Consider the following 144,179-nt stretch of genomic DNA (forward strand, 5'->3'; position numbering starts at 1 on the left):
GAGACCAGCAATTGTAACAAAAGTTCATCGCATTCATCTGTACAATGCACGTCTTATATTTCCGTTAGAGCAACTCACGCTAAATCAGAAACGTGACAGTTGCAGATCATCAGGATATTGTGATCCACCACGTCATGGTGGCCAGGTGGTAGTAAACACCAGTAAATGCTCATAAAGGAATCCTCAATGAGGGTTAGTCAGCCCTGGATCCTAATGCGTACAGATGACCAACTACTGTCATTTTACATGAATACAGATCTCTAACTTAAATAGCCAAGAGGCACACTTACCTTCTCTCATTCAAGATACATCAAGTTAGGAACTCTGAATTGCTTTTGCAAGTAATCAAAATGACATGGCAGTCACTTCTCCACATAAAAGTTAAGATGTAGCAGTCAAAAGGCTTCTTAACAATAATATCAGGAACTGAAAGACTTCCCGCAGACATGGAACAACCCACAAAAGGTTATCTCATACAGCATAACAGATCAATTCCACAGAGTGACACTATCACACTAATAGTTCAGGTTATATCTCCATAGCCTTCTCCCTGGTAGATACCTATAGTCCATCAGTGCCTGGAATATCAAGTATAAACAGATCTCAGCGTTGTAGCCATCCACGAGGTTCAAATCACACTCATGGCACTGAGACTGAAGACTCATGTAACTCTCCTTTTCAAACACAGAGAAGGATCAAACAGATACACCAAGAGCAAGCAAGTAGAGAACGTCCAGTACTACGGACCTAGCAGAAAGTGTGGGTCAGAAATCCAGTCACAAGTACTTGGATACCAACACGGGTTTCCAACCAGCCCAGGTCTGACTAAGCTATTCCCAATCCTGACGTAAGATTATGAAGGAGCAGAAATCAGCTCAGTCCAAGGGAGCACATGTCAATCATGCACACAGTCAGCGAGGATTAAAGCTCCAACAACAACGATTGTGCGATGATGTTAAACGACAGCATCCAATGGAGAGACAAGTAAGATGTCAGCTAACTGGGAATAACACGTACCTCTCCAGATGGGTCATAGAGGATTAGTAAGGGGCTTGACAGGGTCAATGATGAGAGGATGCTTTTCCTCATGGGAGAGTCTAGAGCCAGAGAGTATAGTTGCAGAATAAAGGGGCTCCAATTTAAGACTGAGGTGAGAAGGAATTTCTTCTCTCAGGGAGTTGAGAGTCTTTGGAACTCCTTGCTGCAGAGTCTTTGAGCACATTTAAGGCTGAGATAGATAGATTCTTGATCAATCAAAGAATCAAGGGTTGCTGGGAAAGGGCAAGAAAGTGGACGTGAGGAGTGTCAGATTGGCCATGATCCTATTGAATGGCGGAGCAGGTTCGAGGGGCTGAATGGCCTCCTCCTGTTCCTATTTCTTATGGTCTTATGGGTAAATGATCAGCCGATCAGGACAAATAGTCACATTTTTAAAATGTGCAAGTGAAGTCCGACTTAGCAAATTCTTTATCTCTGTTTCTAAATGATTGACTAAATGTGGAAAGGACAACATGCGCCTGTGTGTATCTGATGTACGTCTGTTTGGAATTTATTCTCTTTGGAAAAAAGGGGATGCTGGGTTGTATTTTGTAGAAGAAGTCTCTCTAAGAGACATGCTTATTATGTCATCTCCATATCATAGTATTTGATCCGATGGAACAGAGCTCTCGGTCTCCATCTTACTGAGCTCTGTCCTTCTGCAGCATGACATGCTGAGGGAATGACACCACAGTATATCAACACTGTTTAGTCTGAAGCCACAAATGCAAGTGCCCATGATTGTAGTGTATACAAGCTTAGATGCAGGTGGGGCTATACTAAAAGTTACAGACAATTGAACATTTTTCACTTACTAGCAATACCTTTATCAAATAATTAGATATTTTGTGGATTCCCTAAGTTCTAAGGGCCACTTTGAGGCACAGCGATTGGAGGTTACAGACAATACTTAGACAAACAGAGAGAGTGTCTTACTTTAGAAAAAGCCACAAGCAAGTTTTTTTTTCCGTTGCTGCTAAACAAAACCAATATGATCTTGAAAGGCAAATTGAACTAAAAGGCAGAATCCCAATAGGTTACCACTCAGAAATAGGTCAGTTTGCAGTTTCCATGGTAACATCTTGCTAAATTGCCAAAATAACCTAGACGGCTCAGAATTCGCCAGTACTCTCTCTCTCTCTCTCTCTCTTTCTCGGTCTTCATGTGGACAGGGCGAAAGGAAATGGAGCTTACATTTGGGTGACACCATTCGCATCCTCGGGATCTCGCCAAGCACCTCAAAGCCTTTTGCAACTCAAAGAGGATCAATTTTTTTGGCACCCATGTTGTAGATAACAATGGGGTAAACGAGATGACGATCTGTCTTCGCTGGCGTCAGATGGAACTCAAAACTTGCACCCTCGTTCCTCACCAATGGATTCTACAGATTCGGTTAAATCCACTTGATGGAAGTGGACAACGCCTTGGTTCAATGGGTTTCTCAAAAGATTTCAGGCCCTCGATTTTGAGACAGGCATGCACTTTTGGTGAAGAGATCTAAGGGTTCAGTTGCTTAGTTCCTTGAAAGTGGGGTCACAGGTAGACAGGGTGGTGATGATACACTTGCCTTTATTGGTCAGACCACTGAGAGTAGGAGTTGGGAGGTCATGTTGTGGTTGTACAGGACATTGGTGAAGTCACCTCTGCAGTACTGTATGCAGTTCTGGTCACCCTGCTAGAGGAGAAAGTGAGGACTGCAGATGCTGGAGATCAGAGCTGAAAATGTGTTGCTGGAAAAGCGCAGCAGGTCAGGCAGCATCCAAGGAACAGGAGAAGGGCTGATGCCCGAAACGTCGATTCTCCTGCTCCTTGGATGCTGCCTGACCTGCTACGCTTTTCCAGCAACACATTTTCAGCTCACCCTGCTAGAGCAAGGATATTATTAAATTGGAGAGGATATTGAAAAGATTTCCTCGGATGTTATCAGGACTGGAAGGTTTGCATTATAAAGGGAGGCTGAACAGGCTGTGATTTGTTTCCCTGGAGCATAGAAGTTTGAGGGCTGACTTTATGGAGGTTTCTAAATTGTAAGGGGCATAGATAAGGTAAATAGGAAAGGTCTGTTCTCTAAGAGTCATCAAACTTGCTCTCTCTCCACAGTTGCTGCCAAACCCACTGTTGATCTCCAGCATTTGTTGTTTTCAGTACAGCTTCCAGCATCTGCAGTAATTTGTTTCTACCTGTCTTTTCCCTAGGGTAGGGGAGGGCATAAGGTTAAAGTGAGAGGGGAAAGGTTTAAAAGGGACCTGAGGGTCAACATTTTCATGCAGAGGTTGGTGCGTATGTGAAATGAACTGCCAGAGGAAGTGGTACAGCCAGGCACAGTTAGTGGGCGGCACAGTGGCACAGTGGTTAGCACTGCTGCCTCATAGCGCCAGAGACCCGGGTTCAATTCCCGCCTCAGGCGACTGACTGTGTGGAGTTTGCACATTCTCCCCGTGTCTGCGTGGGTTTCCTCCGGTTTCCTCCCACAGTCCAAAGATGTGCAGGTCAGGTGAATTGGCCATGCTAAATTGCCTGTAGTGTTAGGTAAGGGGTAGATGTAGGGGTATGGGTGGGTTGCGCTTCGGCGGGGTGGTGTGGACTTGTTGGGCCGGAGGGCCTGTTTCCATACTGTAATGTAATCTAATCTAAACATTCGGACAGGTACGTGGGTAGGAGAGGACCAAACGCAGGAAGATAGGACGAGTTCAGTGTGGAAAACCTGGTCAGCACTGACGAGTTGGGCTGAAGGGTTTATTTCTGTGCTGCATGACTCTATGACGTGAGGCACAGACAGTGTTACAATACAGTGCAAGGCTGGAGCTAACCTGATGACAGCAGGCTCCTACAGACAACAGTGAGACAGATGACCAGTAGATCCACTTCCTCTTGTGAACTGTGAAGCGAGAATTTTAATTTTGAAAATTTCACATTAGCTCAACAGATGATTTCAAGCTGCTGCATATCACTGATAAAGGGAATTTTGAAAGATTATGAAGGTGGCAAAAAGCCGTTCAGTACATCTTCAGTGCTTCTCCAACAATACTGGTAATAACAATCATCTTACTCATACTTAGCGCTAAACCCTATTGTTTCTCAAGGTGTGCGATGGGAGATTCTTAAATCCAAGGGACAAATTCAAACATAAGGTGTGATTGGCTGAAACTCAGTGTGTGATGTCATCAACAAGGAGGAATCTCTTGTCTCAGAGGGTGGGGGAGACTGTGGAGTTCTTGGTTGCGGAGATCGGGTCATTAAATACATTCAAAACAGGGATGGATTTTTAATCAGGAAGGGAATCAAGGGTTGTGGGGGGAAAGGCAGGAAAGCAGAGTTGAGGATTATTAGATCAGGCATGATCACGCTGAATGGCAGAGCGGTCTCAATGGGCTGAATGTTCTACTTCTGCTGAAGTACCTTAAGGTCTAATGGTTGAAATAACTCCACAGAGGGTGGTATCTCATCATCAAGTCCCCCTTAATTGATATGTGCATAGCACTTGACACTGACCCAGCTCTCAGAGTGAACAGAACCTCTGACACTCCTGTTTCTGTTAGCCAGAGCTCTCTGATTGGACCAGGCTAACAGCCCCAATCAGGGGACTCATATTCTATGAGGTCCATCTGGCTGACCTCGTTACAATCACTACACTGGGTGACATAGCTCAGTGCAATGCCATTGAAGGTCTATTCTATCTGCATGGTTTCTGCAGACAATGTGTCTCTGTTGGTTCGCAATGGATGTGGACTAACAATGCAAAACTGTGCTAATTGCCACTGTAACTGAGAAAGAAGAGAGAGAGAGAGAGACAAGAAAGGACGCATGTGGTCAACCTGTTCTGAGTGATTTCTCGTTAAAAATCTAGAGATAATGACATGTTCTCGAAGCAATGAGCTGCTCTGACAGTAAGTTAATATCTGCACAAATCACACAACTTGCAACTCTCCCAATATCACCAAACAAGGATGAAACGATGTCCAATTCAGTAACAATACAAGATATTCATTTTACTCTACAAAATTGAGAAGGTGTGCCGTCTCACGTTTGTAACTGTAAACTGGAACAAATGTCAAATTTATTGTTGAAACTCAGCAAGGCTGGCAGCTTCTGCAGAGAGAGAACAGAGTTAACATTTTTAGCCCAGTGACCCTTCATCAAAAAGTTCTGAAGAAGCATCACTGGACTCCAAACGCTAATTCTGCTTCTCTCCCTCCACTGACTCTGCCAGACCTACTGAGTTTCTCCAGCAATTTCTGATTTCTTTTCAGATTTCCAGCAGTTCTCTGTTTTACTGAACTGCAAGCTAAAAGTGTGTTCACTTGAAAAGGGAAGAATGTGGCTTTAAAGTTTGGGAAATATTTCTTGCTAAACCTTCTTGCTGCAACTCTCGGGATAATATCACAGTTTTCCTTTGATATGTATCTCGCTGTCCAATGAAGCATATTTCCAACCAGGTAAGGATGGGCAAACATCTCTATTCTTCTTCAAACCTTCCTCGTTTGAGTGAGACAAATACGTTTATTTATTTTGGGCACATAGTTATCACACGTCAATTAGAATTAGTAACCGTACAAGACCTTGGTGAGACTTCTTCTGGAATACCATATCCAGTTCTGGTTGCCCAGCTACAGGAAGCAGATTATTAAGAATAGATTCCCTGGAAACAGTCCCTTCGACCCAACAAGTCCACACCAACCCTCTGAAGAGTAACCCATCCCCCCCTAACTAATGCACCTAACTCCAGGATCAATTTAGCATGACCAATTCACCTAAGCTACACATCTTTGGACTGTGGGAGGAAACCGGAGCAAACCAGAGGAAACCCATGCAGACACAGGGAAAATGTGCAAACTCCACACAAACAGTCGCCCGGGGATGTAATCGAGGCAGCAGTGCTAACCACTGAGCCACCGTGCTGCCCCAAGTTGGAGAGCATTTAGAAGAGATTTACCAGGATGGTGCTGTGTTTGGAAGGCTTGTGTACTAAAGAAACCCTGGGACTTTTATCACTGAGAGGCAACCTTACAGAAGTTTAGAAAATAATGAGGGGTATAGATAGAATTGATGGTAGTTGCTTTTTTTTTTTACCTAGGATGAGGGATTCCAAGACTAGGATCACACTTTTAAGGTGAAGGGAGAGAGATTTTAAAAAGACATGAGAGGAATTTTGTTTACACCGAGGTTCGTGTGTGAAATGAACTTTTTGAGGAAGTGGTAGATGTGGGTACATTTACAATGTTTAAAGACATTTGGATGAGTTCATGAAGAGGAAAGGTTTTGGAGGGATATGGAGCCAGCAGTAGGCAGGTAGAACTGGTTTAGTTTGGGATTGTGGTCAGCATAGACTGGTTGGACCAAAGGGTCTATTTCCATGCCATATGATTCTATGACTAACAATTCCAAAGGCTTCTTGAATGGAAGAGAGTGGAGTTTCATTAAATGAACTCTCAGAAAAGTAAGAAAATGCATTGTCCACCACAGCAAAGGGAATGTGTTGAAAAACTCGGAAGTAGAAGGAATCCTTCCGAGCAGGAAAATCCAGCACTGGATGTCTAAAGCTTTTAGAATCCTTGAGTTTTTAAGAGTGAAACTTGTGACCCAACAGTTTGGCTGTCGTTTTCTTTTCTCAGGAATGATAAAGATCACAGAGAACCCTTGATTTCTTGGTGAATTGGGTTTTTTTCAAGTTGCTTAATTTCTGAGCTTGGGAAAGAGTGATAGACAGGGAGCCAAGATCTTCCAGTATCTTTGCTGTTATCAGTCCATGTTGCATTCTCTCACCTTTGTTGTTGAAAGCAAGCTACTGAAATATAGTCTGCTTGTGTACTCTAAGTCGAGCTACATTGTCTTTTACAACTGAAACTCCTCAGGTAACTTTTCATTTGTAATTTGTGAACTTACCATGCAAGTGTGACGACGACAAGAGATGGGAATTTCTTGCAACCTCACTAAGTTTCAGAGCCTCTTGATTAAAAACATAACACCGATGAAGCTGCTTTTTAATTTCTTTAATTTATTTTAATTCTGTTTTAAATTCCAAAGGGGTTGCAGGGACTTGTTGGGTGATTCCAACAGTTATTTTAAATTATTTGGGTCTGTTTAAAATATTTTAGTCCATTAACATCTTAAGTATGAAAATTAACTCATGAAAGTTGAATATTGATAGCCTATTTTTACAACAATCATTCCGGCATCAAAGGAAATGTTGAAGGATTTACTGATTGGCCCTCTCACTGTCAAATTGCAAACTCCACCACCCCAAAGATCAGGGGTTAATCTTGTTTACGATAATGGTTCTGAAGGCATTAATTTCCATGCTCCATTGGCTCCACCCATTCAGTTGATGTCACACACAGGTAGTGGCAAGGGGCTGTACTCTACCTTCCCTCCATCATAACGTCAGAAGTGGGAATGTTCACCAATGATTGGATAATGTTCAGCAAAATTCACAACTCCTCAGATATTGAAGCAGTCCATGTTCAAAGGCAGCAAGATCTGGATAATATCCAGGCTTGGGTTGACAAGTGGTGTGTTGCATTCATATCACTCAAATGCCAGGCAACGACCATCTCCAGTAACAGACAATCTAACTATCTTCCCTTCACATTCATTTTAGTTGCTATTACTGAATTCCGCCACCCACCCCTCCCCCATCAACATCCTTGAGATTGACCAGAAACCTAATTGGACTCACCATATAAACAGATTGGCTATATGAACAGGTTAGAGGTTAGGAATAGTGAGGTGGGTAACTCACTTTCTGACTCTCCAAAGTCTGTCTACCATCTACAAGGCACAAGTTATGGAGGTGCTGGTGTTGGTCTGGGTTGGACAAGGTGTTGAAGGAGCAGCGCTCCGAAAGCCATTGTTTTCAAATAAACTGTTGGACTATAACCTGGTGCCATGTGACTTTTGATCTTATGCAAGGCACAAGTCAAGAGTGTGATAGAGTACTCTCCACTCACCTGGACAAATGCACCTCCAACAGCATTCAAAAGTTCAACATCACTGAGCATAAAGCAGCCTGATCGATTAGCATTATATCCACCCTCTTTATTACAAATGCTCATTTTTTAAAAATTTTATGCACTTGTGAGACAGAGGTGTTGCTGGCTGGCCAGCATTTATGGCTCATCCCTAGCTGTCCTTGAACTGAGTTACTCACTAGGCCATTTCAGAGTCAACCATATTGCTGTGGGTCTGGTGTCACATGTAGACCAGACCAGGTAAGAACAGTTGATTTCCTTCCCTAAAGGGCATCAGTGAGCCAGACTGATCTTCCAAATATGGGTTTCATGATTATCAATAGACTCCTGATTCGATTTTTATTTTAATTGAATTCATAGTCCACATTTGCTGTGGTGGGATTTGAACCCAGGTCCCCAGGACATTAGCCAAGCTTCTGGATTGATAGTCTAGTACTTCTACCACCAGGCCATCACCACTTCCACAGTAGTAGCAAGTGTGTATCAGTTACAAGATGCACAGCAGAAATTCACCAAGTTTCCTTAGACAGCACCTTGCAAACCAATGACCACTTCCATCTCGAAGGACAAGTGAACACCACCCTCTGCAAGTTCTCCTCTCAGCCACTCACCATCCTGACTTGGGAATATATCCCCGTCAGTGTCGCTGGGTCAAAATCCTGGAATTCCTTTGCTAACAACTATAGCAGGTGGACTGCAGCGGTTCAAGAAGGCAACTCACCCCCACCTCCTCCAGAGCAGGTAGTAGTGGTAACAAATATTCAACAAGACTCCCATCTCAGGAACAGGTAAAAGAAAGGGTAGCAATAGTGGCCCATGAAGCCTGCCAGTTTCTGATCAAGGCAGTACTGTACATTGAGTCACTTTCTTAAAGAGAAGCCCTATTGCTTCTTATATCAGAATTAAATCTTTGGACCACAGGAACTATCAACAACGGCTTTGAAGGAAACCATTTACTGTAAAGTGATTCGGAGTGCCCTGATGAAAGACACAATATATCCCTTATTTTATCTAAAGTAGCTCAGAACAGCTCTTAATTGTAATAGCGGAGCTTATTTTGGTTTTGTTTGCATAGTTGGATGCAATGTCTCATGGTGGGGAGTCTATTAGCTGTAATCCTCATCTCTTTACTTTAAATAGAGTTAATTAGCAAAATAGAAAGGACCTCATCTGCATTTCTCACACCTGCTGTGCTGTTGAAATTTGGATTGTTGATTTTACGCACTCTGTTGCTAATCCTTGTTTGCCATTTTGACTGGGAGTGCTGAAGTATTCTGTTTTTTTATTTGTTGTTAAGATTTGAACTTCATTGGATAGGGGCAACATTAACTGACCATTCCTAATCACCCTCATGATGGCACGAGTCAGCTACAGTCTTGAGATTTTGCAGTGTTTGTGGCAGAGGGATGTTACAGTGCCCATTGGCAACAAGGCTAGGGGAATGATTTGGAGGTGCCGCTGTTGGACTGGGGTGGACAAGGTTAAAAATTACACAGCACCAGGTTATAGTCCAATAGGTTTATTTGGAAGCACTAGCTTTCGGAGCGCTGCTCCTTCATCAAGTGGTTGTGGAGTATAAGATCGTAAGACACAGAATTTATAGCAAACGTTTACAGTGTGATACAACTCAAATGATATATTGAAAAAAGACCTGGATTGTTTGTTAAGTCTCTCATCTTTTAGAATTGGCATGTTGGTTTCAGTTCTCTCATATATAAATCCCAGAATGTTTTTTTTAAAGTTACATTCTCAAGTGAACTTTAACAAAAGGTGCCACGTCAGTTCAGATAGGGGAAGGAATTGCTCCTCTATTGGCAATTGAGACACACAGGGAAATGTCAGGTTGAAATTCCACCATGGCACTTAGTGGAATTTCAATTGAAAATAAAACTTGAAACTACAAAACTCACGATGAGAAACTGGTGTTGACTCTTGTTGGAAACTATCTGGTTCATTCATGCCCTTCAGGGAAGGGAAATCTGCCATCCTTGCTCTGTCTGACCAACATGTGATTCCAGACCCTCAGCAATGCGGTTGACTCTTAAAGTTCCTTGTAAGATGATAGAATCCCTACAGTGTAGAAGCTCATCATTCATAGAGTCATAGAGTCATAGAGATGTACAGCATGGAAACAGACCCTTCGGTCCAACCCGTCCATGCTGACCAGATATCCCAACCCAATCTAGTCCCACCTGCCAGCACCCGGCCCATATCCCTCCAAACCCTTCCTATTCATATACCCATCCAAATGCCTCTTAAATGTTGCAATTGTACCAACCTCCACCACATCCTCTGGCAGCTCATTCCATACACGTACCATCCTCTGCGTGAAAAAGTTGCCCCTTAGGTCTTTTTTATATCTTTCCCCTCTCACCCTAAACCTATGCCCTCTAGTTCTGGACTCCCTGACCCCAGGGAAAAGACTTTGCCTATTTACACTATCCGTGCCCCTCATTATTTTGTAAACCTCTATAAGGTCACCCCTCAGCCTCCGACGCTCCAGGGAAAACAGCCCCAACCTGTTCAGCCTCTCCCTATAGCTCAGATCCTCCAACCCTGGCAACATCCTTGTAAATCTTTTCTGAACCCTTTCAAGTTTCACAACATCTTTCCGATAGGAAGGAGGCCAGAATTGCATGCAATATTCCAACAGTGGTCTAACTAATGTCCTGTACAGGCGCAACGTGACAGCCTATCAAGTCCACATCTCTGAACAGCATCCCACCTAATCCTCACAAACTTGCATTCCCCATGGCTAACTCACCTAGCCTGGACACTATGGGCAATTTAGCCTGACCAATCCACCTAACCTGCAGCAAACTTGCACAGACACAGGAAGAATGTGCAAACTCCAACGCAGACAGTCACCCGAGGCTGGAATTGAACCCAGGTCCCTGGCACTATAAAGCAGCAAAATTGACCATTCAGCCACCACGTCTTTCGCTCTGATCAGCACAAGCAAAATCAGAAACTGCTGGGAAAACTCAGCAGGTCTGGCAGCCTGTATGGAGGCAAAGCAGAGTGAACAGTTCGGGTCCGATGTGAAAATGTCTCAGAGAGAGAATCAAACTGGAGACAACTGCTGGCATCAAACCAAGCACCTACAGAAACAAAGCAAACTCAGCTGTGTTGACTCTGCGAAGCCCTGCTTACTAATCTCTGAGGGCTCAGGTCAAAATTGGAAGAGATGTCCCGCACACTAATTAAACTCATGGAATCAACCTTGCAACATTCCAGATAATCCTTGGGTATGTCTTGTCCCACCAGCAGGGCAGACCCAGCAGAGGTGGCCGCACAGTGGTGTACAGTTGGGAGGGAGTTGCCTGGAAGTCTTCAACATTGACTCTGGACCCAAAGAAGTCTCATGGTATCAGGTCAAACATGGACAAGGAAATCTCCTGCTTATTGCCACGTACTTTCCTCCCACCGTACTCCACCATGTTTGACAACAATTGAGGGTAGCAAGGGTGTAGAAAGATACTCTGGGTGGGGGATTTCAATGTTCATCACCAAGAGTGGCTCGACTGATCAAGCAGAGCAGGTCTTAAAGGACACAGCTGCCAGACTGTGTATGTGGTTTGAGGTGAGGGAACCAGTAAGAGACAAAGAAAACGTCAATCGCGTTCTCACCAATCGGCCTGCCAATACTGTCATGATCTGTCCACGACATTATTGGCAAGAGTGACCACAGTACAACCCATGTGCAAATGACATCTGATCTTCATATCACAGATGTCACCTGTTATGGACCAGGCCAGATCCCCTCAAAGCATTTCAAGAAAGTCGTCAGGGCTCTAGCTTTGCCAGTTATTTTAAGCAGGTGTAGAGTGGGTATTTCAGGAGGGATGCAGCTGGTCCAACCATTTGGTTTTAAACAAAACAGAATGTATTTGCAAGATTACCGAACGAATCACAAGAGAATCACAAGTGGGCGGCACGGTGGTACAGTGGTTAGCACTGCTGCCTCACAGCGCCAGAGACCGGGTTCAATTCCCGCCTCAGGCGACTAACTGTGTGGAGTTTGCACGTTCTCCCCGTGTCTGCGTGGGTTTCCTCTGGGTGCTCCGGTTTCCTCCCACAGTCCAAAGATGTGCAGGTCAGGTGAATTGGCCATCCTAAATTGCCCGTAGTGTTAGGTAAGGGGTAGATGTAGGGGTATGGGTGGGTTGCGCTTCGGCGGGGCGGTGTGGACTTGTTGGGCCGAAGGGCCTGTTTCCACACTGTAAGTAATCTAATCTAATCTAAAAAAAAAGAACAGAATACCGAATAACTTAACCTGTCTGAAAACCCAACAGGTTATTCCAACTGAATGATGCTGTTCCAACTACATCAACATTCCCCATAAACACCCCTTGGCACAAAAGGAAAAATCAAAGACAGGGTCTTACAGGTGAGATGTCAGAGAGAGGAAGGATCAGCGTGGACCTGTTTCACAACTGCCTGACTGCTTTCGGTCAATGGCCAGATGGCCAAACACCAAACCAAATCAGAGCTGGGAGAACTGACTACTCCCCTTTCATTGTACAAGCGATTTAATAAAGAATTGAATTGAATTTATTGTCCCGTGTACCGAGGCACAGTGAGAAGCTTTGTCTTGCGAGCAATACAGGCAGGTCACAGAGTCAAGTGGCATAAATAAGTACATAATAGGTGAACAGTGGCAAAAACAAAAATACAGGGACAGGTGAATGGGCCTGTTGCTGGAGGCAGTATCTGTTAGCTATAATCAAATTGGCCCTAAAACCCTTCAAACTTAGACTTTTCGGAGTCTGTGTCATTTACAACCTCTCTGATATCAAAAAAACAAGGACAACATATTCTTGCTAAAAGAGCAGCATTGTTACACCTCCGATGTGTAAAGTGGTACTCCCAGCGTGGGAAACGGGATCGATTTTGAACAAATCCATCTTTTCAGAGCTGGGCATCTATGAGACAGTGTAAGGATCTGCAGCAGCTACTACACAAGAGGCATATCCTTCAGTCGCCAGGTCAAAGGATCACTGAAAATACAGAAGGGCATGCTAGGAACCAATCAGAGGCAGATATTTTCGAATTCATTCATGGTGTCGCTGGCTGGGCCAGCAGTAATTGTGTAGTGATTGTAACAAGGTCAGCCAGGTGGACCTCATAGAATGGGAGTTCCCTGATTGGGGCTGTTAATCTGGACCAATCAGGGAGCCTTGGCTGACAGATATGAACAGGAGCGTTCACTCTGAGAGCTGGCTCTGAGGGAGCTGGATCAGTGTCAAGGACTCTCCACCTGTAAACCAAGGGTGACTTAGTGACGGGATACAGTCTCTGTGTAGTTATTTCATATTGTCTGTCCCTAGTTGCCCCTTGAGAAGGTGGGGGTGAGCTGCCTTCTTGAACCGCAGCAGTCCACTTGCTGTAAGTTGATGCACAATGCCCTTGGGGAGGGGATTCCAGGATTGTGACCCAGTGAAGAAACGGCGATATATTTCCAAGTCGGGATGGTGAGTGGCTCGGAGGGGAGCTTGCAGGGGCTGGTGTTCCCATGTATCTACTGCCCTTGTCCTTCTAGATGCAGAGTCCCACAAAGAAAGATGTGCTGTCCCACCAATCATCACAGGGCATGCTCCAGGGGGAGGGGGGAGGTCTCAGGCTCATTGGCCACGAAGCCTGTCAATCTGAATGACTACATTCAAAATAGTTAATCCGACCCACTCACTAAATAACCCCACCGCCCTGTGGCTGAACACTTAAACTCCCCCTCCCACTCCATCAAGGACATGCAAGCCCTGGACCTCCTCCATCACTAAATCCTAGGGCAACCGACGGCTGGAGGATGAACATCTCATCTTCCAGCTTGGGAGCCTCCAACCACATGGGATTAATGTTGATTTCACCAGTTTCCTCATTCCCCCTCCACCCACCTTAACCCAAATCCAACCCTCTAACCCGGCACTGCCCTCTTGACCATCTTCCTTTCCACCTATCTGCTCCACCCTCCCCTCCGACCAATCACCTTCATCCCCACCTTCATCTAAGGTACTCTAAGCCGCCTTTCCCCCAGCCCCATCCCCTATCCCATTTATCTCTCAGCCCCCCCTTGCCTCCCCCTCTCCCCCTTTCCCCTCCACACCCTCCACCAATTCCAGATGAAGGGCTTATGCTCGAAACGTCGCCTCTCCTGCTCCTCGGATGCTGCCTGACTGGCTGTGCTTCTCCAGCACCACTCTTTTTGAATTTGGCACATTGTCCATCCTGATTGACAGGTTACCTGGTCAATATTGTGCTGGACAATGCTACCCATTGAACAACACACCGAATTCAGCGTTCCCTTCCTGCTAGCCCACCTTGGGTGGGGCTCGTGTAGGGATTGTTGTGTTCTGATGTTTAGGATTTGTTATTGCCTCCTACCTGCTGGTGAGGGTACTCAGTGCATCACCTCGACACCCAGTGGTCCTTCCCTCTGGATGGTGCCTGACACTGGGCTGGAGCCTATCAGACCCAAACCCCTCACATTTGATGGTTAGGCACAAGTGTGAGTCAGCTTTACTCCATCACCAACCCCCTGCTGTCCCTGTCCTGGGAGTGTTTGATGGGACAGTGTAGAGGGAGATTTACTCTGTATCTAATCCCATGATGTCCCTGTCCTGGGAGTGTTTGATGGGGACAGTGTAGAGGGAGATTTACTCCATCACCAACCCCGTGCTGCCCCTGATCTGGGAGTGTTTGATGGGGACAGTGTAGAGGGAGCTTCACTCTGTGTCTAACCCCATGATGTCCCTGTCCTGGGAGTGTTTGATGGGAACTGTGTGATGTAAGAGTAATATTGTATCTTACTTGTGATTTCCTAATGCTGCCACTAGGTGTTGGAAGCATCTCAATTCGCCAGGGATTCTGAGTTTAAAGCTAATCAAAAGAGAAAGTAATTACTGGCGATACAAATCTGTTTTAATTCCCTTTTTCCTCCACTACATGGAAGTTTAAATAAGATTGAAAAGCCTTTCAGACGCTTACACAATGTGCACAATCTCTCCCTTACTTTGTTAATGCCGGGACATGAAATAGCAGACGCCCCAAAATCCCTTTAATGTCTCCTCCATCATCCATTCTCTGGGGGAATATCAGAGACCATGGATGATCACAGCGCCAGCATCACCACCCTAGAACCAGGCCACTCAGCCCATTCCCTCCCTGCTGTTCCTGAAGGGGGGGCAGGTCGCTCAAACGGAATAATTTGTCAGTCAAGCTCAGAATTAATCGTGAACATTTGTATCTTTGCTCAGAGGCAGTTCCAGCTCACAGACTGATTTGGAATGACTAGAGGGGGCTGCAAATTTCTGATGGATCCTTGCCTCGGTTACAGTTGGCCTTTTGTTGTGTAAACAGGTCCCAGCCTCAAGCTGATGACCTGCAGCAAATTGGCTGGACGCTGTCTCAACCCCATGATCTGTCTCTTACATAATAAGAAGCAACTGACGGTCATTATTTGGTACATATGGCTGTGTGTTAACTTAATAAAGCTCTTTGTCCTAGAGTTAGCAGCTTCTTAACAGGCTTCCCAGGCCTGGAGCCTGTATTAAATATCCCCAAAGGACTCATGGCCAGAAACAGCAATTTCTCTCAATTAAAGACACATTTGTTAGAAAGAATAAAATACATCTCCCTATAATGACCTGACACAAGTCTGTGGTTGCCACTAAGCCTTGTCTCTCTTAGTAATTGCTGAGGGACCTCTTCTTAATCCCTGAAAGCTTTTTTGCTCTGTGAATAATGGCTGATCAATGCGCAGTAAGAGAGAGAGATGTCCTCACACTCTGTAATAATCAGCAATGCAAATTATAGTTTGAGAGTTCAAGAGAGAAAGGAAAATCAATCCACTATCTCTGTTTGAGTTAACGAACAGTGGATATGCCCTCTGTGCGGAAAGTGCTGGAAGTTCTCAGCTGTGTGGACGGCATCTGTGTGGAGAGAGAGAGAGAGTCAACAAACTGAGGTCAACGGCCTTCCCTCAGGTAAGGCAAAAATTCCAGGGAAGGAGGATTCAATGTCAACAATGACAGGAGAGGCTGGGGGAGAAAAGCACAGAAGGGGTGGACTGTAAGTTAACTGCTGAAAGGGTTGGCGGTGCGACACAAAAGGAACTGGTAATAGAGCAAGAAAGGCACAGAGGACCGGTTTGTGATGCGGAGGGCTGTCAACAGGGTGGGTTCAATTCCCTGAGGTTACCCCTGAAGGGGCTCTCCTTCTCAACCTCTCCCCTCACCTGAAGCGTGATGACCCTCAGGTTAAACCATCGCCAGGCGGCCTCTCTCTGATGAGAGAGGGGACCTCTGGCCATTTCGGTGGCTGTTTTCATTGGCATTGGTCTGGTTTCCTCATGGCAGCTTCAGTCAGTCTATGACTCAATGTGGCATTTTTTTCAGCCATGTGGTGGATCCGGCCTGGGTTGCAACTGGGTCCTCTTAAATTCTCTTCGATTAAGTTTTTTGCTAAAAGTGATATTATCATGTTATTCTAAATGTTTTATGTCTTTACTTTTATAATTTATACTATGATTTTGTACGTTTGAAGGTCTCTAATGCTGGACTTCCTTTGTTTTAAGATTAGATTCCCTACAGTGTGGAAACAGGCCCTTCAGCCAAACAAGTCCACACCGACCCTCTGAAGAGTTACCCACCCAGACCCATTCCCCTACACTTACCCCTGACTAATATACTTGAAGAAGGGCTCATGCCCGAAACGTCGATTCTCCTGCTCCTTTGATGCTGCCTGATCTGCTGTGCTTTTCCAGCAACACTTTTTCAGCTCTAATCTATCTATGGGCAATTTAGCATGGCCAATTCACCTGGACTGTGGGAGGAAACTGGGGCACCCAGAGGAAACCCACACAGACATGGGGAGAACATGCAAACTCCACACAGACAGTTACCCAAGGCAAGAATCGAACCCAGGTCCCTGGCGCTGTGAGGCAGTAGTGTACTCACTGAGCCACTGTACTCAATAGAATGACAGGACTCTAGGAAGCTCAGAGGACCAGGGGGAATATTGGGGTGCTCCTCTACAGATCCTTGAAGGTGATTAAAGATTTCTTTAATCTTTTTTTCCTAAGAATTTGTACTCAAGAATCTGTATCCAGGTACCTTTGTACCTAAGATGTGACTTGTAAACTTTTCATTGTTATCGCATGAGTACATGCGACAATAACGCTAATTCAATTCAATTCGGCAGATATCAGCATTGCGATGGGTCTGCAGGAGGTGTGAATGGCAAGAGCAGAATTATTTCCAACAGCTGCTGTCTGAGAGGTTGTAGGATGTGTTTCATTTCAACCTTAGGGTTGGGGCTGTCAAGTGTTTCATTGGAAGATGAGGTGCAGTTCTTCAACATTCGGTGCAGGCGGGGCGAGTCAGGAGCTGAATTCGGATTATAGGGAAATTGGGAGCTCAAGCGGCACACTTCTGGATGGGAAGGAGGTGTTCCATCGGATTTACCCTCAGTCCCACCAGAGATTGCCCAGTGAGCAAAAAAATGAAGGTGCAAAACTGAAAGGAGGGCAAGTAAATGAATGGCCTCAAGACAGCGAGAAGGGAGGAGATGGAAGGTGCTAGGACCTGCTGTGAGAATGGGAGGTTGTTGGAAGAGCAGGCATTGGAGAAGGAGAAGAGGGATGTTGCTGATGTTGGTGGGGCTTCGCACTGTCAGAAATGGCAGCGGTTGCAAGAGGCTGATGGGAAATTGTATCACGGTTCCAGTTGGCAGGGTAAGAGGTCAGGATGGGAAAGTGAATGGACATTGTTGTGGGGCACATCTATCATGGTCAGATGGAAGGTGATCTTATTAGGGATGCAATGGAAACAGTGGAAGTGAGGGAACGCGATACAGTCCTTCAAAGGAAGTGATGTTTGAAACAAAGTCATTGAGGGAAGATGTTGGTTGAGTTTTTACTTAACAACTAAAATACTTCCACATCCCTGCCTTCGTTTTTTTTTTGCCATTTGCAGAGATACCAACTAAATGACAGGAACCGTGAGTCTTTCTGCCCCTTGTGGGCTGTTTCCAATCTGCAAGTCCCATTTCTCCCTCCCTGCCACATCCAGAGGCAAGTGTCTGAAACCATTCAGGGCAGTCCCAGAATGAGCAGAACTTGTCCAGGTACTCAATGGTCTTCAGAAGGTGGTGAGGGTCTCCATTGAGAAGCGGTGGAAGTGGGAATGGAGGGGATTGCAGAAACATGGAGGGGAAGATGTTATGGAAAGGGTTGGACATAGGAAACAGTGTAAGTCAGTGACAGATAAAAAGATTGGTGGATGACTGATCAGAACCTGACAAGACAAGGGAGTACTCAATGAATGACAGGACACCAGGAAGCTCAGAGGACCAGGGGGATATTGGGGTGCTTATTCACAGATCCCTGAAGGTGGCAGGGCAGGTTAATATGGTGGTTAAGAAGGCATATGGTAAACTTACCTTTATCAGATGTGGTATAGATTATGAGAGCAGGGGGGTTATTGTTAGAGCTGTTCAGGGCTTTGATGAGGCCACAGTTGGAGTACTGTGTGCAGATTTGGTCACTACACTGTAGAAAGGATGTGATTGTACTGGAGAGGGCGCAGAGGAGATTCACCAAGATTAGATTAGATTACTTACAGTGTGGAAACAGGCCCTTCGGCCCAACAAGTCCACACCGACCCGCCGAAGCGTACCCAACCAGACCCATTCCCTTACATTTACCCCTTCACCTAACACTACGGGCAATTTAGCATGGCGAATTCACCTAACCTGCACATTTTTGGATTGTGGGAGGAAACCGGAGCACCTGGAGGAAACCTACACAGACACGGGGAGAACATGCAAACACGACACAGAGAGTCATCTGAGGGAGGAATTGAACCCGGGTCTCTGGCGCTGTGAGGCAGCAGTGCTAACCACTGTGCCACCGTGCCGCCCCCTGGGATGGAGCATTTCGGTGATGGAGAGAAACTGGATAAGCTGGGGTTGTTTTCTTTAGAGCAGAGAAGGTTGAAGAGAGTTGTATAAGATTATGAGGGGCAAGAACAAGGGGGGATAGAAAGTAGCTGTACCCTTTAGCTACAGGGTCAATAACATGGGGGGCATCATTTTAATAGGTAGAGCAAGAGGTATAGAGGGGATTTGAGGAAAACGTTTATCACCCAGAGGGTGGTGGGTGTTTGGAATGCCTGGTTGTGTAGTTGAGGTGGGAAGCGTGAGAAGTGTTAAGAAGTACTTGGACGTGCATTTGGAATGTCATAACATTTGAGGCTATGGGCCTGGTGCGGGAAATTGGGACTCGTGTAGGTTTGGATTTCGTCAGCACAAGCTCGATGTGCCTCCTCTGCACTGTATGAATCGATGGCACACATTAGGAGCTAGACTCCAGGTCACACTGTGGGAAGCATAGCATTTACCAGAAGGATTCTTGGGCAGCTACATTTTTCTATTTGAGAGTTCAAGAGCTTTACCCTGCACTCGGGAGAAAGCAGTTGGCCTTCATTGAGCATCTTCTTAAAACGCCACATTTGTGTGAATAAGCGATTCCTGGCCAATCCCATTAATTGGATTTTTTGGCTGGCAGGCATTCCCTGGATAACAGAATTTTTTTTTTCTTTTTTTTTCTTTTTGTGGGACGTGCGAGTCGCTGTCCAGACCTAATGTCCCCCAAACTGAAAGACTTGGTCAACCATTTCCGACCATGCCCATCATTCTGGGCAGGACTGGTCAGCATGGTGATGGGCCAAATGGCTCCTTTTCGAACTGGAGGGATTCTATGATTCCTTGCCTTCGAACGGTTTTCGTGAACCAGATGTTTTTTTATACATTGACAGACACTCAATGCTAGTTTCATGGTTGCCATCTCTGAGGTTAGCTTTAGATTTCCAGATACCTTGTCAGATTCAAATTCAACCATCAACCAAGCATGTCCCCAAAAAGGATTAACCAGGCCCTTTGCAATGCAGCATCCAAGGAGCAGGAAAATCGACATTTCTGGCAAAAGCCCTTCAAGGGCCTGAAACATTGATTTTCCTGCTCCTCGGATGCTGCCTGACCTGCTGTGCTTTTCCAGCACCACCCTGATCTAAACTCTGGTTTCCAGCATTGGCAATCCTTAGTTTTGCCTTTGCAATGCAGGTCCAGTTTCAGTGTGACTATACCACCACCTCCTAAATTTTACTATATAAATAATCATTCTTTAGCAATCTCGCTTGAACTAGGCTGTTTGGGAACTGGTGTGTTTCCAAAATCAGACAAGATGTGGAGGTGGTTGGTGTTGGACTTAAAATTCATAGAATTCTTACAGTGTAGAAACAGGCCTTTTGGCCCAACAAGTCTACACTGACCTTCCGAAGAGTATCTGACCCAAACCTCTTCATTTACCCCTGACTAATGCATCTCACCTATGCATCCCTGAACACTATGGGTAATTTAGCATGGTCAATTCACCTAACCCGCACATCTTTGGACTGTGGGAGGAAACCAGAGCACCTGGAGGAAACCCGTGCAGACACGGAGAGAAGGTGAAAACTCCACACGGGAAGTCACCTGAGTCTGGAATCAAACCCAAGTCCCTGGCACTGTGAGGCAGCAGTGCTAACCCCCTGAGCTACCATGCCGCCCTACATAGGGGTGGGATGGACAAAGTCAAAAATCAGATGACACCGGGTTATAGTCCAACAGGTTTATTTGAAACCACAAACCTTCAGAGCCCCTGTTCTTCCTTCAGGCAGCTAATGAGAGAGAATACATTGGACACAGAATTTATAGTAAAAGATCAAAGGGTCATACAACTTATTCAAATATATTGAACAAACTTAGATAGTTATTAAGTCTTTAATCAGTTAGAATAGAGATGCAGCTTTTTGATTGATTAATAAATCCCTGCCCCAAGATAACTTCAGATTTTATCAGAATGACAGTGACTCCTTAGGTCAAACAATGTACTTTAGGTGTGATGCCATGTTTCAAGTCTGTTTGTGTCTCATCCTGGAGACAGACTGGTTTTAATTTCCAAAGCAGGAATTTATAAAATGTCACGTTGACTGACTGTCTACAGATTGAGTGCTTTTTGAACAGAGTGTACCTGCAAATTCAAATCTGCAAATGCAATTTTACTGCATAGATTTATATGTGTGTGTGTGTCTGTGTGCATGAGGGAGAGGGAGAAGAGTGTGTGTGGGAGAAGAGTGTGGGTGTGTGTGTGTGTCCATGTGCTCTAGAGAGTGAGGGAGTGTGTGTGCTTGAGAGAGAGTGTGAGTGAGTGTGAGGGAGTATATGTGTGTGAGGGATTGTGTGTGCAAGTGTGTGTACGGGAGAGGGCCTGTGTGTGTGTTTGTGTGAGAGTGCGAATGTGAGGGAGTATATGCTAATGAGAGAGTGTGAGTATGTGTGAGAGATAGTGGGCGCATGTATGAGACAGGGTCTGTGTGAGTGCGTGTGTGAGAGAGTGTGTGTGTATGTGTCCATGAATGTGTTTGTGTGAGAGTGTACAGTGTGGTGGGGTCATGTGACATGAACCCAAGATCCCAGTTGAGGCTGTCGTCATGGATACTAAACTTAGCTATCATCTTCTGCTTGGCGTATCCTGAAGTCCACCTTGGAGGATGTTTACCTGAAGATCTGAGGAGAAATGTCCTTGGAAGTGAAAAAAGGAAATGACAGCAAGAAATATAGATCAAAGCAGCAACAAAGGATATTATTCAAACATCCCCTCCTCCGGTGTACCTGCACGATTACTGGTGTGCTTCAACTGTTCGTAGTGCCACTTCTCAGTTGAAAGGTTAAAAATCACAGATTATAGTCCAAAAGGTTTGTTTAGAAGCACTAGCTTTCGGACTGCTGCTTCTTGTGGAGTATACCACCTGATGAAAGAGCAGCGCTCCAAAAGCTAGTTCTTCCAATTAAACCTGTTGGACTATAACCTGGTGTCGTGCGATTTTTAACTTTGTCCACCCTGGTCCAACACCAGCACCTCCACATCACAGTTGAAAGGTAAGAGTTCAAATCTCACTTTATGCTTTGAATGCAACACACTGGGCCGAACATCCTGAGGGAGCAATTGCACTGTCAGAGGCTCATTGCTTCAGATAAAACATCAAGGCCTGCACTGACTTCAACCTGAGGTATCTGGAAATGCCCCGATTTTGAAAAACATCGAGGAATTATGTTGCTCGGTCCAGAGTATCGATGTCCAGCTCCTTTTGGGACACTTGATCAGGCCCGCTCCACCATTTTGTCTCCCTAGGCCTACAGACTTTTTTCTCTCCAGTGTTTAGAAAATTTCCCTCTGAAAGCATGGTTGGTCTTCCCTCCCACCCCCAACCCTCACGCACAGTCAGTTCCACTTATTGCATTTAAAAAGAGTTGTTCCTCACGTCCATGCTCTTGTGTTTCTTGCTGAAATATTTTAATCGGTCTCCTGATCCTTACAACATTAGTTATCAGAAATAACCTTTTGCCTAATACCCCTGATTATCTGCTTGTACAAATCTCCCCTTGATAAACTTTATTGTAAGGAAAACAGCTCCGAATTTTCCAGTCTGAATTTCCAGTGAAAATCCCTCATCCCCAGAACTGTTCTGGTAAATCTTCTCTGCTCGGACTCAAAGGCCCTCATATTTTGTCACCTTGCACAGGAGAGGTATCTTTGAGACTCTGCCAAGTGTTGAACCCCATGATCGATACAGGCAGGGGTTTTATCCCGCTTGCCTTCATTGCTCAGACCTTTGAGAACAGAAGTTGGGATGTTACGTTGAGGTTGTGCAGGATGTGGGTGAGGTTTCCTCTGCAGTGCTGTGGTTGCCCTGTTTTAGGAAGGATATTATTAAGCCGGAGAAATGATTTACCAGGATGTTGCCGGGAATGGAGGGTTTGTGTCATAAGGAGAGGCTGGACAGGCTGGGACTTTTTTCATTGGAGCACAGGAGGTTGAGGGGGTTTATAAAATCATGAGGGGCTTGGAAAGGTAAATGGTAGGTGAATTTTCCCTAGGGTGGGGGATTTCAATGGTAAGGAGCATATTTTCAAGGTGAGAGGAAAAAGGTTTACAAAAGACATGAGAGCCAACCTTTTCACATAGAGAATAGCTCGTGTGTGGAATAAACTTCCAGTGAAAGTGGTGGATGTGGGTACAGTTACTACATTTGGATAAGTCCAGGAAAAAAGAGATGATTGGAGGGATATGGTCCGAGAGCAGGCAGGTGCGACTAGTTTAGTTTGGGATTATGGTTGGAATAGGCTGTTTGGACCGAGTGGGTCTGTGGCGAGTTTTGAGAAGATTTGTAGCTCAGGTTGAGGTTCTGGATGTCGGTTTGCTCGCTGAGCTGGAAGGTTCATTTTCAGACGTTTCGGCACCATACTAGGTAACATCATCAGTGAGAGTCTCCGGTGAAGTACTGGTGGGATGGCTCGCTTTCTATTTATGTGTTTCGATTTCCTTGGGTTGGTGGTGTCATGTCATGTGGTGACGCCATTTCCTGTGGCGATGTCACTTCCTGTCCTTTTTTCTTAGGGGGTGGTAACAGACAGGTCGGTTTCCATGCTGCGTGACTCTATGACTCAATGACAGATTGTCATTTTCGCATTCCTGTTTGTGGGAACTCTCTGTGCACAAATTGGTGAACACACTTCCTACATTAGCACAACGTATGGAATGTATGGAAATGCAAAGATTTGCATTTCCATAGTGCCTTTGAGGATGTCATGAAAGGCACTATGGAAATGCAAATCTTTGCGTCATGAATCTGGACCAGCGTGAGATGATGCACTTGGACAGGACAAACGAGGCGGGTGAATACATGATGAGGGCTAGGACCCTGGGAAGTACAGAGGATCAGAGGGATCTTGGTGAGCAAGTCCACTAGTCCCTTAAAGTATCAGGGCGGGGGATAACGTGGTTAAGAAGGAATGCAGTATACTTACTAAAGCATAGAGTTTAAAAGCAAGGAGGTTAATTTGGAACTGTAGAAAATGTTGATTGGGCTACAGCTAGTGTACGGTGTGCAGTTCTGGAATCCATATTATAGAAGGGGTGTGACAGCACTGGAGAGGGTGCAGTGGGAGATTTACCAGGATGTTGCCTGGGCTGGAGAGTTTTACTGAGGAAGAGAGATTAGAACAGAGGAAACTGAGAGAGAACATGATTGTGATGTATAAGATTATGTGGAGGATAGATCATAGAATCCCTACAGTGTGCAAGCAGACCATTCAGCCCACTGAGTCCACACCGACCCTCTGAGGAGCATCTCACTCATACCCTATCCCATCCCTGTAACTCTGCATTTCCCCCGGCTAATGTGCCTAACTTGCACATTTTTGGACTGTGGGAGGAAACCGGAGCACCCGGAGGAAACCCACACAGACACGAGGAGAATGTGCAAACTCCACACAGACACTCACCCGAGGGTGGAATCAGAATGCAGATCCCTGGCACTGTGAGGCAGCAGTATTAACCACTGAGTCACCATGCCGCCCTCAAATACGATAGAGAGGAAGGAATTTTTCCCCTTGATGGAGGAATCAATAACCAGGGAGTATAGATTTGGGGAAAAGGGCAGAAGGTTTAGAGAGGGATGTGAGGAAATATATTTCACCCAGAGGATGGTGGCAATCTGGAATTCACTTCCTGTAAGGGTGGGAGGCAGAAACCCTCATCACATTTGAGAAATCTTTAGATGTGCCCTTGCAATGGCAAGACCCACAAGGCTATGGGTCGAAAACTGTGTTGCTGGAAAAGCACAGCAGGTCAGGCAGCATCCGAGGAGCGGGACAGTCGATGTTTCGGACGTAAACCCCTCATCAGCAACGTCTGCTGAGAGGTAGGGGAAGGGGGGTGGGAGATAAATAGGAGGGTGGGGATGGAGATGAGGTATCTGGGAAGGCGCTAGATAGATGAAGGTGGGGGATGGTGGTGATAAGTCGGAGCGGAGGGTGAAGCGGATAGATGGGAAGGAAGATGGACAGGTGGGACAGCTGAAGAGGGCAGTGCCGAGTTGGAGGGTCGGATCTGAGATATTGTCGGGGGGGGAGGGACGATGTGGAAACTGGTGAAGTGGACGTTGATGCCGTGTGGTTGTGGGCCCAGTGCTGGGAAATGGGATTATTACAGTTGTTTTTGGCTGACACAGAAATGATGGGTCGAAGGGCCTTTCTCCGTGCTGTCAATCTCGATCACTCGATAATGCGTTATGGCGCGGCTGAACGAGTGACACCTGGAGTTTGTTAGACTGGCATTTACATAGTTATTTAATATTTAGAGCCCCTTTCTGTCAGCCAAACATCTACATAATGCAATACCCGCTGGCTGGGTATCTCTGACTTAACCATGTCCCTCCATTGCCTGTCGGAACGAGCAGTTGTCAAGTGTGGACATCTACTAGAATAAAAAATTCAATGACAAATCAGATATGGAATAAAGAATAAAAAGAGGGAGCAAAATTGGATTAGAAAAGTGGGATCAGGCAGCAAGAAATAGAACAAAAAGTATCTTTTAGATCTGTAACAATGATTACAGTCTGAAGGAACTTTACACTTATCAACATTAACTTTCAATGTCAGGGAAGCTGCTTTTAATAGAACTTAAGTTTCATCATGTGTCGGAAGCGAGATTCAACCCAAAGGCAAGGCATGTTCTGTTGCAATGTAGGAGCAAAATATTGCCGATGTTGGAATCTGTACTGAAAACAAAAGGTGCTGGAGGTCACAACGGGTTAGGCAGCATCCATGGGGAGAGAGCAGGCTGATGTCGGGATGACTCTTTGTCAGACCCGCTGTGACCTCCAGCAACTTTTAAAGTTCTGGTGCAAGTTTGGTCCATACCCAAGATCTCTGCACAGCACAGGACCCTCGTGCTGCTCAAGATATCTTCATGTGGAATTGGTCTTTGGGCATGAAGCAGTGTATCTACACTGTTTACTTCTGAATGTCTGCATTTAACTGTGCATCTATTGCTAACTGATTTGTGCATTAAGGCTGGCACATAACATTCTTACTGTTTTGACAAGAAATAATGACCAAAGGCTATTATAACCAAGTATATTTTTAGCAGACGCAAAGTTTGCTTTGTGTTCTGCACTCTGTCTTTTCTCTGTTTAATTAACTTGTCATTTCTTTCCAACATTTACCATTCAATGTTTCACTCTTGCAACGCACTTGGAGGCTGCCAGAACCATATTCCTAACATTTCACTGATCTGCAGCTTAAGCACTGATTCCCAATCTTAGTGTCCGGGTCTGTATAAAGCCCCCAGCTTACGGGAGCACGGTGCAGGATCCCAGCACCAGTAACTCAATTAGCTCAAGCATAATGCTTGCAATATACAGACTGAACCAGCACTGCTGCCAGGGCTTGTGTGCGACCAGCCCTGAAGGAAATCTGTGGACTTTTCAGACCAAATCCTTGGGGATATTCAGAATCCGCAGAGTCCACAGGGTCAATTGAAACACATACAGGATTTCAGCGCAAGCACATTCTCTAGTAACTGCATGCCAGGGATCTGAGAGCAGTTCCACATGTGAAACTGAATGACAGTCCCATAGTTTTCTATGGCTTTTAATGTCTTTTTTTTTTCGTGCACCTTCACTTGTTTATTTTGCAATCTTAAATAGACAACGGCCACCTGCACTCACCCTCTCTTCCACTTCAGCCTTGGCCGTAGGCAGGGTGAATTTCATTTGTAAAACATTCCTCCATGCGATGTGAGTGCCCCACAATTGGTTATTGTCCTTGAACCCAGCATCTTGCTAAGTCCATTCCAGGGGCCAGTTAAGAGGTGACCACGTTTTTTATGCACTCATGGGACAAGGACACCACTGGCTGGGCCCAGCATTTACTGCCCATCCCTAGTTAACCCTTGAGACGGTACTTTCTTGAACCGCTGCAGTCCACCTGCTGCGGGTTGACCCACAGCGCCATTAGACAGAGGATGTCAGGATTTTGACCCAGCGACAATGAAGAAACAGTGATATATTTCCAAGCTGAGATCGTGAGTGGCTTGGCGGAGTACTTGAAGGTGGTGATGTTCCCATGTACCTGCTATCTTTGTCCTTCTAAATGGAAGTGGTCTTGGGTATGGAAAGTGCTGTCTATGGATCTTTGGTGAATTTCGGCCATGCTTCTTATAGATAGTACATGCTGCTGCTACTGAGTGGTGGAGGAAGTGGATGTTTGTGGATGTGGTGCCAGTGTGGTCTGCTTTGTCCTGGATGGTGTTGAGCTCCTTGAATGTTGTTGGGGCTGTATCCATCCAGGCATATGAGGGGTACTCCTTACACCCCTGACTTGTGCCTTGTAGACAGATTTTGGGGAGTCAGGGGATGAGTTACTCAACACAGCATTCCCAACCTCTGATCTGTCCTGTGATGTGCCCGGTTGAGTTTGCTGGGAATCACATGTAGGCCAGACCAGCTAAGGACGGCAGATTCCCTTCCCTGTAGGAATGATGCATAACCAAAAGGGTTTTTATGACAATTGATGATCATTGTTATGGTCAGCATCGCTGAGATTAGCTTTGAGTTCCAAACTTTAATTTACATTCAATCAGCTGCCATTGTGGGATTTGAATCCATATCAATAGCTGCCCACAGCTGCTTGAATCAGGCAACAGAGCAAGAGAGAGGCGAGTGAAAAACAAACAACTCAAAATCTTCACCCGAAAGCAAAGTGATTCAGCCCAACTTGGCTCATCCATTAAGAATGTCCTTCATGTCACTTCTTCATATTAAAATCTGAAATCCCTTTCCGCTAAAAGGCCATTGAAGTTGGTGGTCGATTGAAAGTTTGACCATGATTGATTTTGGTTGGCAAGTGTTTTCCAGCTCGCAGAATAAAGATGAGTAAAAACTCACAAGCAAAAACAGAATTTGCTGGAAAAGCTCAGCACGTCTGGCAGCATCTGTGGAGAGAAATCAGAGACATAGCATTTTGGATCAATAATTGGCTTGCTGTAAGAAAACAGAGGGTTGTAGTTGATGGAACATGTTCATCTTGGTGTCCAGTTATTAGCGGCGTACCGCAAGGGTAAGTGTTGCCTCCACTGCTGTTCGTCATTTTTATAAATGACCTGGATGAGAGCATAGAAGGGTGGGTTAGTAAATTTGCGGGTGACCCTAAGGTCGGTGGAGTTGTGGATAGTGACGAAGGATGTAGTAGGTTGCAGAGAGACATAGATAAGCTGCAGAGCTGGGCAGAGAGGTGGCAAATGGAGTTTAATTTGGACAAGTGTGAGGTGATTCACTTTGGATGGAGTAATCAGAATGCAAAGTACTGGGCTAATGGTAAGATTCTTGGGAGTGCAGATGATCAGAGAGATCTCGCTGTCCATGTACACAGATCCCTGAAAGTTGCCACCCAGATTGACGGGGTTGTTAAGAAGGCATACAGTGTTTTGGCCTTTATTAATAGAGGAAATGACAAACCTCCGGAACCAGGAGGTTATGCTACAGCTGTACAAAACTCTGGTACGGCCACACTTGAAGTATTGTGTACAGTCTGGTCACCGCATTATAAGAAGGATGTGGAAGCTTTGGAAAAGGTGCAGAGGAGATTTACTAGGATGTTGCCTGGTATGGAAAGAATGTCTTACATAGAACATAGAACACAGAAAAATACAGCGCAGTACAGGCCCTTTGGCCCTCGATGTTGTGCTGATCCAAGCCCACCTAACCTACACTCGCCCACTATCCTCCATATGCCTATCCAATGCCCGTTTAAATGCCCATAAAGAGGTAGAGTCCACCACTGATACTGGCAGGGCATTCCATGAACTCATGACTCTCTGAGTAAAGAATCTACCCCTAACATCTGTCCTATACCTACCACCCCTTAATTTAAAGCTATGCCCCCTCGTAATAGCTGACTCCATACGTGAAAAAAGGTTCTCATGGTCAACCCTATCTAAACCCCTAATCAACTTGTACACCTCTATCAAGTCACCCCTAAACCTTCTTTTCTCCAATGAAAACAGCCCCAAGTGCCTCAGCCTTTCCTCATACGATCTTCCAACCATACCAGGCAACATCCTGGTAAACCTCCTCTGCACCCGTTCCAGTGCCTCCATATCCTTCCTATAGTATGGCGACCAAAACTGCACACAAACTCCTGATGTGGCCGCACCAGAGTCTTATACAACTGCAACATGACCTCAGGACTCTGGAACTCAATTCTGCTACCAATAAAAGCCAGTACGCCATATGCCTTCTTCACCGCACTATTTACCTGGGTGGCAACTATCAGAGATCTGTGTATATGGACACCAAGATCCCTCTGCTCATCCACACTACCAAGTATCTGACCATTAGCCCAGTACCCCATCTTTTTGTTACTTATACCAAAGTGAATCACCTCACACTTACCCACATTGAACTCCATTTGCCACCTTTCTGCCCAGCTCTGCAGCTTATCTATATCCTGCTGTAACCTGACACATCCTTCCTCACTGTCAACAACTCCACCGACTTTCGTATCATCCGCAAACTTGCTCACCCAACCTTCTAGCCCCTCTTCCAGGTCATTTACAAAAATGACAAACAGCAATGGTCCCAAAACAGATCCTTGCGGAACACCGCTAGTAACTGCACTCCAAGATGAACCTTTACCATCAACTACTACCCTTTGGCTTCTTCCAGCCAGCCAATTCCTAATTCAAACCTCCAACTCACCCTCAATGCCATACCTCCGTATTTTTTGCAGTAGCCTACCATGGGGAACCTTATCAAACGCCTTACTAAAATCCATATACACCACATCTACTGCTTTACCCTTGTCTACCTCCTTCGTCACCTTCTCAAAGAATTCAATAAGGTTTGTGAGGCACGATCTGCCCTTCACAAAACCATGCTGACTATCCTTGATCACATTATTCTTATCCAGATGTTCATAAATCCTATCCCTTATAATTCTCTCTAAGACTTTGCCCACAACAGAAGTGAGACTCACCGGCCTATAGTTACTAGGGCTATCCCTACTCCCCTTCTTGAACAAGGGAACCACATTTGCTTTCCTCCACTCTTCTGGCACTATTCCTGTAGACAACGAGGACATAAAAATCAAGGCCAATGGCTCTGCAATCTCCTCCCTTGCTTCCCAGAGAATCCTAGGATAAATGCCATCAGGCCTAGGGGCCTTATCTATTTTCACCCTTTCCAGAATTTCTAGAGGAAAGGCTGAAGGTCTTGAGGCTGTTCTTGTTAGAGAGAAGAAGGTTGAGAGGTGACTTAATAGAGACATACAAGATAATCAGAGGGTTAGATAGGGTGGACAGGGAGATCCTTTTTCCAAGTATGGGGACGGCAAACACGAGGGGACACAATTTTAAAGTGAGGGGAGATAGGTATAAGACAGATGTCAGAGGTAGTTTCCTTACTCAGTGAGTAGTAAGGGTATGGAATGCTTTGCTTGCAACGATAGTAGATTCACCAAGTTTAAGTGCATTTAAGTCGTCATTGGACAGGCATATGGACGGACATGGAATAGTGTAGGTGGGATGGGCTTCAGATTTGTGTGTACAGGGCGGCGCAACATCGAGGGCCGAAGGGCCTGTACTGCGCTGTAATGTTCTATGTTCTATGTTTAATGTTCTTAATGTTTCGGGTTGCGTGAGGAATTTCCTGCAATTTCTGTTTTCATTTCTGATTTCCAGCATCTGCAGTCTTTATTTAGAGTTAAGCTACTGATCAATCAGGATCTCATCGAAAGTGGATCAGATTTGAAAGGGCTGAATGACCTCTTTGTGTTCCATTTCAGCACCAAACGTTGTTTTAACCAATGCCAGGATTATTGGTTGCACAATTCTATCTGGGCTTATTCCACACTTTGTTCATTCTTTCTCTGAAGAAGAATTTCTGACTATTAGCCTTAAAACATAATGCATTTCCTCATCCTATCAGCACTTTTACTTGATTCTTTCACTTATACATTTGACATCCACACCTCCTCAAAGTCACTGCTACCATCTCGATTTTCCATACAAAAGAAGCCCAAGATTCCCCAATCTTTTCTGATGTCCCTTGTATCATCAATTAACCTATCGATTTTTCTCTGTATCACTTGTCTCTTTCCCTTGTTTAATGGGTTTTGTACTTTGGAAAGGCAGGAGGTGACGTACTGGAGGCGATAATTAATCAGTCTTTCATTTGTATCCATTTTGAGCATATACTTCCAAGCTCAACCACCCCATTGTTTCAGCACATGCCTCTCTAATATGACTGAACAGCAACGATGTCTAAAAGCTCAACACCATTCAGGTCAAAGTAGCCAACTTGGTAGGCAGTCCATCCACCATCTTTAATGTTCATTCCCTCCACGACTGTCACATAGAGGCAGCGGTGTGTACAATCTACAAGATGCACTGCAGCAACTCACCGGGATTCTTCAACGCCTTCCAAATTCCCAACCTCTTCCAGTGGGAAGGACAAGAACGGCAGATACCTGGAACACCACCCCCCTTCAAGTTACCCCCCAAGCCCCTCACCATCCTGACTTGGAAATGTATCGCCGTTCCTTCACTGTCGCTGGGTCGCAATCCTGGAACTCCCTCCCGAGAGGCATTGTCGGTCTACCTCCAGCACATTGACTGCAGTGGTTCAAGAAGGCAGCTCCACCTTCTCAAGGGTAACTAGGGATGGCCAACCATATCCACACACTTCAGGAATGAATTAAAGCATGCCAACAGGTTACCAAAGTTGTTAATCTTTCACTCATTGAGACAAACACAAGAAGGACACATACATCACAAGGTATTCATTCTTTCTTTTCCCCTAAACTGAGGAGATTCTAAATCTCCTGGTTATATATTTTTTTCTCCCCTTATCGCCACACTCCCGCCTAACTGCGGTAGTGCTTATTTATCCCCCAGCACCCATGTTGTGTGTGTGCAGGTGTGAGACACAGTGAGAGACACAAGGTGCACGAATCTTTATTCAAAATCCCACCACCAGGAAGTTAGGAAACACCCAAGTGACCAGTGACAAGCCGTGGCCCTTCACATCAAAGGGCAATGCTGTGTGATCAAAAGAGTGAAGGGGAGGGCAGGGATTAAATCAAAATAGAGTTGGAGGGGGAAATAATACACTCCACTTCCTGCAGTGCCGAATAACAATTTATTAATTGGGAAGAATAGTCAACACTGATTGCCATCAATAAAGTACCAAGTGGCCTTTGTGACAGTGCTGAGCTTAAAGAGTTTGTATTTTGTCCTTTTATTTAAAGAGAGGTTTTAAGAGAGAGGTGCTGAACTGTGTAATTGGCAAGCCAGTAAAGTAAACTGCTTGTGAAGTCTTGTTATTTAAAAGAAATTGGAACAATAGAAGCAGCCTGGCTGGGTGTGGCCAGCTGTCATAGACCAGGATTTCTAGTTTTTATTTAGTTTTTAGGTTTGGTTTTAAGCAGTTGCTTTTGGAATCTCAACAGGGGCAGAAGCTGCTGGAGTTTTGAAGAAGAAGATGCCATCTTTTCCCTCTCTTGGTTAGATCTAAAACCTGGGTTTCTCTCTGCTGCTGGGTTACCTGGGAGACAAATCTATTTTTCTGAATTTACCATTTTGCCAATGGTTGTGTTTATGGCATGTTACTATATTTGAACAGTTAATTAGTAATAGTTACTGTAGCTATTATTCTGTTAGGTTTTCCAATAGAGTTACGTTATTTTAAATTCTTCATTCTCTTGTTATGTTTGGTGTTTTCAAATAGATTGTGTTTTGCTTAATGCTGAATAGGTTGACCAATAAGAGTGGATTTGGAACACAGCACATTGTATTTATAAAGCTGTAGAGGCATAGAGATGTACAGCATGGAAATAGACCCTTCAGTCCAACTCACCCATTCCGATCAGAGATCCTAAATTAGTCCAGTCGCATTTGCCAGCATTTAGCCCATATCCCTCTCAACCATTCCTATTCATGTACCCATCCAGATGCCTTTGAAATGTTGCAATTGTACCAGCCTCCACCTCATTCCATCCATGCACCACCTTCTGTGTGAAAAAGTTGCCCCTTAGGTCCCTTCTAAGTCTTTCCCCTTCACCCTAAACTTATGCCCTCCATTCTGGACTCCCCATGGAAAATACCTTATCTTTATGTTGGACTGGGGTGGACAAAGTTAAAAATCACACAACACCAGGTTATGGTTCAACTGGTGTATTTGGAAACACTAGCTTTTGCAACGCTCTGAAAACTACTGTTTCCAGATAGGCCTGTTGGACTATAACCTGGTGTTGTGTGAGTTTTACGTTTGTCGATTTAGCCTATCCATTTCCCTCATGATTTTACAAACCTCTAAGGTCACTCCTTAGCCTTCGTCGCTCCAGGGAAAACAGCCCCAGCTTATTCAACCTCTTCCTGTAGTTCAAACTCTCCAACCCTGTCTTTAAAATAAGAAAAAACTTAGGATCTAGGCTGCCATCGTAAGATATTTTGAGGCGGTCTAATCTAGTGCATAACACTCTGGACTCTTCATGCTTCTGGGTTTCTGCAGCAGTATTAATTTCCTGATTATTTGAAATTTGGCATTCTTGCAGGTGCCCTGATGAATGCACCATGAAATATTTCCATAATGTGTATCTCTCTTCAGCAAGATTCACGTCCTGCATTGCCAAATGTCTCTTTACAATATGCTCAATGTAGAACTTCAATGAATGTTCTCCAGAAACATACAATTAATATACAATTCACACTGGGAAATAAAAACTAGGAACAGTTTGCAAGGAGTAGTCCGACCAGAACCCTGTGTAATTTGATTGTTACTTTTTCTGACTTACATCCTCTGCCTGTGAAGAGTGTTGAGACAATGAGCAGAATGGGCTATGAAAATATTATTGATGATGATGTAGATGTCGATGCTTCCGTGATATCTCATGTTGTGATTCTTGAGTCCCCATCATTATATGAAAGAACGTGGAGTACTATTAATGATGATCTTGTGTTTAAGCCATATACCATTATGTAATATTGGCATGGCATGGTGACCTCCTGTCCTGAGGCAGTCACCTCCTGGTGTGATGACCTCCTGACCTGGCACTGTGACCTCCTGGCGTGGTGCAGTGACTTCCTGGCGTGGTGACTCCCTGACCTGGCACAATGACCTTCCGGTGTGGTGACCACCTGACCTGGCACAATGACCTTCCAGTGTGGTGACCGCCTGACCTGGCACAGTGACCTTCCAGTGTGGTGACCGCCTGACCTGGCACAGTGACCTTCCAGTGTGGTGACCGCCTAACCTGGCACAATGACCGCCTGGCATAGTGACCTCCCAACCTGGACCAGTGACTGCTTGGTGTGGTGACCTCCTAATCTGGCACAATGACCTCCCAGCTTGGTGACTCCCTGACCTGGCCCAGTAAAGTCCCAGCGTGGTGACCTCCTCCTGCAGTGTGGCATGTCCCAGCGTGGTGTGGAGCCAGGGCCCCGTGCAGACTGGAAGCTAAGTGCCAGCATGATCTGTTGGACCAAACATTTAGTTCTATAACGCTGGAAATTTTATTTCTCGATTGTCTTGTCACCAAAGAAGCTGAGCCGAGGTGCTTTTGTGTCCAAGCCAGCGCTGTAATTGGTGATGTATAAACTTTTCACTGTACCCATTGTGTATACATGATAGTAAAAGCTATTCTATTCTATTAAATATTTCATCTACTCTGGACTACTGGGCTGTTTCTTGTGGAATAGTTTATGGATCTATGTGAAAACCAATGTGTGTCAGTCTAGAGAAAGATCTAGACAACATCCAGGCTGGGGCTGATGAGGCAAGTAATGTTTGAGCCGTACAAGTGGCAGGTAAAATGAACAGCATGATAACAGACAGCTTAATCATCTCTCTTTCACACTCAATTTCACTGGCTTTGGCATCAACATGACTATCGATAGGTGCACAGAAACACCACCATCTCTAATTCCTCCTCCAAGGTACACACCATCCTGACTTTGAAATACGTCGCTGTGTCTTCATTATTGCTGAATCGAAATCCTTCCCTGAAGACAATGTGTGGTCCTTCCCTACCTACCCAGAGCCTACAGCATCTTCCCAAGGGCACTACAGTAAAGCTCGTCCTGACCACTGATTTCCACATCATGAGAATGAAAACAAATCGGCTGGTATTCCAAGTTTGGGCCAAAGTTTCATTCATTGGGGTTTGAAATAACTCCATAGAAGCTGGAATCCTGTCATTAACTCGCCCTTTATTTGCACATACTTGGAACATAGGCTCTGACCAGCTAGATCAGAGCCAGTCCTCAGAGTGCGGAGAATCCCAGAGATTCTGGTTTCTGTCTGTCAGCCAGGACTCCCTGATTGGCCCAGTTTAACAGACCCAGTCAGGGAGCTCATACTCAATGAGATCCACCTGGGCAACCTTGTTCTACTCACTACAGGCTCGATTATAGTTTCGGCCCAATATTCGTTAGTCAAGCTTATTAATCCCAGTTTAGGCTTGATTTCTATTATTCTGTCTTACTATCCCTGCTAATAAGGCCATAAGCCATAGGAGCAGAGTAGGCCACTCAGCCCATTCATTCAATGAGATCATGGCTGCTCTGATAATCTTGAACTCCACTTTCCTGCCCATTCTGCATAATCCTCGATTCCCTCACCGGTTAAAAATCTCTCTGTCTCAGCCTTGAATGCACTCAATGACCCAGTTTCGATAGCCCTCTGTGGTAAGGTATTCCACAGATTCACTACTCTCTGAAAAAGACAATTCCTTCTCACCTCCATTGTAAATGTGTGACCTCTTATTCTGAGGTGATGTCCACTGATTCCAGACTCTCTCATAAGGGGAAACAACCTCTCCACTTCTACCCTGTCAAATCCCCGAAGAATCATATATGTTTCAATAAGGTCACCTCTCAATCTTCTACATTCCAATGATTACAGGCCCAGTCGACTCAATCTTTCCTCATCAGACACAGTCCCACCATGCCTGGTATCAGCCAAGTGAACCTTTTTGGGATTACCTCCATGGCCGGTATATCTTTCCTTGGATAAGGATCCCTGACTGTTTACAGTATTCCAGCATCAGGCCTCATCTTTAGTTCAGGCCTGTTATTTCTAGTTGAGGCACAATGTTTGGTTTGGAAACTCTTCTCAGCTCTGGAGAAACAAATCACAGTGGGAAGAGAAAGATTTGGTTGCCATGGTACCGAGGACATAGGCAGGACAAAGAGGAAAGTTCTGCACAGTCAGAATGAGAAGCTGGGCACCAAATCTATTTGCAGAATCTCAAAGATCGTGATGCCTTTTTTCCCGTTCATGGGATAAGAGCATCTCTGGCTAGGCCAGCATTTATTGCCGATCCTTAATTGCCCAGAGGGCAGGTAAGAGCCAACCCCGTTCTTGTGGGTCTGCAGTCACATGTCGGCCAGACCAGGTAAGAATGGCAGTTTCCTTCCCTAAAGGACATTAGTGAACCAGATGGGTTTTTCCAATGATCAGCAACTGCTTCATGGAGCCATAGAGACATAGAGATATACAGTACAGAAACAGACTCTTCAAACCAACTCATCCATGCCGACCAGATATCCCAACCTAATCTAGTCGCACTTGCCAGCACTTGGCCCATATCTCTCCAAACCCCTCCTATTCATATACCCATCCAGATGCCTTTTAAATGTTGCAGTTGTACCAGCCTCCACCAATTCCTCTGGCAGCTCATGCGCCACCCTCTGTGTGTGAAGAAGTTGCCCCTTAGGTCCCATTTATATCTTTCCCCTCTCACCCTAAACCCGTGCCCTCTAGATCTGGACTCCCCTACCCCAGGGAAAAGACTTTGTCTATTCACCCTATCCATGCCCCTCATGATTTTATAAACCTCTATAAGGACACCCCTCAGCCTTCAACTGCTTTATAATCATCACTGAATTCAAATTCCATCATCTGCCTGTGGTAAGGTTTGTACCCAAGTCACCAGAGCATTAGCTGAGCCTCTGGCTTAATACTCTAGTGATAATACCGCTAGGCCGTACATAAACCACCTCCTATCAGTTCTGAAGAAAGGGTCAGACTGGATTCGAAACACTAACTCCGTGTTTCTCTCCCCAGAGATACTGTCGTATCTGAATTGTTTCTGCAGCACTTTCTGGTTTTATTTCAGATTTCCAACATCTGCAGCATTTTATTTTTGTTTCTTTTCTCATGGAGAGTGGACTCTGTCTGTCAGTAGTAGACTGAGGCCTGTACATGGGTGACTTTAAGTCATCCCACCGTGGGGACACCAATGATGATGCTGTCTTCCCTACGTGATATACATCAAGCTGATTATTTCAGTTGGACCTCCTGCTATGATATTGAACATAAGAACATCAGAATTAGGAGCAGGAGTAGGCCATTCAGCCCCTTGACACTGCTCCTCCATTTGATACAATCATAGCTGATCTCATCTCAGCCTCAGCTCCAACTTCCTGCCCTCTAACCATAGCAGTTTATCGCATTACTCATCAAATATCTGGCTATCTCCTCCTGAAATTTACTTAGTATCCTGGCATCCACTGCACTCTGGGGAGGGAATGACCCATTGGCATTATCAGTGGGCTATAAATCCAGAGACCCCACTAACTGTCTGAGAACCTAGGTTCAAGTCCTGCCATGGCAAATAGTGGGATTTGAATTCAACAAAATATCTGGAACTAAGAATTGTATGATGACCATGAATCAATTGTCAGGGAAGGAAAGCCCATCTGGTTCCCTACAGTCCTTTCTGGAGGGAAATTGCCATCCTGGCCTACACATGACCCCAGACCCATGGCAATGTGGTTATCTCTGAACTGCCCTCGAGGATTTGCAATGACTGCTGGCTTCACTGGTGCAGCCTACATCCACTGAACAAGATAACAATTTAAAAATCCAACGATTCATCACCCTGTGAGAGAAGTAATCTCTCTTTGTCTGCTTTAAATCTGTTAGCCCTTACCATAAAATTAAAGAACATCTTATTCCAGATGGCGCCCCCCCACAAAGGAAACATTCTCTCTACATCTACCTTTTTCAATCCCTCACAGTTTTGTTTTGCAATAACCTTTGCTCTTAGATCCCTCAATTAGATATCCTCTCATTCTTGTAAAGTCTAGAGAATGTAAGGCTAAACTGCTCAATCTCTCCTGCGGCAGGTAAGCAAGGCACCTTCGAGATAGCTAGATGATACCATTGGATGCTGCTGGAGGGTCGGTCAGCTCAGTTCACTGGATAGGTGGTCTGCAAGGTAGTGTGACAGCAACAGCAGAGGTTAGATTCTTGCACCAGCTCACTTACACGATATCACATTCTGGGATCAATTCCATCTGAAATGGCTGCATTTGATACTGAAACTATTCCAACATAGTGTGACTACTGCTCAGAATGCAGGATTGTATAGTTTGTGGGGTGGCTCAGTGGTTAGCACTGCTACCTCACTGTGCCAGGGACCTGGGTTCGATCCCACCCTTGGGTGACAGTGTGGAGTTTGCATGTTCTCCCTGTGTCTTCATGCATTTCATCTCATGATCCAAATATGTGCAGGTTAGGTGGATCAGCCATGCTAAATTACCCCGTAGTGTTCGGGGATGTGCAGGTTAGGTGGATCAGCCGTGCTAAATTACCCCGTAGTGTTCGGGGATGTGCAGGTTAGGTGGATCAGCCGTGCTAAATTACCCCGTAGTGTTCGGGGATGTGCAGGTTAGGTGGATCAGCCGTGCTAAATTACCCCGTAGTGTTCGGGGATGTGCAGGTTAGGTGGATCAGCCATGCTAAATTACCCCGTAGTGTTCGGGGATGTGCAGGTTAGGTGGATCAGCCATGCTAAATTACCTCGTAGTGTTCGGGGATGTGCAGGTTAGGTGGATCAGCCATGCTAAATTACCCCGTAGTGTTCGGGGATGTGCAGGTTAGGTGGATCAGCCATGCTAAATTACCTCGTAGTGTTCGGGGATGTGCAGGTTAGGTGGATCAGCCAGGCTAAATTACCCCGTAGTGTTCGGGGATGTGCAGGTTAGGTGGATCAGCCATGCTAAATTACCTCGTAGTGTTCGGGGATGTGCAGGTTAGGTGGATCAGCCATGCTAAATTACCTCGTAGTGTTCGGGGATGTGCAGGTTAGGTGGATCAGCCATGCTAAATTACCCTGTAGTGTTCGGGGATGTGCAGGTTAGGTGGATCAGCCATGCTAAATTACCTCGTAGTGTTCGGGGATGTGCAGGTTAGGTGGATCAGCCGTGCTAAATTACCTCGTAGTGTTCGGGGATGTGCAGGTTAGGTGGATCAGCCGTGCTAAATTACCTCGTAGTGTTCGGGGATGTGCAGGTTAGGTGGATCAGCCATGCTAAATTACCCCGTAGTGTTCGGGGATGTGCAGGTTAGGTGGATCAGCCATGCTAAATTACCTCGTAGTGTTCGGGGATGTGCAGGTTAGGTGGATCAGCCATGCTAAATTACCCTGTAGTGTTCGGGGATGTGCAGGTTAGGTGGATCAGCCATGCTAAATTACCCCGTAGTGTTCGGGGATGTGCAGGTTAGGTGGATCAGCCATGCTAAATTACCCCGTAGTGTTCGGGGATGTGCAGGTTAGGTGGATCAGCCATGCTAAATTACCCTGTAGTGTTCGGGGATGTGCAGGTTAGGTGGATCAGCCATGCTAAATTACCTCGTAGTGTTCGGGGATGTGCAGGTTAGGTGGATCAGCCATGCTAAATTACCCTGTAGTGTTCGGGGATGTGCAGGTTAGGTGGATCAGCCATGCTAAATTACCCCGTAGTGTTCGGGGATGTGCAGGTTAGGTGGATCAGCCATGCTAAATTACCCCGTAGTGTTCGGGGATGTGCAGGTTAGGTGGATCAGCCATGCTAAATTACCTCGTAGTGTTCGGGGATGTGCAGGTTAGGTGGATCAGCCATGCTAAATTACCCTGTAGTGTTCGGGGATGTGCAGGTTAGGTGGATCAGCCATGCTAAATTACCCCGTAGTGTTCGGGGATGTGCAGGTTAGGTGGATCAGCCATGCTAAATTACCCCGTAGTGTTCGGGGATGTGCAGGTTAGGTGGATCAGCCATGCTAAATTACCTCGTAGTGTTCGGGGATGTGCAGGTTAGGTGGATCAGCCATGCTAAATTACCCCGTAGTGTTCGGGGATGTGCAGGTTAGGTGGATCAGCCATGCTAAATTACCCCGTAGTGTTCGGGGATGTGCAGGTTAGGTGGATCAGCCATGCTAAATTACCCCGTAGTGTTCGGGGATGTGCAGGTTAGGTGGATCAGCCATGCTAAATTACCTCGTAGTGTTCGGGGATGTGCAGGTTAGGTGGATCAGCCATGCTAAATTACCCCGTAGTGTTCTGGGATATGCAGGTTAGGTGGATCAGCCATGCTAAATTACCTCGTAGTGTTCGGGGATGTGCAAGTTAGGTGGATTAGCCGTGCTAAATTACCTCGTAGTGTTCGGGGATGTGCAGGTTAGGTGGATTAGCCATGCTAAATTATGCTGTGATGTCCAGTTTAGGTGGATTAGTCATGCTAAATTATGCTGTAGTGTCCGGGGATGTGCAGTTTAGGTGGATTAGTCATGGTAAGTTACCCCGTACATCCAGGGATGTGCAGGTTAGGTGGATTGGCTATGGTAAATTACCCTGTAGTGTCCAAGAAGGTGCAGGTTTGGTGTGGTACTTGATGGGCTGAATGGCCTGTTTCCACACTGTAGGGACTGCTATATATTTCCAAGTCAGGATGGTGAGTCACTCGGAGAGAGCCTTGCAGGTGGTGGTCCCATATATCTACTGCCTTTGCCCTTCTAGGTGGAAGTTGTCGTGGGTTTGGAAGGTGGTGTGTGAGGATCTTTGATGAAGTGAAGTCATTGCACGAGCTGGCACGGTCGCAGAAACCAGAGAGCCTCCTACTTTATCTTACACACTGTCAGTAGATCGAAATGCTTGGCCAACAAGATAGCTTCAGGGCCCCTTAATGTCTATGTTAGAAAGCAAGAGAACAAGCTGTCAACAAGTCAATGAAACATAAATATGAAAGTTGCTGTTTTGCTGCCAACCCTGTTGAAATCTTTGCTTTTGATTAGGAGTAAGCTTCTTTCTTGGGGTGTAATTATACTTCAAGCATCTCCTACAGAGACACAATTAATACGTCGTCTTGGTCAGATCTTAACAGCGTTCTCCTCTGGTGGTGTAATTTCTCAAAGCACGCAGGCTAATTAAGCAGCTGATTGAGATCATTACTGGGAGGTTATTTGATGGTAAGCATTTTCAGGACTCCATTAATTCATTCCAGTGTGTCCCTCTGCTGAGCTGGGTCAGCCCAGCACTGAGTTAATTAGCAAGAAGGAGAGATGGCAGCAAATGGAAGAGGGAGGCTGGGGAAAAAAAAAACAGTGATTTATTGGAGCAAATCAGAACGTGATTGGCCCACGTAGCACTGCTAAGCTCAGAAAAAGCATCTGCTATTGGCAACAAGTCACCAAGCACAAATTAGAGGCCGCAGCGGAGCACTTGGGAGAGATATATGGTTGAAGGAGGTCACAATTGGAGCAAGTGTGGAAAATATGGAAAGCCTGGCTATTAGGAGCTGTAGCCCAGGAGTGTGGTAGACAAAAGGTCAATGGGCCTGTAGATCGGGCGCAATCCCTTCCAGCTGTGGCCCATCATAGGGGGGGGGGGGGGGCCTTACCTCAAACCCAACTCACAGCCCCTTGACTCTCAGTGCCCCAAACCCGACTCTGAGATCACAGCAGCAGTGGGTCCCGGGGCCCGATACACTTCAAAGATTTGGGCCATCTGCAAGGAATGTATTGGAGAAGGTTATCTCAGATTCCAAAGAGATCTTGATCAATGGGCTGAGGAGCGGCAGATGGAGTTTAATTCGGATAAGTGGGAGGTCTTGTATTTTGGTATAATAAGCAAAGGTACGACTTGGACAATTATAAGTAGGGCCTTGGGGCGGTTTGAGTTATGAGGGAGCGGCTGGATCGGCTGGCACTTTTTGCCTGGGATATAGGAGGTGACTTGTGACAGCCCTCGCTCTGTCCCACCCAACTAGAGATTTACCGGGAATGGAGGGCTTGAGTTAAGAGGAGAGACTGGATAGGTTGGGACTTTTCTTACTGAAAGTTGAGGAGTGACGCTGGAGAAGCTTGCAAAACCATGAGGGGTATAGATAAGGTGAATGGCAGATGCCTCTTCCCCAGGACAGGCGATTTCAAGACCAGGTAGTATATTTTTAAGGTGAAAGGAGAAAGATTGGGGGGAATGATTTTACACAGAGCATGGTTCATGTGTGGAATGAGCTTCCAGAGGAAATGGTGGATGGAGATACAGTTACAACTTTTAAAAAATATGAATAGGAAATATTTGGAGGGATATGAGCTAAAAGCAGGCAGGTGGGACTAGTTTAGTTTGGGATTATGTTGGGTGTGGACTGGTTGGACCGAAGGGTCTGTTTCCGTGCTATATGATTCTATAAGTACCTAACAGTTGATCCTTCCCAAATTAGAAGATTAAAAATGTGAGGCTGTCCACTTTGGTCAGAGAAGGAGAATTGCACTGTATCTCTTAAATGACCAGAAGCTGGAAAGTGTAGATGAACAAAGGGACTTGGATGTTCTTGTCAACAAGTCACCAAAGGCTAACATGCAGATGCAGCAAGCTATTAGGAATGTTAACCTTTATTGCGAGAGGATTTGAATACGCATTGTGATTTTATTCATTCATGGGGTGGCATGCTCACTTAGTGGTTAGCACTGCTACCTTCTAGCTCCAGGGATCCGGGTTCAATCCCAGCCTCGGGCAACTGTCTGTGTGGAGTCCGAGTACTCCAGTTTACTCCCACAGTCAAAGCTATGCAGTTTAATTGGATTGGCCATGGGAAAAGCAGAGTTACTGGTAGATGGTGAGTCAGTGGGCCAAATGAGCTATTTGTGCTCGAACCCTTTCCACCATTCAAGGCTGATCTGTGGCCTAACTCCAAATACCTGCCTTTGGCCCATATTCGTTAATATATTAACAAAAGATTATCTATCTCAGATTTGACATCAGTCACTGATCGAGCATCAGCCTCCAAGCTACCAACCTTTGTGTCCAGGAGTGTCTTCCAATGTCTCTCCTGAATGGACTGACCCGAACTTTGACTCATAGTGTATGGAAACAGACCCTTCGGCCCAACTCATCCATGTTGGGATTCCATTCTATGACAAAAGTATCGCTGACCTGGCCCACTGCCCATCCCCAATTGCCCAGAGGGCAGTTAACAGTCAACCAAACGTTGTGGGTTTGGAGTCACTTGACCAGGTAAGAATGGTAGCTGCCTTCCCTAAAGGGCATTGGTGAAAAAGATGGGATTTCTCCCTCCGGCCAACAATCGTTTCATGGCCATTATTAGGATCTTAATTCCAGATTTGTTTTTCGTGAAAACCAATTCCACCATCTGCCACAGCAGAATTCGATTCCCAGGTTCCCAAAGCATGACCTACATGTCTGGATTAATAGCCTAACAATTATACCATGAGGCCTTCTTCTCTGTTTGTCTTTTCCCTAAAATGGGGGATATCAAGACTTGGGGGCACATTTCTAAGGTGAGAGGAGAGAGATTTAAAAAAGACATAAGAGGCAAATTTTTTTGGTGGTTCACTTTTGGAATGAACTTCCTGAGGGAGTGGTGGATGTCGGTACAGTTATCATGTTTAAAAGACATTTGGATAAATACATGAATAGGAAAGCTGTTGGAGGGAAATGAGCCAGGAGCAGGCAGGCGGGCCTAGTTGAGTTTGGGATTATGTTCTGCGTGGACTGGTTGGACCGAAGGGTCTGTTTCCATACTGTAGGACTGTTGGCATTTGCGTGTGGAACTCAAGGGAGAGCAAATGTTTTCACCCAGACCCAGCTTCAAGGATTCATTGGGTAGGAATTAGAGAAAGAACAGACTGTTCCTTTCAACAAGAGAACAGAAAATGCTTGGAAATGTCAGTTGAATCCAACAGTGTTTGCAGTGGGAGAAACTGAATGAATGAGCAACATTGTAAATTCCCACTGAGATCTCAAAAATTGTTTCAGGATATTTGGGATGACAGCAGACTCTTGTCCCTGTCCCATGCTTGTTTGTACAGACTGCATAACTGCGAACACTTTGTAACCAATTGGGGCAATGTTTTCCACCTTGGAATAAAGATGAAGGTGCACAGTTGGAGAGTTAGGGGTCTACCATTGAAGAACAAGGGGATAAAAATGTTCAATTTCTCTCAGAGCGTCATGAGGCAGTGGAGTCCTCTTCCTGAGGGACCAGTGGAGGTGGGGCGAGGAATATTTTGGAGATCGATTCTTGATGGTCAAGAGAGCCAAAGTAGTGTTGAGGTCACCAACACATGGCCAAGATCTCATCGAAAGGCATAACCATCTTGAGCAGAGAAATGGCTCACTCCTCATCTCAGTTCATAGGCCCTGGAAACACTTGACAACACAAAATAGAAAGGTTAACCCATCAAATCCATCCTGCAAATGAAAGGATGCAAAAATCCAAGGCCATCACCCAGGTTAAAAACATCTGAGCAATGTTTTCAAGCAACACTTTACAACAGCCTTCTGTTGGATTATGGGAATCATAGTCACAGAGTCATCATCGTAGAAAAAGCCCTATGGCCCATTGCATGTGCACTGACTAACTGCCACTAATCCCAATTTCCCATATTTGTCCCATATGTTATGAGATTTCAAGCGATCATCCAAATTTTCTTTTAAAGCTGTAAAGTTTCTGGCCTCCACTACCTTCCCAGGCAGCACATTGCAGATTCCACCCCCTCCTCCACCCCCCCCACCGAGTGAAAAGGATATTACCCTAAATCCCCTCACCATAAAACTGTGCCTCCCCCCTCCTGTGATTGACCCCTCCATGATTGAGGGTGACATGGTGGCTCAGTGGTTAGCACTGCTGCCTCACAGCATCAGGGGCTCTGGTTCAATTCCCGCCTCAGACGACTGTCTGTGTGGAGTTTACACGTTCTCCCTGTGTCTGCGTGGGTTTCCTTGGATGCTCCAGTTTCCTCCCACAGTCCAAAAATGTGCAGGTTAGGTGAATTGGCCATGCAAAATTGTCCATGGTGTTAGGTGCATCGGTAAGAGGTAAATGTGGGGGAATGGGTCTGGGTGGGTTACTCTTCAGAGGGTCGGTGTGGACTTGTTGGGCTAAATGGCTTGTTTCCACACTGTAGAGAATCTACTTGAAGGAGAACACTCCCTACTCACCCTATCCATACCCCTCATAATCGAATAGACTGAGGTCCCCCCTTCTCTGTTCCAGAGGAAACAATCCAAGCCTATCTCGTCTCTCCTCATTGTTCAATGTCTCCATCCCAGGCAACATCCTGAAGAACCTCCTCTGTCCCCCCCTCCAGTGCTATCACATCCTTAGTCTAGTGAAGTGACCAGAAACTGCACACAATTCTCCAGGTACGGCCTGCCCAACTCTGTGTCCAACTCCAGAATTATTGGCCAAGGTTATGGGATGCCTTCTGTCTTTTGAGCTGAAATGTAGCCAATAAGGACTCTCACCTGCTCATTCTGCACATCTCAAGTGGTTTGACAGCCATTTAACTATTGACGAAATGTTAATTTTTGTAATATCAGGGAAGAAATGAGGCATAGCTTTGAAATTGCACAGCCTGTTCAACTGACAACAGTTTGTCTGATTTTGAAGGACAGTTTTATTATCCCTGATGTTTGAGCCGGAGTGTTTACTCTCATCCGTAATCAATGTTTGAGCTTTGAAATGAGAAACTGTGATTAAGCTACAATCCGCGACTTGCAAATTGCAAGCAGCACCGAGACACTGCGTCTGCAAATTAACCTTCCTCGGGCAACCTTCCCGGAAACTTCCGTTCCTCAAAAAACGCCGTGGATTCCCATCTTGGGCTGAGCTCCCGCACCACTGCAGCCAATCAGAAGGCAAATCCATGGTTCAGGTCATGTCCAGTAGAACAATTGCGGGTGGATTTTGACTCGAGGTAGGCCGCCATGTTGTGGGCCAGGCCTCATTTACCTTCACGGGTTAGCTGCAGGGCCTCAGGCCTCTGACACAGCCGAAAGCCTGGAACTCAGGCCAGCATTCACGTTGCTAAGGCAGTTTTGGGGGTGCGAGTGCTCATGATGCAAGTAAGAACAAAGGCTCAAGAGTCATAAGTGACACAGATTACACCTTCTCAACAAAAGCCATAAAGAATTTATCCACAACGGGTCGCTTTCCTTTCATCGCATGCGGAAAAATTTGATGCGTACGCAACATGGGGCCCTCCTAAAAGAGCAGAAGTGGAGCAGCCCCCTGAAGGTGAGCCAGAACAGGCCAGGCCTCGTTTGCCAAGAGAGGGGTGTGTGAGGCCTGTAAGATTATGAAAGGTTTTTGATTGGTTAGATGGAGAGGGGAAATGTGGGGAATTAGGACCTGGACAATTGAACGCCTCATAACTCAGAATCCAACAGTGAACTCCCAGGCGTCATATCGACTCACCTTTCACTGGGCCCGAAACATTAACTCTGTTACCTCTTCACAGATGATGCCAGACCTACTGAGTTTCTTCAGTACATCGTGTTTTGATTGGACCCGTCTGGGCTAAGCCAAATCTCTGTTGTCCACACTCTAACTCACACCAACAATGTCCATAAAGCTCATAAGAGGGAAAAGGTAATTAGGGAAGTGGGGTGGTGATGTACCCAAACATTGTCACCTTCCTACTCCCACCAGAAATGTTGAACATAGGAGCAGGAGTAGGCCATTTGACCCTTTTGAGCTTGCTCTGCCGTTCAATATGATCATCCAGCTCAGTCTCCTGTTCCACTTTCTCCCCATACTCTTTGATCTTTTTTGCTCTAAGCACTGTATCTAACTCCTTATGACCTAAGCGGCAACTTTTTCACGCAGAGGGTGGTACGTGTATGGAATGAGCTGCCAGAGGAAGTGGTGCAGGCTGGTACAATTGCAACATTTAAAAGGCATCTGGATGGGTATATGAATAGGAAGGTTTGAGAGGGATATGGGCCGGGTGCTGGCAGGTGGGAATAGATTGGGTTGGGATATCTGGTCAGCATGGACAGGTTGGACTGCTATGACCCTATGACTCACCATGGGGTGAGTGACTCACCATTCGCTGGGTGATTAAAATTCTCCTCATCTCAGTCTGAAATGGCCTACTCTGTATCCTTAGACTGGGACCTCTGTTTCTAGGCTCCCCAGTTATCAGGAACATCCTACCTGTGTTTAGTCCTATTAGAATTTTATGGGCTTCTTTGAGATCACCCCCTTGTTCTTCTACACTCCTCAGTCAATATAGTCATAACCAATCCAGTCTCTCTTCGTATGCCATCGCAGGAATCAATTTGGTAAGTTTTAGCTGCACTCCCTCCATAATCAGAACAGCCTTCCTCATAGGAAAGAGAGCATAGCTCCGGCATCTCCTTCGGAAATGCCTAATTCAAGGAAGAGCATTGCCTCCCTCACCAAATCCCTAGCCTTGTTCTTGGCTCCTGCACAAACCTGGGACTCCAGGGGTGCTGTTCCAGCAACTGCCATGGTTTTCTCTTGGGGGTGCCGCTGAGTCCAAGAGCTGTTGGCCTCTGACCAGCCAGCGACTCTCAATGGGCCAGATGCTCTTGAAGTCTGAAGGGCTCAAATACAAGAAGGTACAAGCTATGCTTCAGAAGGTAAAAAGCCTTGGTTCGACCACGCCCTGGAATCCTGGACAATGCCGTTTCAGAAGAGGATATTGGCCAGCTGAGGCTGTGTAGTGTAGATTTAGCTCAGATGGCTGGATGGTTGGATTGTGATGCAGAGTGACACCAATAATCTGAGTTTAGTTCTAGCTGGGGTTACCTTAACGGTTCTTTCTTTGCAACTTTTTCCCGTTAGCCGAGGTAAGAATGCTCTCAAGCTAGTCTACGTCAGCCACCTCTGCCTAGTGAGAGAGCAGGTTTATGAATCTTTAGAAGCTTTGCTGAGTCCAGGCATTATCTGACTACAGTGACCACTCAACTAGGGTTATCGTCTCTGGGATTGAGATAGCCAAGATTTGATCTACATTCTACAAATGACGATTGACATCGAGTCAATTGTTAATTTTAAATTTTGAGTTAGTTAGGTTCATTTTTCATTCAAAGATATTGAGGGACAAAGTGCTCAGATACAAATCAACCTCAAACTCATTGAATGATGGGAAAGATTTTGAGGAGCCAAATGGCCTCCACCTGTTTCTGTCTCCATACTTCTCTGCGATGGTCGCAGGTCAGATGTGTTTGGGTGAGGACTAGCTCATGGTTAACCATGAAGAGCCCGATGAAGGTGGCTCCCATGATGCAGTGGTACTGTCCCTGCCTCTGAGCCAGGTGACCCAGGTTTGAGTCCCACATCTCTGAATTCGCAAATGTCTCAAATGCAAGTCCTTCTTTCATTTCACGTGCACAACACACGTGGTATGGTCAGATGACATGACAGAAAGGAAACAAAATGGTTGCTGGTGTTTCAACGGCCCTGGGCTGGTGCTCTCAATGTAAAATCAGGGGAAACAGAAACTATAAATGAGTAGGTTTTCTGTGGAACCTGGGGCTGTGACTATTCGAATGGCACTAATGTGTGAAGTCACAAAGTGGCTGGGACAGCTCAGAGGAGATTGCTGATTGGGGCATAAACTGAGTCTGGGTAACTGCAGTGAAAAGTGCTCCACTCTCTAGTACTGGCATCTCTTCTTCTTAATCAGCAGAAGATCCTCATTAAATTACAGCCATTAAGTTAAACGTACTGTGCACTGACACCTAGCCTGTCCTCAATGAGTAAATAACAAATCCCCCATTAAATTAAAATCTCTGCTTCAATTCTGGAGCTGCCTTAAGCAATAGATCATCACAGCCTTGTAAAGGGAAGATAAAATCAAATCCCTTGAAGTGTTATATCAGAGAAGACAACTACGTTAGCCTGACTGGTGCAAAATGTACATTTGTACTCATTCCCAAATTCTTGTACGATCTTGATTTTTATTCTCTTTCAGAAATGTATTCATTAACAAAGCCCGCATTCAAAGCCTGAGGCCAACAATCTGCCTTTCAGTGTGGCAGAGTAAAATAACCATCTCGTCTTCTCATTACCGAATCAGGGGAACGTCACTGCCTACTCCTTCACACGGCTGCTCCACCCAGCCCCCTCCATCTCCCTCCCCCAGCCCCCTCCAATCATTCCTTCACTCCCAAGGCATGATGGGATGCCACATATCTGACAGAGCAGACAGATGTCACACAGAGAGGTCAGGTATCAGAGAAGGAGGTTTGATATTAAAGAGGGAGGTGGGGTAACAGAGAGGGGGGTTGAGATGATAGAGTGGAAGGTTTGATATTAAAGAGGAAAGGAAGATATCAGAGAAGGTGAACTATCAGAGAGAAGTGAGAGATCAGAGGGGGTGAGGTAAGAAGATATCAGAGACAGTGTTGAGTTATCAGAGAGGGATGTGAGTTATTACAGATGGAATTAGATACTATAGTGTGAGGGATGAGATTTCATATGGAGGTTAATGGAATTAAAGAGGATGGGAGGGGGAGTTGAGGCATTATAGCGACCGATAATGAATTGGAAGTGAAGATGAAGAATTACAGGATTTATGGGTAATGGTAAAAACAAGGACTGCAGATGCAGAGCTTTATTCCTGATGAAGGGCTTTTGCTCGAAACGTCGATTTTCCTGCTCCTTGGATGCTGCCTGAACTGCTGTGCTTTTCCAGCACCACTAATCCAGAATCTGGTTTCCAGCATCTGCAGTCATTGTTTTTATCAAGTTGATTTTAACCCGACTGCGAATCCTCTTGCAAGGATGCCTGCCTTGAAGAAGTTTTCCTCCTCTCTCTACAAGAATCTCAGGGAGTCTCTGTCTCTCACCGTAACTCCCAGGTCATCTCCTCTGTTCTGAAGCTCTTCAACCATGTCCTGAGACAAACTCGCTACCACAGCCACATTTGCTTCCTCGGTGCCTGCCTCTGTAACCAACTCATCCCACACGGACTCCGGACCACCTTTAAACCAGCAGAGTTCAGACCCGAAAAGGACAAACAGTACAGACTACAGATTCAAAAACACCAGCAACGGTTCTCCTTCAAGATCCTCCGCTCCACGTTTGCAGCAATGCGTCGGCACCTAACCTCTCTGCAGTCAGCCCTGCCTCAGCTGAGGGCCACACTCTCTCAGAATTGCAAAGGATCCCTCCTTTACTATATTCTCAGAAGAATTCATACTCTCAACAAACAATATTTCAACACATTCTCAAACATCAAAAACTGTAATTACAACAAACTTTTATATTACCACCTCAATAACCAGTGCCCTTCAAACATTCCAGAAGGTTCCCTCTGGAACTGCTCGGACGCCATTAGCCATTCGGCTGGTGCAGCCACCACCCCCACACTGATTGATGACATCACTACCACCCCCATCATGGCTGCTTCCACAGCCACTTCTGCCCCTCACAATTCCTCATGCACCACACGTGAACATTACTTTTGCCCCTCACATCATCGCTGATGTCACACTCTCAGCGCTAGCCTATTACCTGCCCTCAACCTCTTCATCTCCAACTGCCGCTGGGACATTAACCGCCTCAACCTGTCTACCCCCGTCCCCCACTCCAACCTCTCACCCACACAGCGCGCAGCTCTCCACTCCCTCTGCTCCAATCCCAACCTCACCATCAAACCAGTAGATAAAGGGGGTGCAGTGGTAGTCTGGCGCACTGACCTCTACACTGCTGAAGCCAGACGCCAACTCAAAGACACCTCCTCCTACCGCCCCCTCGACCATGACCCCACCCCCCATCACCAAACCGTCATCTCCCAGACCATACAGAACCTCATCACCTCAGGAGGTCTCCCACCCACAGCTTCCAACGTCATAGTCCAGGAACCCCACACTGCCTGGTTGTACCTCCTTCCCAAGATCCACAAGCCTGACCACCCTGGCTGACCCATTGTCTCAGCATGCTCCTGCCCCACCAAACTCATTTCTACCTATCACGATGTTGTCCTATTCCCCCTTGTCCAGGAACTCCCCACATACGTTTGAGACACCACCCACGCCCTCCAGCCTCCTCCAAGACTTCCATTTCCCCAACCCCCAATGCCTCAAAAGCTCTATTCCTGATGAAGGGCTTCTGCCCGAAACATTGATTTTCCTGCTCCTCGGATGCTGCCTGATCTGCTGTGCTTTTCCAGCACCACTCTAATCTAGACCCTTTATGGGTAATGGGCCAACAGCAACTTCCCCTCAATTGAACTTGAAATGGCTCGTAAATAGTGGTTATAAAAAGAAGGCAGTTTGTAACGCTGTGTTGATTATAACAATATGGATCGATTAGTGAGACAGAGAGGAAGAGAAAGAGAGAGGGGTAGAGAAATAAGTGAGAAAGAGATACGCAAACACATACACAATGAAAATTCTTCAGTATGTTAGTCCTAAATTACTTTGGATGAGCAATAGTCAACCTCATCAAGGAAGAGTCAGTAACTGATAGGTCCAGATGGTGTTCTGATTCCAAAGTTATTCTACACACACACACACACACACTCCCACACACACACACACACACTCACACACACACACACATTCACACACTCACCCACTTATACTCAAACCATGCGCATACTCACACACACTCACTCACACTCACTCCACACTCACACTCACACACACATACTCACACACACTCACTCACACTCACTCCACACTCACACTCACACACACATACTCACACACACACACTCACTCATTTACGCTCAAACCATGGACATACTCACACACACACATACACACACTCACACACACACTCACCCACTTACATTTAAACCATGGACATACTCACACACACTCACTCACACTCACTCCACACTCACACTCACACACACATACTAACACACACACACTCACACTCACACACACACACACACACACACACTAACACACAGACACACACACACAGACACACACACTCACACTCACACTCACACACACACACTAACACACAGACACACACACTCACACTCACACTCACACACACACTTGCTGTTGGCTATGGCGTGACCTCCTGGAACAGTTCCCTTTGGTACCTATGGTGTGGTAGATTCCAGCGAATGCTGTCTGGGAATCCTCAATGGGTAGTAAAGATGAGTTCTGGAGGATTCCCGCCTTACATGCTTTGCCGAAAGGAATTGCAAAGAAATGGAGTGAGCACAAGAAAGAGGACAAAGGGCTGGTGCTTCTGCGGCAGAAATGCAATAACTTTATTCCATTCACATAGTGGGCCACACGACCTCTCTCATACGGTGCAACATTACTGCTGTTGTACCCAGTTCCTTTTCTTGGGAAAAGTGTCCTTTGCTTCATGCTCAGGAGAAACATGCAAGGAGTTCATACAATCCAGAAGTACAGAAAGAGGCCACTCAGCCCATCATGTCCACGCCAACCCTCTGAGGCATACCCCACCCTGCCCCCACATTCATCCACTGAGCCTGCACACCATCGGGCAATTTCCCATGGCCAATCCACCTGACCTGCACATCTTTAGACTGTGGGAGGAAACCCACGCAGACACAGGGAGCATGCGCAAACTCCACACAGACAGTCACCCGAGGCTGGAATCGAACCTGGGTCCCTAGTGCTGTGAGGCAGCATTGCTAACCACTGAGCCACCCAGGCCACATCTGGCATTGCCTTGTGTAAATTAATATTTGGATCACTTCTCTTCCTCACAGTCAACAAGAGTGGCAGAGATAATCATCGAAAGAGAGAAAACATCTGAAAGAAAGTGAGCGAGAGAGTTTCAGTAAGTAAAGGAAACAAAGAGGCAGTGAGAGAGAGAAAGAGAAAGAGAAAGAGAGACACAGAGAGAAGAATGAGATAAAGGTTTTGGCTTGGGTTCAGTGAGGGAGTACATCAAAACAGGGACGATTATTAACCATATTCAGATTGTGACAAGCAACATCGCTCAGCGGACTCTACAAACTAGCAATGGGAATACAACATTCCTGTACATCCCTCATCAGCTCATTCCAAGCATGTGCCATTATTTAGGATTTAGGCAGGTCTCCCACTCGTTTTGGAGATCAGTTGCAGACAGAAAGGTTTGGAATGCTCTCTCAGGAATGGCAATCGAGGCTAGGTTCAGTTGTTTGATTTAATCTGAGATGAACATATTTTTTGTTAAGCAAAAGTATTAAGGGATATGGGCCAAATGTACATGGGGTTAGGCCATAGATGGGCCAAAATCTCACTGGATGGCGAGACAGGCTCAAGAGGCTGAAAGGCCTACTCCTGTTTCCTGTTTCATTTTGATGTTGCAGACTGCGACCGCTATAGGTCTGAACTGAAGTGAATCTTCCAGAAAATAGCAGCAAAAATCATGCCCTTTTGACTGATAACATTCTGGGTCACATCAATGATGTTTCCTGACCTTTACTGTAAGCCCTGAAATTCAGCTTTCACAGATTTGTCAAAAATCCACTTTTGGTTGATAAAATATTTATCAGCTCCAAATTAAAGTTATGTTTTCTCATATTCAAAATCTAATCAATGGTTAATCTCTGAATTATTTCATCTATATTGATGAACTTTAGCATGTCATCAAAATATTAAATAAAACATTAACTAAATAGACTGTTCGGTGATAATCATTTACATTGTAGAGATATCAATGTTAAGTTTATTCAATGCTGGTTTATGACTCTCTGAGAGGTTTTTGTTTGATAATTCATTCTTTTGTGTTTGCAAAGGTGAGACAGACCAATGTCACAAGACACATTTCAAAGAAAAGCCCATTAAGTTTCTTGGGTTCTTCAGTACCAGGGATCTGAGTTCAATTCCACTCTTAGATAACTGTCTGTGTGGAGTTTGCACACTCTCTCTGTTCCTGCCTTGGTTTCCCTCCCCCCACCACCCCTCACAGTCTAAGGCTGTACAGGTTAGGGGGATTGGCCATGGGGAATGGACGGTTATAGGGTGTGGGTGGGATGCTTTTCGGAGGGATGGCGTGGACTCGATGGGCCAAATGGCCTGCTTCCACACTTCTAGGATTCTTCTGATGCGACTTCAATTCCAAGTCACAGCATTGTTCAATGAGAGGGTTCCGAAGAGATTGACCAGGATGTTGCCCAGGAATGGAGGGTTTGAATTATAAGGAAAGGCTGGAATTTCTTTCACTGGAGCATCAGAGGTTGAGCAGTGGCCCAATAGAAGGTTGTAAAACCATGAGGGGTATAGATAAGGTGAATGACAGGTGTCTTTTCCCAAGGGTAAGGGGTTTCAAGACTAGGCAGAGTATTTTCAAGGTGAAAGGAGAGAGATTTAAAAAGACATGGGGGGCAATTTTCTTTTACACAGAGAGTGGCTCATGGGTGGAATGATCTTCCAGAGGAAGTGATGGATGTGGGTATAGTTACAATGTTTAGAACATAGAACATAGAACATAGAACAATACAGCGCAGTACAGGCCCTTTGGCCCTCGATGTTGCACCGATCCAAGCCCACCGAACCTACACTAATCCACTATCCTCCATATGCCTATCCAATGCCTGTTTAAATGCCCATAAAGAGGGAGAGTCCACCACTGCTACTGGCAGGGCATTCCATGAACTCACAACTCGCTGAGTAAAGAATCTACCCCTAACATCTGTCCTATACCTACCACCCCTTAATTTAAAGCTATGCCCCCTCGTAATAGCTGACTCCATAAGTGGAAAAAGGTTCTCACGGTCAACCCTATCTAAACCCCTAATCATCTTGGACACCTCTATCAAGTCACCCCGAAACCTTCTTTTCTCCAATGAAAACAGCCCCAAGTGCCTCAGCCTTTCCTCATACGATCTTCCTACCACACCAGGCAACATCCTGGGAAACCTCTTCTGCACCCATTCCAGTGTTTAAAAGACATTTGGATAAATACATGAATAGGAAAGGTTTGGTGGGAAATGCAGGCAAGTGGGACTAGTTTAGTTTGGGATTATGTTTGGCATGGTCTGTGCTGTATAACTGTATGGCAGAAAGGTGTGTTCGTTGGATGTGAGGGTCTGTAATTAGGTGGGAGGGGGTGGTAGGGCATATCTATTGGGGATTCTGGCACTGCCCATGTCCACCCCGTGAATGGCCCTTCCCACCCTATTACCCATTGAGTTTGTGGCATGGGTTATCAAAGACCATTACCACCGGTGTGAAGGCAGCAGCTCAGAGCAGGGTTGCTTGTTTATTGCCAGGAGGGGTGCCCCATTGAAAGACATTCAGTGTCTTATCAAAGGACCCAGTTACTGACCACTTTTCCCCATGGCAAAAAAAAGATCATTCTCAAACAAAAATCTCTTTGTTAATTCCATGCCTCTCTCCATGTACTTCATCCATAATCTCAAAAGCGTTAATGGTATGTGTCTAAGTTGTCGCCAGTTCCTCGGAAATTTCTCAGATAAATCCTGGGATTCCCTCCCTCAGGGCATTGTGGGTCAACCTACAATGGACCACTGGAGACGGGCAATAAATGCCATCACCGTCAACGACGCCAAATCCCATGAATTATTACTTTTGAAAAAATGACTCATTCCTAGGGAGTACCCTCTTAGTATACCATTGTTCTCAGAGCAAGTAACTGATCAGACAAAGAGACATCTCTCAGATCCAATGTCTCTGTTGAGTTGATGAAGGTTGGAGCACGGTGGGTTGGTTTGAGTGAAAGCAGTTTGTTGTTCCATCCCCATTACCATTGCACATCCTTATCAGTGAAAGTGTATTGAAGGCCACACTTCAGTGATCCAATAGGCACAAGCTTTGCTACACAGTTCACAAATCTAACCAATTGTGACACTGCTCTCACATTTATTTGTAGCTGTATTTCTGCTCTAACTCTCACCTTGACTGGGTCTGGGTGGAATCCTCTTATGAAACTTCAGGCATCTTCAATTGCACCTTCTCTACATGTTCTATTCCCTTATCTTACTTTTTCTTCTGCTCTGCAGTGACTCCCTTTTCTGCTTTCACTTAGCCAGAGAGTCATACAGGACAGAAGCAGACCCCTAGGTCTAAATCGTCCATGCAGACCAGACATCCAAAACATATTTAAACCCATTTGCCAGAACTTGGCCTATATCCCTCTAAACCCTTCCTATTCATATTCCCATCCAGATGCCTCTTAAATGTTGTAGTTGTACCAGTCTCCACCACTTCCTCTGGCAGCTCATTCCATACACACACCACCCTCTGCGTGAAAATGTTACCCCTCAGGTCCTTCTTAAATCTTTCCCGTCGCACCCTAAACCTATGCCCGCTAGTATTGGATACCCCTACCTTAAGGAAAGAGACCTTGTCTATTCACCCTATTCATGCTCCTTTATAAGGTCACCCCTCAGCCTCCGACGCTGCAGGGAAAACAGCCCCAGCCTAATCAGCCTCTCCCTGTAGCTCAAATCCTCCAACCCTGACAACATCCTCTTCTGCATTCTCTCAAGTTTAACAACATCCATCCTATAGGAGGGCAACCGGAATTGTACACAGTATTCATTGGGCAAGAGTCAGGAGAAGACGAACATGGTCTTTGTTGAGATAGCAATGGAACCTGCTGCCCCTAAAGAAGCAGTGGAAGCAGTTTCTATGGTAACTTGTAAAAGGGGAAACATCAAACTTTGGTTTAACTTAAGAATCGGCACTCTCGATAAACTGGCAAAAAGTTATATACCTCAAATACCACAAAGTTTACTGTCTATTTCTGTCCAATTATTTAATGTATTTCCCTCAATGTAAATATATGTTTTGTTCAGTTGTATGGCCACACAAACAGTTGATTCAATTTTGAGTCAATATCTCCTCAAATATCGCGATGTCCAAGTTGTCAGTTGAGGGTGTGAGTGAGAAGGCTCTTCACAGGTAAACTCTGTTTAAGACAAAGTTGTGTTATTATTGAAGTGATTTATGTTGCAAATAAAGAGTAACAGAGACATATACACCTCTTGTTTCTATCACTGAGTGTGTGCTTTTATTTTTAAAAATTTTTTTTTCTTTTTTTTTCTTCTTTTTTTCCCCCACACCACCGCCTAACTGTGGTAGTGCTTATTTTTTTCCCCAGCACCCATGGTGTGTGTGTGCAGGTGTGAGACACAGTGAGAGACACAAAGTGCACGAATCTTTATTCAGTTTCCACCACCAGGAAGATAGGAAACACCCGAGTGGCTAGTGACAAGCACTGCCCTTCACATCAAAGGGCAATGCTGTGTGATCAAACAGTGAAGGGGAGGGTAGGGAGAGTGTGTGCTTTTACATTGATTTTATGGACCCCTTGATTATCTGGAATATATGTTCAGTTGGTACACTCCTGGGTGCTGGATAATAAAATGTTTGCTGTACCTAAGAATAAATAGATTAGTAAGGCTGTGAGGAGAGCGTGAGGAGAGGGGATTGCTCTTTCACTGAGCCAGCATGAGACACAATGGACCGAAAGGCCTCCTCCTGCAGTGTGCAATTCCGTCTTGTACGATAATGAGAAAATGATCAGGCTGTCTCCTGATTTTAATTGTAAATGACATTCCCTAGCAGCCTGTCTCTCCTATTGATTAGCTCCTCTGTCAGTACCAACAGCAGCATTGATCAGGACAGGAACAGGCCAGGAGCTAAGGTGGAGGCCCCCCCTCTCACTCTCTTGATGAATGGGAGTTGAATGAGCTGCGATGAAGTGAATGAACCTCATTAGAAAGGCTTTTATTACTGATCAGGCGCGTGTTGGAGTTCAAAATAAAATTGTGATTGACTTCTCAGTGAGTGTCTGACTCGCACATTCCCAGAGCATTGACTTTGTGTCATTCTATCAAGGACTCGAAGATTAAAACTACGCTGACAGCTTCTCGAAACGGTTCAGAACAAACCATCTGCTAATAGCTGGAAATGTATGATTGAGTAAGTCGCATTCAGAGCCTGGGCACAGTGAGTTCATTAATATTCTTGGATCAATTGTCCAATGCAACACCACTGCTTACAAACTGTCTTCCTTCCCCCTCAGCTGAGGCCTGTGATTTCCAGTTAAAATAGCAACGCTGATTTTTCCCACTGCCCAAACCTGTAACAGCCCTCACTCTGTTCCACCTGATGAAAGATTTACCAGGATGTTGCTGGGAATGGAGGGCTTGAGTTATAAGGAGAGGCTGAATTAGGCCGGGACATTTTTCACTGGGGGTTGAGGGGTGACTCTTTGGGTGGTTTATAAGACCATGAGGGGTAGAGATAAGCTGAATGGCAGATTTCTTTTCCCTAGGGTGGGGGAGTTCAAGATTAGGGAGCATATTTTTAAGGTGAGAGAAGAAAGATTTAAAAAAGACAAGAGGGGCAATTTTTTTCACAGTGTGTGGTGCACGTGTGGAATGAACTTGTACAGTTACAATGTTTAAGAGACATTTGGATAATTACATGAATAGGAAAGGTTTGGAGGGATATGGACCAGGAGCAGGTAAGTGGGGCTAGTTTAGTTTGGGATTATGTTCAGCATAGACTGGTTGGACCACAGGATCTGTTCCTGTGCGATATGACTCTACGATTACACCTGACTCTCCAATTCACCTCCTATTGGGCAGAAGGAACAACTTGCATTTGGATGGTGTTTTTCGCCTTCACGGGATATCTCAAAGCATTTGATAGCTAATTCATGTTTGAAGCATTAGGAAGGCCTTTGACAAGGTCCTGCACGGCAGGCTAGCCTTGAAGATTAGGTTGCATGGGATCCAGGGAGAGCTAGCTAATTGGATTCAAAATTGGCTCAATGGTAGGAAGCAGAGGGTGATGGCTGAAGGTAGTTTCTCGGACTAGAGGCCTGTGACTAGGGGTCTGCCACAAGGGTCAGTGTTTTTGTTGTTGTTATTTACATAAATGTTTGTTGTTTGTTATTTACATAAATGATCTTGTTGCAAATGTACAAGGCATAATAAGTAAGTTTGTGGGTGATACAAAATTGGGTGGTATCATTGATAATAATGAACGTTATCAAAAACTACAGAGGGATCTTCAGCAGATGGGGAAGTGGACTGAGGACTGGCCAATGCAATTCAATGCAGATAAGTGGGAGATGTTGCACTTTGGAAAGTCAAACCAAGGTAGGACTTATACGGTAAATGATAAGGTCCAGAGGAGTGTTGTTGAACAGAGGGAGCTAGGAGTACAAGTACATAGTACATTGAAATCAGTAACACATGAAGAGAGGATGGTGAAGAAGACTTTTGGTATGCTGGCCTTCACCAGTCAAGGCAACGAATGTAGGAGGTTGGGACCTTATGTTACAGTTGTATAATTCATTGGTGAGGCTGCATTTAGAGTATTGTGTATAGTTTTGGTCACCCTGTCATAGGAAGGACATAATTAAACTGGAAAGGATACAAAGAAGACTTATGAGGATGTTGCCTGGGAGAGGTTGGCCAGGATAGGCCTTTGTTTCCCGGAACATCGGAGAATGAGGGGTGATCTTACTGAGGTGTATAAAATCATGAGGGGCATAGATCGGATGAATGCATATAGTCTTCTTTCTCCCCAGGGATGGGGATTCGAAAACTAGATGGCATAGGTTTAAGGTGAGAGGGGAAAGATTTAAGAAGGACCTGAAGGACAACTTCTTCACAGAGAGAGTGGTGCATAGATGGAACGGGCTGCCAGAGGCAGTGGTTGAGCCAGGTACAACAGCAACATTTAAACAACATTTGGATAGGTACATGGATGGGAAGGGTTTAGAGGGATATGGACCAAATGCGGGCAATTGGAATTAGCTGAGTGGGTACCATGGTCAGCATGGACCAGTTTGGGCCGAAGGGCCTGTTTCCATCCTGTACTACTCTATGACTCTCTACTCTCACTGTTCTGATGGAGGAAACCCAGCAGTTAATTTGCATGCAGCAAGCTCCCATTAACTAATGATCAGATATTTTTATGATATTTTATGATATTTTGATTGAGGAAAAATTATTGATAGGGCAAACTAACCTTCTCTTTCAAAGTAGTGCAGAGCAATCCTTTGCATTTATCTTGAGCTACACAGTGACGTTGACATTGTCTCCAGTAGAGTATTTTTACCTGGTGTGACAACACTAATGCTAGCTCCTGTAAAATAAGCACCAGATGTTGGTAATATAGTATTGAATGATTCAACAAATACATGCAGCAGCTCACATAATACATAGTGTAGTCGCAGTAACTGAGTAATTTTTCCCCGGGTACAACAGAGTGTTACAAGGGGACATAAATTTAAGGTGAAGGGTGGAAGGTATAGGGGAGATGTCAGGGGTGGGTTCTTTACCCAGAGAGTGGTGGGGGCATGGAATGCGCTGCCCGTGGGAGTGGTAGAGTCAGATTCATTGGCGACCTTTAAGCGGCATTTGGATAGGTACATGGATGGGTGCTTAATCTAGGATAGAAGTTCGGCACAACATCGTGGGCCGAAGGGCCTGTTCTGTGCTGTATTGTTCTATGTTCTATGTTCTATGTTCTATAAGCTAGTCTGTTATAAAGAGTCTCATGTTTCCCTCAGCATGCTATGCTTTAAGTGGCCTCAATCAAGATAGAGTCTGATACCTTTAACTTTTTAGTTCATATTCCATGATACAGTGTTGATGTCCTTGACATGTGTTTTAAAGGTATACTGCTTGCTAGCTGTGAGATACAACACGGCATATCCGAGGGGCAGATTTAACAGGGTTGATTCTCAGGGTCCTGGTGAGAGAATCTTAGCCTGAAGTGATTATATCTTTTTCCACAGAGACTACCTGATCTGCTGAGAGTTTCCAACACTTTCAGTTTCAAATTTCTAACATTTGATAGTATTTTGCTGTTATCTCTGTCACTACTGACCAAGCTGTATCCGACAGAATAACAACAATCAGAATCCAACTTGTGCTCTCCTCCCATGCAGTGCAAATGTTGGTTTTCCCCTTGAATTGGTATTCTTGCAAAATGTCCTGATGCGTGCATAATGGAAAGAATCAACCGGGTTCGACCTTTTCACAGCAACACTAAATGAGTAGAGGTGGCACAGTGGCTCACAGTGCCAGGGAGGTGGGTTTGACTCCAGCCTCGAGTGACTGTCCATGTGGAATTTGCACATTCACCCCGTGTTTGTGTGTGAGTTTCGTCCGAGTTCTCTGGATTCCTCTGCAGTCCAAAGATGTGCAGGTTAGGTAAATTGGCTGTGCTAAACTGCCCCATAGTGTGCAGGGATGTATAGGCTATGCAGGTTACCCACAGGAAATGCAGGGTTACAGGGATAGGGCACTCTGCAGACGGTTAGTGTGGACTTGATGGGCTGAATGGCCTGACTGTGGGGATTCTATGCTTAAGATGGCATCTCTCAGTGCTCTGCACAGATTACCTACGGAATATCCATCCATCAACATCATTTACTTGCGCTGTGTGGGGGAGATGGACAATCAATGACCTAATCAGTGCCTGTTCTTTTAGTTAAGACAAATGGGGTGCACCCGAATGGGGATTGGCTATGGTTTAGGTATTGGCATTGGATCAGAAATCCTTGGGTCATGGTTTCAAATCCCACCACAGCAGTGGGTGGGATTTAAGCTTTAATTCATGGATCATCATTTAAAGCTCTTCTCAAAATCCAACTCTCATCGTTCCTAGCTAACCTTCTCTGGTTCATTAATGTCCTGTAGGAAAGGGAAATCTGTCATCCTTATCCAGTCTGGCTTACGTGTGACTCCTGATCCACAAAAATGAAGTTGACTCACAATTGCCCTGTGAAATGGGCCTGGCAAATGTCTCAATCCAAGGGCAATTAGGGATGGGCAGGTCTTGCAGCAGTACCACAATCCCACGAAGGACTAAAGAAAATGTCATGAACCTTGAGGGACTGCCCAGTAACTGCCCATTGGGGCGGCACGGTGGCACAGTGGTTAGCACTGCTGCCTCACAGCGCCAAGGACCCGGGTTCAATTCCCGCCTCGGGTGACTCTCTGTGTGGAGTTTGCACACTCTTCCTGTGTCTGCGTGGGTTCCCTCCGGGTGCTCCGGTTTCCTCCCACAATCCAAAGATGTGCAGGTTAGGGTGAATTGGCCATGCTAAATTGCTCATAGTGTTAGGTGCATTAGTCGGAAGGAAATGGGTCTGGGTGGGTAACTCTTTGGAGGGTAAGTGTGGACTTGTTGGGCCGAAGGGCCTGTTTCCACACTGTAGGGAATCCAATCTGATCTAACTCAGACACTGTCAATCATGGTAATGTCTAATATGAGGCCCAGGATAGAAAGGGCCTTATTTGGGTTAGTCCATCACAGCACTAAAAATAACGAACCGATCACAAATGCACAGCTTTATTTACCCAAAAGGACTTATTTCCTCAAATTTATTTGCATCTGACTTCAATGTCAACTTTTAGTCCAGGATAGTTTGGGCTGTGAATCATGGAGGCAGAGTCTTTTTTTCTCTGGGTGAAGAGTGAATGGGATTGTCCTGCCCCACCTTGCCTTCTCCACCCCAGAATGAACCCTTCCCACATCCATCTCCAACATGAAAACCCTGGTCTCCCACTTGTCCCAAGGAATGAGCAACCTAGAAGCCAACAGGCTACCGAATAAATGACTGAGGGAGGCAATAAGAAGATTGACCGGCTGAGCTAACCCATCGGGGAGATAGAAAATGGCGTGGCTCTTGCGTGGAGCATTGGCTGGTTCAGCAATGCTGGCAAGTCATGCTTTGTGACAGCTGAGTCATTGTTGGCTTGCTGTATCTGTCAAGTGGCATTCCCGTGTTCAGGAGGATCATGGGTAGGTGTCCGCTGTGGTTCATTTGGTAGCACTTTCACCTAGAGTCAGCATGTCAGTGGACTCATGTCCCTCGGTTAAGGGTTTTCAGCACAAAACTGAGGCTTCCAAAGCAGATGGAGTGTAAGAGGTTCCATTTGTCAGATGCAATGTTGCCCTCTGTCCCTTCCTGCCCACTTGGGGTCCTTATAAAAGAGCCTATAGACTTGTAGCTCATGGGCAGGATCAGATTGTCCGGTCATTGTCACATTGTTGTCCACGGGATCTTGCTGTGTCATCAGCTGGTTGTGTTTCCTCTGTTACTGCAGAGGGGGAGGTGATGGCCAGTTGGTACTTTCACTGGACTGTTAATCCACATACCCTGGTAATACTCTGGGACACGGGTTTGAATCCTGCCATGGTAGATGTTGGGATTTAAATTCAGTAAAAATCTGGAATTACCGGTCTAAGGATGATCATGAACCCATTGTCAGAAAACCCCCCATCTGCTAGCACTAATGTCCTTTAGGGAAGGAAAATGCCGTCCTTACCCAGTCTGGCCTACATGTGACTCCAGACACACAGCAATGTGGTTGACTCTTAACCGACCTCTGGGCAATTGGGGATGGGCAATAAATGCTGGGCCGGCCAATGACGCCTTCATCCTGTGTATGAGTAAATAAAACTCAGTGGTTAGCACTGCTGCCTCACACTCCAGGGACCGGGTTCAATTCCAGCCTCAGGTGACTGTCTGGGTGGAGTTTGCACATTCTCCCCGTGTCTGTGTGGGTTTCCTCCAGGTGCTCTAGTTTCATCCCACACTTCAAAGATGTACAGGGTTAAGTGAGTTGGCCATGCTAAGTTAATCATTTTGTTTAGGGATGTGTAGGTTAGGTGCATTAGTTAGGGGAAATGTAGAGTAATAGGGTGGGGGAACGGGTCTGGGTGGGTTACTCTTTGGAGGATCAGTGTGGACATGTTGGACCAGTCGGCCTGTTTCCACACTGTATGGTTTTAAGATTCACGAGTAACCCCCCCCCCCGCCACCCCCCCTCATTGGCTGTAGACAGCTTTAGGATATTGTTGTTGCTCAGAAAGGTGCTATATCAATGCAAGTCCTTCTTTTCCCCTTGACTGTTGCTAACAATGCATGTATAAACCAGATTTTGTTCCAGTGATTAGCCCAGTCCAAACTCAGTTAGCAATCTCCTCCCAAAGGGAAGAAGTGCACTATGAGACAGCGAGCTTTCTCATTTAAATTGTGTAGAAAAGCCTTTGCGCTTTTGCAGGGTTACAGGGGGCTGCGTGGAGTGTCTGTTTCCAATGATCAGTGACAGAATAATGACGTTCTTGGAAGTTAAGACAACAGCAAGAATGAACAAAAAGACCAGAAAAGAATTCCGTGACAGGGGAAAAATATACTAATATTGGAGCAAAATCCATCACTTCTTCACAAGGACAAATAAAATTGCTCCCTGCAAAGGAGGAATCTGAAGCAAACATAATTTCTATAGCCCCTTTCATGTCTCTAAGTGTTTTATGTTCAATTAAGTAACTGTAAAGATTCATTCTAGTTGCAATGGGTGGAATGCAGCAACCAATTCACATGCAGAAAGTTCCCACGAAACGAAATGTGACAGCGAACAGATAATTAATTTTTGTTGTATGCTTTTGAATTCACTCATTGACCTGGATGTCCCTGGCTGGGTCAGGGTTTATTACCTGTTCCTAGTTGCCCCTTGAGAAGGTGCTGGACAAGCTGCCTTATTGAATTGCTGCAGTCCATGTAGCGTAGGTAAGTAGATCCACAAGGAGAGAATTCTAGGATTATGATGCAGCGACCATGAAGGAATGGCAATATATTTTCGCGTCAGGGTGTTGAGTGGCCTGGGATGACCGAGGAGGACGTGATTGGTACAGTGAATAGGGAGCTTTACTCTGTATCTAACCCCCATGCTCTCCCTGTCCTGGGGAACAATGTAGAGAATGCATTACCCTGTATCTAACCCCGTGCTGTCCCTGTCCTGGCAGTGTTTGATGAGGGTCGAGTTGAAGGAGGTTTACTCTCTATCTAACCCTATGCTGTCTGTATCCTGGGAGTGTCTGATGGGAACAATGTCGAAGTAGCTTTACTCTGGGTCTAACCTCGTGTTGTCCCTGCCCTGGGAGTGTTTGATGGGAACAGTATAGAGGCAGCTTTACTCTGTATCTGACCCCGTGCTGTCCCTGTCCTGGGAGTGTTTGATGGGGACTGTGCAGAGGGAGCTTTACTCTGTATCTAACCCCGTGCTGTCCCTGTCCTGGGAGTGTTTGATGGGGACAGTGTACAGGGTCTTTACTCTGTATCTAACCCAGTGCTGTCCCTGTCCTGGGAGTGTTTGATGGGGACAGTGTACAGGGTCTGTACTCTGTATCTAACCCCGTGCTGTCCCTGTCCTGGGACAGTGTGATGGGACAGTAGCTGCCTGAAGTGGAAACTGCTCAATTAATCAACACCATCCCTCACCTTGATAAGTGTGAAATTTCACAGACGCAAAACAAAAAGTCAAAGTCTCATGTTTGGTGTCCACAATCTGCAGCCCTGCATGAGGTAAACGAATGAATTATTGATTTCCCATCTAGTGGAAAAATCATCTTATAAAAACATCTCTAGTTCAGGGACACTCAATTAATAAACCTCATCACTTCATGTCTAAACAGATGAATCTTCTCTCTGTCAAATAAAGCTATCTATCTTAGATACATGATCTACTCCCCTAATGTATTCCAGGCATGTTAACCCCTTGAGTACCCAAAACTTAATTTGTCCTTTGATTCCAGGCAAAACAGATGGACTGTCATGTCACACAGTGTTGAGCCCATTGGTGACTGAAGAGCATAGGACATAGGAGCAAGAGGAGGCCATTCAGCCCTTTGAGCCTGCTCCACCATTCAATATGATCATGGCTGAATCATCCAACTCATGCCCCTGTTCCCACTCCCCCCGCCCAACCCCCCCTCCCCATTTCCCTTTGATCACTTTCGCCCTAAGAACGATACCTAACTCCTTCAATATTTTGCCCTCAACCGCTTTCTGTGTCAGAGAATTCCACCCACTCACCACTCTCTGGGTGAAGAAATTTCTCCTCATCTCAGTCTTAAACAGCTGACCCCAGGTGCTTAAACTTTGACTCCCCGGTTCTGAACACTCCATTCATCAGCACCATCCTCTCTGTGTTTACTCTGTTGAGTTATGTTCGAGTATTATAGGTTTCTATAAGATTCCCCCTGGTTCCTCTAAACCCCAGAGAATATAGTCCTAACCGATCCAGTCTCTCTTCATCCATCAGTCCTGTCATCCCAGGAATCCGTCTGGTGAACCTTTGTTCCCCTCTCTCCATAACCAGACCATCCTTCCTCAGATAAAGAGACCAAAACTGCCCACAATGCTCCAGGTGTGAGAAACTCCACCTCTTTGCTAAGTTTGAGCATAGACTTATTGAAGAGTGGATTCCGTGTCCTTCAGATTGCCAAGCTTTTACACAGAGATGTCCTCAATTGAGGTTGACCATCCGACTGTAACAAGGACCTCCCTGTAGATGGCTCCTGAGGATTGGTGACTCTGACGTTGATCGGGTCTGGCACCGGTGGGGAGGAACGCGGTATCAGAATGACATCATGGTGACCTCACCGAGGTGGGCCCAGTGGCAAGAGACATGACATTGTTGGTCCAGCCTAAGGCGAGGTGATGGTGGAGGACAATGGGCCAAGTGGTGAAAGATGACATCTGAAGAGTGGGCAATGGTGATATCGATTGGGTCCAGTGAAGATGGCAGCAAGGCGATTGGGGAGGGTTGGCGAGACAGGAGTCATTGATGATGAGCTGGCTCAGCACCTCTTCAAGCGAAATCTTTGTACCGTTTCCTTCTTGTTACATAAGACCTGGAACATAGGACATTATAGCACTTCAGGCCACGGTGTTGTGCTGAGTATTTATCTTAATCTAAGATCATCCTAACCTACCCACCCCTCAATTTACTGCCACCTATGTGCTTGTCCAGCAGTTACTTAAATGTCTTAAAATTACCCTGCCCAGTGGAAATCCAGTCAAGATGAATTCCATGGTGACGGCGAGCACGAGGGGACATAGCTTTAAATTGAGGGGTGATAGATATAGGACAGATGTCAGAGGTAGCTTCTTTACTCAGAGAGTAGTAGGGGCATGGAATGCTCTGCCTACAACAGAAGTGGACTCGTCAACTTTAAGAGCATTTAAATGGTTATTGGATAGACATATGGATGAGAATGGAATAGTGTAGGATAGATGAGCTTCAGATTGGTCAGCGCAACATCGAGGGCCGAAGGGCCTGTGCTGTGCTGTAATGTTCTATGTTCTATGTTCTATGTTCTAAGATGGCAATGCCAGTTTATTCTTAAACTGTTCGAAATGGCAGTGGATCATGGTGACAGTAGAAAAGCTTCTCACTGTATTTTACCATTTTTCCCTCACTGTAAAATACACGCGGTGATAAAATCATTCACTCATTCATTGTTGAAGCAGATGGTTTCATTTCTGTGGAGTTCCACTTTGAGCAAGTTTTCTTTACCCTTTTAAGGGCATCTGTTCATCGTGATTTCAGAGTTGACTCTGATGATCTTTGATGGTGCTACGCCGCTGCGGAGGGAATCTCTCCTGCTCACCTCACTTTTGCAGACCGCTGTTGATTCACTCTGTCGTGACATAGCAACATCAAAGATCTCCATTGGGGGGGAGCTCCACCAGGCACTGCCATCCTCTGGTCTCAGCGTGACAGATTTGTGGAACAATTCTGTCTGCCCTGTGGAAATCCAGTCAGGATGGCAATGCTAAGATGCTGTGGGTCCCTTTGCCTGAGTTGGGGTCTCCTATCCAGATGAGCCGATGTGTGTTCCTCCTCCACCACAGGTGTAATTCCTGGCTCTGGTCTGTTGGCGGCAGTGAGGGCTGGATTGGTGAATTCTATCCCTCTGTGAGCGTATAGCACTGTTTGATTGAGAAGGTTGTGAGTTCAAATATAACTCCACATTTTGACCAAAATCTAGAGTTGCACATCACAGAAACAGACTCTTTGGTCTACCTCGTCCATGCCATCCTAAATGAATCTAATTCCACTTTTGCCAGCATTCGGCCCATATCCCTCCAAACCCTTTCTATTCATATATCCATCCAGATGCCTTTTGAATGTTGTAATTGTATCAGCCTCCACCACTTCCTCTGACAGCTCATTCCATACACGCACCACCCACTGCGTGCAAAAGTTACCGCTTAAGTCTCTTTTCAATCTTTCCCTTCTCACCTTAAACCTCTGCCCTCTAGTTTTGAACTCTCCTTCCCTGGGAGAAAGGCCTATTTATCCTATCCATGCCCCTCATGATTTTGTAAACCTCTATACGGTCACCCCTCAGCCTCCGACGCTCCAGGGAAAACAGCCCCAGCCTGTTCAGCCTCTCCCTGTAGCTCAAACCCTCCAACCCTGGTAACATCCTTGTAAATCTTTTCTGAACCCTTTCAAGTTTCACAACATCTTTCCGATAGGAAGGAGACCAGAATTGAAGGTGCAATCCTGAGGGGGTGTTGTATCTGCTTCTCTGAGAGTTAGAAAAAGTTTTATGCGCTATGTAAGGAAGGCAGAAGAGCTATTGGCTGCCAATGTGCTTTGTGCTGGCCTGAAATCATGAAAGGCACTATATAAATGCAATCTTCTCCGCAATCTTACTGAAAGTTATAGTCACCAGTTAATTCTAGTCAAGCCAATGGCCACGCCATGAGGAAATGATTAAGTGGAAGAGGTAATTAAGAGGCAGAGTGTACTTTTGACATTAAACAGAAAAATGTGAGGTCAGAGGTCTCAAAATTGAATTAACGAGAAGTGAATACAGAGGGGTAATCAGAAAGAAATTATTTAGTTCAAACAGAGAGATGTATTTGAGATCATTTGCCAAGGATAATAACGTTTATGGGAGGATAGAAGTGAGTTGGAAACAGTGATAGAGTCATACAGCATGAAAACAGACACTTCGGTCCCATGCCGACCAGATATCCTAAATTAATCTGGGTGGCACGGTGGCACAGTGGTTAGCACTGCTGCCTCACAGCGCCAGAGACCCGGGTTCAATTCCCGCCTCAGGCGACTCTCTGTGTGGAGTTTGCACATTCTCCCCGTGTCTGCGTGGGTTTCCTCCGGGTGCTCCGGTTTCCTCCCACACTCCAAAGATGTGCAGGTCAGGTGAATTGGCCATGCTAAATTGCCCGTAGTGTTAGGTAAGGGGTAGATGTAGGGGTATGGGTGGGTTGCGCTTCGGCGGGGCGGTGTGGACTTGTTGGGCCGAAGGGCCTGTTTCCACACTGTAAGTAATCTAATCTAATCTCGTCCCATTTGCCAGCACTTGGCCCATATCCCTCTGTGGAGAAAGACCTTGGCTATTCACCTTATTGACAGACTCGGCTTGTATCGAGATGTTTGGAAGACTGGGAGGGGTGTGTTCATTAATTGGTTTATCGGTGTCGCATACACCGAGATTTATTTTTTATTCATTCACAGGACAAGGGTGTCACTGGCTAGGCAGCATTTATTGCCCATCCCTAATTGCCCTGAGAGTAGTTAAGAGTCAGCACATTGCTGTGGGCCTGACGTCACATGTAGGCCAGACCAGGTAAAGAGGGCAGTTTCCTTCCCTAAAGAACAGCAGTGAGCCAGAAATGTCTTTTCACAATCAGCCATAGTTTCAAGGTCATCATTCGATTCTTTTTTCTCCACCGTTTTTTAAAAATTGAATTCAAATTCCACCATCTGCCATGGCCGGGATTTGAATATAGGTCCCCAGAACATTACCTCGATCTCTGAATGAACAGTCCAACAATAGTTCCTTAAGGCCAGTGACTCACCTACAGTGAAAAGTTTTGTTTTGTGTGCTCTACCGGCAGATCATACCATCCAAAGTGCATCAGCATAGCAGAACAGAGTGCAGAATTCAGTGCTGCAGCCACAGGGAAGGTGCAGAGAGAGATACATCAGAATTAACATTAAAGAGGTCCATTCAAAAGTCTAAAAGTGGTGGGAAAGAAGCTGTTTTTGAATGGGTTGGTGCATGATTTCCACATTTCCAAATTTTCATGTGTTCATATGATGGAAGAGAGTATCACCAAGGTGAGTGGAGTCTTTGGTTGTATTGGTTGCATCCCGAGGCAATGGGAAGAGTAGATGAAACATCCTGAGGGGTTTTTGACAGAGTAGAGATGTAGAGATCCTGTTGGTTCTTATAGGAGAATCACGAACTGGGTGGAGGAAAGGGTTAATGTTTGAAAATAATTGAGAGCAGTGAATTATCTTCTCTCGCAGTTAGCATCTTCCTCCTTCCTCCAAAGACAGTGTATACTTTTAAGGCAGAGATAAATAGAGTGGGGTGAAAGGTGATCGAGAATGGAGCGCTATCTGATTTCTTGGTTGGTGGGAGAGCAGGCCGGAGGGGCAGGGTGGCCTATTCTTTGTTCTCTTTCACATGTTTATCCGTCGCGAGGACTAACCCAAAATATGATATGATTTGATTTATTATTGTCACATGTACCAAAGTACAGTGAAAAGTTTTGCTTTGTGCGCAGTACAGGCAGATAGAAAACAGAACGTAGGACTGTACAACGCAGGAACAGGCCCTTCGGCCCACGATGGTGTGCCGAACATCACTCCAAATTAAACTAATCCCTTCTGCCCGCCCTTGGTCCATATCCCTCCATCCCTTGCATATCCATGTGCTTATATAAAAGCCCCTTAAACACCTCTATCATGTCTGATTTCACCACCACTCCTGGGTGTGCATTCCAGAGTCCTACCACTCCCTGTGTGTAAAACATGCCCCTCGCATCTCCTTTGAACTTTCCCTCTCTCACCTTAAACACATGCCCCCCCCCCCCCCAGTATTAGACATTTCAACTCTGGGAGAAAGATTCTGACTGTCAACCCTGTCTATGCCTCTCATAATTTTATAGACCTTTATCAGGTCACCCCTCAGCCGCCGCCGTTCCAGTGAAAATAACTCTAGTTTATCCAGCTCCAACTTATAGTTCATGCCCTCTAATCCAGACAGCGTCCTGGTAAACCTCTTCTGAACCCTCTCCAAAGCCTCCACATCCTTCCTGTGATGTGGCGAGCAGAATTGAACACAATACTCTAAGCGTGGCCCAGTCAAAGTCCTATAATACTGAAACATGACATCCTGACTCTTGTACTCAATGTCCCAACCAATAAAGGCAAGCATTCCATACGCCATCATTACCACCCTGTCTACCTATGTGGCCACTTTCTGGAAGCTATGGACTCGAACCCCAAGATCCCTCTGTACATCAATGCTGCCATTAACTGTATATTTTTCCTTAGCACTTCATCTCCCAAAGTGCAGCACCTCACACTTACACGGATTAAAATCCATCTGCCATTTCTCTGCCCATATCTGCAACATTCGAAAGGGAGCAGAAAGGATTTACAAGGATGTTGCCAGGGTTGGACGGTTTGAGGTAAAGGGAGAGGCTGAATAGGCTGGGGCTGTTTTCCCCACAGAGGGTGGTACGTGTATGGAATGAGCTGCCAGAGGAAGTGGTGGAGGCTGGTACAATTACAACATTTAAAAGGCATCCGGATAGGGACATGAATAGGAAGAGGTTAGAGAGATATGGGCTAAATGCTGGAAAATAGGACTAGATTAATTTCGGTTATCTGGTCAACATGGATGAGTTGGACCAAAGGGTTTGTTTCTATGCTGTTTATCTCTATGACTGTACGATCTATATCCCCATGTATCCTTTGACAACCTTCTACACTATCCACAACTCCATTGATCTTTGTATCATCTGCAAATTTACTAACTCACCCATCAACATTTTCATCCAAGTCATTTATATTATAAAGTACAAACAGTCAAGGTCCCAAAAGGTCACCGCTCATCACAGATCTCCAGCCTGAACAATCCCCTTTCACCACTACCCTCTCCCTTCTATGGGCAACTCTGAATCCAAGGTGGCCAAGTCACAGTGGATGTTATTCGCCTTAATCTTCTGGATGAACCTATCATGAGGGACCTTGTTGAAAGCCTTACTAAAATCCAGGAAAGCTTAACCACTGCTCTACCCTCATCGATTACCTTTGTCACCTCCTCAAAAAATTCAATCAAGTCAGTAAGACATGATCTGCAGCGTACAAAGCCATGCTGACTGTCCCTAGTTAGGCCATGCTTTTTCAAATGTGCATAAATCTTATTCAAAGTTCGGGAGAAGATTTGTAGCTCGGGTGCTCGTTGTTGTGGTTCTGTTCGCCGAGCTGGGAATTTGTTTTGCAAACGTTTCGTCCCCTGTCTCGGTGACATCCTCAGTGCTTGGGAGCCTCCTGTGAAGCGCTTCTGTGATGTTTCCTCTGGCATTTATAGTGGCCTGTCTCTGCCGCTTCCGGTTGTCAGTTCCAGCTGTCTGCTGTAGTGGCCGGTATATTGGGTCCAGGTCGATGTGTTTGTTGATAGAGTCTGTGGATGAGTGTTGTTTCGTGGCTAGTTGGTGTTCATGGATACGGATCGTTAGCTGTCTTCCTGTTTGTCCTATGTAGTGTTTTGTGCAGTCCTTGCATGGGATTTTGTACACTACGTTGGTTTTGCTCATGTAACACGACCAGCTATCCTTAGTAGCCACACACACAGATGACAAGCAACATGAATTCGACTGGGACAACACTACCATTACAGGGCAAGCCAAACAGAGAACAGCCAGGGAATTCCTAGAGGCATGGCACTCATCCACAGACTCTATCAACAAACACATCGACCTGGACCCAATATACCGGCCACTACAGTGGACAGCTGGAACTGACAACCGGAAGCGGCAGAGACAGGCCACTATAAATGCCGGAGGAAACAGCACAGAAGCGCTTCACAGGAGGCTCCCAAGCACTGAGGATGTCACCTAGACAGGGGACGAAACGTTTGAAAGACAAATTCCCAGCTCGGCGAACAGAACCACATAAATCTTATCCCTAAAAATTCTCTCCAATAGCCTTCCAACCACCAATGTGAGACTCTATAGTTCCCTGGATTATTCCTATATCCCTTCCTGAACAGAAGCACAACTAAACCTCTTGCTCTAAGGGAGTGCCAGCCAATATTAAAGTCACCCACTATGTCAACCCTGTTGTTATTGCATCTTTCCATAACCTGGCTACATATTTGTTCCCTAATGTTTCAGTGACTGTTGTGGGGAACTACAGTATAATCCCATCAGAATGATTGCATCCATCTTATTTTTGAGCTCTACTCACATTGTGTCAGTGGAATGAGCCCTTCAGTATGTCCTCTCTAAGTGCAGATGTGACATTCTCCCTGATTAGTAACACAACTTCTCCACCTCTTGTACCTTCCTCTCCATCTCATCTAAAGCAACGAAACCTTGGAACGTGGAGCCGCCAGTCCTGTCCCACTCTCAACCAAGTCTCTGTACTGGCCACAACGTCATAATCCCATGGACTGATGCAGGCTCTCAGCCCATCTGCCTTACCTATAATACTCCTTGCATTGAAATAAACACAGTTCAGCTAATTAGTACCATCATGCTCATTTACCTGTCTCTGCCTGCCCTTTCTTTCTAATTTACTGGCCCTACCTTCCCCTCAATCCCTCCACTTGTTGACCTGTTGTTCTAGTTCCCAGTCCACTAAAACCTCCTGAGAGCACACCATACAAAGTGTATTGGGGTGATAGAACAGGGTGAGGAATACACAGGAATACACAGGGAGAGGAATACACACCATACAGAGTGCAGTGGGGTGATAGACAGATTAGATTAGATTAGATTACTTACAGTGTGGAAACAGGCCCTTCGGCCCAACAAGTCCACACCGCCCCGCCGAAGCGCAACCCACGCATATCCCTACATTTACCCCTTACCTGACACTATAGCAATTTAGCATGGCCAATTCACCTGACCTGCACATCTTTGGACTGTGGGAGGAAACCGGAGCACCCGGAGGAAACTCACGCAGACACGGGGAGAACGTGCAAACTCCACACAGTCAGTCGCCTGAGGCGGGAATTGAACCCAGGTCTCTGGCGCTGTGAGGCAGCAGTGCTAACCACTGTGCCACCGTGCCGCCCAGGGAGAGGAATACACACCATACGGAGCGCATTGGGGTGATAGAACAGGATGAGGAATATACAGGGAATACACAGGAATACACAGGGAATACACAGGAATACACAGGGTGAGGAATACACACCACGCAGAGCGCATTGGGGTGATAGAACAGGGTGAGGAATACACAGGGAATACACAGGAATACACAGGGAATACACAGGAATACACAGGGAATACACAGGAATACACAGGGTGAGGAATACACACCACACAGAGCGCATTGGGGTGATAGAACAGGGTGAGGAATACACAGGGAATACACAGGAATACACAGGGAATACACAGGAATACACAGGGAGAGGAATACACACCATACGGAGCGCATTGGGGTGATAGAACAGGGTGAGGAATACACAGGAATACACAGGGAATACACAGGAATACACAGGGTGAGGAATACCAAGTTACGGCTGCAGAGAAGGTGTGCAGAGAACAAGATCAATATTAGATTTGAAATTTGAGAAATCCGTTCAGCAGTCTAGTACCAGCGGGGAAGAAGCTACTCTTGAACCTGTTGGTACGTGTGTTTAAATTTCTGTATCTTCAGCCTGATGGAAGTTGAAGAGATTACAACCGGGGTTGGAGTCTTTGATGACGTTGGCTGCCTTCCTGAGGCAGCAGGAAGTGTAGATGGTGTCAATGGATGGAAGTCAAGATTAGAGTGGTGCTGGAAAAGCACCAGAGGTCAGGCAGCATCCAAGGAGCAGGAAAATCAATTTTTCAGGCAAAAGCCCTTCATCAGGTTCATTCCATTGATTCTCCTGCTCCTCGGATGCTGCCTGACCTCCAGTGCTTTTTGCAGCACTACTCTCATCTTGACTCTGACCTCCAGCATCTGCAAGTCCTCACTTTTGCATCAATGGATGGAAGGTTGGCTTGTGTGGAGGACTGGGCTATGTTCACAACTCCCTTAGTTTCTAACAGTCCTGGGCAGAGCAGTTGCCGTACATGACATGTCCGGACAGAATGCTCTCCATGGTGCATCTGTAAAAATTGGTAATTGTTCTTCTAGACGATGGAAGTGTTTGTGAACTGAAGCAATAAAATCTGGGCAGTAAGTTCCTACGTGATTCCCCTCACCGAAATGTCCTTCTTCGATGAAAGCGAGTGCAGGTTGAAGAATAATTTCACGGCAGGGCAGGAGTGTTTGTTTCACACAGTATAACCTGTGAAGATGATTAAGGGCGAATCTGTTAGAGGCGCTGAAGAAGATTAAATAAAGGGAGTTGGTCAGACAGGCAGAAGATATTTCCTTCAGTAGCAGGGATCCAGCACAAAGCCAGCACGACCTTCGCAAGAAAATCGTGAAAAACAGGAGCAGGGAGGCCATTCAGCCCATCAGACCTGCTTCGCCGTTCAATAAGACCATAAGCAGATCCTTAACCTCAATACCTTATTTCTCTTTTCTCCCCACGCAGCTGTAAAATCTGCAAACCATTATCTACCTCTTACTTGAATGCTCATAGCATTAGAGCATTTAGCAATGACATCAGGACGTTGGATATCAGAGAGGGTCATAGAATTATTCAGCATGGAAATAGAGGTCCAACCAGTCCATATTGAACATAATCCCAAACTAAACTAGTCCCACCTGCCTTCACATTCCTTCAACACCTTTCCTAGTCATGTACTTACCCAAATGTCTATTAAACATTGTAATGCTGCCCCCATCCACCACTGTGTCAGAAAGTTCATTCCACACACGAACTGTGTAAAACATTTACCCCTCATCACTTTTTTAAATCCCTCTCCCTCTCACCTTAAAAATGTGCTCCCTAGTCTTGAAATTCCCCGATCCGAGGGGAAAAAAAATCACCTACCATTAACCCTATCTAAACCCCTCATGGTTTTATAAACCTCTATTACGGGGTCGCCTCACAGCCTCTTATTCTCCAGTGAAAAAAATCCCAGCCTTTCTTACAGAGAGGAAATCTGTCCTCACCTTTAAAGGCTGGAAAATTCAAAAGTGCAGATGTGTCGGATGTCAAGGTCAAACCAGTAAATGGAGTTCAGCTATGGGGGTGACACAGTGGCTCGGTGGTTAGCACTGCTGCCCTCACAGTGCCAGGGGCCCCGGTTCAATGCCAGCCTCGGGTGACTGTCTGTGTGGAGTTTGCACATTCTCCCTGTGTCTGCGTGGGTTTCCTCCTGCAGTCCAAAAGATGTGTAGGTTAGGTGAATTGGCCGTGCTAAATTGCCCAGAGTGTTCAGGGATGTGTCGGTTAGGTGCATTAGTCAGGGGAAATGTATGGAAATAGGGTTGGTGTGGACTTATTTGGCTGAATGGCCTGCTTCCACACTAGGGATTCTAAGATTCTACAGAGTGGATTGCACAAAGGGTTAGACTCAAGGGGATGAATGGCTTCCACTGGTTCTTATATTGCTAAGCATGAAGCAGCGCAGGGTCTCTCATTGAGTGACAGGATCTGAGCAGAAACCCCTGCCATCCTTCAGTCAAAGTGCCGGTTACATGATCTGAATATTCTTTCTGCTCGATCACCTTTCTGTTCTCGACAGTGCACCGTCGCTCCATGGGCCAGGCGAGAATGATTGAGTGATACGAGTTGCGATCTCTCAGGCAAATCTATTCGAAACTCTTCATCCTCTTCAGACCAGCATCAATCATGAAGCCATCACTGCTTCTCCATGTACAGCAAGGTGACACCTCTATTTCACTCTGAGAGGCTTCACCCAGATTTCGTCTGGGTTAACCTCTCCGCCACCAGCTCGTCCAAGCACCATCCACCTTCGATAATTTCCTTTGGAGCTTCTGAACGTTGCTGCTTTATGTGCGGGGACAATACTCCACCAGAGTCGGTCTGCATGAGGTTCTGGACGTGATCAAACGATTCCACCAACACCCTCCTCAAGGAGGAGGGTTTAACGTCAGCATTTTTCGTGAGAACGTTCAAGCAAAATGAGGGGAGGACATGACGGAGCGGTTACATCGCTGGATTCGTATTTCAAAGGTCCAAGCTAATGTCCTCGGCTTCAAGGGTTCAAATCCCGCCGGGTGGAATTTAAATTCACAAGATAAAATGCTGGAGTTATGAGCCTATTTGGTGCGCTGGTCCTCTGAGTCAGGAGGCCTGGGTTCAGCATTTTTTCTGGAGATGTATCATAACATCTCTGAACAGGTTGATGAGAAAATGTCGAAATTCTGTAATTATAGGCTCGTTTGGCACAGTGGTAGTTTCCTTACCTCTAAGCTGGGAGGACTGCATTGGCATCCCATCCGGTCTAGAGGTGTTATAGAGTCCTACAGACTGGAAACAGGCCCTTTGGTCCAAACTGGTCCATGCCGACCAAAATGTCCATCCATGCTAACCGGATTTTCCTGCACTTGGCCCATATCCTTCTAATCCTAATGAAGGGCTTTTGCCCGAAATGTCGATTTCGAAGCTATTTGGATGCTGCCTGAACTGCTGTGCTCTTCCAGCACCACTAATCCAGAATCTGGTTTCCAGCATCTGCAGTCATTGTTTTTACCTCCTTCTAATCCTTTCCTATCCATATATTTGTCCAAATGCCTTTTAAATGTTGTTAATGTACCCGCATCAACCACTTCCACTGGCAGCTCATTCCATATACGTACCACCCTCTGTGTTAAAACGTTGCCCCTCGGGTTCCCTTTTATTCTTTCTCCTCTAAACTTAAACTGATGCCCTCTAGTCCTCGATTCCCCAACCCTGGGGAAAAGACTGGGTGCATTCACCCTATCCATGCCTCTCAAGATCTTCGATAAAATTCCCCCTCATATGTTATTTGTATGTTGTTTGTGTGTCTGCATGCTATCTGTGTGTTATTCATGTTATTTGTATGTTGCATATGTGTTTGTATGATCATGGCAGAACAGCCTTACAAGGTGAAATGAGCTTGTCAATGTGGGAGCTGGCAATGTAAGGTACAGCCCTCAGTGATGGAGTGATTAATGCTGGGAAACCCAAGAGGCTCTAAAGAAAAAAGTTCCTCGCTTGTCTAACCTCTCCCTATAACTCAGACTGTTGAGCCCTGGCAACATCTTTGTAAATTTGTTCTACACTCTTTCCAGTTTAATAGCATCCTTCCTGTAGCAAGGTTACCTAAACTGAACACAATGCTCCAAGTGTTATAACACATCTCAACAGATGAATTAAAAATTTCTAAAAACAATTGCACTGAAGGGGTTTCGGGCTCTGGTGGCACAGTGTTAATGTCCCTACCTCTTGAGCAGGAGGCTTGCACTCAGGTAGTTTGCAATACAGAGTAACACCAAAATCATGGGTTCAGTTCCCTCATCGGCTAAGGCTATCACCAAAGGCTTCCACTTCTCACCCTTTCCCCTCGGCTGAGGCACGGTAACCCTCAAGTTAAACCAGCACGAGTCATCTCTTTCTCTAATGATGGAGCTCATGTGGAGCTGTGGTAATGTCCCTACGTCTGAGCCAGGGGCCTGAATTCAAGTCCTTGTCTGCTCCAGAGATGTGTCATAACATCCCTGATTAAAAATATCTGGTATTTGAAAACTAACCCCAATCATGTAACAACTTTCCCATCTGGTTCACCGATAGGGACAAAACTCTGCTGTCCTTACCCAGTCTGGCTTACATCTGTTCACAATGTTAACTCTGAGTCAGGTTGCATCAAAATCTCTACAAGCCCGAAAGAAAGAGGTGACGGAGGATAGACCATCAGCAACGGAACAGCAACAGCACAAATGTTAACTTTGCGAATTCTTCCTTACCAACAGCTGGGAGCTTGTGCTAAAATTGGGAGAGCTGTCCCAACATAGTAATCAAACAATAGCCTGACAGAGTCATATTGATGGAATTGTAGCCCAAAGGGAAAGTTTCATGTATTGCTATTGCCACCAAACATATGGCAGCACATTGGGATATCATTGGGAAGGGAATGATCTGGGAATACTGATCAATGAATCCAGGTCCCACGACCTGACACAGCATCAGGTCAAACACAGACAAGGGTGTTATATGCTGATTGACACATGCCATGCTGATGGATCTGTGCTCCTACATGCTGACCAGCACTTGAGGACACATCAAGGGTGGTAATACCTCTGGACGGGGAAACTCCAATGCCCATCACTAAGAGTGGCTAGGCAGCACCACTAATGATGGAGCTGGTCAAATCTTAAAGGACATAGCTGCTGGACTAGGTCTAAAACAGATGCTGAAAGGACCATCAAGAGGGAAATGCTCTTGACCTCATCCTTATTAATCCACCTGTGTCTGCCATCGGCAATATCAATGAGAGTGATCACCTTGTGGAGATGGAGTGCCATCTTCACATTGGGAATACCCTTCACTGTGTTGTGTGTTTGTGATAGGTGGGAGAGATTTCAAACAGATCTAGCAACCGTAACCAGGAGACACTGTGGGGCAACAGTAGAACTGTGTTCAGCTACAACTTGTAACCTCACCACTGTCTTTTTCTTGTTTCTATCATTGGAACCAGAACAGGGATCGATCCTGGTTCAATGGAGAACATGCCAAGCGCACCGCCAGGCAGACCTAAGAATGATGTGTCAACAAGCCCAATGCACCAAACATGAGTTGTGTGCCAAACATCAATACCAGCAACAGATAGACTGCCCAAAGTATTTTTGCAAGCAATGACTCCCATTTAAGTTTCTCGGTGCTGCCACATCTAATCCTACAATTTTTTGATTTGATTTATGATTAGATTACTGACAGTGTGGAAATAGGCCCTTCGGCCCAACAAGTCCCCACCCAACCTCCGAAGAGCAACCCACCCAAACCCCTACATCTACCCCTTCACCTAACACTACAAGCAATTTAGCATGCCCAATTCACCTAACCTGCACATTTTTGGACTGTGGGAGGAAACCGGAGCAAACCCGCACAGACGCGGGGAGAATGTGCAAAATCCACACAGACAGTTGCCCGAGTCAGGAATTGAACCCGGGTCCCTTGCGCCCTGAGGTAGCAGTGCTGACCACTGAGCCACCGTGCCGCCCACATGTCCCAAGGAATGGTGAAAAGTTTTGTTTTGCATGCAGTACAAGCAGATCATACCATATAAAGTGCATTCAATGTTACAGCTACAGGGAAGGTGCACAAAGAGAGAGATCAACACTGAATTTGAGAGGACCATTCAGAAGTCTGATAACAGTGAGGAAGAAGCTGTTCTTGAATCTGTTGGTACGTGGGTTTAAGCTTTTGTATCTTTTGGAATAGGTTGGAAGAGATTATGACTGGGGTAGGAGGGGTCTTTGATGATGTTGGCTGCCTTTCCAATGCAGGGAGAAGTGTAGATGGATTCAAAGGATGAAAGGTTGGCCTGTGTGATGGACTGAGCAGTGTTCACAACTTGATGGTGAACAAACAACATGATAGGACTACGTACATGCCATACAGTGAAATCAATGAACAACAGGAAGAACTAAGTGGTCCTAAAACCATCAGATAAGATCTAAGCCCTGCCATATCCAGTTGAGAATGGTGATGAACAATTAAACAACTCACTGGAGGAGGAGGCTTCACAAACATCCCCATCCTCAATGATGGAAGAGCCCAGAACATGAGTGTGAAAGGTAAAGCTAAAGCTGGTCTGAAAGAATGCCACATTGGGCTGGGAGACTGTCATGCTGAGGCCGAGAGACTGAGACTGTGCTGAGGCTGAGAGTCCGAATCTACGCTGAGGCCGAGAGTCTGAGTCCACACTGAGGCCGAGAGCCTGAGTCCACACTGAGGCCGAGAGTCTGAGTCCACACTGAGGCCGAGAGTCTGAGTCCACACTGAGGCCGAGAGTCTGAGTCCACACTGAGGCCAGGAGTCTGAGCTCACGCTGAGGCCGAGAGTCTGAGTCCACGCTCAGGCTGGGAGTCTGACTCCACACTAAGGCTGGGAGTCTGAGTTCACACTGAGGCCAGGAGTCTGAGCTCACGCTGAGGCCTGGAATCAAAGTCCATGCTCAGGCTGGGAGTCTGACTCCACACTGAGGCTGGGAGTCTGAGCTCACGCTGAGGCCTGGAGTCAGAGTCTACGCTGAGTCCGGGGATTTGTGTCCACACTGAGGCCCGGAGTCTGAGTCCACGCTGAGGCCTGGAGTCAGAGTCTACGCTGAGTCCGGGGATTTGTGTCCACACTGAGGCCCGGAGTCTGAGTCCACGCTGAGTCCGGGAGTCTGAGTCCACACTGAGGCCCGGAGTCTGAGTCCACGCTGAGTCCGGGAGTCTGAGGTCATGCTGAGGCCAGGAATTCAGGATGCCGCCGAGAAGAAAGAATAGATAAAATCAACAGAAGAGACCTAGAATAATGAGAACAAAAGTAATGAACAGAGCAGACGAGCTCTGGCTGAAACATCCTGCTCTACGGCCATCTTGAATATCTGTTGGGTTTCAGAAGGAATGTACAGTGAGCACACCAACTGGGATGGAGTCCAGGATTAATCGCACAGGGCCCTGAAGGAAAGCTGTCTCGCCCCTGTCACTTACCCCTTTACCCAGCATCTAGCAGAGGCTCGCTTTTGAAGTTGAGAATTCGGAACCACCAATGGCAGCTAATGCGCGGTGAGGAGAGGTGAGGGAAAAGAAAACAGACACAGCCAGAGCCAAAACCCTATTGTTCACTCATGGTTCAATGTTATACAGTGCAGCGGTGAGGGGAATCCTCCTCGTGGTCAGACTATACGGCGTAGGAGCTGAAGCAGACCATTCGGCCCGTCAAATTGGCTCCACCAACAGATAACAATCGACTCCACTTCCTGCCTTGACTCCCTCACTGATCGAAAACTCTTGTCAGAACTTGTTCCTCATGGCTCCCCGGACCAATCTTGTCGTAGCAAGTGAACCACAACTTGCAAGGACTTGAGACCCCCAGCAGCACCTCCAAGGAGGCTCCTCTTGAAGTCAAACATCTTGGGCACACACTGCTTACAATCGAAAATGAGTAAATAATTCAGATGTTGCCAAAGGCACCTGCTTTCCCAGTACATTCCCCCCCCACCACCTTCCCCCTCCCCCCCCCCACCCATCCATGTTTATATGCACAAGGGACTTGACTTGAAATAAAAGGAAGTGGGACATTGCCTGATTTCCCTCTCTGGCTTCCCTTTCACAACATTTCAAGAGAAGCTACAGAAAATCTCAAGGGTCTCCAGTTCTGATCGATTTTCAATTCTAACCTGAGGCAGTAAATAAGTAGAAAACGGTGCAGTGAGACCAGTCAGAACTGCCTGGGGCCAAGAAACAACATCTGCGTCTTTAGTATCTCCCACTACCTTGACCAATTGTTATCTTCAGCCTCCCTGGGAGAGGAGTGAGTGAATGCATCTTCGATAATTGCTTTTCTTCTCAAAATCAGTCAAAGCACATCATTCCCCCTAGAGCTCCCACGCTGTCAGAGGTGCAGCCTCTTTATTCTGGAAGAGATGTTAGGCCAAGGACAAGCTTGAGCTGTTGTAAAAGACTGTCCCAGAGAAGAGTGTGCCTTGGGATAGGAGGACGGGCTTACCAGTTTTGTTTCTTAAGGTGTTGGAGGGTCCTGGTCAATCCCTCCAGCAGCAGCTTTATTGTCAAGAAAATAGTCCAGATCATCTGGGTGTTATGACGCTGCGGTTTCTGGGATCCAGCTGTGTGTCAGGTTGGCGGCCCACTCTACCTGCATCAGGGACACAGGTATGCCATTGGGCTGCGGGCATGGTGGGGATGAAGCACTCCAGAAATGCAGGGCCTGGCTTGCCGTGTGGGCATGGAGCCCAGCTCACTCTGCTGCCCTCCACTCTCAGAGACAGGATAACAATGAGTCAGCCCCAGATCGGGCGCAAATCCAACTGGCACTCTGAGCACTGGTCTGAAACAAACACACGCACGCGCGCACACACACACACACACACACACACACACAGATACACACACACAGACACACACACAGACCCACACACACAGATGCACACACACACCCACACACAGACGTGCACACACGCACAGACACACACACATTCACCCACACACACATGCATACACACACACAGAAACACACACAGACACACACGCACACACAGACACACACACATACAGTCTCAAACACAGACAGACATACATACACACACATACACAGACAGACAGACAGACAGACACACACACACACACAGTCACACACACACATACGCACAATGTGGCTCATTGGTCTAGAGGTATAATTCTCGCTTAGTGTCTACTGTGACACATGCTTGGGAGAGGTCCTGGGTTCCAATCTTGGACACAGGAAAATTTGGAGTAGCAAGGTGGCTCAGTGGTTAGCACTGTTGCCTCACAGCGCCAGGGTCCCAGGTACAATTCCAGCTTCTGGTGACTGTCTGTATGGAGTTTGCACATTCTCCCTGTGTCTGTGTAGGTGTGCTCTGGTTTCCTCCTACAGTCTAAAGATGTGCAGCTCAGGTGAGCTGGCCATGCTAAATTGCCCATAGTGTTAGGTGCATTAGTTAGAGGGAAATGGGTCTGGGTGGGTTACTCTTCAGCGTGTTGGTGTGGACTTGTTGGGCTGAAGGGCCTGTTTCCACACTGTAGAGAATCTAATTTTTAAAAAACCGTACACACACATAGTCACTCAGACAGGCAGACACACACACATTCAAACAGGTAGACAGACAGGAGAAAGTGAGGACTGCAGATGCTGGAGATCAGAATCGAGAGTGTGTTGCTGGAAAAGCACAGTATGTCAGGCAGCATCTGAGGAGCAGGGCAATCAACGTTGTGGGCAAGATGAAGAAGGGCTCTTGCCTGAAACGTCGATTCTCCTGCACCTTGGATGCTGCCTGACTGGCTGTGCTTTTCCAGCACCACCCAGTCAGACACACACACATACTCAAACAGGCATACAGACACATAGGCACACACTCTCAGACAAACACACTCACAAATACACACACATCCCAATCAGTTTTCAACATCAGTTTAATGGGCCAAATTTCTGAAATTGTTTGATTGGGAGCGATTTTGACATCTGACTGATCTATCCCAACTAGGGCCTGTCATCAGGCTTCTGAAGCCTCTTTTTCTGAGTGATGACCCCTGTTACTATGGAAACCAGAATCCCACGTTGCGAAGAGAGCGCAAAATTGCCATTTTTCATCAGGGGGGGTGATGGAGTTGGAGGAAGACTTAAAAATCAAGTGATTGAAATTTCTGTGCAACAAGTCCACTGGTGGAATCTGATTGGCTGCTTCTCCCAGTCCCCACCCCAACTTGGGGGCCCTGACCCCCTGAAATGCGTCCCCCTCAAAACCTGAATCTGACAACCTGTGTCCTCGACCTGGTTCACACAGCCTGATAAAGGCAAGCACAAATAATGTACGAATTCAGAGACGGTGTGGGCCATTTGGCCCCTCATGCCTTCTGGCCCGTTTGAGAAGATAATGGATGACTGCAGCTTCAAATCGACTTTCTTGTCCAACCCCATTTTGCTCTCTTATTGAGCACTAATCTCAACCTTCGATATATTCCGTAGCCTGCCTCTGCGGGAGAGAAGGTCACGCGCTCGTGATCGTCTGAGAGACAAAACTTTCCTCACATCTCAGTCGTCAATGGGACAACCCTTAGTTTGAAACTGTATCAACTGATTCTTTGTAAAGGTAAACACCTTTCATCCCCCATCCTGTACCCTCAGGATTCCAATAACATCGTCTTTCATTTCTTCCAAAATGCCAATGGCCCCAGTCTGACTTTTTCCAGACTAATCCCTCTGCTTCCCATGGTTTAACCACCCAGCCTGCACACTATGGGCAAGTTCCCATGGCGAATTCACCTGACCCGCACATCTGTGGATGGAAACCCGCGCAGACACAGGGAGAATGTGTAAACTCCACACACACAGTCGCCTGAGGCTGGGATCGAACCCCGGTCGCTGGTGCTGTGGTGTTAACCCCTGAGCCACCACACCACTCAAAATCCTACACATTTTGATGAGATTACGTCTCACTCTTCTAAACATCAGTGAGTAGAATCCCAACTTTGCTCATTAGACAATCCCTCCATACTAGGGATCATCCTCGTGAACCTGCTCTGAACTCCTTCAATGAAATAATATCTTTCCTTATATAAGGGATCCAAAACTGCTCACCAATCTCCAGGTGTGGTCTTACCAGCACCTTGTGTAACTGCAGTGTAAGACTTCTGAATACACTGCTTTCACCCAATGCTCCTTTAGACCCTTGGTCTGAAGGAGGATTGGTTAATAGTGTTAGGGGATCAGTGGGGTCCCACAGGGGTCAGTGTTTGGAGGTTCTTGCTGTTTGTGGTTTGTATATAACAATTTAGACTTGAATGTAGGAGGGACGACCAATAAGTTTGTGAAAATACAAAAATTGTTGAGGTAGTAAATACTGAGGAGAGTAGCCTTAAATTACAAAGAGTTATCAACCAGTGGCAAACGGAATTCAATCTGGATAAATGTGGGATGATGCACTTGAGTAGGACAAACAAGGCGAGGGAATACATGATGATGGGCAAGACCTGGGGAGCACAGAGAGTCAGAGGGACTTCGGTCAGCAAGTTCACCAGTCCCTTCAGGTATCAGGACAGGTGGATAATGTGGTTAAGAAGGTGTCTAGGATACTTGCCTTTATTAGCTGAGGCATAGAGTTTAGGAGTAACTAGGTTATCCTCATACTGCAGAGAATGTTGGTTCAGCCACGGCTCGAATATTGTGTGCAGTTCTGGAATCCACATTAAAGAAGGGATGTGACAGCACTGGGGAGGGTACAGTGGGAGATGTACCAGGATGTTGCCTGGGCTGGAGAGTTTCAGTGATGAAGATTAGACAGACTGGAGTTGTTTTTCCATGAAGCAAAGGAGATAGAAAGGATCTGACTGGAATGTGTAACATTATGTGGGTCATACATAGGGTAGACAGGAAGGAACTTTTCCCTTTGATGGAGGGATCAATGACCAAGGGGCACAGATTTAAGATAAGGCGCAAGAGGTTTAGAGTGGGATGTGAGAAATGTTTTCCACCCAGAGGGTGGTGGGAATCTGTGACTCACTTCCTGTCATGGTGGGAGAGACAGATACCCCCATCGTATTGAAGAAACATTGAGATGTGCACTTGCGATGTCGAGGCTTACAGGGCTATAGACTAAGTGCTGGAAAATGGGATTAGAGTAGATAGATGGTTGGTTCTACCAGCACATACTCAATGGGCCCAATGGCCTTTAATTTGTGGTTCAGACCTCGATGAACTTCAGAAAGCTTCATCCGGAGGCTCACTGATGATGTTACCTAGCACGGTGACGAAACGTCTGGAAATGAACCTTCCAGCTCAGCGAGCAAACCTACATCAAGAGCCTCAACCTGAGCTACAAATCTTCTCAAAGCTCACTAACCTTCAGAAAGTCGCTAAAAGGCATTGGATTTCTGTTCTTTTGGACAGTATCTTTTTTGGAGACGTGGGGACAAGGTACAAGATTGACTCTCGATAATAGAGCCAGTGTAGGCATGGCTGGCCTCTTTCTGCAATGTAATACTGTGTGGTTTTGTAATTCAGTCAGAGAAAATAGTTAATTGAAATAATTTAGCCCTGAGAACCGAGGTGGAATTGTAGAAAAATGAAGCATTGCAGATGCTGGCAATCTGCGAGAAGATCTAAAAGCGGCAGATCAGGCAACGAATTAACATTTCAGGTCGATAGGCTCCTATTTGGTTTGGGATGGAGGCAAAGCGGAATTGAGTCTTTATCTGAAGAAGGGTGCTAGCCAATGTGGTCAAGTGAATGTGGGGGTTGAAGCAGATAGCCTGACTCCCAAAGCAGAGACAGAGAGGTTAAGGAATGGCATCGAATTAGAATTAGAATTAGCTTTATCGTCTCATGGACTCGAATGAGTGCAGTAAAAAGTTTACGAGTTGCCACTTACAGAGCCATCTTAGCTATAGATACTTAAATATTTGGTATAAAATAGAAGAATAATAAATAAAGTCTACTTGAAGAATTAAAAGGAAAAATAAAAAATACACAATTTGCAGTCCTTCCACCTCCAGCCCATGCCAGCACCTCACCTCCAGACCACACTAGGTCTAGTCTCCAGACAACAACAGGCTTAGCCCCCAGACCATTCCAGACTCTGGCTCCATACCACACCAGGCCTAGCCTCCAGACCACACTGGGCCTAGTCTCCAGACAACAATGGGCTTAGTCCCAGACCAGACCGGACCCAGGCTCCAGACCACACCAGATCTAGCCTCCGGACCACACTGGGCCTAGTCTCCAGACCATACCAGGCCAGCCTCCAGACCACACCAGACCCTGGCTCCACACCACACTGGGCCTTGCCTCCAGACCACACCAAGCCTAGTCTTCAGACCACACCGGACCCTGGCTCCAGACTGCACTGGGTCTTGCCTCCACACCGCACTGGGCCTTACCTCCAGACCACACTGGGCCTTGTCTCCAGACCACACCGGACCCTGGCTCCAGACTGCACTGGGTCTTGCCTCCACACCGCACTGGGCCTTGCTTCCAAACCGCACTGGGCCTTGTCTCCAGACCACACCGGGCTTTGCCTCCAGATCACACCAGACCCTGGCTCCAGATTGCACTGGGCCTTGCCTCCAGACTGCACTGGGCCTTGCTTCCAGACCGCACTGGGCCTTGTCTCCAGACCACACCGGGCCTAGCCTCCAGATCACACCGCGCTTAGTCTCCAGACCCTGGCTCTACGCCGCACCGGGCCTTGCCTCCAGACTGCACCGGGCTTCGAAACTCGAGGCTTTCCCTCCAGATCCCACGTGGGACTCGCCTCCCCACGACGCCAATCTCGTCACCGCTTCCATCCAAGTGAAGTTCAAAAGTTCTTTTATATGATTAGGAAAAGTTTTTTTTAAGAAAGGAAAAGAAACAGACCGGGGTTGGGCAGGTGCTGTCCAGCACAGGAGCTCTACTCCACCTTTGTCCCTCACTGGTCAACTGCGGGCCCTTTATGGGAAGACAGTACTGTTTATCTTTTTAACTTCATTTAGCAATTTTCTAACTTAGACTGTGAAAAGTTGTAATATAATTTTTCCCTTTGTTTTCCTTCATTTCTCTATTTTTGTGTCTAATATCTGTACTGAGGTAGTTTGTACCGAAGATGGGCTGATGAGAGGTGACATTGCAAGGTATTCACTACACTCCTGTACTTCTGTACTTAAGTACACACGACAATAAGGGATATTCTATTCTATTCTATCCTGGATGACTGAAAGTAAGAGACCAGAAGAGTCAGAGTTAGACCAGGAGAAAGCAAGAAATTGGTAAACGAAGTGAACTCAATTTTCCAGCTCATAGTCATCAGTGTAGCAGGAAAGGAGATGAGGAAGGTGATCCTGAGAAGGATTAGAATAATGAATGTTCCACAGTGACTGGGCCCCATCAACACTGGGTGGCACGGTGGCTCAGTGGCTAACATTGCTGCCTCACAGCACCAGAGACTTGGGTTTCATTCCAGCCTCGGGGGATTGCATGGAGTTTGCACGTTGGTCTGCGTGTGTTTCTTCCAGGTGCTCTGGTCTCCCCCCCCCACATTTCAAAGCTGTGCAGATTGAATAAACTGGCCATGCTGAATTGCCCATGGAGTTGCAGGGATGTGTAGGTTAGGTGCATTAGTCAGGGGAAATGTAGAGTGGTAGGGGATTGGGTCTGGCTGGGTTATTTTTCGGAGGGTCGGCGTGGAGTTGTTGGGCTGTGTGGTCTGTTTTCCACGCTGTAGGGATTTTTTAAAAAATGCTGTTTTTCCAGTTGCAGTGATCTCTGCTAGAATCTGATAATATTTCTAACCTGACACAGTGTTCTTACTGAAAACAAGCATCAAAAGATTTATTTAGAAAACAACTAAATGCATGACAACATTTATCACGGACATTGCTATAATCTAGGTTCAATCGCTTAACAAGCTAACTACAGTTCTGATGGATTTCAATGGAGAACTGGTCAATATTCAAGGTGGAGCTAGAATTTTATGTAAGATTAACATTCTTAAACTGGCATGCTTTGCCTGACTTTGGGAATATACACTCTCACAACAATGTCACAGGAAGTCTAATGATCTCAGAGGAACTGTTAACGCCAATAAATGCATCTTCACTTGCCTCCACACACTAACTACACCTCGCAGACTCCTCTGTTGATTGGACCCACTGTCACCCCCCCCCCCCCAGCAATCTCTATCAACCATATCTCATTTGAAACTCTCACAGGTTCACATCGCCCTCACAGTCATTAAATCTCACACTCAGACCTCTTACACGCAATCCAATGTGCGAAAACAGTTGAAATATTTCAAAGTGTGACAAATATGAGAAAAGAAATGTAAAGAACAATACACTGTTGACAAACAGTGCCCGAAAGTGTTGGAGTGGAAAAAAAAGGTTTATGAAAATGTTCCTGGAGAAAAACAATGTCAAAAGACTGAAAGCATCCTGTTATTCAGGACAAATCACTTTATCCTATTTCATCACATTTCACTGACGAATACTCATTAATACAATGGCATGTTTACCTGAACAAAAAAAACTGGCCTATGGCTAACTCTCTAGTGCAGCAGTCAATGCTGTTCACTGAAACACTGAAACAGAAAATGATGGCAGCAGAAGGTAATCAGTCAGAGTGGTTATAGAACATGTAACTACTCAGTGAGGGATCTGACCCTGTGCAATGGTGAAATAATTGGACTACCTGAAGCTGAAAAACTGGCAGCACGTTTGGAATTGAACATAGCCCAGTCACCCAACCTGTGTCATTGTATTGTTCTCCCTTCAGATGTCCAGGAACCACTACTGAGCAGAAATCTACATGAGATGGTCCCACCTAATATAACAATGTCTTCAAATCTTGGGGAGGGAGAAATGAGGAGTCTAGCTGGAGATCTTTATGTCTCTGATAAATGTTGTCACGCAGTCAGCTGCTTTCTGAATAAATCTTCTGTTGTTATGGACTAGGCCAGACCACTCAAAACATTCATAAGCAGGCCGCCCAGACCATAACGTTGATACATGTTTTGGTAAGTGTACGGGTAAAATTACCCAGAGTAAGTTAGTGAGGTTGACTACCAGGTTTTAAAACAGGCAAAAAAATTATTCACAACATTATACAAGGAAACACAAAGAGCAGAATAAAGAGCCCAGTCTATCCAAACTAGAGTTAATTATGCTGTTCTGAATATACACAACAGTCCCAATAAGCAACCCCCTAAAAACACAGTTTTTTAAAAAAAGGAACAGGTTGAAGTTAGAAGGGCAGATGGGGAGGGAGACCCTGTTCACATAGTGCACTACTGAACTCCCAACTAGTTCTGGACTGAACTGCTCAGCTAGAGAGCTGACCACTCCCCTTTCATTATACAGGTCACTTCAGAAACATGACCACTTTGATCTGAAGTCTCATCTGTTTACACTTGAACAAAAGGCCTCTCAAAATCCTTTTCATCTCTGTATCAAACCGGTCTGATCGGAGCCGGGAGCACTGTATGACCCCTCTGAAAAATAACCAAGGGCACAGTATCCTTGAGAAAAGGAACAGCTTTTTAGCAAAAAGGGAACAGCTTTGTGACTATTCTCAGTAAGAAGACTGTCTCATGACAGAAATGTTATTCCTGACTCCTGTTACACTTAGTCGTTATGTCTGACACACCAATGAATCTTGTGTCTATAACTACAGCAATTTGGAGAGGTAATGGCCTCGTGATATTATCGCTAGATTATTAATCCAGAATGGAGAAAGTGAGGACTACAGATGCTGGAAAAGCACAGCAGGTCAGGCAGCATCTGAGAAGCAGGAGAGCTGATATTTCAACCATAAGTTCTTCATCATTCCTGACGAAGAGCTTATGCTTGAAACGTTGTCTCCTCTGGTCCCCCAGATGCTGCCTGACTGGCTGTACTTTTCCAGTGCCACACGTGTTGACTATTAATCCAGATGTGCTGGGGACCTGGGCTTGAGTCCTTAGAATTTGAATTTACAGAATATCTGGAATTAGGGGTCTAATGATGAGCATGAAACAGATGTTAATTGTGAGGAGAAAAGCCCTGTCTTGTTCATTCATATTCTTTAGGGAAGGTAACTGCCATCCTTACCTGGTCTGGCCTACAAGTGACTCCAGACTCACAGCAATGCGGTTGACTCTTAAGTGCCCTCTGGGCAATTAGGGATGGGATAATAAATGCTGGCCCAGTTCAGTGACATTCACATCCCACGAATGAATAGAATACAATTAACAATATTTTGTTGTCTTAGCAAATGCTTCTTCTTGTTAAAACCCATTCCATTCGTGGTTTCCTCTGGCCATTGATAACAGAATAAGTGTTGACTTGCAGTATCGACAGATTGAGTCGTGTTAGCATTCTACCGCAACCACTAAGCTGCATCCCCCCAGGGAAGGGGGGCAAACAAATGCAAGCCTCAAATTGGGCACCATCCCTGATATCAGAATTGGATGTGTTGTATTGTGATCTAACCTCACACAACTGAGGGCTACACATGCTCCTCTTATAAGCTGCCTCCAAGATATCTCTAACTTGATGCCGCAAGACATGTGTCCAATTTCTCATGTTCAGAATTTAGCCTGACATCGTTTGGAATCATTGATGAAATAGCTATGCAATTGATTTGCAATCAAAGAGGGAATTTTACAATCAATTAGCACCATGTAATACTGGCACCGTCAATGCTCCAAGGTCCTGTTTCATCACATCCAGGCAGTATCTCCTGCCTGACTGCATCCTCTGATTAAGCAGCCAGATGTCGTCGGCGCCCTTTCTGTTTGACAACAGTTTTCCCGTTTAATTAAATTGGATTCACCCCAGATTCGCCGCTGACTTGCCTTTGCTGTGATCTGACGTTTGGCTGCAATGGATTGTCATGTTCCTTGTGAGCCTGAGGTGGAAGAGACCACCGCCAGGAAACCTGGCCAATGATTTTTGTGGAGCACCTGACGACGTTCGAACCTGGAGTGAAAGGGATGGCCTCTAAGTCAAGGTGGCCATGCAAAGGCAGGGAGTTTGTTGTTGATTGTATTGGATGAGAAGGACAGACACCAATTGCCTCCTGATTTTGGAAACCTATCTCAATCCATTTGTCCTCAATAACCTCATACTCCCCTACCTTGCCACTTCATCAATACTGACAGTACATTCCCTCTCTTTCCCATACATTGATCCCTCTCTCAGCTCTCATATTAAGGATGCCTTTGACACTTTCCAGTGTACTCCTGCTTTCAACTTTATAATCTCATGCTGAAATTGCATTCTGATAAGGGGACCAGCAGGGATGGCAGTGCAGGAAGAGGAATGTTCCTCCTGCAGGATGTTTGAGGTGATGGGGTGCCATTAGTGTCCCATCCAAATACATCTGTAGGTAGCGCACCCGACTCTCGCTCCTCCAAGACCGTGTTAGGGAACTGGAGTGGGAGCTGGATGAACTTCGGATCATGTGGGAGGCAGAGTCTGTGATAGATAAGAGTTACAGGGAAGTAATTACTCCAAGGCAATGAAGAAAGCTGGGTGAAAGTGCGAAGGGGGAGAAAACAGTCAGTGCAGGGATCCCCTGTGGTCGTTCCCCTGAAAAACCTATATACCATTTTGGATACACCAGGGGTATGCAATGGTGTGCATGTCTCTGGTGCAGAGCCTGTCCCTGTTGCACAGAAGGGAAGGGGAGAAAGGAGGAGAGTGTTGGTCATTGAGGACTCAGTAGTTAGAGGCTCAGATAAAAGGTTTGTTGGGAACGAACGAGACTCACGGTTGGTATGTTGCTTTCCAGATGCCAGGGTCTGCGATGTCTTGGATTGTGTCTTTGGGGTCCTGAAGGGAAAGAGGGTGACCACCCCAAGTCATCTTCCAGATTGGTACCAACGACATAGGTAGAAGGAGGGATAGGGATGTAAGGCAGGATTTCAGGGAGCGAGGGTGGAAGCTGAGAGCTAGAACAAACAGAGTTGTTAGCTCTGGTTTGTTACCCGTGCCACGTGATAGCGAGGCAAGGAACAGGGAGAGATGTCAGCTGAACATGTGGCTGCAGGGATGGTGCAGGAGGGAGGGTTTCAGGTACATAAATAATTGGGGTTCATTTTTGGGAAGGTGGGACCTGTACAAACAGGACGGTCTTCACTTGAACCAGAGGGGTACTAATATCCTGGGAGAGAAATTTGTTCGTGCTATTTGGGTGAGTTTAACCTAGCTCAGCTGGGGGAGAGGAACCTGAGTCGGAGAACACAGGAGGATGTGAGTAGGGAGGACATGGACAGGATTTCATGGTCACAGGAGTGTGCTGGCAGACAGCAAGATGGTTTAAAGTGTGTCTACTTCAACGCCAGGAGGATCCGGAATAAGGTGGGTGAGCTTGCAGCATGGATAAGTAACTGGGATTTTGATGTTGTGGCCATTTCGGAGACATGGATAGAGCAAGGTCAGGAATGGATGTTGCAGGTTCCAGGGTTTAGACCTTTCATTAAGAACAGGCAAGGCAGTAAAAGAGGGGGAGGTGTGGCCTTGTTAGTCAAGGATAGTATAACGGTGGCTGAAAGAACTGTTTACAAGGACTCGTTTACTGAGGTGGTATGGGCTGAGGTTAGAAACAGGAGAGGAGAGGTCACACTGCTGGGAGTTTCTTTTATAGGCCTCCGCAAAGTTCCAGGGATGTGAAGGAGAGGATTGGCAAATGGATTCTGGGTAGGAGTGAAAGGAACAGGGTGGTCATTATGGGGGACTTTAACTTCCCCAACATTGACTGAAAATGCTATAACTCTAGTACGTCGCATGGATCAGATTTTGTTGAATGTGTACAGGAGGGTTTCCTGACACAGTGTGTCGAAGGGCTGACAAGGGGGGAGGCCAGACTGTGTCTGGTGCTTGGTAATGAACCAGGCCAGGTGTTTGATTTAGTGGTAGGTGAACAATTTGGAGAGAGTGACTATAATTCAGTTACGTTTAGTTTAGAGATGGAAAAGGACAGGTGCAAGCCACAGGTCAAGGGTTATAGATGAGGGGAGGGCAATTGTCATGCGATTAGGCAAGGCTTAGGAACCATAGAATGGGGCAGCAAAATGCAGGGGATGGGGCAATCGAAATGTGGAGCTGGCTTAAGGAACAGATATTTTGTGTCCTTGGTAGGTTTGTCCCTGTCAGGCAGGGGAGAAGTGTTAAGGTAAGGGAACCGTGGTTTACTGAAGAAATTGTATCTCTCGTTAAGCGGAAGAGGGAGGCTTATGTGATGTTGAGGTGAGATGGTTCAGGTGAGGCAATGGAGAGTTACAGATTAACGAGGAAAGATTTAAAGAGAGAGTTAAGAAGAGCAAGGAGAGGACACGAGCAGTCTTTAGCAAATAGAATAAAGGAGACCCCTAAAGCTTTCTATAGGTATGTGAGGAATAAAAGGATGGTTAGGGTAGGAATAAGGCCAGTAAAAGACAGAAGTGGGTTGTTGTGTGTGGACTCTGTGGAGATCGAAGAGGGGCTAAATGAATATTTGTCATCAGTTTTCACTCAGGAAAAGGAGAATATTGTAGTCGGGAAGAATGAGATATTAGACTAGAAAGGATTTAGGTTAGTGAGGAAGAGGTGTTATCAATTCTAGAAGGAGTGAAAGTCCCCTGGGCTAGATGGGATTTATTGGAGAATTCTCTGGGAAGCTAGGAATGAGATGGCAGAGCCTTTGGCCTTGATCTTTGAGTCATCATTGTCTACAGGTTTAGTACCAGAGGACTGGAGGGTTGCAAGTGTTGTGCCCTTGTTCAAGATGGGCAGTAGAGAAGACCCAGGTAATTATAGACCAGTGAGCTTTGCGTCTGTTGTCGAAAAAGTTTTGGAAAGGATTATAAGAGATTGGATCTATAAACATCTAGCCAGCAACAATTTGATTGGAAATAGTCAACATGGATTTGTCAAGGGTAGGTCGTGTCTCACAAACCTCATCGAGTTGAGAAGGTGATCAAGCATGTAGATGAGGGTAGGGCAGTTGACATGGTGTACATGGACTTCAGTAAAGCCTTTGATAAGGTTCCACATGGTAGGCTGTTGGAGGAAATGCAGAGGCATGGGATTGAAGGTGATTTAGCAGTTTGGATTAGAAACTGGCTTTCTGTAAGAAGGCAGCGAGTGGTAGTTGATGGAAAATAGTCAGACTGGAGCTGTTTTACGACAATGGTTGTTTATCATTTTTATAAGCGACTTGGACACAGGCATAGGTGGATGGATTAGTAAGTTGACACTAAAGTCAGTGGAGTAGTGGACACTGTGGAATAATGTTGCAGGTTGCAGGGGGACTAGGATAAACTGCAGAATTGAGCTGAGAGGTGGCAAATGGAGTTCAATTCAGCTAAATGTGCGGTGACTCACTTTGGGAAGAATAACAGAAAGGCAGAATACTGGGTCAATGGAAAGATTCTTGGTAGTGTGGATGTGCAGAGGGATCTTGGAGTCCATGTATACCTTTCGGAGAGCACGGAGATGCTATCTGTGCAGGCTGATACTGCACACTCTCTGCTCACCTGTCCTCTCGTGGCAGAGACCCCCAGTGGAGGGCCCTCTATGAGGGGGTTTTCCTCTTTTCCATCAGGGGTCTGGGGTGGAGAGTGTGATCCCGTGTGACTGTGGATTGAGAAACCTCACCAGGTGCCAGACCACGTGTGGCGTTTGTGCCTGGGAGGAGACAGTCTCTCTTAAGCGCAGGGACTGTGTCCATTTGCTGTCCCTTTTTAGGTTTTTGACGGAGCTGCTCCTTAAAATCTGGCTGCACTGAAGCCCCATGTTCCTGATCTATGGGTACCCGCTGGTGGGAGGGCTGAACAAGTCTACATGGTTTCTCATGGCCTTGCCCCTAGGCCTGGCCAAGATGGCCCCAAACAGTCCTTCCAGGTGAGACAGAGGTTCACCTGCCCCTGCTCCAACCTAGTCGACTGTATCAGGTGCTCCCAATGTGGTCTTCTCTACATTGAGGAGACCAAACATAAACAAAAGGCCTATCTCGCCCAGTGCCTCAGTTGGGCACACAGGGGCTGACTGGCCCTCCCAGTCACCGCCCATTTTAATTCCCATTCCCACTCTCTTTCCAACATGAGCATCCTCAGCCTTCTCCATTGCCACAGCAAATCAGACCGCAAATTGGAGGAACAACACCTCATCTTCCACCTGGGCAGCCTACAGCCCGGAGGACTCAACATTGAGTTCTCCAATTTCAAACAGCCTCCTTTCCCATCCCCCCCGGTTCCCTTTCCAGCCCCTCCCCTCCCTTCCATTCTTTTGACTGGCCCTTCCTTCCAGCCACCAACTGGATTCATTCCTCCCATCGACCAACCAGGTCATATAATCTACCTGTGTTCACCTATCACTACCTCACCACCCTGCCCCTGTTCCCACTCAAAACTGTCCCAACCACCCTCTTTATCTGCAATTCCCCTTACACCCACCCCCAGTCCTGAAGAAGGGTTATACCCAAAATGTTGACCTCTCCACCTCCTGATGCTGCCTGGTTTGCTATATTCTTATTCACTTGTAGCATCACTGGCTAGGCCAGGATTGTCCTGTCCATAGTTGCCCCTTGAGAAGGTGGGGGTGAGCTGCCTTCTTGAACCGCTGCAGTCCACATGGTGAGGGTTGTTAGGGAGGGAATTCCAGGATTTTGACCGAGCGACACTGAAGGAACGGCAATATATTTCCAAGTCGGGATGATGAGTGGATTGGAGAGGAATGTGAAAGTGATGGCGTTGCCCATGTATCTGCAGCCCTCTCCTTCCAGATGGAAGTGGTCGTGGGTTTGGAAGGTGCTGCCTGAGGATCTTTGGTGAATTTCTGCAGTGCATCTTGTAGATAGTACACACTGCTGCTACTGAGCATCGGGGGTGGAGGGAGTGAATATTGTGGATGTGGTGCCAACCAAATGGAGGCTGCTTTGTCCTGGATGGTGTCGAGTTTCTTGAGTTTTGTTGGAGCTGCCCCCATCCAGGCAAGTGGGGAGTATTCCATCCCACTGCTGCCTTGTGCCTTGTAGATGGTGGACAGGCTTTGGGGAGACAGGAGGTGAGTTAATTGCTGCAGGATTCCTAACCTTTGACCTGCTCTTGTAATCATTGAGTTTAAGTGGTTAGAAGAGGCAGAGGCCCAGTGGTGTTATCACTGGACTGTTAATCCAAAAGCTCAGCTAATGTTCTGGGGCCTGGGGTTCAAATCCCACCTTCGCAGATGGTCAACTTTGAATTTAATTAAGAATCTATCAGTGACCATGAAGCCATGTCATAGAGTCCTACAGCACAGAGACAGGCCCTTTGGTCCAAACTGGTCCATACCAACCGAAATGTCCATCCACGCTAACCCCATTTGCCTCTACTTGGCCCATATCCTTCTAAACCTTTCCTATCCATGTATTTTTCCAAATGTCTTTTAAATGATGCTAATGTACCCACCTCAACCACTTCCACTGGCAGCTCATTCTATATGTGTATCACCCTCTGTGTAAAAAAGTTGCCCCTCACGTTCCCTTTTACTCTTTCCCCTCTAACCTTAAACTTAATTAGTTTAAGGCCCAACAAGTCCATACTGACCCTCCAAAGAGCAACCCACCCAGACCCATGCCCTCTAGTCCTCGATTCCCCAATCCTGGGAAAAAGACTGAGTGTATTCATCCTATCAATACCTCTCATGATCTTATACACTTCTATAAGGTTTCCCCTCAGTCTCCTCGGCTCTAAAGAAAAAAGTCTCAGTCTGTCCAACCTCTCCCTGTAACTCAGATCCTTGAGTCCTGGCAACATTGTTGTAAATTTCTTCTGCGCTCTTTCCAGTTTAATAACATCCTTCCTACAGCAAGGTGACCAAAAACTAACCACAATAGTCCAAATGTGGCCTCACCAACGTCCTATACAACTGTAACATAACTTCCCAACTTCTATACTCAGTGCCCTGACTGATGAAGGCCAGTGTACCAAAAGTACTCACTGCCCTATCTACCTGGGACTCTGCTTTCAGAGAACCGTGCACCTGAACTGCAAGATCCCTCTGTTCTACTATATTCCTTAAGGCACCAGGAAACTCCTACCTTAGTTTGACTTTCCAAAATGCAAGATCTCACACTTACCTACATTAAACCCCATTTGCCATTTCTCGGCCTACTTCCCCAGCTGATCAAGGTCCTGCTGTAAATGTCTTTTAAACATTGCAACTGTACTCACATCCACCACTTCCTCTGGAAGTTCATTCCACACACGATCCACTCTCTGTGTAAAAAGGTTTCCCCTCGTGTCCTTTATGGATCTTTCTCCTCCGACCTTAAAGTATGTCTTGAAACCCCCACCCGAGGGAACAGACACCTACCGTTCACCTTATCTATACCCCCTCATGATTTTATAAACCTCAATAAGGTCACCCCTCAAACTGCTACACTCCAGAGAAAAACGCTGCAGCCTATCCAGCCTCTCTCCATAGCTCAAACCCTCCATACCCAACAACATCCTGGTAAATCGTCTCCATACCCCCTACAGTTTAATAATATCCTTCCTCTAACAGGGCGACCAGAACTGGACACAGTTCTCCAGAAGAGGCCTCACCAAGGCCCTGTACAAATTCAACATCACGTCCCAGCTCCTATACTCAACAGGTCTGAGCAATGAAGGCAAGCGTGCTAAATGCCTTCTTAACCGCTACTCCCCCACCCCACCCCCCTGTCTACATGTGACACAAGAATTATGTCCCTGAATCTCTAGATTTCTGTGGCCTACAGACTAACCAAACAGGAGGAAATGAGATCTGCAGATGCTGGAGAGCAAAGTCAAAAAGTGTGGTTCTGGAATAACACAACAGACCAGGTGCATCCGAGGAGCAGAAGAGTCGATGTTTTGAGCATAAGCCCTTCATCAGCCCGATCATTCCTGATAAAGGGCTTGTGCCTGGAACATTGATTCCCCTGCTCCTCGGGTGCACCTATCTGGCTGTGCTTCTCCAGCACCACACGTTTTGACTCAGCACTGCCCAAGGCGCTGATTTTTTAATTGTATAAATCCTGCCTTTCTTGGTTTTGCAAAATGCAATATCTCGCATTTATCCAAATGAAATTGCTTCAAATGAAAATACTTTGTCAAGCTCTGATGAGTGAATGCATTCCATTAATAGTAACAACAGTTCGCATGCAAACACACGCACACACACACACCCACACACACACACAGACACACACACACAGACACACACACACAGACACAGACACACACACACATGCACGCACACACAGACCCACACGCACAGACACACACACAGACACAGACACACATACAGACACAGACACACACATGCACACACAGACACACACACACACAGACACACACACAGACACAGACACACACACACACACACACACATGCACGCACACACAGACCCACACACACAGACACACACACACACATGCACACACAGACACACACACACAGACACACACACAGACACACACACACAGACACACACACACGCATACACACACACACAGACACAGACACACACACACATGCACGCACACACAGACCCACACGCACAGACACACACACAGACACAGACACACATACAGACACAGACACACACATGCACACACAGACACACACACACACAGACACACACACAGACACAGACACACACACACACACACACACAGACACACACACAGACACAGACACACACACACACACACACACACAGAGACACAGACACACACACAGACACAGACACACACACACACACACACAGACACACACACAGACACAGACACACACACACATGCACGCACACAGACCCACACACACAGACACACACACAGACACAGACACAGACACACACACAGACACAGACACACACACACACAGACACACACACTGACACAGACACACACACCCACACACACACACAGACACAGACACACACACACACACAGACACACACACAGACACAGACACACACACACATGCACGCACACACAGACCCACACACACAGACACACACACACACATGCACACACAGACACACACACACAGACACACACACACGCATACACACACACACAGACACAGACACACACACACATGCACGCACACACAGACCCACACGCACAGACACACACACAGACACAGACACACATACAGACACAGACACACACATGCACACACAGACACACACACACACAGACACACACACAGACACAGACACACACACACACACACACAGACACACACACAGACACAGACACACACACACACACACACACAGAGACACAGACACACACACAGACACAGACACACACACACACACACACAGACACAGACACACACACACATGCACGCACACAGACCCACACACACAGACACACACACAGACACACACACAGACACAGACACACACACACACAGACACACACAGACACAGACACACACACACACAGACACACACACAGACACAGACACACACACACATGCACGCACACACAGACCCACACACACAGACACACACACACACATGCACACACAGACACACACACACAGACACACACACAGACACACACACACAGACACACACACACGCATACACACACACACAGACACAGACACACACACACATGCACGCACACACAGACCCACACGCACAGACACACACACAGACACAGACACACATACAGACACAGACACACACATGCACACACAGACACACACACACACAGACACACACACAGACACAGACACACACACACACACACACACAGACACACACACAGACACAGACACACACACACACACACACACACAGAGACACAGACACACACACAGACACAGACACACACACACACACACACAGACACACACACAGACACAGACACACACACACATGCACGCACACAGACCCACACACACAGACACACACACAGACACAGACACAGACACACACACAGACACAGACACACACACACACAGACACACACACTGACACAGACACACACACCCACACACACACACAGACACAGACACACACACACACACAGACACACACACAGACACAGACACACACACACATGCACGCACACACAGACCCACACACACAGACACACACACACACATGCACACACAGACACACACACACAGACACACACACAGACACACACACACGCATACACACACACACAGACACAGACACACACACACATGCACGCACACACAGACCCACACGCACAGACACACACACAGACACAGACACACATACAGACACAGACACACACATGCACACACAGACACACACACACACAGACACACACACAGACACAGACACACACACACACACACAGACACACACACAGACACAGACACACACACACACACACACAGACACAGACACACACACACATGCACGCACACAGACCCACACACACAGACACACACACAGACACACACACAGACACAGACACACACACACACAGACACACACAGACACAGACACACACACACACAGACACACACACAGACACAGACACACACACACATGCACGCACACACAGACCCACACACACAGACACACACACACACATGCACACACAGACACACACACACAGACACACACACAGACACACACACACAGACACACACACACGCATACACACACACACAGACACAGAGACACATGCAAACACTCGTGAAAACACACGTACACATACACAGACACGCGCGCACGTGCAAACTCATGTACACACACAGACACACAAGCGTTCACATGCAGACACATGTACACACACACACACACATATACCAAGGCCGTGTTGAAACAGAAATGAGCTGAGCATCCAGTTGGCATGTTGGCTGAGTGATTAACATTCAGGCCATCCATCACAATATCGGGTCATACTGATGGATCTTTATTGTGGTCGCCTGCAACTTTGGAACAAGCAGATGGTGCCTCAGCTTAACATCTCACCTGAGAAATGGAGCCATTGGCAGTACAGTGAACTCCCTCTGTGTAGCACTGAGAGATTGTTGACAGAAATTAAATTAGGACTGCTTTGGCATTAAATTGGCATCTTCTTTTGAGTGATTCAAGGGAACTATTTAAACTTATGAAAGAATGAACGCAAAGATAATGGAAAGGGGATACTTCCAGTGGTTGCAGACGCTCGAGTGAAGGGATATAGATACAGGATCAAAGCCAAGAAGTACAGTGGACAGAAAAAATGTTTTGTCACTGGCTTCACCTTTAGTGTAACATGAGTGTAATTCCCACTGACAGCATCTGCTAATCCGAGAACATTTACCACTGAGGATAAGGGCAGCAGATCCTTTGAACCAACACCACCTGCAAATTCCCCTCCAAGCCACTGACTTGGAAATATATCGCCATTCCTTCAGTGTCGTTGGGCCAAAATCCTGGAACTCCCTCCCAAAGGGTTCAAGAAGGCAGCTCACCATCGTCTTCTCAAGGGGCAATTAGAGACGGGCAATAAATGCAGGGCTTGCTAGCAAGCTCCCCTCCGGCCTGTGAAAGAGAGTGTGATGAAGGGAAACCGCACCATTGAGAGGTGAAGGTCATGGGGACATTGGATAATCTTGTTCGACATAGTAGAGTCTCGTTGGTCATTCCTCTGCATTTGAGGCATGTTCACATTTTCCGATTGTCTTCCAGGAACCTTTCCTCAGAATAATATCATTCAGAACATCTTGCTGACAATTCCAGTGGGTCCAATACCCACAGAGGCATCTTATGCCCGTCCAAACATGTTTGTCTTTCGCCACGCGCTGTGTTCGTTGGCTCAGATTTGAGCCCTTTGCGCCATTTATTGAAAGGTTGGCCAGCCTTGAGCTTGTAAATGAGCTGGCTGCAATGAAGGCAAGAAATTCATTTTGATCATATTCCATTGTGATCTGAATTGCTTGGGATTTACAACAGTTAAAGCCGCAGGAATCCAGCTAATCAGTGGAATAAAAGAACAGCAGGTGCTGGGAAGGAAGTAGCTTATTTCTGTAATGTGCCGCAAAACCTTTATTGTGTTTATCCTCCTCATTTCTTCCCCCCCCCCCCCAAATTACCGAGGTTTTGAAAGCGAGATCAGCTGTTGGAAATGAATGTTTCCCTGGCCTCTCAAACTTTTCTGCTTGATTAGCATTTAACAACAGGCATTAGGAGTTTGCACTGTGGCTCAGTGGGACTAACCTCACATCTGGGCTAGCATTTTGAGTTCCACTCTACGCGACTGGATTCCACACTCCAGGTGGGTCAGTCCTTGTGTTGCTAAGGAAGTGCCACATTTTCAGATCCAGACCACAAGATAACAGTAAAGAAAAGACGCAAGTTAAAATTTGGGAACGATCTCGGACTGGCCTTTTCTCTTGTACACCCTAACTCCAGCGTGACCAGAACTTTATTTCCTCTGGGAACTGTCTTGTTGATGAAACACAGAAAATGAAAGCAGAAGTAGACCGTTCAGCCCTTCAACCCTGTTCTGTCATACAATATGATAATGGCTGTCGTCTGTTCTACCTTCTCCTAAATATCCCTTGATTCCTTTAACCCTTGGGCTGCTCAGTGGTTAGCACCAGTGAACCTGGTTCGATTCCACCCTCTGTCTATCTGGTGTTTACAAGTTCTCCCCGTGTCTGCATGGGTTTCCTCTGGGTGCTCCGGTTTGGTACTACTTTGACATTGGACAGTAGTAATTTGCAATTCCTTTGGATCATCACCTTTATGAGCATTGGGAATTTTTTTTTTATTCATTCACAGGATGAGGGCCTCGATGGCCGGCCAGCGTTTATTACCCAACCCTAATTGCCCAGAGGGCAGTTAAGAGTCCATTACATGGAGCAGCACGGTGCCTGAGTGGTTAGCACCCCTGCCGCACAGCACCAGGGACCTGAGTTCGATTCCAGCCTCAGCTGACTGGCTGTGTGGAGTTTGTACATTCTCCCTGTGTCTGTGGGTGGGTTTCCTCCCACTGTTCAAAGATGTGGAGGTTAGGCCATGCTAAATTTTCCATAGTGTTACAGGGATATGTAGGTTAGGGTGGATTGGCCATGCTACATTGCCTATAGTATTCAGGGATGTGTAGGTTAGGGTGGATCGGCCATGCTACATTGCCTATAGTATTCAGGGATGTGTAGGTTAGGGTGGATCGGCCATGCTACATTGCCCATAGTATTCAGGGATGTGTAGGTTAGGGTGGATCGGCCATGCTACATTGCCCATTATATTCAGGGATGTGTAGGTTAGGGTGGATCGGCCATGCTACATTGCCCATAGTATTCAGGGATGTGTAGGTTAGGGTGGATCGGCCATGCTACATTGCCCATAGTGTTCAGGGATGTGTAGGTTAGGGTGTATTGGCCATGCTACATTGCCCATAGTGTTCAGGGATGTGTAGGTTAGGGTGGATCGGCCATGCTACATTGCCCATAGTGGTCAGGGATGTGTAGGTTAGGGTGGATCGGCCATGCTACATTGCCCATAGTATTCAGGGATGTGTAGGTTAGGGTGGATCGGCCATGCTACATTGCCCATAGTATTCAGGGATGTGTAGGTTAGGGTGGATCGGCCATGCTACATTGCCCATAGTATTCAGGGATGTGTAGGTTAGGGTGGATCGGCCATGCTACATTGCCCATAGTGTTCAGGGATGTGTAGGTTAGGGTGGATCGGCCATGCTACATTGCCCATAGTGTTCAGGGATGTGCAGGTTAGGTGCATTAGTCAGGGGTAAATGTAGAGTAATAGGGTAGAATGAGTTTGGGTGGGATACCCTTCGGAAGGTTGGTGTGGTCTTTTTGGGGGTGAAGGGCCTGTTTCCACACTGTAGGGATTCTATTCTACTCTATAAGAATGAAGTTGCAGAGATACAATATGATCCTGGGCGGATTTGAAACACGAAGGATGAAACCTGAGTTGGAACCCGTGTGAGGTGAGTCTGAGCCACTGGAAGGCACTGAGGAACGTGATGTGGCTGTGGAAGCCACAGGTTCTGGGGAGAGGTCACTGGACGCGAAACGTCAACACTGTTTCTCTCTCCACAGATGCTGCCAGAACTCCTGAGTTTCTCCAGCAATATCAGATTTTCTGATTTCCGGGATCTGTGAGGTTTTTTTTGTTCAATGTTCTGGGAATCTGGTTGCAAATCCCATCTTGGTAATATGGTGAAAATTTTATTCCATAAAATGGCCAGATGGTGACGATATAACCAGTACTGATTGTCATTAAAAACGCAATCTTCCTTAGGGAAGCAAAGCTGCCGTTCTTTCCTGATGTGGACTATGTGTGACTCCAGACCTAACGCAATAATTGTTGATTTTCAACTAGCCGCTGAGCAATTAGGGATGTGCCTCAAATATTAACATCGCACTCCTGTGAGGGAATTTGAAAATGCGCCTGTTAGATTACATGCAAAGCTTCTTTGAAGGCATGTGGGGTCATACTAAGAGTTAAATGGTTGAGTTGTACAATGATAAATGCAAGGAAAAGCCTTTATCCAAACTTGCTTCCAATCGATCTTCACACATATCAGAGAATCACTGAGCAATCTACCTGCCTGAGGTAAGTGTGAACACAGGAGGAGTTATTAAAACCTTGGAAGGGTATTGAGGAAATTTGCTAGAATGATAACCAAGGATCCCTGAAGGTGGTGGGACAAGGCAGTTAAGAAAGCATTGCTTGCCTTTATCAATCGTGGTATAGATTATAAGAGCAGGGAGGTCATTGTAGCAGCTGTTTAGTGCTTTGGTGAGGCCACAGCTGGGGTACTGTGTGCAGTTCTGGTCCCCATACTCCAGGAAGGATGTGATTGCATTGGAGAGGGTGCAGGGGAGATCCACCTGGATGTTATCTGGGATGGAGCATTTCAGCTTTGGAGAGAGGCTGGATATGACCAAGTTGTTGCTTTTGGAGTAGAGAGGGGGGACCTGGTATAGATGTTTAAGGTTATGAGAGGCATGGACAGGGGGAGTATATAAAGCTCTAGCTTATCTCTCCATGCTGCAGACTCACTGCCTTTATTCCTGATGAAGGGCTTTTGCCCAAAACGTTGATTTCGCTGCTCGTTGGATGCTGCCTGAACTGCTGTGCTCTTCCAGCACCACTAATCCAGTATTTGATTTTCAGCATCTGCAGTCATTGTTTTTACCGAGTATATAAAGCAGCTGTACCCCTGAGTTGATGAGTCAACAGCAAGGGGACATAGTTTTAAAGTGGAGGGCGGGAAGTTTCAAGGGGAATTTGAGGAAAAACATTTTCACTGAGTGGGTCGTGGAAGTCTAGAGTGCACAGCCTGGGAGGGTAGCAGAAAGCCTCATAACCGTTAAAAAGTACGTGGATGAGCACTTGAAGTGTCTCAACATTCATGATGTGGGGGTGCTGGTGTTGGACTGGAGAGGACAGGGTCAGAGGTCATATAGGTTATCGTCCAATAGGTTTATTCGAATGCACAAGCTTTCAAAGTGCTGCCCCTTCATTCGTCAGATAACACGCAAGGCTAAGGGCCCAGTGTGGGGAAGGGTGACTGGTGGCAATTTAGTACGGACTCCATGGACTGAAGGGTCTCTTCTGTATTGTGTGGCTCTCTGAGTTTATGGTAAACAGGTTCAGCCGCGTGGCCAGACTGAGGCGGCTGTGTTTGTTGGCCTTAGGGGAGAAACAGTAAGGTTGGGACGTGATAGTGGTGTTTATTAAGCTGGAGAGGTTCCAGAGGAGATTTACCAGAATGTTGCCAGGAATGGGGGGGTTTGAGTTGTTTGGAGGGGCTAGATAGGCTGGGACTTCTTTTCACTGGAGCGTAGGAGGTGGAGGGGTGACCTTATAGAGGTTTATAAAATCATGAGGGGCATAGATGAGTAGCAAAGGGTCTTTTTACTCGGGTGCCAGAGTTCAAAACTAGGGGGCAAATTTTGAAAATGAGAGGATAAAGATTTAAAAAGGATACGAAGGACACTTCTTTTATACAAAGAGTGGTCCATGTGTGGAATGAACTTCCTGAGGAAGTGGTGGATGTGGGTACAGTTACAACACTTAAAAGATATTTGGATAGGTACATAGAATAGGAAAGGTTTGGAGGGATATTGGCTGGGAGCAGGCAGGTGGGGCTAGCTTAATTTGGGAACAGAGTTGGCATGGACTGGTTGGGCGAAGGGATCTGTTTCTATGCTGTACGACTCTATCAATGTGACTCTATAACTAGTCCCATTTGCCTGCATTCGGCCCAGGTCCCTCTAAACCTTTCCTATCTACATATCCGTCCAGATGCCTTTTAAATGCTGTAATTGTACCAGCCTCTACCAGTTCCTCAACAGCTCATTCCATACACACACCACCTTCTGTATGGAAAAGCTCCCCCTTAGGTCCCTTTTAAATCTCTCTCCTCTCACCTTCAGCCTACGCCCTCTAGTTTTGGACTGCCCTGGGGAAAATTCTTTGGCTATTCACCTTATGGTTCTGCCCCTTGTGGTTCTGCAAACCACTGTAAGGTTCAGCCTCCAATGCTCTGGGAGGAAAAAAGTCGCAGTCTTTTTATAAGCCTCGCCTTATAACTCAAACCCTCCAGTCTCAGTAACATCCTTGTCAATCTTTCCTTCAGCCTTTCAAGTTTAATAATCCCTTTAACTAAAGGATCACTGCCAGGAGATCACAGTCTGTCGTTTTTACTGGTGTTGTTGGGGCTTGGGGTTTTCACTCGAGAGTTTATGCAATCATTGACCCGAGCTGCCAATATGCAATTGACCCTGACACCTGGATTAAGCTTCCACTCTGGAAGTGTGGACGGCACGTCCGGGAGGTGCAGATTTCCATGCACTGAGATAAGCAGTAAAACCTTAAAGCCTACCACTTTTTGAGAATTTCACATCAGTCATCCTGCTCTCTGAATTCCTCAAAATCCCTGAAATACTGGCGTGTGGGCACAGCAGTAATGCCGGCTTCCAAATCCTTCCTCTACGCACGTTCTCCGCAAAACTTTGAGGAAAAGTTTTCTTTGACTTCGTTTTTCCCTCATGTCCCCAAGGATTTAAGCCTCTCACCTTGGCGCTGATTTCAATTGAATTAATGCTGTCAGTTCTTTTCATACCCTTGAAGTCTTCAATTATGTCACCTCGAAATCTCCTCGTTTCGGTGGATATTAAAGCCCAACCTCTTTGACTTTTCTGCTTAATCAGACGCCTGACACCGAGAATCATCCCTTTTTTCTCCCCCCCCTCTCAAAAGCAATAACGTCCCACCCATGATTGATGTGGAGGTGGCCTCAGCTTTGAGGAATCGGTTTTTGAAGGGAACGCAGAGGGGTGGGGGTGGTGGGTAAAAATGAAACAGGGCATGGAGTGGAACAAAGAAAAAGAAATTGCTGGAGAAACTCATCAGGTCTGGCAGGGTCTGAGGAGAGAGAACAGAGTTAACGTCTCAAGGTTGGTGACAATGTTGAGCAGTTATGTCGCACCTTCTATCCTGCACAAAGAGTCTTCACAGACGCATCAGTGAGAGATGGAATGCTGTTGTACCAATGATTTAGGGCGTAATGGTGGGTAACATAAATTTGTAATCCAAAAACCCAGACTAATATTGTAATTAAGGGATTAGAAGGAGTTGTGAACACAGCCCAGTCCATCTACACTTCTCCCTGCCTCGGGAAGGCAGCCAATACCATCAGAGACCCCTCCTACCCTGGTTAGATTAGGTTAGATTAGATTAGATTATTTACAGTGTGGAAACAGGCCCTTCAGCCTAACAAGTCCACACTGACCCGCCGAAGCACAATCATTCCCCTACATTTACCCCTTCACCTAACACTATGGGCAATTTAGCATGGTAAAAACAATGACTGCAGATGCTGAAAACCAAATACTGGATTAGTGGTGCTGGAAGAGCACAGCAGTTCAGGCAGCATCCAACGAGCAGCGAAATCAACGTTTCGGGCAAAAGTCCTTAATCAGGAATCAGGATTCCTGATGAAGGGCTTTTGCCCGAAACGTCGATTTCGCTGCTCGTTGGATGCTGCCTGAACTGCTGTGCTCTTCCAGCACCACTAATCCAGTAATTTAGCATGGCCAATTCACTTAACCTGCACATTTTTGGACTATGGGAGGAAACCTCTTCCATCGAGCAAAAGATACAACGGCTTAAACATACGCGCCAGCAGGTTCAAGAACACCTTGTTTTAGATTCCCTACAGTGTGGAAACAAACCCTTCAGCCCAATCAGTCCACACCGACCCTTTGAAGAGTAACCCATCCAGACCCATTTTCCTCTGATTAACATTATGGGGCAATTTAGCATGGCCAATTCACCTGACCTGCACATCTGTGGACTGTGGGAGGAAACCCATGCAGACACGGGGAGAATGTGCAAACTTCACACAGAGTCACCTGAGGCGGGAATTGAACCCGGGTCCCTGGTGCTGTGAGGCAGCAGTGCTAACCACTGAGCCACCGTGCTGCTATATTCCTCACTGTTATTAGACTTCTGACTGGTCCCCTCAAATTTCAAATTTAATGTTGATCTCCCTCTTTCTCTGCGGCCATAGCATTTGTATTCCTTGTTGTGTTCTATGACCCTAAAGCACTATGTACAGTACGATCTGCCTGTACTGCATGCGAAACAAAACTTTTCACTGTATCCAGGGACGCGTAACAAAAATAAATTAATTCAAATACTGATTCATATTGCACAGGTTCATATTGCAATATGGCAGCTAGGGAAATAGCAATTCAATAATTTATTTAATTAATTGATTAATGAACAGAAAAGGAAAACCTCTAGAATTGAAAACCTGTTTCAGTGATGGTGTCATTGAACTATAACTGATCGTGATAATATTCATGCCCTAAACAGAGGGGATGCTACCATCCTAGTCTGGCTGCCATGTGATGGTATGTGACTCCAGACCCATGCCGCTGTGGGCAATTCTTATTCGCCCTCTGGAACAGCACAGGGAGCCAATCAGTTGAAGGACAATCAGGGATGGGCAGCATAATCTGGTCTCATCAGTGATGCCCCCGTGCCCCATGAAGGATGTTCAGAGGAGCTAAACAAGGGGTAACTTTTAAGGAGTTTAAAGTCGAGACATTTCATTGTCATTTTAAAGCCGCGATCGTCCTGCGCTCTCACGAGGAAGTGATGACGGTTGCTCTAAGTGTCACACGTCTTAGATGGATCAATGGTTAGCACTGCTGCCTCATACCGCCAGGCACCTGGGTTCAAATCCAGCCTCTGGTAACTCCCTGTGTGGAGTCTGTGCAGGTTTCCTCTGGGTGCTCCGGTTTCCCCCACAGTCCAAAGATGTGCAGCTGAGACGAATTGGCCATGCTAAATTGCTCATAGGGATGTGCAGGCTAGGTGAGTTAGCCTTGGTTCATGCAGGCATAGAGGGATTGAGTTTGATGCTGTTTGGAGGGTCAGTGTGGACTCAATGGGCTGAACGGTCTGCTTCTACACCATAGGGATTCTATGATTCTTTTCAGTGAGCTCAGCCAGCGCAGGAATTGTATCCAGCCTGTTGGCATCACTCTGTATTATTGACCAGCAACTGCAAGCACACACCACATACTCTCCAGTAAGTAAGACTTGAAACCTCAAACCCTGACTCAGAGAGAAGGATGCTACCACTGCACCCACCCCTGCCCCTCGCCTCCCTGACCTGATATTACTTGTCTATCTGATAGCTCACCTATCCGCCCAACCCTTCCCACTGACCAATCAGAATAATACCCAACCTGCATCCACCTATTGCCATTCTACCTACTCTTCCCCTGGCCTCATCACCAACCCCCCAACACACCCACCTCGTATATCTCTGGACTCCCCTCCCTCTCCCCTGACCTAATGAAGGGTCTTGGCCTTCCTGCTCTTCAGATGCTCTCCCAGCTGTTGTGGTCTTCCAGCTTCACATCGGTTGACTTTGATATCTGTGCTGGTCTCCAACAAAGCTGCTCAATGACTCGAGCGCCCTCTGTTCTTTCCTCACATCTGTTTCAAAGTTCCATTGGATCAAGCTGAGCAGTGTTACGTCATGGGGGTGGGGGGCGGTGACAGCATAGCAATCACCAGTCATCTCGGGAGGAGTTAGCATCACTGATAGGTCATCAGACCGTAGATCCAGAAGTCCTGGTTAATATTCCAAGGTCTTGGGTTCAAAAGCCATCCACGGTAGATGGCGAATCTGTTGCCTCGTGTTAACCATGCAAATATTGTTGCAAAAATCTGTCATGTCTCTGAAGGAAGGAAATCTGCCGCCCCTACCTGGTCAATGTTTGGGTTAGTGGCTTTGATTCTTTCCAAGGTGGGTGGGACAAGTTGACTGCAATTAAAATCTGGAATTAAAAGCTAGAGATTGGTGCGCATGTCCCTAACTGCTTCCCTCAAGTCTGTTACGGAAGGAAATCCGGTCTGGCTGACTTGTGACTCCAGACCCACAGTAACATGGTCATAGAGTCAGATGGCACGGAAACAGATCCTCTGGTCCAACCAGTCTATGCCAACCATAATCCCAAACTAAACTAGTCCCAACTACCTGCACCTGGCCCATATCCCTCTAAACCTTTCCTATTCATATACTCAACCAAATGACTTTAAATATTGTGACTGTACCTATATCTACCATTTTCTCTGAAAGTTCATTCTACACGCAAACCACTCAGTGTAAAAAAAAATTGCCCCTTGTGTCTTTTTAAAATCTTCCTCCTCTCACCTTAAAAATATGCCCCTTAGTCTGGAAATCCCCCATTCTGGGGAAAACACACCAGTCATTCACATTATCAATACCCCTCATGGTTTTATAAATATCTATAAGGTCTCCCCTCAGCCTCCTACGTTCCAGGGAAAAAAAGTCCCAGTCTCTCCTTATAACTTAAACCTTTCATTCCCTGCAGCATCCTGCTAAATCTCTTCTGAACCCTCTCCAGCTTAATAATACACAACCAATCACAACAGCAAAAACAGAAATTGCCGGAAAACACTCAGCAGGTCTGGCTGCAGCAGTGGAGAGAAAGCAGAGTTAACATTTCGGATTGAGTGACCCTTCCTCAGAATTTCAGAGTGTGGTGCGGGAAAAGCCCAGCAGGTCAGGCAGCATCCGGGGAGCAGGAGAATCGACGTTTCAGGCAACAGCCCTTCCTCGGAATTGCTTAATAGCATCCTTCTTGGAAACAGGGCAACCAGAACTGGACTGGTTGACTCTTGATTCTTAACATCCTTCTGTAATTTCCTTCTCCATGGAAATTCCCGATGGACACATCCTACATAAGAAGATTAAACATATCTATAGGTGTTCTCTTATTCATGTTGGTTGTGGTCTCAGTGTATAGACAGAATCCCTTGATCGGGAATGGATCAGACAGTGGGTCTATAAGATGAAGTACACAAGGCAAATGTTAATTGCTCCTGAGTGTTGTTTTAAAACTGATTGGGATTAATTTGTCATTTAAGGTTGGGTTCCACCAAACCAGTTAAAAATAAGAGTGTACTAATCCAGATCAGCAAATTTCACATCTGAATGCTTAATTTGATCAGAACATATTCCTACCTGTCCCAATTCCACACAGGTATTAATTTGCTCAGAGTGAACTTCATCGATTTGAATGTTCACTGTAAGAACCCAGCATTCCCATGAGGATATGGCTTGATCTATAATCTACCGCTGGGTATTCGGCCGAAGAAATAGCTCCAGACAGCAGTCAGAGAATTGATTTGCATAAATTTTGAAGTTTTAAATATTTGTTCTCTGGATGTGTCATTGGCAGCATTGAAGGTCTACTCACCATGAAGGAGCTGTGGGTAAAGACAGCTGCAGGGAGGATGGCTCCTGGAATTTAGCTCCATTCTGAGTGTCCAGGATTAGGATCAGCACTGTCTCCATCAGACACTCCTCAAACAGGGACAACACGAGGTTAGATACAGAGTAAAGCTCCCTCTACACTGTCCCCATCAAACACTCCCCAAAGAGGGACAGCACAGAGTTAGATACAGAGTAAAGCTCTCTCTACACTGTCCCCATCAAACACTCCCAGGACAGGCATAGCACAGAGTTAGATACGGAGTAAAGCTCCCTCTACACTGTCCCCATCAATCACTCCCAGGACAGGCATAGCACAGGGTTAGATACAGAGTAAAGATGTCTCAACACTATTGTAATACTCCCAGGGTATGGACAGCATTATAATGTTCTCCTAATCAATGCAGTAAGAACACAGGTAGGTTGAAGTGAGGTCAGTAATGTTTTTCTAATGAACTGTGAAATCTGAGATGCTGTTTGGAAGAGGGCTGTCATGGGCTGTCCAGCCTCACTGGAGAATGGACTTTAAATTGAGTTGAACATTCAGCAACATATTTGGCCAGTGAGCTGTGGCCACGAGTAGCCGAGCATCATGGCGGAAGCTGAGCCCACACGGGGCCTATGGAAACGTGCAGCTTAGTGCAAATAGAACAAAGAATAAGCAGTCCCGAATGAAAAAAAATCAATTGTACTAGATCAGTAAAAGATCTACCTATTATAGGATTTGGGGCCAGTTGTTAAAACTGATCTCAACACCTGTCATATTGGTCTTGATTTCAGTCGTACTGGTCTTACTGTCAGTCATACTAGTCATGGTGCCTGTAAAACTGGTCTTGGTACCTGTTATACTGGTCTTCGTGTCACTCATACTGGTCTTGGTGCCTGTCATACTGGTATTGATGTCACTCATACTGGTCTTGGTGCCTGTCATGCTGGTATTGATGTCACTCATACTGGTCTTGGTGCCTGTCATATTGGTCTTGGTGCCTGTCGTACTTGTCTTGGTACCTGTTGTACTGGTCTTTATGTCAGTTATAATAGCCTCAGTGCCTCTCAAGCTGGTCTTGGTGCCTATTAAACTGGTCTTGGCCCCTGTCATACTGGTCTTGATGCCTGTTGTGATGCAATGTACTCGAACTGCACATTACATCGCCAGTCGGAATGCAGTCACTGTTATTGTCTGTGGTTCCAAATTCAATTGCTATTCAGACAGAATCTCTGTGCTTACCTGATGTCGAACAAACTCAGTATAAAATCTATATGGAAGGGTTCTTTGTGCTGGTAAGGGCATATAAGGTAAAATTAATTGCGGCAATCATTTACAAACTGAAAGATATTTAACCAAGAATGTGGACGAAAGTGCACAGCTCACACATAAAAAAAACAGTAAGCACAAGGAGCTGACAGGGAGTCATGTCTTGGGAAGCACGATTGTGCAGTGTTACTGTGTTTACATGCATCAAAAAACATACAAGAATCTCTAAATTGGAGAACCACTCTGCTGTAGCTTCGACAGTGACTTGGCATCCCCTAATATTAGAACATAGAACATAGAAAAATACAGCGCAGTACAGGCCCTTCGGCCCTCGATGTTGCGCCGACCGAAGCCTACCTAACCTACACTAGCCCAATAACCTCCATATGCTTGTCCAATGCCCACTTAAATGACCATAAAGAGGGAGAGTCCACCACTGCTACTGGCAGGGCATTCCATGAACTCACAACCCGCTGAGTAAAGAATCTACCCCTAACATCTGTCCTATACCTACCACCTCTTAATTTAAAGCTGTGTCCCCTGGTAACAGCTGACTTCATTAGCGGAAAAAGGTTCTCACTGTCAACCCTATCTAAACCCCTAATCATCTTGTCAAACCCTCTATCAAATTATCCCCTAAACCTTCTTTTCTCCAATGAGAAAAGCCCTAAGTGCCTCAGCCTTTCCTCATACGATCTTCCTACCATGCCAGGCAACATCCTGGTAAACCTCCTCTGCACCCGTTCCAGTGCCTCCACATCCTTCCTATAGTATGGCGACCAAAACTGCACACAATACTCCAGATGAGGCCGCACCAGAGTCTTATACAACTGCAACATTCTTGATGATGAGATTATCACCAACAGTGAGAAAGGAAACAAGTGTGAGTAGTTAGTTCAGCACAATCATTGCACCAGGAAGGCAAGGTATTATTGATGCCTGTCCTCAGACAGAGGAGACAATGAGTTGAGAAGCAATGGGTGCAGCTTGCTATACTTTCAAATTTGTGGGAATAAAGCACAAAGAGATTTGTAATTGATATTACAGTTGAGGAGAAAGGTTTGGAAAGCTAGAACCACAGCAATTGGGAGTTGTTTTGATGGGAATCATCTGTGGCTCACTTTGGTGTCTGAATCAGTTCATGTTTGTCGCTGATGGTTTTTGTGTAAAGGTAAGAATTGCCCACTGCCGAGTGTTATGTTATACTGAGGCACTAACTACACTCCTGGGGACATTTAACCAATCCCTCGGCAGCCCATTGAACAAGAGCAGGTGGGTCCCCCTCCCTCCTCATGAAGAAATATTTCACAACCAGCAGTGCTTAAGAAGGCTGACCTGGTCATTACAGAGTTTTACAATCAACCTGTTTAAAGATGCTATCGCACACCATTAGAACCCAGTTCAGAGATAGGGACACAACCACTGCACTGATCATTAACATTCTTGCAACCATTGTAAACACTCATCCAAATTCCCAAATCTTAATGGGGCAACACGGAGCTCAGTCGTTAGCAGTGCTGCCTCACAGCGCCAAGAACCCATGTTCCAATCCAGCCTCAGGCGACTGACTGTGTGGAGTTTGAACATTCTCCCCATGTCTGCGTGGGTTTCCTCCGGGTGCTCTATGTGAGTGGGTTGTAGGGTCAAACCGCACTCCAGAAATTCAACAATCGCAACAGTGTTTGGAAATCAGGGGTTCACTTAACAGACTTGACTTGTTGCTGAGAGAGAGTTGCAGCACAAAGATGGGATGGTGATCCCAGCTGGAATAATTACCAGACAAGATATATCCCAGACAGAAAGCTGATGATAGATCATATTTTGGTTTGTTTTGGTTTTAATGAAGTGGTCTCTTGCTGAAACATAAGCACACGATGCTGCAGATTTCATTTTAACAATAAAACAGTTTATTAACAAACAAAATGATGATAAAATAGAACAAGCCGAGCCTTTGACTTTTAACACAAATTCAAAGGTTTATTTAAACACGCAGTAAAAGCAGAAAGCCATTAATCCCAAAACACTCCTTTATAAAATTGAAAAAAGACAAAATAACTTTTGCGTTGTACTCAAAACAGAGCCCTGGTGTGGTAATGGAAAAACCACTCAGACAGTATTCTCAGAGGTGTCTGTGTCTCTCACACCTCAGCTTTAAGCCACTCGGACTTCAACTTATGAACTGGAACAATGGATACATTCTCCTGAAGTTATTATATATCTGAACTCACAATACATCACAACAGGAGTCCAATCCCCATGGCAACTGTGGTAGTTCACAGACCTGCCACCTTCCCTTTACTTATGGGATGGCTATCCTCAAGTGATATATACCCAGTTGTCTCTCTCTCTTTTGTTATGAGATGTGCCCTCGAGAAGGATTTGTTTTGCCATGTTGCGTTTGAAAATTAGTGTTGTAAAGGTGGAAGGCGAGCTGTCTGATCTGAGTCCAGCTAGCTTTGGGGTATTTGTTTCAAAAGGTTGGAACAATAGAAGCAGCCTGAATGGGTGGAGTCAAGCTCCCACAGAACCAGGATTTTCAGCTTCAGTTTTCTGCAGTTGCTGGGGTCTTGAAGCTGGGTGGGGAAGCCCTTATTCCTCACTCTGTTACAGCTAAAAGCTGGGGTCCTCTTCCTGCTGCTCGAAGTGCATGTGAGACAATCCATTTTACTGAAGCAACAGCAGAAACTGCTGGCAAGGAGCAGCACGTTTGGCAGCATCCACAGAGGAAGGGTCGATTGACCCCAAACATTAACTTTGATTTCTCTCCAACTGTCTGAGTGGTTTTTCCATTCCTAAAGCAGGGGTCTGTTAGGAGTACAGTATAAAAGTTATTTTGTCTTTTTTCAATTTTATAAAGGAGTGTTTTGGGATGAATGGCTTTACATTTTTACTGTGTATTTATATAAATCTTTGAATTTGTGTTCTCAGCTAGACCTGCTGAGCTTGGCCAGCAGTTTCTGTTTTTATTTCTGACCCATAGCATCTACAGTTCTTTTGGTTCTTATTTGCTATTTTACTGAATTTGCCTTTGCCAAGGGTGCGTTTTATGGGATCTTACTATACTCTTTGTGCAAGACACAGTGAAAACACCGGGTATGAATAAGTTTATTAATTCTCTACCACTAGGAAAAATATCCACGTAACCAAGAAACCAGTGACAAGCAAGACACAATCAGGCAATGCCTTTGGGACAGAGGCATGCTCCGAAACTGGAACATTTGCCATTCAGTAGCTAAATAATCGATTAGTCTGAGGACTAGCCAAACAGAGACATGCACGAGAATTCCTAGAAGTCCAATCGGAGCTCTATCAACAAGCACACTGACTTGGACCCGATTTACCACCCCTTGAGAAAAAGAGCAGGAATTGACATCACCACAGGAAATGACGTCACCAACCCAAAGAAACCCAAACATATAAATAGAAAGCAGAATCATCAGCAAGGCTTTGTCCAGAGGCTCACTGAAAATATTATCTAGTGCGGTGACAAAACGTCGGAAAATGAACCTTCCAGTTCAGTGAGCGCACCTACATCCAGAACCTCAACCTGAGCTACAAATCTCAAAACTCACTAAAAATAAAGTGCGGTTTGCTTTAAGGCTGATAGCTTGACCAATCTGGAACCGAACGCCTTGCATTTGTGTTTCAAAACATGATGTGGAGATGTCGGTGTTGGACTGGGGTGGACAAAGTTACAAACCACACAACACCAGGTTATAGTCCAGCAGGTTTATTTGGAAGTACAAGGAAGTAGCTACCTGATGAAGGAGCAGCATTCTGAAAGTTTGTACTTCCAAATAAACCTGTTGGACTATCACCTGGTGTCGTACGATTTTTTAAAAAAATAAGATAACATTGGGTTCGAGAGATCTCCTTGACTTATTTTGAGGGGGTTTGGTCTGGTCCATCACACCTTAGATAAGGGAAAAACTCTGTTGACTATAGATGCGTACTGAGCAAATGCTGTGCAGGCCAAGGGGCTGTTTCTCATGTGGGATGTGAAACTGGGGTCCTGCCTGACCGCTCAGACAGATGCAATAGAGCCCACAGTGAGGATCAGCCTCCAGCAAATCTCACCTCCACTCAGATCGGGGCTACTGCTCTGTGGAAGCTGACCGCACTCAAATTTGCAAACGTTACGCTGGCTCCACTTCAGGCAAAACGTACCAGGGGTGGGAAAACACTTTGGAATATCCAGTGATGACGGGAGGTGCTGTGTAAATGCAGCTCTTTCCTTTGTTAGCGGCAGTGCTCTATCATTCAGACATTGTGCTATATTACACACTCTGAATGAAGACACTCTGCAACTGCTGCTTGGGCAGCATCAGTTACACTTGTAAGAGCAAATTAGATTGACAGATCTGTCAGTGGAAGGAATGTCCTGCAGTCAGTCTGCTGTGATACCTTGTGAGTGATATCTGCTGAGGATGTTCTGTCATCGATGCAGATTCCAAAGGGTAGATAAACTCAGAGCTTAATTCTCTGGTGAATTCCGACCAGACCCAGGTTCCTTGATAAGTTGGACACAAAATGCCAGGCAAATTTCCAAGCTCATTTATTATTTCTGAATATTGTGGAAGGGTCTGGTGAGGAATAAATGGATTAATGACTGGAATCTAGTCAAATCTGCTGCTTGCTTTCCCTTTCCTGTCAACTTGACCCCTCGCCAAACCTGACTCAGAGTTTTAATGTCTCTGATGCGGGAAATCTGAAACAAGTGCAGACAATGTAAGGAAAGCTCAGCAGGTCTGGCAGTATCTGTGAAGAGAGCCAAACAGAGTTAGTGTTTGGAATCCAGTATGACTGATGAAGAGTTAGGCTAATGTTCTGGGTCTGTGTGTTCAAATCCTACCATGGGGGAGTTTTAATTTAATTCAAACTTAATCACTGCCCCTTGACATTAAGTGAAGCTACCATCACTGAATCCCCCACTGTCAACATTCTGGGGGGTTATCATTGATCTGAAACACAGTGGCGACAACAGTAGCTCGGAGACTAGGAAAACTGCACCTCCTAACTCCCTAAAGCTTGCCCACCTTCGACAAGGCACAAGTCGGGATTCTGATGGAATACTCCCCATGTGCCTGGATGGGTGCAGCTCCAGCAACACTCAAGAAGCTCAACACCATCCAGGACAAAGCAGCCTCTACTTAATTAGCACCACATCCACAAGCATCCACTCCCTCCCCCACTGATGCTCAGTAGCAGTGGTGTGTACTGTCTACAAGATGCACTGCACAAATTCACCAAAGATCATTAGACAACACCTTCCCAAACCCACAACCGCTTCCATCTAGAAGGACACGGGCATGGGGAACACCCCACCCCCTGCAAGTTCCCCTCCAAGCCACTCACCATCCTGACTTGGAAATATATCGTTGTTCCTTCAGGGTCGCTGGGTCCAAATCCTGGAACTTCCTCTCTCATGGTCAACTCACAGCAGGTGGACTGCAGCGGTTCAAGAAGGCAGCTCACCCCCACCTTCTCAAGGGGGAAACTAGGGACGGGTAATAAATGCCAGCCCAGCCAGTGACACCCACATCCCACAAATGAACTTTTAAAAATCTGGAATTTAGCTACAGTGATGGGGTTAGACCATAAGACTGTAAGATGTAGGAGCAGAAATTAGGCCATTCAGCCCATTGAGTATGCTCCACTATTCAATCATGGCTGACAAGTTTCTCATCGTTATTCTCCCGCTTTCTCCCTGTAGCCCTTGATCCCCTTGACAATCAAGAACCTACCTATCTCCGTCTTAAATACGCTCAATGAGCAGATCTCCACATCCTTCTGTGGTAGTGAATTCCATAGATTCCCCACTCTCTGGCTGAAGAGATTTCTCCTTACCTCCATTCTGAAAGGCTGTCCCTTTACTTCACGGCTGTGCCCTCGGGTCCTAGTCTGTCCTACCAATTGGTATATCTTCTCAACGTTCACTCTGTCCAGGCCATTCGGTATTCTGTAAGGTTCACTTAGATCCCCCCTCATCCTTCTAAACTCCATCGAGTGTGGAAGAAAGTGAGCATTGCAGATGCTGGAGATCAAAGTCAAGCAGTGTGGTGCTCTAGCAGCCAAGGAGCAGGAGAGTCGATATTTTGGGCCTAAGAGGGATTGGTGGGGGGCTGGAGGTATTGCCCAGTGGAGCTGAGAGATAAATGGGAGGGGGGGGGAAGCGTGGGGTTGGTGGGAAGATGGCTTGGGAAGCGATAGGTAGATGAAGGTGGGGGTGATGGTGATTGCTTGGAGTGGAGGGTGGAGTGGATCGGTGGGAAGGAAGATGGACAGGTAGGACAGTTCAAGAGGGCGGTGCCGAGTTGGAGGGTTGCATCTGGGATAAGGTGGGAGGAGGGGAGAGGAGGAAACTGGTGAAATCCACATTGACTTTGTGGGGTTGGAGGGTCCCAAGACGGAAGATGAGGCGTTCTTCCTCCAGACGTCGGGTGGCTAGGATCTGGCGGTGGAGGAGGCCCAGGACTTACATGCCCTTGACGGAGTGGGAGGGGGAGTTGAAGTGCCACAAGGCAATGGGGTTTTTAGGTGTGAGTGTCCCAGAGATATTCTCTGAACCATTCCACAAGTTGGTGTCCGGTCTCCCCATTGTAGAGGAGACCACATCAAGAGCAATGCACGCAGTAGATTCGGGGTTTGGATGTGCAGGGAAATCTCTGCTGGATATGGATCCATTGGGGCCTTGGATGGAGATGAGGGAGGAGGTGTGGATGCAGGCTTTGCACCTCTTGCGGTAGCAAGAGAAGGTGCTGGGAGTGGACGGTGGGTTGGTGGGCAATGTGGACCTAACAAGGGCGTCGGGGAGGGAATCATCTCTGCAAAATGGTGATTGAGATGGTGTTGGGGAATATATCTCTGGTGGTGGGGTCTGACTGGTGATGGCAGAAAGGGCAGAGGATGATGCAATTTATCTGGAGATTGTGGGGTGGAAGGTGGGGACCAGGGGTGTTCTGTCCATGTTGCGGTTGGAGGGGTGGGGTTCAAGGGCGGAGGTACGGGAAGTGGAGGAGATGCGCTGGAGGGCATCGTCGACCATGTGGGAGGGGAAATTGTGGTCCTTCAGGTAGGAAGCCATCTGGGATGTTCTGGAGGGGAGTTGCTCCTCTGGGAACAGGTGCAGCAGAGGCAGAGGAATTGGGATGAAGGTATAGTGATTATACAGGAGGGGGGTTGGGAGGAGTTGCAGTCCAGGTAGCTGTGGGAGTCAGTGGGTTTGAGGTAGATGTCCGTATTGAGTCAGCCATCAGAAATTAAGATGAAAAGGTCCAGGATGGGGAGGGAGGTGTCCAGAAAGTCCAGGTGAACATGAGGTCAGGGTGGAAAGTGATACAACGCATCATCCAAAAGTGCGTGCAATCTTCCAATTGTTGTCTGACCAGAGCCTTATTGAGCCTCAGAGGTACATCCCTGCTTTTATATTCAAATCCTCTCAAAATCAATGCCATCATTGCATTTGCCTTCCTAACTACTGACTCAAGTTTACCTTGAGAGAATCCTGGGCTAGAACTCCCAAGCCTGTTTGCACTGCAGACTTCTGAACTTAGGAAGTAGTCCATGCTTCTATTCTTCCCACCAAAGTGCATGACCTCACATTTTCCCACCTTGTACTCCATCTGGCCACTTCTTTGCCCACTCCCCGAACCTGTCCAAACCTGTTTATGCTAATCTGACCAACAGACAGTAAATGTTGCGTCGCAGCAATAGACACCTACATATTGTGACAGATAAAACAAAATCTGCATCATTTTTGAGGAAGAGCGAGGTTTTTATCCTTGAAGTCTCACCCAATCAACATGGCAAATGAGTCTTTATCATGTCAGTGTTTGTGAGTGATCTGTTAGCCACGATCTGTAATTTTGTCGATGGTCTTTACCTTCAGTAGGATGTTTTGCCCACCTGATGAGGCAATTTTTATGTTTGCCCTTGCAACATAAGAGCCTTTGGGACAGCACGGTGGCTCAATGGTTAGCATTGCTGCCTCACAGCACCAGGGCCCCAGGTTCGATTCCAGCCTCGGGTGACTGTCTGTGTGCAGTTTGCACATCCTCCCCGTGTCTGCGCGGGTTTGCTCCAGTTTCCTCCCATAACCCAAAGATGTGCAGGTCAAGGTGGATCGGCTGTGCTAAATTGCCCTCAATGTCCGGAGATGCAGAGGGTAGATACATTAGCCATGGGAAATGCAGGGCTACAGGGATTAGTTGGATGTGGGTAGAATGCCCTTTCGAGAGTTGGCATGGGCTGAATGGCCTGATTCTGCACTCGAAGGGACTTGAACTGAACATGGGTAATACCATACTGGCAGGTTCAATAGATGAATATTACAGCTCTTGCTATGCACAGATATTACAGTCACTTCAATAGATGGGCTATTCAGTACAAACAATAGCTTCCTTGCATTGGCACGAGATGCTTCATGAGATCACAGTGAAGATGGAGTCTGGGATGCTATAGTACAGTGAGAATATGATAAGCGAATTGCACATACAAACTGTGAGACCCAACATCACAGCATAAATTGGCTGTCATCTAACTTACATTACAGCCAGGCAATTCTAAAGTGCACAGCTACCTGTGAAGTGCTTCAAAGCACTGAAAATGCATGTCCTTCTTTTGACATTTATAGCAGTTTCCATCCTCAGTACAATTCCCACAAGTGATCGAATCCTTACAGTGCAGGTAGAGGCCATTTGGCCCATCCAGTCTGTACTGAACTTCCAAAGATCAACCCACTGCTCCTCCACCTTATCCCTGTCTTTATCATAGTTAACCCACCCAGCCTGCACACTACAAGGAAATTTTGCACAGTCAATCCATCTAACCTGCACATCTTTGGACTGTGGGAGGAAACCGGAGCACCCGGAGGAAACCCCACACAAGACACGTGGGGATTATGCAAACTCCGCACAGACAGTCGCCTGAGACTGGAATCAAACCTGGGTCCCTGCAGCTGTGAGGCAGCACTGCTACCCACTGAGCCACTATCCCATCTCCCATGGAGATGCTCCAAAGGAAGCACATAGGTATTGGGTCATTTTTTAGTCCCAGCTCCATTATAACCAATCAGCTTAGGTTTTCAAGCCTTAAAGACCATTTGGCTGCAATTGGCAGAAGGGTCCCACCACACACAGCAGCCAGGACCTGAGCAATAGGCCTCAGGTGGTAGCTGAAGTTCTTCAACCCAACTTTACAGCTTCATAGCCCAGCCAAACCTATTCAAGGTAAACAGGGCAGTGAGGAAGGTTTTTTGCACACTGATCTTAATCAGTCAGGGCACTGAGTATAGATGTTGGGAAGTTGTGTTGCATGTGTACAGAATGTTGGTCAGACTGCACTTGGAGTATTGTGTTAAGTTTTGGTCACCTTGCTATAAGGGAGGATGTTATTAAACTGGAACAAGTGCAGAAGCCATTTACAGCAATGTTGCCAGGACTCAGGGATCTGAGCTATAGGGAGAGGTTGGACAAGCTCGGACTTTTTTCTTTAGAGCACAGGAGACTGAGGGAGGTTCCTTTGAAGTTCATAAGATCACGAGAGGCATGGATAGGGTGATTGTACTCAGTCCTTTTCCCAGGTTTGGGGAATTGAGGACTAGAGGGCATCAGCTTAACATTAGAGGGGAAAGAATAAAAGGGAACCTGAGGGGAAACATATTTACATCGAGGGTGGTACGCATATGGAATGGGCTGCCAGTGAAAGTGGTTGATGCGGGTACATTAACAACATTTAAAAGGCATTTAGACAAATATATGGGTAGGAAAGGATCAGAAGGATATGGGCCAAGTGCAGGGAAATGGGGTTAGCTTGGCTGGGCATTTTGGACCAGTATGGGCCAAAGGGCCTGTCTCAATGCTGGAGGACTCCATGACCTGCAGGATATTGATTTGGTTTTCAAAAATTGCCTTCAGAGAGATGTGTGCTGCCTGAGGGATAGCTTTCTTGTCAGTCTTTCCTGTGGGTGCATGTAAAGGATAACAAACTGTCAGCTGCCCACCGACTGGATTTCTCATGACTCACAGCAGCATCCAGACAGCAGTGGAATACTGCAGTTGCTGAAACTCTGCAATCAAACCAGAAAATGCTGGAAAAACTCAGCAGATCTGGCAGCATGTGTGGAGTCCAAACTGATTGAAGGTCTCAGAATGTGAGATGTAAACTCGGCTGTGGTTCCTCACCCACAGACTGCCCACACATGCAGGAAGATAAAACAAGGCTTTCCTTCGAGGGCATTGAGACCCAGTGTCGATAGTAATCTTTGAGCTGGGTTCAACAACATGTTCATGTTCAGTTACAAACCTGGCTGTATAATCAGACAGTGAGAAAGGGTTTACTCTGTAATAAACCCCATGCTGTCCCTGACTTGGGAGTGTTTGATGGGGACAGTGTAGAGGGAGCTTTACTCTGTATCTAACCCAGTGCTGTCCCTGTCTTGGGGGTGTTTGATGGGGACAGTGTAGAGGGAGCTTTACACTGTTTGTAACCCAGTGCTGTCCCTGTCTTGGGGGTGTTTGATGGGGACAGTGTAGAGGAGCTTTACACTGTTTCTAACCCAGTGCTGTCCCTGTCTTGGGGGTGTTTGATGGGGACAATGTAGAGGGAGCTTTACTCTGTGTCTAACCCCGTGCTGTCCCTGTCCTGAGGGTAGTTGATGGGGACAGTGTGGAGGAAGCTTTACTCTGTATCCAACTTCGTGTAGTCCCTGTCCTGGGAGTGTTTGATGGGAGACTGTATAGAGGGAGATTTACTCTGTATCTAACCGTCTGTTGATACAAATTTGATGAGACTGGGTAACAGAGTTATCCTTTGCCTCTGACTGTACGTGACTTGGGAGCTAAAGGGTAATTTAACTTTGATTCTTGAGTGCTGATGTCGTATAACATATTCTTATTAAAAAAAAGGATCAGTGGTAAAGAAATCAATGCCATCATTGTGGCATAACCAATGGAGACCCTAACACACTGCACTGCAGAAGGTAGAACTCAGCACAGTTTCCTCACGATTTTTTCAGCATATTAATAGCAGGCGATTAATTACAAATGAGGCTATTTTCCCTCTGAATCCCCAGCTAGATTAATATCAGTGGAATGTTTCACATGAGCAGACGCAATTAATAAAACAGACACACACTTTACCACAGAACAGCTCAGTCGTTCATTTATAATTTGGCTGGCAATATTTTATTTTGTCTCTAAATCTTGGTGCGGAATATAACAGAAACTGGTTGAGAAAGGCATTCTTGCGATGTCCGTCTTTGGGAATACAAAAGTGCGCAGGAGCCCAGCAGCAGCTGCCTGGTTGCAGCACACCCTAACCCCTTCGGATATGGGGGCTGGGAAGGACTGCACTCTCTGGGGTAGCCTTGATATCTGTAGCCAGAGCTAGTCAGTTTGTCCTCTCACTGGAGACAGCAAGCCTTCAGTGCCACTTGAGGGTACCCAAGTACACTGCAGTTTTGAGGGTGAACTCTGGTGATCGAAGCATGTGACCTCTGAGCCAGGAAGTCCAGGTTCATGTCCCACCTGCTCGAGAGGTGTGTTCTAGCATCTCAGAACAGATTAATCTGGAAAATATCCATACGTTTGTCCTGGTCCTGGAATAGGAGAAAGTGAGGACTGCAGATGCTGGAGATCAGAGTCGAGAGTGTGGTGCTGGAAAAACACAGCAGGTCAGGCAGCATCCGAGGAGCAGGAGAATTGAGGTTTCGGGCATAAGTCTGATGAAGGGTTTCTGCCCGAAACGTCGATTCTCCTGCTCCTCGGATGCTGCCTGACCTGCTGTGCTTTTCCAGCACCACACTCTCGACTCTGGTCTTGGAATACCCAGGTTAATGCGATGGTCAACAAAGTCTTTACTTCCTCAGGAGGTGAAGGAGATTTGCTGTGTCCATCTTACCTGGACGCAGCAGAGCATGGAACAGCAACTGCTCCTCCTAGGATCACAAGAAAGTACAGGGAGTTGTGAACACAGCACAGTCCATCACACAAAACAACCTTCCATCCGTTGACCTCGTATACACTTCCCATTGCCTCAGGAAGACAGCCAACATCATCAAAGACCCCTCCCACCCCAGTTATAATCTCTTTCATCTACTTCCATGGGGCAGAAGATATAAAAGTTTGTATTCACAGATGGGCAGACTGAGGAACAGCTTCATCCCTGCTCTTAGAGGAGCTCTCAAATTTTAAATTCAATGTCGATCTCTCTCTTGTGCACCTTCCCTGCAGCTGTAACATTGTGTACCTTGCTCTGTTCTACTTCCCTATTGCACTCTTCATGGTATGACCTGCCTGTACTGCACGCAAAACAAAACATTTCACCGTACCGAGGGACATGTGACAATGATAAATCAAATGCTTGTTGCAGATCTGTTAACATTCAATTAGGCAGTATTGTAGACAGTGTAGATGACAGCATACAATTACAAAGATATATTGATAGTGGATGGGCAGAACTGTGGCAGATGGAGCTCAACTGGGGGGCAGCACAGTGGCTCAGTGGTTAGCACTGCTGATTCATAGCGCCAGGGACCCGGGTTCACTTCGAGTCTGACGTGACTGTCTGTGTGGAAGTTTGCACATTGTCCTTGTGTCTGCATGGGTTGCTCTGGGTACACTGGCTTCCTCCCACAATCCAAAGATAAGGTTAATAATCACACAACACCAGGTCAGAGTCCAACAGGTTTATTTGGAAGCACTAGCTTTCAAGGCACTGCCTCTTCATCAGGTGATTGTGGAATGTAAAATCGTAAGACACAGAAATTATAGCTAAAGTTTACAGTGTGATGTAACTGAAATTATTTGCAGGTTAGGTGAACTGGTCATGCTACATTAACTACAGTGTTCAGAGATGTATAGGTTAGATGTATGAGTCAGGGGTAAATGTAGGATAATCAGGTAGGGGAATGGGTTTGGGTGGGATACTCTTTGGAGGGTTGGTGTGGACTTGTTGGGCTGAAGGGCCTGTTTCCACTCATAAGGATTAAGCAAGTATGAGGTTATCCATTTTAGACAGGAAGAGGATAGATCAGAGTACTTTCTGGACAATATAAATTAAATACAGTAGATTTTGGGTTCAAGGGTCATGGATCTCTGAAGTACCAATCAAGAGGTTCAGAAAGTAATCAAGAAAGCTAATGGAATGCTGGCCTTTCTATGTGTGGTGAGAGGGCGGGTCAGTGGAGCTGAAAAGGTCAGCCATGATCTTATTGAATGGTGGAGCAGGACAGATGGCCTACTCCTGCTCCTAGCTCCTAGGTGGGTGGCACGGTGGCACAGTGGTTAGCACTGCTGCCTCACAGCGCCAGAGACCTGGGTTCAATTCCCGCCTCAGGCGACTGACTGTGTGGAGTTTGCACATTCTCCCCGTGTCTGCGTGGGTTTCCTCCGGGTGCTCTGGTTTCCTCCCACAGTCCAAAGATGTGCAGGGTCAGGTGAATTAGCCATGCTAAATTGCCTGTAGTGTTAGTTAAGGGGTAAATGGGTCGGTGTGGACTTGTTGGGCCGAAGGGCCTGTTTCCACACTGTAATGTAATCTAATCTAATCTTATGTTCTAGCTAGAGCACTGGAGTACAAGGATGCAGAGGTTATGCTGCAGTATTACAAAACCCTGGTTAGTCCCGGCTTAGAGTACAGTGAGCAAATCGAGGTACTGCACTTTGGTGAGGATAGACTGGTCTTGGAGGGAGTACAGTGTAGGTTTACAAGACTGATACCTGGGCATCAGGAGTTAGGTTATGAGGAGAGATTATGCGAATGAGGCCTGTTTTCTCTAGAATTTAGAAGGTTAAAGGGTGTCCTGATTGATGTTTTCAAGGTATTAATAGAAAAATATATAGTGGATTAAAAAAAAAGCCTATTTCCCTTAGTTGGGGCTTCTAGAACTAGGGGCATATTCTGAGAATTAGGGCCAGACTGTTCAGGAGAGATGTTAGGAAGCACTTCAACGCACAAAGGTTTGGAACTCTCATCCAGAAAGGGCAGTGGATGCAGTTGTTAATTTTAAATCTGAGGTTTAGTTAAGTGAAGGTACTAAGGGATATTGCCCAAGGGGGTTAGGCTGCAGATAAGCCATGACCTCACTGAATGGCAGAACAGGCTCGAGGGGCTGAATGGCCTACTGCTGTTCCTATGTTCCTAAACCACTGGTGTCAAAGTGAGCAAATGTCTGTCAGATTTGGAAATGCATAATAAGTGAGTGATCCCTCTCCAGTTTAACACAGAGGGATTGTCATACCCTGAGGGCAAGATGGCTTCACTTGCTCGCCAATCAGCTCCTTTATCTCGTGCTGTCTAAATTGTTGCTCCCCCTTGAGATTTTGGTATTCTTGTGGACCAGTCCTGATTACTGCGTGAAGCAATGCTTTGATACAATGCTGTTTAGATTCGATTACTTACAGTGTGGAAATGGGCCCTTCGGCCCAACAAGTCCACACTGACCCTCCGAAGCGCAACCCATCCCCCTACATTTACTCCTTCACCTAACACTACGAGCAATTTAGCACGGCCAATTCACCTGACCTGCACATTTTTTGGACTGTGGGAGGAAACCGGAGCACCCGGAGGAAACCCACGCAGACATGGGGAGAATGCGCAAACTCCACACAGACAGTCACCTGAGGCAGGAATTGAACCCAGGTCTCTGGCACTGAGAGGTAGTAGTGCTAACCACTGTGTCACCGTGCCGCTTTAATTGAAGCCATCCTCAGGGTCTGTACTCCCAGGTTGTTATGATGAATGTTATTTGGTGGAATCTGTGAACACAGTCCAACTTGTCCGTGCCAACCAGGCATCCTAAATTAATGTAACTCTATTTGCCAGATTTGGCCCATAACCCTCTCAACCCTTCTATTGGTGGGTAGAAAACAGAGATAACATCTTAAGTCCAGTGACCCCTCTTCTGAACCGATTGTAGGTAGGAAAGGGATTGATTTTTTTTCTTTTGCTAAAGAAGGGGTGTACTTTTAAGACTGAGATAGATAGGTTCTGCGTATCACAGGGATCAAGAGTTAGGGTGAGAAAGCGCGAGAATGTGTTTAAGAAACATACCAGGTGAATTGGCTGTGCTAAATTGTCCATAGTGTGATGTGGGGTAGGGGAATGCGGCTGGGTGCGTTACTCTTTGGAGGGTCAGTGTGGGCTTGCTGGGCCAAAGGGGCTTGTTTCCATACTGTCAGGATTCTAATAATTTAATCTAGGATTGAATGGTGAAGCAGACTTGATGGGCTGAATGGCCTAATTTCTGCTCCTATATCTTATCGTCTTTTGGGTGGAAAGAGGGGGAAAGACTGGACAATAGGTAGAGATGGTGACCAGAGAGACAGAATAGCAGTCGGGCAGACATTGGGTAAACGTCAGACTGGAGAAGCAATAGCCACTAATGGAGATTATTAATGGCTGACGATGGGATTAGCGGCCTACCGACTGGTCAAATCTACTCTGCTGACGAGTCCAGGTCAGAAGTACTGAAAGCTGTGGAGTCTTCAGTGAAAGATTGCTGTTTGCTCTTTCATGTCTGATGAGACACATCCCAGAAAATCCCTGTCTCGATCACGAGCGCTCAAAATGATTTTACTCTTAATCCCACATGCTGTGATCAGCTCTTTCTCCCGAAGTCTATCCATCACACGTCGAAGGACAAGAAGAAAAATCAATCTTCACAATTTCCTCTGGAATCGTGTTTCATAAATAATTGCTTTATTCATTCATTGGATGTGGGCATCACTGCTTTGTTTGATTAATCTTTCATATTCAGTTTGATTCTCTCACAGGATGAAGGAATCACCGTCAAGACCAGCATTTCTTGCCCAGGGGGCAGCTAAGAGTCAATCACATTGCTGTGGGTCTGGAGTCACATGTCAGGCCAGACTTGGTACGTTTTCTTCCCTAAAGGACGTTAGCGAGTCACATTGGTAATTTCCAACAATCAATGATGGATTCGTGGTCATCGTATAATTTTAGATTTCTTTATTGAATTCAGGTTCCACTATCTGCCGTGGCTGGATTCGAACCTGGGTCCCCAGAACGTCACATGGATCTCTGGATTAACAGTCCAACGATTACGCCAATGCCTCCACAAGAGGGCGGTTAAGAGTCGACCGTGTTGCTGTGGGTCTGGAGTCACGTGTCGGCCAGACCAAGGAAGGAAGGCAGATCTTCTACCTGAAAGAACATAAGTGACCCAGACTGGATTTTCCCTCAAAAAATATATTGTCATGTCAGACTCTTCATTCCAGAGTTTTATTGACATTCACAACCTGCCATTGACAGGATTCGAACTCAACCCCTGACCATTACCTGGGCCTCAGGATTATTGGTCTGGTGCAATACCACTTAAAGGCTTATTGCCATCTTTTCAAGATGGTGGTGGAAGAGGACTCCTGAGCTGGAGGTGGTGCACTCTGACTGCTTTTCTCTCCTTTTTTCTTGCAAATTCTTGTTTTATTTAGTTTCTAAATTTTTCTTTATTGACCTTTGGGTGGGAGCTTATACATGGAGGCAGTGTCTGGGGGCCCAGAGTGGTTAGCCGGGATAGTGGTCTGCATGGGGAGCTGACAGTGCGGGGTGGGGGGGTGGAGAGATAGACCCAAGTGCAGGAGGAGACAGGGGGTTCGAGCCCAGTACAGGAACAGAGAGAGATCGAGCCCAGTGCGAGGGGGGACAGAGAGAGAGATCGAGCCCAGTGCAAGGGGGAGAGAGAGATCGAGCCCAGTGCAGGGGGGAGAGAGAGATCGAGCCCAGTGCAAGGGGAGAGAGAGAGAGATCGAGCCCAGTGCGGGGTGGGGGGTGGGGGGGGGGGGTGGTGGAGAGAGAGAGAGATCGAGCCCAGTGCGGGGGGGAGAGAGAGATCGAGCCCAGTGCAAGGGGAGAGAGAGAGAGATCGAGCCCAGTGCGAGGGGGAGAGAGAGATCGAGCCCAGTGCAGGGGGGAGAGAGAGATCGAGCCCAGTGCCAGGTGCAGACAGAGATCGAGCCCAGTGTGGGGGGGGGAGAGAGAGATCGAGCCCAGTGCAGGGGGGAGAGAGAGATCGAGCCCAGTGCAGGGGGGAGAGAGAGATCGAGCCCAGTGCAGGGGGGAGAGAGAGATCGAGCCCAGTGCCAGGTGCAGACAGAGATCGAGCCCAGTGTGGGGGGCGGAGAGAGAGATCGAGCCCAGTGCAGGGGGGAGAGAGAGATCAAGCCCAGTGCCAGCTGCAGACAGAGATCGAGCCCAGTACGGGAGGGAGATTGATCCTCTTAGGAGTGCAAGCCCTCATGGGTAAAGCCCAGAATGGAATGACTGCAGCCCATGACTAAAGAAGGATTGTAACATTGAACTTTTAACTTATTTCTTTATTTTTCTATTTTGTATCAGGATACCTTTGCCCCTAAATGGCCCCCACAGTATGGTGACTTTGCCCACTTTTCACTGTAATCCAGTTCTTGAGTAGACATGGCAATAAACTGAATTCCTGATAACAGATAATACTGTGGAATAACTTGTGAATGTAACTCTCTGCGCTAATTCAAAAGGTGATTTATCTTTCCCAACGAGCCTCCAAATGCAATTCTGTATCCTCCTGTGTACCACAAGAGTCTGCCTTGTGTTAAACTCACAGCCTGCCCCGCACTGAGCTGCAACTCCGTTTAAAAGGGCAAAGAGTCGGGAATTCGAACACCGGGCAGGATTTAAGTCACAGAAATCAAGTCTGGATCCCAGTGATGTACTGCTCTGTCAGAGCTAGCAATCTAACAGGATGAGAAGTTAAACTGAGGCCAGCTCACTCCTCCTCTCGGCTGACTTGTTGCTTGTTTCCAAGACATTGAGTACAGGGGTTGGGAGGTCACATTGCAGCTGTGTAGGACATTGGGTGAGGCCACTTTTGGAATACTGCATTCAATTGTGGTCTCCATACTATGGGCAAGATGTTGTGAAACTTGAAAGGGTTCAGAAAAGATTTACAAGGATGTTGGAGGATTTGAGCTATAGGGAGAGGCTGAACAGGCTGGGGCAGTTTTCCCTGGAGCGTCGGAGGCTGAGGGGTGACTTTATAGAGGTTTATAAAATCATGAGGGGCATGGATAGGATAAATAGAGAAAGTCTTTTCCCTGGAGTGGGAGAGTCCAGAACAAGAGAGCGTAGGTTTAGGGTGAGAGGGGAAAGATATAAAAGGGACCTAAGGGGCAACTTCTTCATGTATTGGGTGGTGCGTGTATGGAATGAGCTGCCAGAGGAAGTGGTGGAGGCTGGTACAATTACAACATTTAAGAGGCATTTGGATGGGTTTATGAATGGGAAGGGTTTGGAGGGATACATGTAAAGCGCTGGCAAATGGGACTAGATTAATTTAGCATATCTTGTCGTCATGGGAGAGTTGGGCTGAAGGGTCTGTTTCCGTGCTGTATGTCTTTATGACTCTATGACTCCAAGAAGATCAGGAGGATTAGCCTGGCAGCACCCCATAACTACCCCAATGCCAACCTCAGCGAACCCGCAGTGGGTTGGTGGGATCTCACTGTGCACAAATCGGCTGCTGCATTTCTGCTATCGCAAAAGCGGCCGAAGGTACTTCATTGGCTACGCAGCAGTTTGTGACATTCGGTGATCATGAAAGGCGCTATGTAAACGCACCGCGGGCAGTTCATTGCAAGTTGCCCGGGAGACACACCATTCCGAGAGCGCAGGGAAAATTACAGGAGATGTAGCTCAAAAGAGGTGGATATTCGGGTTTGAAGGAAGGGAGGTCTGCCTTTATATAGCACCTGTCACGGCTATTGGGCATTCGAAATCACATTCAAGGATGGCTGGTCTGCAATTCATAATGATGTCAATGGCGTGGGTTCAATCCCCACAGCGGCTTGAGGTGACCATGAAGGACTCTCCTTCTCAACATCTCCTCTTGCCTGAGGTGTGGTGACCCTTAGGTTAAACCACCACCGATCGTCTGTCTCTCTCTCTCTCTCTCTCTTTAAACAGAGAGCAGCACTAGGGTCTGATGGCTTTACTTGTTACAACCAAGGAGTAATTTTGGATCATGGTCAGTGTGGTAAAGCAGGACATTCAGCAACTAATCGTACATAGCAGGCTCCCAAAATGATGCTGATTAAAGGGATACCATTTTTGCCAGGTCATTGTCCGGGCAGATGCTTTGAAATGTCTGCTGGCAGAGTTAGGTACAAACTAACTGAGAATTGCAGCTTCACCAAATAATCTGGTTACAAACTGAGCAAGAACTCAGGGGCTGCATTGAAAACAGTTCAATTCCCAACCTGTCTTCAGCTCAGGCGTTGTCTCTTTGCTTCACAACATTTGTCTCTCCTATTTTAATCCAGACCTGAATGAGAATGATTGTAGAACAATGAACGTTTCCCTCTCACACCTAAATGCACAAAACCTTTCCACGTCAGATTCGAGGGCTCACGTGTTTGAGTCCAACTTTAGCAGTTGCGTGACTTTGGACCCAAACTGGAACTCGCAAAAGGGTTTATCCTGTGTTGCAGTGAATACTTAGCAAACGGAAAGTAACTCTTGCTGAGAAATTGTCTCAACCTTTCACAGCGCATTTTAATCAAGTCCACTGCAACAGAATGCCTTTCACAAAGGATTCAGGAAGCACAAGGCAGTTTATCAGGAATGACATTGAGTTGGAGATATGCAGATAGAGTGTACAAAATTGACATGCTGCTGACCTACCATCTCCAGTGCAGGAGATGTCTACATGGATGACCCCCATCAAATGACTTCTTCTCAAATCGCACCACGTGACTGATCCAACCCCCCGACCCCTCATGAATAAGCTCTCTTGATGGGAAAACCCATGGGAATGAGCCCTCACAGCTTGTCCCTCATAAATTGACACGTCTTGACTGACCCCTCATGAATGAGTCATCAGGAACATTCGGACATCTTCAAATCGTGGTCTCAAGGTAACAGAGGAACATCATTTCCATTCACAGGCAGAGATACCAGAACAGTACAAAATGTCTGTCCAGTTCCTGAATGGCCACAGGATTGGAACAGTAAAGATGAGCCAGGTATTTCTCATTCTCTGGGCCTCGGTCAGTTCTGATCTGCAACTAATTCTCCAATTTTCTGCAAATCCAACCATCTTATGTCGCCAACCCATCAGCAGAAAGTTGGCATTCTAAGTAGTTACCACGCAAATTATGAATGGGCATCAAAATGGCCAGTTGGCATGATCTGTAGCTAGATGCGGTCACCCCTTTGACAAGTGTTGTTATCATTGAGTCATGCAACATGGAAGGAGGTCATTGAGCCCCATTCTACACGCTGCCCAATCAGCCTAGGTCAATAGTTCATCATCCATAGCCCTATGCCTTTTCTTTTAACAATCTGGATAAATGTGAGATTTTGCATTTTGGCAAAACTAACAGGGGCAGAAATTATACGATTAATGGTAGGGTCCTGCATATTGTTGGAGAACAGAGAGCTGGGGGTTCAGGTACACAATTCTTTGATGTTTGTGTCACAGGTAGACAGGGTGGTTAAAAAGACATTAACATGGTTGCATTCATTCCTCAGTCCTTTGAGTAGAGGATTTGGGACATCATATTGGTGAGGCCTCTTCTGGTCGTGCAGTTCTATAAAAGGGTAAATTAAACTGCAGAGGGTTCCGAAGAGATTTACCAGGATGTTGCTGGGTATGGAAGGTTTCAGTTAGAAAGAAAGGCTGGATAGGCTGGGACTTTTTTTCACTGGAGTGTAATAGTTTGAGAGGTGACACTATGGAGGTTTACAAAATCATGAGGGGCATGGATAGGATTAATAGTAGGTGTCTTTTCCCTAAGGTGGGGGATTTCAAGACTAGGGAATATCTTTCTAAGGTGCGAGGAGAGAGATTTAAAAAAGACATGGGGGCAATTTTTTTTTACCCAGCATGTGGTTCACGTGTGGAATGAATTTCGAAAGGAAGCAGGTTGTTCGAAAGGATAGATGCGGACACAGTTATAATGTCTAAAAGACATTTGGATAAGTACATGAACAGGAGTGGTTTGGAGGGATATGGGCCAGGAGCAGGCCGGTGGGACTAGTTTAGTTTGGTATTATGTTCGGCATGGACTGGTTGGACCAAAGGGTCTGTTTCTGTGCTGGATGACTCTCAGTGTCACCTCTTGGAGGTTGGGATTGGATCTGCTCCCACCCCCATTTCAGAGCAGAAAAACTCAGCCATCTTAAATTCATCGCTCGTCAGCCTCCCCTCTCTCCCCGACCCCAACCCCCAAACCAGTTAAGCTGAGGAGCCGAACACTGAAAAGTTTCATTGGGAAATCAGTGTTGGAAGTCACACACGAGATGTGGTTGTCTCCTGTTTTTCAGCGACTCTATTATGATGGCTGATTGCGTGAGTAAGATGGTGGCAAGGGAAAGGCAATCTGGCCAGTGGGCATCAACATAGCACTCAATCCATTTCACACACCATTACCTATTCCAAAATTCACACATATCCCCTTTCACACCTCCTGCCAGAAATGGGACACAAAGGTACATTTTACATGAGGGATACTGCCAATTGTGTAGAGGAACAGAGTCAATGATGGTGTAGAGTCTGGAATAAATGGCAATTCTTCATGGGATTCCATTAGTATATAGCACTTAAGAGGTATTAGAATTGCAGAATCCATCCAGTCTGGAAGCAGGTTGTTCAGCTGTCGAGTCCACACTGACCCTCTGATGGGTATCCCATCCACACCCACGCCTACCCCCTTACCCTGTAATTTTGCATTGCTCATGGTCAATCCACCTAACCTGCACATCCCCACGCACTATGGGACAATTCACCTGACCGGCACATCTTTGTGACTGTGGGAGGAAACCGGAGCACCCGGAGGAAACCCACGCAGACACGGGGAGAATGTGCAAACTCCACACAGACAGCCAACTGAGGCTGGAATCGAACCTGGTTCCTTGGTGCTGTGAGGCAGCCGTGCTAACCACTGAGCCACCATGCCGCCCATGTTGAAGTTAAATGCTGAAAAGTTGTTTCCTCTGATATGACAGTTTAGAGCCAGAGCAGATAGTCTCAGAATTAAGGAGAAATGAATTTAAGACTGAGATGGGGAGGGATTTCTTCTTTCAAAGGGTTGTGAGTCTTTGGCCACAAGGCAATGGGCCAAGTGCTGGCAAATAGGGTTAGAATAGTTGGGTGGTTGTTTTTGAGTGAAGCAGTCTTGATAGACTGAAGGGCCTTTCTCTGCGCTGTTGACCTTTTTTGACTCTATAAATCTTGGGTGATGTAGACTGACCAATGTTGTGCATGTGAGTGTGTGTGTGTGCATATATGTGTGGGTGTGTGTGTGTGTGTGTGTGTGCATATATGTGTGTGTGTGAGTGCGTGTGTGTGTGCACGAGTGTGGAAATATTAAACGCTCACTAAGACTCATTGAATACGGGCCATACCATGAGAGATCTTTGTGTGAGCTCATTCTCCTGGATTTCTTTAAATGGGAGGGGGCCAGCTTTCTGATGAGAAGTTATTCAAGTGAACCACCTGTGATTGGCTCTTGCTACCTTCAGTTGCTAAACTTTGATTTGCACCCCCTCCATATCTCACCCACATCCGATCTGTGCAGCCTCTGTCCAAGCTGATGCTAACTTACCCATCGTTTTCCTAGCTACGGTATTAGCTAACTTCGACAGTGCAGTTTACTACTGAAAATTCTGTACCTGATTACCAGCTTCAGCCCAATGCTGACGGAGCCAATGGTTGAATTCAGACATCACAGAGTTGCCGCAGTGCAAAAGGAGGCAATTCGGCCCATCGTGTCTGTGCCAGCTCTCTGAGCGTCATGCCTTCATGCCAATCTCCTGCCTATTCCCCATAGCCCTGCACCTTATTCCTACTCAAATAAACACTCGGTGCCCCTCTAGATTGTCTCGATGGGACCTGCCTCCACCACATTCCCAGGCAGTGAATTCCAGAGCCCAACTAGTCTCCGTGTGTGAATAAAAACCTTTCGTCATCTCGCCTTTGCTTCTCTCGCAAAACACTTTCAATCTATACCCTCTGTTCCTCCGTCCTCTGATGAATGGGATTCCGTTTCCCTCTGTTATATCGGTCTAGGTCCCTCATGATTTGAAAATTTCTACCAGATCTCCTTTCAATCTCCTCCTCTCTAGTGAGAACAGTGCCCACTCCTTCAATCTACGCTCATCCCTGGAACCATGTTTGCAAATTGTTTCTGCACTCTCTCTTATGCACTGACATCCTGCCTATACTGTGGTGCCTGGAAATGTACACAATACTCAGCTGAGATTTGAACAGCATCTTAGATAAGACCATCATAACCTCCCAGCACTGGTACTCTGTTCTCCTTTTAATACAGGCTAGGACACTATATGCTTTATGAACTCTGCTTTTTACCTTGCCCCATCTTTACTGACTTATGCACATGTACATGCCTTCCTGCTCCTGCACACCCTTTAAATTTGGACTCTTCATTTTATAATGGCTCTCAATATTCCTTACTCCAAAAAGAATCATGTGACATGTCATTGCCTTGAACATCATTTGCCACGCTGTTTTGACAATACACTGGGTTATTTTACACTCAGTTCAAGTGGTGATATGGCTCAGCACCTATGGGTGTGTGTGTGTGTGTATTTGTCTGAGTGCGTGCATGCATGTGAGTGTGTGCGTCTGTGTGTGTATATATGTGTGTGTGTGTGCAAGTGTGCGTGCGCATGAGAATGTGTGTGCGCGAGTGAGTGTGTGTGTGTCTATGTGTGTGCGTGAGTGAGTGTGTGCACGCGAGTGAGTGTGTGCCTATATATGTGTGTGTGTGTGCGCGAGTGAGTGTGTGTGTCTTATATGTGTGTGTGTGAGTGTGTGCACGAGTGAGTGTGTGTGTCTATATGTGTGTGTGTAAGTGCGTGCGTGCATGTGAGTGTGTGTGAGTGTGTGTCTATGTGTGTGTGAGTGTGTGCGCGTGAGTGAGTGTGAGTCTATATATGTGTGTGAGTGTGTGTGCGCGAGTATGTGTCTATATGTGTGTGCGCGAGTGTGTGCGTACGAATGAGTGTGTATGTCTATATGTGTGTGTGTGAGTATGTGCGCGAGCGAGTGTGTGTATGTCTATATGTGTGTGTGTGCGCGAGCGAGTGTGTGTCTATATATGTGTGTGAGTGTGTGTGCGCGAGTGAGTGTCTATATGTGTGTGTGTGCGTGCGAGTGAGTGTGTGTGTCTATATATGTGTGTGTGTGTGCGTGCAAGTGAGTGTATGTGTGTCTATATGTGTGTGTGTGTGAATGTGTGTGCGCGAGTGAGTGTGTGTGTCTATATGTGTGTGTGTGTGCATGAGTGAGTGTGTGTCTATATATGTGTGCGTGTGCATGCGAGTGAGTGTGTGTGTCGATGTGTGTGTGTGCACGCGAGTGAGTGTGTGTCTATATATATGTGTGTGTGCGCGAGTGTGTATCTATATGTGTGTGTGCGCGTGCGAGTGAGTGTGTGTCTATATATGTGTGTATGTATGTGCATGCACGCAAGTGAGTGTGTGTGTCCATATGTGCGTGTGAGTGTGTGCGCGCGAGTGAGTGTGTCTATATATGTGTGTGAGTGTGTGTGTGTGAGTGTGTGTGTGTGTCTATATGTGTGTGTGCGCGTGAGTGCGTGTGTGTGTCTATATGTGTATGTGTGAGTGTGTAAGCGTGAGTGCGTGTGTGTGTCTATATATGTGTCTGTGTGAGTGTGTGTGTGCGAGTGAGTGTGTGTGTGTCTATATATGTGTGTGTGTGTATGTGTGTGTGTGAGTGTGTGTGTGTGTGAGTGTGTGTGTGTGTCTATATGTGTATGTGTGAGTGTGTAAGCATGAGTGCGTGTGTGTGTCTATATATATGTCTGTGTGAGTGTGTGTGTGCGAGTGAGTGTGTGTGTGTCTATATATGTGTGTGTGTGTGTGTGTGTGTGTGTGAGTGTGTGTGTGTGAGTGTGTGTGTGTGTGCACACGTGCTTTTGTGTTCACATTTTACAATTGACCATAAGGCATTTCTCAACAGCCTCAGCATATCGAACTAGCTCGATGCTTGCAAGACCCTTGGTAATTTAGCCCTTTAAGCCTGGACCTCAGCTGAGAGATTTACAATGAAAAACATGATAATGGGGCTCTTGTGCTGCAGTGGTAGTGTTCCAAGCTCAGAGTCAACAGGCCTACGTTCACCTGCTCCAAAAATGTATAATGATATCTCAGAATGGGTTGATTAGAAAAATATGTTGAATAAAAACCATTGAAGAATGGGATAATGGGGCTCTTGTAGCGCTGTGGTAGTCTCCCTATCTCTGAGCACAGAAGCCTTAGTTCAAGTCCAACCTGCTCCTGCAGTGTGTACATTGGTTAGAAAATAGCTTAAGAATGTAAAGGCTCTTTCTCACCGTCCTGTCTTATCAGACAGTGTTTGTAATTTGCTAATAGTTTAATTAGAGATGTGGGTAAATTGTCTGATAACACAATGAAAAAGGTAATCGGTAATTAATGTTTATACGATGAACTTGATTCTTGCCATTTTGACATTAATGACTGGGACAAGCTCACAACAGATTGTTCACTATGGCAGCATCTTGTTCATCGTGCTGAGTCATATTTGCATCCCAGATGCCTTAAGGCGGATCAACGGTGGCCAAAGAAAGGAAGAGAATTCCACACTCTGGGTCCCGTGGCCTCAAGGGTCACTCTGTCTCAGGTGATCAAAGATCTGAAGGTGAAGAATTGGCCTTTCCTCGCTCCATGAAGAATCATGGCAGAAATTGATAGACAGCCAATGATTATGGGTAAAAGGGTTCAGAAAAGGTTTACAAGGGTGTTGCCAGGGTTGGAGGATTTGAGCTACAGGGAGAGGCTAAACAGGCTGGGGCTGTTTTCCCTGGAGCGTCGGAGGATGAGGAATGACCTAACAGAGGTTTATAAAAGCATGAAAAGCACGGATAGGATAAATGGACAAGGTCTTTTCTCTCGGGTGGGGGAGTCCAAAACTAGAGGTTTAGGGCGAGAGGGAAAAGATATTTAAAAAAATCTAAGGGGCAACTTTTTCACACAGAGGGTGGTACGTGTATGGAATGAGCTGCCAGAGGATGTGGTGGAGGCTGGGATGGGTTCATGATGAGGAAGGGTTTAGAGAGATATGGGCCAATTGCTGGAAAATGGGACTAGATTGGGTTGGGATATCTGGTCAGCATGGGTGAGTTGGACCGAAGGGTCTGTTTCCATGTTGTACATCTCTCTGACTCTATAATATAATGCGATAGAGGAGAGAGGGACCAAATGGCCTCCTGTGCCATATTGCCCATCCACACAATGGCACATTAGGGATGAAGACCTTGTGACAATGTCTGTGTGCTGCTTTCAGTGCTCAAACCTTTGAGTGTAGGAGTTGGGGCATCATTGTGGGTCTGTATAGGACATTGGGGAGTACCGTGTCCAGTTTTTGTCACCCTGTCAGAGGAAGGATATTATTATTAAACTGGAGAGGGTTCAGAAGAGATTGACAAGGATGCTGCCAGGAATGGGGGGGGTTGAACTATCAGGAGAGTCTGGACAGGCTGGAACCTTTTTCACTGGAGTGTACGAGTTCGAGGGGTGACTTTATCGAGGTTTTGTAAAATCAAGAGGTGCACTGATAAGATGAATGGCAGGTGACCTTTCCCTAGGGCGGGGGAGTTCAAGGCTAGGGAACATATTTAAGATGAAAGGAGAAAAGTTTTTGAAAAAAAACATAAGGGGCAACTTTTTTACACGGAGATTGGTTTGTGTGTGGAATGAACTTCCAGAGGAAGTAATGGATGTGAATACAGTTACAATGTTTAAAAGACATTTGGATAAATACATGAACAGGAAATGTTTGTACTAAGCACATGCAGGTGGACCTAGGTTAGTTTCGGAATATGGTTGGCATGGACTGGTCAGACCAAAAGGTTTGTTTCCGTGCTGTATGACTCTATTACTCAGTGTCTTTCTCTTAGCCACCCACAGGATATGTGTGTGTGAGTATGTGTGTGTGCGTGTCTGTCTGTAAGTGTGTGTGCGTGTCTGTCTGTCTGTCTATAAGTGAGAGAGTGTGTGTGTTTATATGTGTGTGTGTATCTGTCTATAAGTGAGAGTGTGTGTGTGTGTTTATATGTGTGTGTGTATCTGTCTATAAGTGAGAGAGTGTGTGTTTATATGTGTGTGTGTATCTGTCTATAAGTGAGAGTGTGTGTGTGTTTATATGTGTGTGTGTATCTGTCTATAAGTGAGAGAGTGTGTGTGTTTATATGTGTGTGTGTATCTGTCTATAAGTGAGAGTGTGTGTGTGTGTTTATATGTGTGCGTGCATCTGTCTATAAGTGAGAGAGAGTGTATGTGTGTGTTTATATGTGTGTGTCTGTCTATAAGTGAGAGTGTGTGTGTGTGTTTATATGTGTGTGTGTATCTGTCTATAAGTGAGAGTGTGTGTGTGTGTTTATATGTGTGTGTGTGTCTGTCTATAAGTGAGAGAGTGTGTGTGTGTGTTTATATGTGTGTGTGTATCTGCTATAAGTGAGAGTGTGTGTGTGTGTTTATATGTGTGTGTGTGTCTGTCTATAAGTGAGAGAGTGTGTATGTGTGTGTTTATATGTGTGTGTCTGTCTATAAGTGAGAGTGTGTGAGTGTTTATATGTGTGTGTGTATCTGTCTATAAGTGAGAGTGTGTGTGTGTTTATATGTGTGTGTGTGTCTGTCTATAAGTGAGAGAGAGTGTATGTGTGTGTTTATATGTGTGTATCTGTCTATAAGTGAGAGTGTGTGTGTGTTTATATGTGTGTGTGTATCTGTCTATAAGTGAGAGTGTGTGTGTGTGTTTATATGTGTGTGTGTGTCTGTCTATAAGTGAGAGAGTGTGTGTGTGTGTTTATATATGTGTGTATGTCTGTCTATAAGTGAGAGAATGTGTGTGTGTATGTGTGTGTGTGTGTTTATATGTGTGTGTGTATCTTGTCTATAAGTGAGAGTGGGTGTGTGTGTTTATATGTGTGTGTGTATCTTGTCTATAAGTGAGAGTGGGTGTGTGTGTTTATATGTGTGTGTGTATCTTGTCTATAAGTGAGAGTGGGTGTGTGTGTTTATATATGTGTGTATGTCTGTCTATAAGTGAGAGAATGTGTGTGTGTATGTGTGTGTGTGTGTGTTTATATGTGTGTGTGTATCTTGTCTATAAGTGAGAGTGGGTGTGTGTGTTTATATATGTGTGTATGTCTGTCTATAAGTGAGAGAATGTGTGTGTGTATGTGTGTGTGTGTGTTTATATGTGTGTGTGTATCTTGTCTATAAGTGAGAGTGGGTGTGTGTGTTTATATATGTGTGTGTGTGTGTCTATAAGTGAGAGTGGGTGTGTGTGTTTATATATGTGTGTATGTCTGTCTATAAGTGAGAGTGTGTGTGTGTGTGTTTAGAATCACTTTAAATTCAGAATTCCATTTTGGCCAATCCATAGATTATCCTGTTTTCATGAGTTTAAGTATTGTGTGAAGAAAGCATAATCAAGTTAATACTCCTTGGAATTTTAATTTTCTTCGCTTTCCCTCAGACTTGTTTGTGTGCATGAGAGTCCGTTCATTTTATTTTGCAAGCATTTATACATATACATATATATTTGCATAATCCAAACTGCTCCTCAATAAGCTTTGCACCTCTGTTGGGGTAAACCTGGTCTTGATTGAATGCCTTGACAACAGTAACTGCTTAGAATCATGGGTGATTGTCTGGAAAACATAGGGTTCACACATACATACATCAGCAAGCTAAATAAATTAGGGAGTGTTCGGGAATACAAAAGGAAAAGTAAAGTTGGTAAAGTTGCAATGAGGCTACCACTGATTGTACACCTTGCATTAAGGTGTACCCTACAATGTTGCAACATCACCCTACACTTGAAGTAGCTGCAGGGGTGTTGAGACTGTCTTACATCTCCTCTGGAATGTGTCTTTTTGTAGGAAGTCCGGAGAGGTTTCTGTTGAGGTGTGTCTGAGTAATTCCGTGACTCTGTGCTCTACTGTCTGTTATCCGGGACGCACACTGAGACAAACATCGACTGCACCTGGACGACCCTCAGCTCAGTGAGAGATGCTCTTTGGTCTGCCCAAAACCTGGTTGGTCTTCCAGAGCAGGGAGTTGACCTGGATCGAGTGTTGCAGACTGGCACATTCGGAGATCCAGGGCTATGTGCTGAGGGACGTGTTAAAGCTTGGGGCAGCTGCCGCCAAGGCGCGGTGGGAAAAGACCACCATCTGAGGTCTTCCTGATGAAGTTAAATGAGGGTCCGTTCAGTTGTCAGACCCTCCTAATGCCTCAATGTAAGTCAATATAGCCTTGTATGTGTAAGAGTTGCCTTTGGTTTATTGGATAGGATCAAATTCAATTGTTTGTTTGATTCCTTGACTTGTTACTGTACAGAACCGTACTGTGTTTGTGACTGTGTATATATACAAAGGGTTTTCTTGATGAATAAAGTATATTTTTGAAATTTAAAAAAATCACCAAGGTACTTCTTAAAATAACAATCTGATACATTAAGATGGATCAAAATGTTAGTAACTTCAGGGGATAGTGACAATTCCAGCAAACAGCAGTTTGATGATGACCAAATAATCTGTTTTGTCATGTTAATTAATGTTGACTAAGTCTGCTCAGTAGAATTCCCCTACCCCTTTTCTAACACAGTCGTGGTATCGCAAGATTCATGCAAAGAATGTTGGTGTGACTTACCATGATATTCTGCAATCGGCAAGTGGGAAAGGTACCAGTCTGAGCAGAGCATGGGAAGACAGAGGTCCTGGACACTTTTCACTGTTAGAGTCAGATGATCCAATCAACCATTGAGCTCAATGGTCCGCCATGATCATGTTGAATGGTGCAGCAGGCTCATGGGGCTGGATGGCCTATTCCTGCGCCTATTCCATGTGTTTTCACAGAACTGTCCATGATAGCCCACGGCCTGCAATTGTAAGTAAAGGATTGTGACAGTACATGAAGAGTCTTACTTCAAGATAAGGAATGAACAGCCTTAGGGACAGTGTATGTGCAGACACTGCACAGTCTGAGGTACTGCAGACCCATATCTCAAAGCGCAGGGAGGAGGATTGGCTTAAAGCGCAAGATAAACCAGTTGTAATATGGGATCTCTACTTAAAACCACCTTGTCTTCTCATCTAAAATGAGAGAAAGCATTGCCAATGCAGCCTTAGCTCTTCACTGGAGTGTCACACTTGATTTAGAGTCATGCAGCGCTGAAACAGACCCAACCAGTCCATAATCCCAAACTAAACTAGCCCCACCTGCTTGCACTTGGCCCTTACCCCTCCAAAAATTTCCTCTTCATGCAC

Source organism: Chiloscyllium punctatum, chromosome 46 (assembly GCF_047496795.1).
Source record: "Chiloscyllium punctatum isolate Juve2018m chromosome 46, sChiPun1.3, whole genome shotgun sequence".
Classification (NCBI taxonomy): Eukaryota; Metazoa; Chordata; class Chondrichthyes; order Orectolobiformes; family Hemiscylliidae; genus Chiloscyllium; species Chiloscyllium punctatum.